Below are 133877 nucleotides of genomic sequence, written 5' to 3'. Positions count from 1 at the left end.
TGTCTCAATTTCAGAACCGTCACTCCACTGCTCCACGCCCATGTGTGATGACGCTCTTCTCTTCACTCTTGTGTGTCTGCAGGGTTGTGAAAGAGGAGATCTCCGACGACAGCGCCAAACTGCCGTGTTTCAATGGGCGGGTGGTGTCGTGGGTGAGTCCAGATGTGGCAGCTGTGGGGGGTGGAGGGTTAGCCATGGCAGCGGTGAGGATGGAGGCTGGGATTGGGGCGGAGGGATGGAGAACTAGAGAAGAAACAGAGGTTGAGGAAGAACATCTAGGCGGTCATCACTGTGAGGATGAAGGATGTTACCATAGGAACCATGTCTCATGGCTGTGGGGCAGGTGCTTTGAATCCCCAAGCGTCTGATTGCACTATGGGAATGGTGTGACTGCATCAGCAGTCCTTCTGCAGACGTCCCACATCCCTCAGTTCTGGGGGTCTCCGTTAAATTGGCAGCAGCTCTCTGACACCCGCAAATGATGCACGATCCCAGACGTCTGTCGTTCAGCTATTCAGCGATGGTAAAATCAGCCGGCAAGATGTTTTACCGCTGTAACCTCGCCCCAAATTAGACCACCACTCTCTTAGCAGCAAATTTTGTCCCCCCCCACTCTCCCCCATCCGAGTCAGCAGTATATATACCAGCCATGTACTGGCCAGCGCCCCCGCCTTCCTGGGTGCCCCTCGTCTGCTTCCCTGAAATCAATATCCCTAAGCTGATCCCACCCTTCACACTTCACCTTCTCCCGTTAGCTGGTCTCCTCCGAAGGCCCTCTCGTGGAGGCAGGGCCCCCCCCTGTAGAGGTGCGACCCGAGCCGTCCCCCCCCGCCGCCGCCTCTGCCCCCCCCACCCGCAGAGAGGACCGGGGGCATTGGGGATTCCCGCCCCCCCTCCTTCCAGTAAGTCTCTCTCTCTTCCTGGGAAACCATCATGTGACCATCTGGATTGTCACCATGACGCCCTCACTCCTGGGGGGTTCCATTCACCTGGCTGAGTCCATTTTGCCAGCTTCTGTGATCCGTTCCCCAGATTCATGTACACAACTAGCCGAAGGTTCTTACACACGCTGAGATTTTCTACATTTGCAGGTTACTCACTGAACGTTTACTAAAAATACACTCAGTATTCTTTGTTAACACACTTGGTGTATATTCACCGTTCAAATACCTTCATTAGCAAGAAAATGTCACATCTTTGATTCATCAAAGTAACCACCTCCAGCAGTTATAACAGCAGAGAAAATCGAGGCATTCTTTGTACAAGGGACATTAAATACTGCTCTGTTTCATGGAATGAAACGGTTAACTAATGCATTTAAAGTTAAAGGACAGCCTAGAATTTGACTCTGCCATCACCACACAGCCAGTTAATAGGGTGTCAGACATGCACTGTTACATACTCCTTATATGTTATAAAGGAAATTTGTTTTATTTGAATAATATTTTCATTTATAGTTGTTCACTCAACTGTCTGATACTTAACGAACCTGCAACAAAACAAAATCTGCAGTTTATTCAATAAACGGGAAAGTGGTAAAAACCTGTGATGTGCAGAAGCTTCTGATTGGTAGTGTAGGTGACAGTAACGGTCACCTTGACTCTTCTGGGGAGAAATAATAAACAGTCGCCACGGCAACCAAATTTCGACGCCAAATTTAGCTACCAAAATCGGCTACGCGGCTTAGCCACGGAATTTAAGAATTGTAGCAGACTCTGCTGCCGGCGATTCCTGAAGACCGTTTTTAATTTTGGGGCTTCGAAAGTCCCCCGTGAAACCGCTTGGCTGTCGCCATGGAACCTGGGGCGAGATCGGCGATGAGCCCCGTGTGCCGCCCTCTGTGCAGCCCCAATGCCACGGACAGCATGGAGAACCTGGATGAGCGAACGGAGACGGAGTCGGTGGTGTCGTTGCGGAGGGAGCGGCCGCGGAGGAGGGAGAGCGAGGAGCAGCACGGTGACCGCCGCCGATCGCTCGGTCCGTTAGCGCGTTAGCGCTCACACGCTTGACACCGCTGACCGGTCTGCCTTCGCCACCAGGGCAGCGCGTGAACGGGCAGAGTCGCCTAGAGCGCCACCTAGCGGGCTATGAGAGTTCCAGCACGCTGATGAGCAGCGAACTGGACACCACTAGCTTCTGTGACTCTGATGAGGACGATGCCATGAGCAGGTCGGTGTGCTAGAGAAGCATCGGCTTCCTTTTTCATTATCGTCATCCAGAACCGATGGCGTGAAAATTTGTGCTCCCTCCCCTCCACACAGGTTTAGCAGTGCCACGGAGCAGAGCACTGCGTCCCGCCTGCTGAAGAGGCATCGCAGGCGGAAGAAACAGCGCCCCTCAAGGCTGGAGCGGGTACTGCACCTAAGGAAGGGGGGAGGGTGAATGCGATCGTGGGAAGGGGGAGTGGTTTATGGGGCTATTATTATAGCTAAATTATTTTCAAATCTGTGTGGAGAGTTGTGTACCTGTATCTCGATCTACGTGCGAGTAATCAAATTTATAAATGTGTGAAAAAATCTCAAAATTTGAAATTAATAAATTTTGAATTTTGGTTAAAAACCAAAATAATATCGTACAACAACCGATATAATGCATTTATAGTTGTTTGCCCTTGAATAGGAAGTATTAGTGTAGATATTTTTGTACTGAAAAACCTTATTTAACAGGTAGCTTTGTACTGTGTTGACATGGTATGAACATGCATGTCTATCTATATTTTTTAAATGCGTTTTTTAATGCCGTGTCTAAAGGGCAAAACTACCATAGAGACATAAAGGGAGGGGGATGCAGTGTGGAGACGTATTCTGTCACAGTTCATACCCTGACGGTGTTCCATACCCAAGTCCTCAAAAGCTTGCAAGTGGGACAGGCCTAAGCTCTCAAAACGTCATCGATTTCAGACAAATCTCCACGCGCATTTGCAGATCTTTCAGGGCAGAAGTGTAGCAAAAGTCACACGTAAAACGGCAGCCGATTGAGAATTCCGCCTGAATTGTAACTGATGACTTTTCTGTATTTACAGCGAATTGGAGCGAAATACTTAGACCTTTTATCCATTTGCAGATTTGTCGACACATTTACAGTGGATTCTGAACACATACATCTCAATACGCATTTAGAGATTTTTCAAATCCGATTACACACACGCGCTCTGAGATACTGGTGCACAGCTCTCCGCACAGCCCCACAGTGGCCACTATACTGTCCAGGTTGCCACATACAAAATGTTTGCATGTATGAGGCAGAGCTGATGTGTGTGGAATCTTCTGAATAAATAATGTGGAGGAGAGAGCGTCTCGATGCCTGCATGTTGGACCTCCCTCCAGTAGGTGTGCTGTGCCTTGGGTGGGAGCTGCTTCGGAAGATGACTGTTTTCTCTGGTGTTGCAGGCATCTTCCTTTAGTAGCGTCACGGACTCCACCATGTCCCTGAACATTATCACGGTGACGCTGAACATGGGTGCGTGTGGCCAGCCCGCTCCATCGTCTTCCTCCTCTGCCTCGCTTCCCCCTCTGGTGTCGTTTTAGCTGTTCGTAACCCCCACTGTGTGATGTTTGCTTGTTATCTGATAAATTGTGGCGTTCATCAGTTCTCGTTTTTTGGTTTATTATGTGAAGTAATAAGGTTAGTTATTGATTGGCTATGGCGCCCCCTTGCTGTCGAACAGAGAAGTACAACTTCCTGGGCATCAGCATCGTGGGCCAGAGCAATGAGAGGGGCGACGGGGGCATCTACATCGGCTCCATTATGAAGGGCGGGGCGGGTGGCGGCAGATGGCCGCATCGACCCTGGGGACATGCTACTGCAGGTGAGGGGCATCGCCGTGGTAACGCTCCGCTGCTCTCTCTGCCGGACCGCTGTCAGTCTCGTACCTCACGCAACATGCTGTGCTCCCCAGGTCAATGACATCAACTTCGAAAACATGAGCAACGACGACGCAGTCAGGGTGCTGCGGGAGATCGTCCACAAGCCGGGGTAAGTCTGCCCCCCCCTGTCGGCCTGAGGGGTCTTTCTCCATGGTGATGAGAGAGTGGTTGTCTGTGGTGTCCCCAGTGATGGATTGTCGTCTCTCCACCAGGCCCATCATCCTCACAGTGGCCAAGTGTTGGGACCCCACACCTCAAGGCTACTTCACACTCCCACGCGGTGAGTATCACCCCACCCCCCCCAACAGCCTGGGGTAGACCACACCACACCTTCTCCAGGTTCAGGGTTGAAGTTGCTTTGCAATGGGCAGCCTTGCATTTTGGGAATTTGGGCCTGAGCTCAAAGGTGAACTGCACGGGTGCTTTTGGTAAAGCAGATGGTGAAATGCATTATGGGAATGGCACTGATGACATTGCGGCTTCTCTTCCAGATGAGCCGATCCGGCCCATCGACCCCGCGGTGTGGGTGAGCCACTCGGTGGCCCTGACTGGGGTGTACCCCCCGTTTCCCGGCAGCTCCTCACTCAGCACCATCACCTCCAGTTCCTCTGTCGCAGAGACCGAGCGTGAGAATCACCCCGGCCAGCATGCTGGTTTCACTGACCATCTGACCCGTCTGTCTGTCTGTCTGTCTGTCTGTCTGTCTGTCTCTGTCTGTCTGTCTGTCTGTCTGTCTTAGCAATTCAGTAATTCTCGTTTTGCATCTCCAGGTTTCGATGAGTTCAGCTTATCTCTGCACTCAGACATGGCGTCTGTGGCCAAGGCTATGGCATCCCCAGAGTCGGGCTTGGAGGTCCGAGACCGCATGTGGCTAAAGATCACCATCCCTAATGCCTTCCTGGGTGAGGGTGGAGCCGGGGGTAGGGAGGAAGGCAGGCTGCCCAGGGTGGATAGCCAGGGGTGAGATTAAAACGGGGGGGGGGTGTGTCCATCTGTCTGCCCGCCTGCAGGCTCGGATGTGGTAGACTGGCTGTACCACCACATCGAGGGCTTCCAGGACCGGCGTGAGGCACGGAAGTACGCCAGCAACCTGCTGAAGGCCGGATTCATCCGCCACACCGTCAACAAGATCACCTTCTCTGAACAGTGCTACTACATCTTTGGGGACTTCAGCGACTGCGAGAACTGTAAGCGGTGCCAACACCCTGCGAGTGTTTAGTGGATGTTCATGCAGGATGATTCAGCAGAGCTTGGGTTACATTTAGATGCTGCTTGTTACGGAATAATTCAGCTGAGAGTCGGGATTGTTTCTGAGGTAAAGAGCAGGAGAACCCGGGAAAAATCCCCCGACCTCAATGGTTTCTGTATAATGTTTGACCTTCACCAGCTGAGTAAACTTTGGGTCTTTGAAAGGGTCTCTGTCTCCATCTTTGTCTCTGTCCCTCCCTCACAGATATGGCGAACCTCTCCCTGAATGACAATGATGGCTCCAGTGGGGCATCCGACCAGGACACGCTGGCCCCCCTGCCCCTCCCGGGGGCCACGCCGTGGCCGCTGCTTCACTCTTTCCCCTATCAGTACCCCCACCCCTACCCCAGCCAGCCGCCGCCCTACCACGAGCTGTCCAGCTACAGCTACGCCCCCGGAAGCACTGGCAGCCAGCACAGCGAAGGTGCGCCAGTCTGCATTTCCCTTTCCTTTATACTTGGATATTCGTTTAGCTGCTTCAGTCTGGCTCTTTCGTTTGGCTCTGTTTTGTTTAGCTGGGTCTTTGGTTCAGTTTCGTTTGGCCGCTTTCATTCGTCTGGTCCGCCGGCTCACATTTGTCCATCTCTCTCTGCCAGGGAGTCGAAGCAGCGGCTCAACGCGCAGCGAGGGCGACAGGCGTCTGGGAGGCAAGAGTGCAGGGGGCAGCACTGCGGGCAGCGTGCGGGAGGATAAGTCCCCGGTGGGGGGCGGGGCCGACTCGTGCTCGGGCAGCGGCAGCGAATCGGAGTACTCCACCCGCAGCAGCCGGAGGCGTGACCACGGCTCGGCCACGCCCAGTGAGCACAGCCACATCAGCCAGCGCTCACACTCCCGCGCCCCGCCCCCACACATGCCCTACCCCCCCGGCATCCCGCTGCCCTACAACCCCATGATGGTCATGATGTTGCCCCAGCACCCACACCCGGCCATGGGCCCCCCGCTGCCTCCGCACCCCACTGGGCTCCCTCACCCCACCCTGCCTCCTACTAGCACCCCAGGGGGGCCGCCCGGGGCCCCTCCGATCCGTGACCTGGGCTCCGTGCCCCCCGAGCTCACTGCCTCACGCCAGTCCTTCCACCTGGCCATGGGCAACCCCAGCGAGTTCTTTGTGGATGTGATGTAGTGATGGATGGGTTGGGGGGGGGTTGTGCATCTGGCTGTGTTACCATAGTGGTGGTGGGGTCTGTCTCCCTTGATCTCATCCTCCCAGTGAAGATGCACACCCCAGCTCTGTGCCCTAACAGCTACTACTTCCTCTCCGTCACTTGACCCAGCTGGGATCTTCCTGCGGTTTCCTGTTGCTGTCCAAGCCTTTTGCTTTACAGGTAGTCATGTGACCACGGGCAGCGAATCACAGCACGCCTCCTCGGTCCCTCGCTGACCTGTGGATGTTACGCAGCCGTACTTATTCCCTGCACCTCCCTCCACTTCAGTAACATGGTTACACACTGAAAACACGAGTAGACTTGTTAGTCACTCTAAGGACCATCCTGAAAGGATCTCCAACCCCCACCCCCAATGAGAAAGTCGGGGAGGGGCATCAGTGCTGATGGAGGTGCCGGCTGGCACCCCCCTACAGTACATCCCGGTCTTCAGAACATTGTCCCATTGGTGGGCGTGACGTCTCCGAATTCCGAAGGAGGTGCTTCAGAGGAGCTGTGGAGTCTGTCTGCAGTGACGAGGGCTGGGATTGTTTTTCTACCTTCGGCTCTCAGTCATCTGAGTGAAGACTGACAGACACGATCTAGCATCAGACTCAGCTGCTGGAACAGAAGACGGAAGTCCGGCTGAAATGCACCTAAGCCGACTTAAAATGACAGCTTTTCTGTTTGTAACGGATCAGACTGGAACGGTACCGAGTCGGCTTGGGTTTTCTTTTTTCTTTTCTAAGGGGGACAGTTTTATACTTCAGGCAGCATTTGGGGTCAGGCTGTATAAACGGCCACAGTGAACGGCCCCTTAATGGCAGAATTGCATCCCAAATCAAGATGAATTTGTATTTGCATCCTCTTGTACAGAAAGGCTGAAGGTGTTGTTCTCTTCCGGAAGGAAGTGGGATATTTGTTTTTTTTGGTTCGGGTTTCAAGACGACACCTGAGATAATGTCATAGCTGTCAAAGCCCAGCAAGGGTTACTGAGCTGAGGTTGGCGTCTTCGTTTAATTTCACTGGGGACTTTTGTATTTTTTTCCCACCTTCCTGGTAGCCCCCCCCCCCCCCCCATCATCGGGGCCGGTGCCTTAAATCATGGCACAGCCTCTGAGGCAGATGAATCCTTCAGTGACGGGTCCCGTAACCGTGGGAAACCGGAACGTTACCGCGCATGGGGCCGTGCGAATGCGTAGTTTGGTGCTGCTGCACACCGTGTGCTCACCCCCCCCCCCACTTACCCACCCACGGTGAGCACATGGTGTGTGTCCACAGGGGGTGGGCCAGCTTCCCCAGAATGTTCTGAGCGCTGTGATACCCACTCCTGTCCTTTTTTGGGCTTTTGTATGTCTGAGTACAGTTTTGTATGTAAATTATATACGTAAAGTGAATCAAATTTGAAGGTCATGAATGAAGAGAATCATGTCAGTTTCTAAGTCCCTCTTATTTGTATGGAATTGTCACTTTTTCTATATATTAAAGTGTGCTGGATTTGCACTGGCCTGCAGTTTTGTGTCTGCCCCCCTATTGCAGCCGATATCCCTGAAGCTTTCACAGTGTGTGTGTGTGTGTGTGTGTGTGTGTGTGTGTGTGTGTGTGTGTGTGTGTGTGTGTGTGTCCTCACTTGTGTCCAATGCTGTTTGGGATACACTCCAGGCCCCCGTCACCTCGACCAGAATATGCGGCCGAATATTGGACTAAAACCTTAAACAGATGTAGTTGCGAATAAGACGACCGAGGTTCACCTCCACCGTCCAAAGGCGTTTCCATCATAGCCTGTAATGGTGTGGCGTCCTGCTCAGGGTGTCTCCTAATTTATAGGCTAAACTCCAAATTCAGTGACTCTTTGTTTAGGATTTTAGAGGCAGGTACAGGTCGTTGTGCACTTACGACTGACCGACTTACGACCGTTTCGAGACCGCAAATACATGGCCACGACTGCGGTGTGTCCGGCAGCACGAATGTTGCCCAGAGTCGATGACCGTTTCCAGTCCAACTTCCGGTGTTACGGGAAACTCAATCCCACCCTTGTTCTCTGCTTTCTACGAAGCTCTTGAGCTAAACAAGCCATATATTTTAAATCATCAAATGCCTTTTCTGTGTTTCTTTGACTTTAAATAATTTCATTTAGTATCTTTAATTCGCTGAATAGAGATATTTCTTGATTAAAAACGGTGGTCTTGTTTGTAAGATTATATTATGCATGACGATCTACTGTATTCAGATATAATAATGTACCTGAGTGATTTTCAGACATCTCACATACATGTTTGCCTAAATATTAGGGGAAACATTATTTCCTGATATCCAGGATATTTGGTTCCTCCATGTTAAAACAGGTATACAGCAACTCTAGGCCTCAGTACTAAAAAAACTAGATTGTGCTCATGTAATTATGTACCTGGGTGATTTTCAGATCTGTTACATACTTCTTTGCCCAGAAAAGTACAGGGGAACCCATGTCTTCACCTGATGTTGCATATATTTGTGCTTATTTAAAAATCGAGCCAAAAATATGCATACACATTCTTTATTTTATGTCTAGTAATAAACCAAAGACATTGGTTTTCCAAAAGTCTTTCTGCAAATTAAAAATATATTCAAACAAGCTCAAGTCATTCCACAAACTTAAAATCATGTGATATTTCTGTTTTAAAAAACATTTGCTAATAACCAAAACATTACTTGATACTTACCTTGCACACCGACACCCCACAGGAACTACTGTCTCTCTGAAGTGAGGTTGTTAGAGTCCCACACGTCCACCGTGACACATCGCAGCCTTTTCTCCTCACCGCAGCCTGTGAATCAACCATCACTCATGGCATAGTTGGCTTAATCATTTACTGAAAACCTGACATACAGGACTGTGCAAAAGCCACATTACTTTTCCAACTATATAAAAAAAGAATTGACACACCCAATGTTGACATTAATCTAGTACTGTTCATTATTGTTTGTTAGTGTTGTGCTTTTAAGCAAAAATGTGTAGTTATATTACATTTTAAACTTATCTTGCTCCACTTCTTTTGCACAGTACTGTACGTTTTTGCTTTGATAGTGACAGAATCTGACATATTATTTCTGAGCTTGTCGTGTCGACAAGCGCATGACGTCCTCGATCGGTTGTCGCTGCAGAAGTCTGTGAGCTGATGGGAGAGTTAGAGGCCCATGAAGAAGCTGCATGCAGTGTGTGGCCTATTTCATCCACAAAACTTGACATGGTAAAAGCTGAAAAGACAAAGTTCAGGAAAAGGTGATGCGCTATGTGAGTGACGGCTGGCCTACGTATGCCTCCACCATTCCACATGCAGTTAAACCATACTACAGAGAAAGACAGCACTTGTCTCATTCCCAGGGTTTTTTTTTTTGTATGCCGACAGCATTGTAATTCCACACAGCATACGTACTGACGTACTTCAGAGGATTCATGGTGGCCACCAGGGCACTGGAGAAGGCTGAGCCAGGGCCCAGATGAACGCTTGGTGGCCAGGATTAGGGAAAGAAATTTGGCAGCTAGTCGATGGCTGCAAAGACTGTCAGGGATCAAGGGCAACACAGAGGAGAGAACCTTTGATTACTACTCCATTACCTACCCACCCATGGGAGAGAGTAGGAGCCGACCTTTGTGAATGCAACAAACAGCACTATCTGGTAGCTGTAGACTATTTCTCAAGATATGTGAACACGGACCTGTCCGCAGAGACAACACGCTTATAACTAAAGAATATGTTTGCGAGGTGGGGCTGTCCGAATGTTACCGTTAAGGATAATGGACCACAATTCTCGGGAAGAGCCTTCCAAGAATTTGCAAAGGACTATGACATTAAACATGTCACGAGCAGTCCCCACCATCCTTAACTTAATGGGGAAGCAGAGAGGGCTGTACAGACTGTAAAGAAAATCCCGAGACAGTCAGACTCATTTGCTGCCCTGTTGAGTTACCGAGCCTCCCCTGTCCAAGCCACAGCTGCTAGTCCAGCCCAGCTGATGCTCGGCAGACAGATAAGTCTGACCTGCAGCCATCGTGGCCTGACTTCCAGCAGGTGAGAAGAGCTGATGAGAAAGCTAAACATGGCTACAGGCGCAGTTACAATAAGAGATTCAGCATTAAACATTTACCTGAGCTTAGTCCCGGAACAACAGTTGCTATGAAGCTTGACAGCGAACAAGGATGGAAGATGTCTGGTTGAGTCTTCAGGATGTGTGACACATCGAGGTCTTACCTCATTCTAACTGAAAAGGAAGGTGCTCCGTCGTAATCGACGTCATCTGAGGCTTATAACGGATACGGCAGAAGAAACACCTACGCTGGAACCACAGACTCCTCAGCCGGCTGCGCAGCCAGTCATAGACGCTCCACCAGAACAGGAATTCAGAGAACGGTCACCTGCAGCAGAGGGTTTGTCAACCCCAGCAAAAACACGCTGTGGCAGAGTTATCAGACCTCCAGAGAGATATAAAGACTTTCTGTAGAATATTTCTTCTGCTAGTTAAAATAGCCAATTAAACTTAGTGAGCTACGTTATGAGGAATCTGTGTAGGAACATAGGAAAGAAAGAAAACAAACTTTATGTTCATATCGAAAGGAACCCTAGGAGTTCTGATAAACCCCTAACAGCTACTTTGTTATTTGTTAGGATGTTTGGCCCTCATGCCTAAATGATTACCGGCCAGTTGCACTTACGTCGGTGGTCATGAAGGTCTTTGAGACTCATTGAAGACCTTAATATTGCCACCATCCCACGCTCCACAGACCCACTCCAGTTCGCCTATCGCCCCAATCGATCCACAGATGATGCCATCTTCTTCTGGAAGATACCTAGGTGCATTTGGACTAGTTCTGCGATGAGTTTTGCTCCTAGGGGAACATGATGGAGAAATACAGTAGATGGATCACCTCTGGGTTTGGGCTGAGGAATCTTTGCAGTTCCCTATACTCTAGTCTTCTATTACTTGGTGAATACGTCACATGATGGATTTTTGTTCTCCCCCTTGTGATGGCGATGGTGTACAGCATGTGTAAGGGCCTGTCCTTCTAATGCAGGTCCGGCTGCCATGTGTCAGACTTCAGCTCAGAGTGTAAATATGGACTCACACGTGTGACTTGCATTTGCACCTGCTTGTTGTGCGACTGTCCTTCTTCAGAGAAAAACATGTTTCAAATCAAGCAGTAATTAAGAGAAAACTTCTTAAAGGAGCATTCAAATTGAGCCAGAGAAACCGGCAGTTACACTCATCAGTCCAGCATTGCTACTGCACTTCCTGTTGTCTGCATGGGTGAGATTGTTCTTCCAGGAGCTTGTGTTACACTTTGGCTATAAGATGAATGAGTCAGTATCTCAGTTATCTGGTATCTGCACAAAAATATACCTGTTTGCTAATCATCAATCAGCGAACCTTTCTGAAAGTGATTTAAGAAAGTGTATTGTAAGGTCAGATAGTGTTAAATGATTGTACATTTGCTGGTTTAGAGAGAAGACTTGGATACAGAAAGAGAGGGAGAGAGAGTTGATTGCAAGAGTGAAAACAGTGAAAGAGAGAAAGACAGAATGTTCCACTTATCATGTTAGATTTAGCAAAGCCGAACACACACACGGCAGAAACTGCCCCTGTGTCAGTAACCAGTAACCCGACCTTATCACTTACACAACTGTGTCAATGACGCTTTTTAAGACTTACATTCCTTTAGAAGTGTAATCCACTTTATGTCTAACCCACCAATCAGAGATATGCACGCATGCACCAATCAGAAAGCTGCACTTGTGCTTGCCTTCAGGTACACATACATCACATATGCAATCTAATGAACCACAGCCACTCCTATGTGTTAAATATGAGGCTTTATCCTTCTTCACTCTGATGTACCAAATTCAATACAGGAGGGACGTCATACTAATCTGTAGAAAATAATCTGAATAATCCATCAAATCAAGAGCTTTAGGATGAATGTGTGCTTCAAGCTCTGTTTGTGGATTACTTCTCTGCTAGTAAGGTAGGACTCTGTTTGCTTTCTGTTTACTGTCTGTTGAAACTGTTGTTGTGTGTAGTTCCTGGCAATCAAGCGTAGTTTCGGTCTCCCTGAACTGTTGTTGTGTGTAGTTTCGGTCTCCCTGAAGGTGTTAATTAGGGGGCAGGGCTTACTGAGTTTAAATTGAAGGTGACTCCAGCTCAATACTCAGTGTGCTTCAAGCTCTGTTTGTGGATTACTTCTCTGCTAGTAAGGTAGGACTCTGTTTGCTTTCTGTTTACTGTCTGTTGAAACTGTTGTTGTGTGTAGTTCCTGGCAATCAAGCGTAGTTTCGGTCTCCCTGAACTGTTGTTGTGTGTAGTTTCGGTCTCCCTGAAGGTGTTAATTAGGGGGCAGGGCTTACTGAGTTTAAATTGAAGGTGACACCGCCACACAGGTGTCTGTGGCGGATAAAGGTAAACGGTCTAGTTGTTACTACTGCTTCTAACCTTTCTCTCCTACTCTATCCTATCCTCTACTTCGCAATCTCTCACACATCACTACAGACATGTGCCTTAGACGTATACCAGTACACTTATCTTTGAGACCTAGAATATCTCATCCAACATCCAGGCGCCGCACTCTCAGTAATCTTGTCTACCCTCCCATAACACCCCAGTCCCAGCGAAGCGTGTTGGGTGGCCTCTGGAATTGCCAGTCTGCTGTAAAGAAGGCTGATTTCATTTCCGCCCTTGCTTCACACCACTCTCTTGACTTTCTGGCTCTGACGGAGACCTGGATATCGCCTGAGAACTCGGCTACCCCGGCAGCTCTCTCCTCTGCTTATGCTTTCTCTCACTCTCCTCGCCAGACTGGCAGGGGCGGTGGCACAGGTCTATTAGTAACTCGGAACTGGAGCTACACGCCCCTTTCTCTGCCCCATCTCAACATTTCATCCTTTGAATTCCATGGAGTTGCTGTTACCTCTCCACTTGATATTCGGATCATTGTTGTCTACCGCCCTCCTGGCCCCCTAGGCTGCTTTCTAGAGGAGCTTGATGCTCTCCTCAGTCTCTTCCCCACTGACAGCTCCTCTCTCATTCTCCTTGGTGACTTCAACCTACCCCATGACAAGCTCCCTTCTTCTGGTCTCCTCCCTTTTCTCGATTCCTTCTCTCTAACATCCAACAGCTCCTCTCCTACACACAAAGGAGGTAACGTCCTCGACCTGGTTTTCAGCCGCCCCTCTCCGGCTACTGACATCTCTTCTACTCCTCTACACATTTCTGATCACCACTTTGTATCCTTTACCATTGCCCTACCCGTCTTGCCCAATCCCAGTTTTCAACGTTTCCTCCCCACTCGACCAAACCTCCACTCTGTCTCCGCTTCTTCTGTTACTTCCTGCACACTGTCTTACCTTCCTGACCCTGACTCCTTTTCCTCCTTGGCACTGGAGTCTGCAACTGATACTCTCATCTCCTCACTTTACACATCCTTGGACAACCTCTGCCCGCTGTCTTCCAAACCCAGGAAAACTCGGCCTACTCCTTGGCTTTCAGCTGCATTACGTACTAACCGAAGAGAATTGCGGGTAGCTGAGAGGACGTGGAAGAAATCTAAGCTTGATGCAGATCTGTCTTCCTACCGTACTCTGCTATCCAAATTCTCTATGGACGTGACTGCAGCTAAAACTGCCTTTTACAAAGACAAACTAGAATTATCCTCACGAGATCCTCGCAAACTCCATAACATCTTTTCGTCTCTTCTCAACCCTCCCCCTCCTCCTGCTCCTTCCTTCCTGACTGCTGAAGATTTTGCCAACTTCTTTGCCGAGAAGATTGACAGAATCTGTCAGACATTCTCTCCCTCATCCACTACACTACACACTAAGGATTTCCCTCCCCCCTCACTGGCCCAGTTTTCTGGTCTTACGGCAGATGAGATCATGAAAGTCATCTCATCTTCCAACGCTACCACCTGCCCACTTGATCCAATCCCTTCTGCGTTATTTCAGACAATCGCTCTAGACCTTCTCCCCTTCATCACGACTATCATTAATGGCTCCATAACCTCCGGTCATGTACCAACAGCATTCAAAATAGCCAGGGTCATTCCCATCCTAAAAAAACCCACTCTAAATCCCTCAGACACTTGCAGCTACCGACCAGTATTGCTTCTTTCCTTCCTTTCAAAAATCCTCGAACGTACAGTCTACAACCAGCTTTCTCTCTATCTCTCTCAGAACAACCTCCAGGATCCTAATCAGTCTGGCTTTAAAGCAGCTCACTCTACAGAGACTGCCCTCTTAGCAGTCACTGAGAAGCTACATGCTGCCAGATCAGCCAAACTGTCATCTGTCCTCATCCTTCTTGACCTATCAGCAGCATTTGACACGGTCAACCACAAAACTCTCCTATCCATCCTTAGGAGTCTTGGCATTGGTGGCTTGGTCTGGCGCTGGCTGGCTTCCTACCTAGAAGGCCGAACATACCAAGTGACATGGAATGGATCCACATCTACTCCACGTTGTCTTTCCACCGGTGTCCCTCAGGGCTCGGTTCTTGGCCCTCTCCTATTCTCCCTCTACACTAAATCTCTTGGCGAAGTTATATCCTCACATGGCTTCTCCTACCACTGCTATGCCGATGACACTCAACTCATCCTCTCCTTCCCTCCCTCAGACACTCATGTCTCCACTAAGATCTCTACATGCTTGGCAGACATCTCATCTTGGATGACCACTCACCAGCTAAAACTCAACACTAGTAAAACTGAGCTGCTTTACATCCCGGCTGACTCATCCCCCCTCCAGGACCTTGCGATCTCTTTCGACAACTCCCTGATCCGTCCTTCGGTTTCTGCTAGAAACCTTGGAGTTACCATAGATGATCGGTTGTCATTTTCCTCACATATCGCCAGTCTTTCTCGCTCTTGTCGGTTTCTCCTCTTTAACATCAGGAGGATACGTCCATTTCTTTCGACTCAGGCTACCCAGATACTCGTCCAGTCCCTCGTCATCTCACGCCTTGACTACTGTAACTCGCTTCTAGCGGGTTTACCACTGAGCGCCATCCGTCCCCTCCAACTGATTCAGAATGCAGCTGCTCGTCTTGTTTTCAACCTTCCCAAGTTCTCCCACACCACTCCTTTGCTGCGCTCCCTCCACTGACTTCCTGTAGCTGCACGCATCAGATTCAAAACACTGATGCTGGCATACAAAGCCAAAAATTCTCTGGCACCATCCTACCTAAAGGACCTCATCACACCCCGCTCTGCACCACGATCTCTCCGATCCTCCAGCACTGCTCGACTGGTCCCTCCTCCCCTCAAGGCACAAGGAAGACACGCATCTCGGCTCTTCTCTGTCCTGGCACCTAATTGGTGGAATGAACTCCCCCTAGATGTCCGAACAGCTGAATCCTTGACTGTCTTCAAGCGACGACTCAAAACTTTTCTTTTTCAGAAATACTTGACGTAGAACTTCTATATTCTTTCTTTCTTTAAAAAAAAAAAATAAAAAAATAAAAAAATTCTGCACTACTCAATGGCGTTCTCAGGGATAGTATTCATAGCTTGGGTCCTTATTGAGCTAGCATCGGAAATTCATTGCAGAGTCTCAAAGCACTTATGTAAGTCGCTCTGGCTAAGGGCGTCTGCCAAATCCTGTAAATGTAAATGTAATTATCTATATAAAATGGTAACAGTGAAAGATTTTGCCTGACTTTCTCCAGCCTTGTCTGAAACATCTTGTTTCTATCTACAGAGATGTTATTATAGGTTAACAAACTCATATCTTCAATCCGACTGTTTTGTAGAGACACCGTTGATGCCTGATACAGATCTTTGATTACTGAGGTCCCACAAAGCATCAGAAGCACAAAATAATGACAAATATGAGACGTCAACCAATGTCACCATCAACCGAATATCAACCAGAAGTCTGGGAGCTTCATCATCCTCAAACTAACTCCAGTTACCCTGCTGTCAGACCACATCCACCCCAAACTAATTCCAGTTACCCTGCTCTCAGACCGCATCCACCCCAAACTAACCCCAGTTACCCTGCTCTCAGACCACATCTACTTCAAATTAACCCCAGTTGCCCTGCTCTCAGACCACATCTACCCCAAACTAACCCCAGTTACCCTGCTCTCAGACCAGATCTACTTCAAACTAACCCCAGTTACCCTGCTCTCAGACCACATCTACTTCAAACTAAACCCAGTTACCCTGCTCTCAGACCACATCTACCCCAAACTAACCCCAGTTACCCTGCTCTCAGACCACATCTACCCCAAACTAACCCCAGTTACCCTGCTGTCAGACCACATCTACCCCAAACTAACCTCAGTTTCCCCGCTCAGCATTATGCATAATGCATCAGGACTGAAATTCCGTATATTTCGATATATTATGTAACTAATCATTTTTAGGAATGTTGATACCTTCCAAAAACAAAAATATACATCCATCCATCCATTTTCCAAGCCGCTTATCCTATTGGGTCGCGGGGGGTCCGGAGCCTATCCCGGAAGCAATGGGCACGAGGCTGGGAACAACCCAGGATGGGGGGGCAGCCCATCGCAGACAAAAATATACAAATATATCATATATAAATTTGGATATGGGTGTGGATGCAACTGGAAAGGCTTGCAGTATATATTCTGCACATTTTTATAATTCTTGTTGCAAATATTATGTACAAACCATGACAGAGACTTGAATGCATACACGGGTTTTGTTGGGAAAATATCAGTTCAGGAAATACATTACTGAGGAAACTGCAGTTGCTTTTACTCCTATTTAATACTTTTAAGCACACACACACATCACAAGGAGAAGAAACTATTATTTATAATTATACAGCACACAATGACTACACATAAATAAAATATAGCATAGAAAAATCCAATAATACTATCGGACAAAATGGCCATGGAAATGTAACAGAGAGCGGTGAGCTGGAGACCAGAGTCTTGACCCTGAGGAGTGAAACATAATATTTAATTTCTCTATCGTGTCGCAAAAATGACAGACTACTTTTCAAAAAGAAAAGAAGTTACTTCCTCACGCATTTCTAAAAGGATGTTTTTGTCAAATCCCTCCAGCTCTCTGAAAAACAACACATCAAGAGCACATATTATTGCTTAAATAAAGATAAAATATAGACATATAATATAGACAGTTCACTGTGCATTTTGTAATACTCAAGACACACCAAGGCTATGCGCAGTGCATACTGATAAAAAGCAGGGGAGGGGGGAAAAAACCACACAAGTGTTACGTCCAACAATTCAAGGTGGTCTACCTTACAATTGTCACGCGCGCTGGTCCGCTCCTCCCGTGTGCCACGCCCCCTCGTTTACCTCGTGTGGAACCGATGTCATTCGCTGGTTCCAGCTGTTTTCATTAGTACTATGTATTTAAGTCTGCGTCAAAATATATTTCCCCAGTCCTGTCCTTGAAGTCGCTACTTCTATTGTCCCGTGTTTCTAGCTGGTTTCCCCAATAAATCCTTTGTTTCCCGATTCTCCGTCTTGCTGCTCCTGCTTCCCCGATCCGTGACGTGACAACAATCAACATGAATACACCACAGTCCACAGAACGAATCTGTCAAGGAACATTCTGCGAAATACAATATAATACTAAAGAAGACATTTGCTACAATTCTAATACAAATGTAACAACAGAAAATGCTGAAATCTATTTTACCATGTTTTTCAAGTATTTTCCAGTGTCCTGGGCTTATTCGGTTTCTCAATTTGTTGCAAAAAGATATTTGGAATTGTCAGGGGCACAATAACTACAGCTTTTCATGTAAACGGGATTAAAACTCTATGTAGGAATTAATAGACACACTGAAGACCTTTTGTCATATTTGTAAATGTTTCACTGTTGCGCTGCGTCTGGCTGTGCGTGTTACCCAGAGCGTATGACAGTTTCTGCCCCAACTGTCGGCAGGAATGAACGAAGACAATTATGATTAAAAGATTTAAAAAGACCCAAAAATACGACTTAAATGTTATAGCATTTATTGAACAATATACTATACATATGATCAGGAGCGCACATAACTGCATGGTGCGCAAGTACGCATTCCCCGTACACGCGCGGCAATTCCTTGTTGTAGCAGCGCAAAAGCGTATTTATTTTATGTGCATTCACGCTGTTATGACAAGAAATTACCGTGCATCTTAACATTTATGTGGCTAGTTTGTAATTCTTTCGCGGTATGAAGGCTAAAATACACAGTGATTTCTTGTCATAACAGCGCGAATGCACACAAATACGCATTTGCGCTGCTACAAAACATTAACGCGCGTATCGCTTAAGACGGCGAATGAGTACTTTCATACCAGTTATGTGCTCCCTGCATATGATCATTTTTGCATAGAATATAAGGGGGGCGACTTACTCAGGGTTGCCAACTTTGGTCAGCTTGTTGGCGTGAGATTTTCAATTCGGGACAAGCCTACACACGTATTCACAAGTTTATAGCAGTTTTATTACCTTATAAATAATCTGTAGGGTGATGAAGCCCCAAAGCTTTTGATGTAGCTAATTTCAAGTTTAAAATGCATTAATAGCGATTCGCCATAAGATTTCTTGCTGTGAGCGTTTGAGTCTGAAATCCCGAGTCTCGCGCCAGATGCGTCAGAGTTGGCAACCTGCTTACGGCCGAATCGGACCTACAACCGGTCAGTCGGAGCCGAACGCGGCCGAAAGTCGCCGACGAGCTGCATAGGATCGCATTGTATGTTATGGTACGAATGGGCGTCTGTGACAACAGCTTGATTACTTTCGAATCACATGTACTTATCTTCTCAAACTTCTTTTGAGCATCTGAACGACTGGTTGCATTTTGAAGAGACTTGACATCTAAAAAAATGGAGAACAAAGAAATCAACATAGTTAAGATCAAAATTAAAATTACAATTAAGGTTAAAATAACGAATGAAGGCGTGATTAAGAAGATGGATGACACGGACAAGCAGCCCCAATCGACACGGAGGGTGTCTGACATGCCGAAGGTAAAGCCCTGGCTTAAGAGACTTTATTAGAAGACTTTAATTATAGCATAAAATGTGTTATATCAATAATCTTTCCTTGTTTTAACAACCGGCTGTCCCAGACTGGAAGAGAAGAAAACGACCGTGGCCAGAGGGTTCGTCCATGCAGCGGGAGGGACAGGCTACCCACGCTGGAGGAAGAAGGAGCGACGAGGAAGAGGCCCCAGCTGAAGTACCTTCATCGTACGGACAGCAACGGCTCCTGCCATCTACGACCAGAGAGAGACCAGGGGCAGCGTCAGCGATCCGCAGAGCAGCAACTCCTGCAACGAATGCACGGACTCATGGGTTATGGCCGGAAACATAGGACTGATAGAGACATTACTGGTGACGGACTTGTGGGTTATGGCCGGGGACGGAGGGATAATAGCGATGTTTTTGATGGACTTGTGGGTTATGGCCGGGGACGGAGGGATAATAGAGACACTGTTTAAGCATTATTATAAATATAAGATAGGATAAGATTAGATAGGATAAGAGGCTTAGATGAAATATGTTAAGATAGTCTATCTTATATTTTAACTTAGCCTAAGTTAACATATGATAAGCTAAGTTAAAATATCATTAGATAGGATAAGTCAAAATATAATAAGATAGGTTGACATATAAGATAGGCTAAGATAGGAGATTTACAATAAAACATATACTTACTTTTTAAACTGTGTCTTTGTCATCTCTTCAGTGTTGTGTCTGTCTTTGATAATTTTGCATCTTTAATTTATATTTGACACTCTCCTCAACGTCAATAAGCAGAGACGGAGGAAGGTACGGTTAAGTAAAGAAAAATAATAAATTCTCAAAATTACAGTGTTGTGTTATTTTGACGCAGAAAAAAATCATTTCAGTGTTACTACCACCTATGAGTTAATGGCGGCTAATGTTGGTGTTAGAAGTGCCTGTAAATAACGCGCCGCCTTCTGCCTGCTGTCATTCGGCGAACGTATAGGAGCCTGTTTTGGCAAGTAACAGGTAAAGTTGTCATTCAACGTAATGCTAACGGGCATTACCAGTTAGTAAGTGTTTTACTATATCACACACCTTACGTCCTTTATAGTTTTAGTCCGGTGCACTCCGTATCCATGCTAACTAGCTAGCTAATGTTAACACGAGGCAGTACAGTCTTCCAGCTTGGGGATTCCCACGCCGGTCCGAGGCCAGTATTCCGCTGGGGGGGGTTTGCGGAGGGGTTGGTTGCAAATGCAAACGATCCCTTCATGTTCGTGCGTTGTGTTCTATATAATGTGAAAATAAAACATAACTATCGAATTCAATGTTTATGCCCTATTATACAAGATAAGACTGGAAAATAGTTTGCCCTGCATATGGATGCCATGCAGTCAGAGCATGATCAAGACAGGGTGTGAGTTTGGAAAAAAGACAAATGTAACAGTATTTGAGGGAAGAGTGGGAAGGAGGGAAATGTAAAGAGAAGGAGGTTCCTCTGAGCTCCGACATGTGTTTGGCTGTAATAAATCTGGAATATAGCTATATGACATAGTTTTTGATAACACCAGCATTTATTTTTTAGGCAAAAATGGCAAACAGATCAGAACTGGCTGGATTTGATGCTGCAGCATTTATTAAAAGACAAAACAAAATTAAAAAGTGCTGAAGTGACTGTGTGTTTATTTCAGTTATTTTATATTGGGCTCATCATACAAATACAGCACATATAATGTTTACTTGAATTTACTGAAAAGTAAGTGATACCAGAATCAGAGGGTCAATAAGCTTTTAAGTAATAATGTGGATTGTGCTTGGGGTAGAAGCTGCACGTTGTGTTGGAGAAAAGTATAGATTTTAATTTGACAAAATATGCAAATTAATTGTAATAAAAATATTAGTGACATTCATCTTTGGATGACATTAATTACATAACTAATCATACATTGAGAAGAAATGTTTTGCCGTTATTATTTTCTATTATCATTGTTTCTTACAGTAAATTATTCTTGATGCCCCCAGTCGGTAGCCCATGTATGTAAAATATGTGGGTAGGATGCTGGTTAAACCCCCCGATTCACGTGCAGCATTTGATCACAGTTGATGGCGTTCATGCTGGGCAGAGTCATCCCGTCTTAGCAGAGTCCTGCTGAAGCTGTGTGTGAGCTTATTCTCCAGGTCTCACTGGCTTTTGTGTGGCTCCCCACACTTCTGTCACAGTAGACAGTCCTGCCTGCCTGCAGCTTAATCAATGAAGCGGCTCTTTCCTTGCATATAATTAATGCAGCAGCTATTTACTTGCATCTATCACTGAAGCGGCTGCTTCCTTGCATTTGACCTACTACAGTGTTTTATAAGGTGTTTCCTTTGCTGTTCTCAGTCTCTGCCCCAATTCCCATGTTTGCAGTCTCTCCTGCACTGTCTGCTCTGGCTGCAGCTCTGGCTCTTTCAACCCCCCCCCCCCCTCCTGTGGCTCCTGCTGCAGCCAAACCCCCCGCAGTTACACCCACTATTCCTACTACTGCTCCTGCCCCTAATGCCCAACTGCCCCAGCTTCTGCAGCTCCTGCTGCCCCTAATGCCCAACTGCCCCAGCTTCTGCAGCTCCTGCTGCCCCTAATGCCCAACTGCCCCAGCTTCTGCAGCTCCTGCTGCCCCTAATGCCCCAGCTCACTATCTCCCTCTTGCTCTTCTCCTGATCTCAGACTCCCCTGCCTCCTCTCCTCTCTCATCCATCTCTTCTTTTGTCTTTTTCACCTCCATTTCTATAGTGTCTGTTATTACCTGCAGTGATTTATTTGTGTAATGACTGCTGCCATTGTTTGTCACCATGTTCTCTATAGTTGTCAGCAGCTGTTTAATCTGAAGGCTGTTACTCCTGTACTCAGATTCATCCAGGTTTCCATCAGAGCTTGAAGGTCTTCCTGACCCTTGGCCTGGTTCCTGATCAGGTGTGATGATCTTTGTTCTAACAGCCAGTTCTTCATTTCCTCCAGTGTCTGAACAGCCTGTGATTCCCCAGCTTCTCTCCTCTCTATCATCACTTGCTGTAGTTGTTCCATGAGATCTGCAGACTGAGCATTTTTATCTTTTCTGTTCCAGTGCTGAGAGTGAATGACATGGACTCGGCCTCCACACTTATTAACAAGTTCCTTCAGGTCCTTGTTCTCCTTCACATATTCCTCAATGGTTTGGTTTTCTTTAAGCTCATCAGCCTGTGTGAAGAGGACACCTGTGTGTTTCAGGGCTTCCTCCCCAAACCACTTCACTATCATCTTCACTGACTCGTTCTCTTCCCCCAGGATAACATTTCCTGTGCTCCTCTTCCCAGATCCTGTTTTTCCCAAAAGCACAATTCTTACTTCAGAAGGTGCTTTGGGAGAGAAACACGATATCAGTTACCATGAATGTTATAGATTTGTGTCAGTTTGACTGAAGACTCATAGCAATGTGCTACAATCAAGCCTGTCAGCAGGAGGCACCGTGAATATGGTTATAATGAACACGAACATCCCATATTGCTGTGGAAATTCTCCAGTATGACTTTAGCATGTCTTGGGTGCAGCTACTTTATTCTGTCAGCAGATGGCAGTGCAGAGCCACACAAAGCATGAGCACATGGGAAAGAGAATGACAGTCAGAGATACTTATTCAACTCATTTTGTTACCGAACACAGATATTTCATCTGTCTGCTTAGCAAAAGGAAAACCTCATTTCTATACATAGTTTATTTACCTGACCGAATTGAGAAGAGCCACTTTTCGGAAAACCATTGAAGCCACAGAATTTTGCTGGAAACAAACATTTATTCTAAACAGATTAGCGTCTTGTTATACATGCCAACGACAGAGTAGAACAATTTTCAATGTTTCATGGACTTTTGAACAAAAAACGGCATGTTTGCCCTAATTTTATGAATCATGTTGTTTTCTTTTTTTTAAATTAACAGGTTAAGGTGTTCCGTTACTTTGATAAAAACACTCAGCAAGGTGAGCGGCTTTCCATTTTTGTAATGAACTATATGCCAAAACAAAATGTTCACGTAAGCATATCAATTTTCAGCTTATTAACGCAAAACAAACAATACGTTTTGACCCTTTCGGCTCTCCGTACGGAATGAGGTTTTGGGGTAGAGCCGCCTGGATGTTGACAGGGGACACCCGCTTTCCGACCCGTCCAGCAGTCAGGTTGTCCTGCCATATCTGCAATCGAGAGACCGTACCAAGTTGCAACGTTATGCGCTAGAGTAATCCTGTGCGCAATGAGGCATGTATTTTAAACATTTTCCGCTAAAATGCACCCATAACAATCCATAAACCATTGAGATTATTCACATTAGACGGAAGATACAGTAAAGCATATATATTCGCTTCCGCAATGATCCACTTACTAGCATTCTATGGAAAATATATGTATTTATTATAAGCCTATAAATTAAGGAATGGAAATTCACTCAAAAATGCAATATGCTGCTTATTAAGAAGACAGTTGCTTGATATTTTCGCATTATGTATTCAAAAAAGTTGTATAGGTATGTCGAGCTCCGTCAAAACAGTTGAAATATAACGCGCCCATTATGTAACTGGAACCCCTCCCACATGTAAACACAGTGACGCACTACAGCATTGGTTTGTTGTCTGAGGCTATGATACTGACCACAAACAAATTCTCAAATTTCACTGCACCAATCACAGCATATGCAGGCAGAAGAATGACAGCAAAACACATTCAGCATTAGATTCTTAAACCGTCTGTAATGTCTGTGTTTATCCCGTGGAGCATAAACTAAAATAAACTTTTTATTTCAGTTTCTTTCAGATGTTATAAAGTAATAAATAAAAAATCATAATAATTAAACCATGCATTACTGACTATCAGATAACTTCAACAAGTTACCAAATGGATGCAAAATCAAAGATATTCATTTGCGCCTGGCACTAACCATGTACTCCTTCACAGTACTAAGCCATAGAAAGGGCCCCAATGAAACCCCTGCATTCTTGCATCACAGAGACTCTAATCTCAGCATTTCTAAGATTATATTTGTACTGCCTGCCAATTATTATATTAGATGAGACAAAAAATTTAGAAATATCTATATAACCAAGTAGTTTTTCCTGATAAGAAAGATGATATGAAGACTGTCAGCATTTACACATCAAATTATGACATATCTGAGTAGCCCAGACAACAAAGCCGTACAGCCTATGTGGCTGACTAATGTACATACAATATCCATCCATCCACATGTGGGTCATTGTTGCAGGGGAGCCTGGGCTCATCCCAGCCAGCACAGGGCAGGGGTTCACCCTGGGTGTGACGTGCATCAGAAATACCAGTTTAAAGTGATCAATATATTAAAGAATCTGGGACATTTAGAATATTATATTTCCAAAGTTTAATGATAAATTAAGCTTTCCTTTGCTTTGAGAAATTTAAAGAGAAAGTTATAACTCTGTTCTGTCATGTTTCAGTTTGAGCCTCTTTTGTCTGTGAATATACTCTGACCCATCGACTGTATAAAACATGGACACTTGTCTGCACTGCTTTCTGTTCTTAGGAAGTGAAGCAAACCCTCAGCATGTTGTCAAATTTGGAGCCCGAGTCCGTGCAGTAGAGAATAGAGTCGATGTCAGGTAGGCCTACTTACAATATAGTTAGAATAATGTTTTAAAGACTAATTTCTGGAGGAAAATTAAAAATCTGCAGATATTAGCATAGGGAAAACTAACTGTTTGAATTAGAGACTGTAGATGGAAAGACATGAAAGTGATGTGGAAAATCGCCTATTTTACTACTGAAACACATGGGGATGGATGGTGCTAATAATGGTACTGCAGCCAGCCAGTAGGGGGCGCTTGACATGTAGTGTTTTCACCTTTTAGAGACGTTATGGTCTCTATGTTTTTTGCCGTCAGTGCTTTGATCACAGAATAGTGAGTGAAGAAGTGAGCACTTCTGCTGTGCTTTAGTAAGATTAGTAACACACTGCTTCAGATTCCAGTGACCTGATCTCTGCTTGCAAAAAGCCTGAGATGGACCTCAAAGGTTTAAATATACATTTACAGATAAATGAAATGCTATGTGGCTGGTGGCACAGTGGGTGGCGCTGTCTGGGGATTTGAGCCCCTCCTACTGCATGTTCATGTTTGTGCTGGTTTGTCCTAATCACTGCTGTTTCTGCCGCATGTGACAAACATACAGGCAGCTGAACTGGTGTCTTTAAACAAGCCATTATGGGTGCATGCAATGTGACAGAGAACCTTTTTTCAGGAACCTGGAACTTCTATTACATTCTCACCCCAGGAACGATGGCCAGAAGATTGGCAACAGGAGCCCGTGAGTAAAAAACCAACATTAGTTTGAAGGTCAGAGGAAATACAGAGGATCTGGCAATACTAGGGCCTGCTACAGTAAGTGAGGGAGCTGGCCAGCTTACAGATGCGTTTCCAAGAGGGGAGCAAAGAAAATAACATGAGAGGTGGAGCAGATATTTTCACTAGAACCTCCAGGACGCTTCAATTTTGACAGGATAAGGAGCTGGACTCAATGCCTATGATGCTTTGAGTGATTTTGAGGAGCTACAGGATTATCTGAAAAGACTGAGGAAGACCATTCAACTCACTGCTGTACATGACTGGGGAGAAAAGCAATGACACGCTGGTTTTGTCTGATGAACAGAAATAGTTTGCAGAGACCAAAGCCCTGGCTGAATATTTTATTATTAAACACATTATAATACATGAGAGAGCAAATGTTAACAGCCGAAATCAACCGGCAAGAGAATCAGCAGGAAGTTGTATTATAAGATAGAGTTTGCTGAGGTGGCATCACCATATGCACTGTCAGCCCCTGGACATGGAGCTCTGTACACATGGAGGTGAGAGTCAGCTTGGCAGCAAAGGGCAGCCACCTGCAGTGGCACCTATGGAGCTGGGAGTTAAGGGCTCTGCTCAAGGGCCCAGAGACATGTGGCTGTTCTGCCAAAGCCAGGCTTGATCGAGCAACCTTCCGATCTTCCGAGGCTTAGCCCACTCTGCCACATATTAGGATCTGTGTGGATCTAACAAGACTCAATGGAAGTGTCTGCTGAAAGAGGCACATACTCCCTGCTGTGGATGACACACTTGCCAAATTGGGCGGGGCAGTAGCGTTCTCCAAACAGGGTGCCTGATCGGGATTCTGGCAGATACCCTCTTATGAAGACTCCGAGCCCTTGATGACCTTCTTTACACTCCTTCAGCAGGTACCGTTTTAACAGACTGCCTTTTGGGATCTCCTCGGTACTCGAGTACTTCCAGCTGAGAATCTGTCTGATTGTTTCAGGATTAAACAACCTAGAACAATGTGCTATACCGATGACATTTTGGTAATAGGCAAAGACCAGAGGGAGCATGACGATACGCTATGCAAAGTTCCCCAGAAGTTTGAGAATGCAGACCTCACTCTAAATGAACACTGTGAGTTCAGAGTGAATGAAGTGAAGTTCCTGGGACATAAAATAAGCGTCACAGGAACTGAGGTGAACCCTGACAACATTAAAGCCGTTATCAACATGCCCAAACCTCAGAGTACTGATGGAGTGACATGCATCGTGGGGACGGTGAACTACACTGGCAGATTTTCTCCCTGCCTGCCCCCAGCCAGATGGAGAATACAGACCAGTGATGTACATGTCTGTGTAGGAGTCTGACTCCCAGTGAAACCCGATACACACTGATCAAAAAAGAGGCCCTTGGTGTGACACGGGCCTGTAAGTGAATGATCATGTGTCTCTTGGGATTGGACGTCACGGTGCATACAGACCACAAGCTCCTCATCTCCTTGATAGGTTCTTGACCACTTGATGACTTTCCTCGAGGAACTCAGACTCAGAGATTCAAATACAGAATCATTCATGTTGCAGGGTAAGAACTGGTGCCAGCTGGTGTGTAATCACCACTGAATATGAAATTATTCTATCTCGAGTTACAGCCTTTGCCGTCTCCCAGAGTCTGTACACAGAGATACCAGGCACCTGTTTCAATAAATGTTGTCCAATCTTTTTAAATAACTTCTGGAAACTCTGAGTCTGTTAGTAATGATGTATTCAGTCTCCACCGTGTAAAAGGTGGTGCACTAACTCTTACACTGACCACATTTTTAGTAAGACGCCTTAAGGCGACGGTTGTTGTGCTGAGCAGCAGAACGTTTCACAAACATCTACATTCAGTGCTTTTGCAGGCTGGTTCTCAGTGCTGAGATCAGCTAGATTCCACAGACGTTCATCTGCCATGGCTGATCGCTGGTGATTTTTTACAAGTTTCAATGCTGAAAAGCTGCGCTCACAGCCTGCAGTCCTCACTGGGAAAACAACAGCAATCTCGCACAGAGGATAAAGTCCAAAGAAGACGTCCTTAAAGGAGCCAGGATCCTCACTGACTCTGTCAGACTGGATGGCTTCACTTTACTATCTGCTCTGTTTCTTTCCAGTCTTTATATCTGCTGTGTCTCACTTTCCAAGCCTTGCAAATCAGAGCCACCTGCCTGAGCCACTAACAAAAGCAGCTCCTCCTTTAAGAGTCGCTGTCTGATGGGCTTAGTGCTTGTATGCCGCTCATTATGTTACAGCTGGAGTTTGAGAAGCACCTGTCCATCTCCCTCATCATGGACTCCATGGTGGGAATAAATGCTCCTTTTCTGAAGGTGTCTTTGATGTTAACATGTCTTTGCTGTCCAGGTGTAGATGTGACAAGACGATCATATGGTCTGCTTGAGGTGTGTTTGGTTCTTTTTGTTTTGACAGTGGCAGAAATGCGGCGATCACTGCATGTTTCAGTCACTGTACCCCACAGCTCAGTAAAGCTGTCCTCTTTGCGATATTCTTCAAAGGTCTATCTGAGGGTGTCAGTGAGGTCGGCTGCTTTGCTAAGATCAGCCTTAGGTGACTGGAGCACGTCTGGCAGAAACTCTGCTTGACCGAGCACCTTTCTGAACACTACAAGGAGTCCTACAAAACTCAAGCCAATCTGAGACTGCAGTCCTTCTGCCTCTGCAGCTCTCTGGGGATCGGCATCATCTAAAATCTCACCTGGCGGCCTTAGTACAGCACTCAGCCTCTCCGTAAGGTTTCTACACGCAGCACGGCAGCAGGCCCATCTAGTCTCACTGAGCCTTTGCAGTTCCCCTGGACCACACTGAACATTTATTTCTGTACATCCAGCCATTTCTTGTGAACATATGAGCCTGACATGATCACATACAGTCTTTCCAGCAAAGAGGAGAAAACATGCAGCTACAGGGACATTTTTCACACAGTCATCAATGACAAGATGCAAATAGTGTGGGCTGCAGTGAACATAAAATGCATATCTGGCAACCTCTCTAACTCCATCTGCCACTCATGACCCATCATTGCTTTGCCCCACCAGCTTCTCTCTGTATTCCAGCCCGTTACTTATCCAGACATAGAATAGAATAGAATAGAATAGAATAGCTACTTCATTGTCATTCAGAACATACACCGGTTAGTGCACATCAGAGCAATGACTCAGTCAATTACGTTGCATTGACTCATCATCGGCCCAGCAGAGTGAATTAAAAAAGAATGTAAGGTGGAATTAACATAGAATATGCATAAAAATATATTAACAGCACTACAGCAGCAAACACCAGTGTACATCGCCGTTTCAGACATATTGCACTAGACAATTTAAAAAAGCAGTTTGTGGTGGGGGTGGGCGGAGCCTCTGATGATGTCACGGGCTCTGCTGAGACAGTGTTTGTGCGCAATGTCCTGGATGGATGGAAGAGAAGTCCCAATGATCCTCTCTGCAGTCCTCACCAGTGTCTGCAGCCATTTCCTGTCTGAGGCTTTCGAGCTGCCAAACCAGATGGAGATACAGCTGGTCAGCATGCTCTCTATGGTGCCTCGGTAGAAGGTGCTGAGGATGGGAGAGGAAAGCTCTCTTCATCCGGCGCAGGAGGTGCAAACGCTGCGGAGCCTGTTTAACCGGTGATGTTGTGTTTGGTGACCAGTCCAGACTGTCAGTTATCTGTACCCCCAGGAATCTGACGCTGCTGACCAGCTCCACAGTACTGTTGTCAGTGACGAGTGCTGAATGACTGGGCTGTTTTCTCCTGAAGTCCATGATCATCTCCTTGGTCTTCTCCACATTGAGGATCAGGCTGTTGTCACTGCACCATCCCACCAGTCTCTTCACCTCCTCTCTATAGGGCAGGTCGTCGCTGTTCCTAATGAAACCCACTAATCTACTTTGGATTAAGCCTGAACACCACCTCTCACCCCCCCATCACAGACACCCCGCCATAACACTGCCTTAATATATTACCTGCACTGAAGCCTGTTTGGAGTGAGATGTTTCAGTGCTGCTCCGGTCTCCTCCCACAGTCCAAAGGCGTGCAGGGTTGGCTGACTGACGTCTCTAAATTGGCCCTGTACTTATGTGAGTGTGGCTGTGTGAGTGTGTGCACCCTGCGGTGTGTTGGTGCCCCCCAGGGTTGGTTCCCACCCAGGGTTGGTTGCTGCCCAGGGTTGGTTCCCACCCAGGGTTGGTTGCTGCCCAGGGTTGGTTCCCTCCCAGAGTTGGTTGCCACTCAGGGTTGGTTCCCGACCAGGGTTGGTTCCTGCTTGGACCCGTTGTTCCTGGGATAGGCAAATCTATATTATTCTATTATAAACTTATAATTAGTTACATCAAAGGGGTTTTGGTAGCTTGCAAACCCTACAGTCTATTTACAAGGTAATAAAACTGTTACATACATGTCAATGCGTGTGCAGATTTGTCTCGAATTGAAAATGTCACAGCAGCCAGGAGACCAAAGCTGGCAGCCCTGTGAACCTCTGGAATGTATGTAAATAAGCGGGAAACCGTTTCCTGCCACTGAATTAGCTTTCATTAGTGTGTCATTCAGGCCACACACTGGTTTGTGTTAAATTTGCTAGACAAAAAATAAAGATCAGGCTAAATAAAGATGCGACTCAGAAATGCCTGAGTGATTCGGTGTCCAAGGCCTGTAAGATAGTGGCACCATATCCAAGGGGCCCCATCGCGGGGACCCAGATAAACAGCTTTTGGAAATGGATTCATGCATTTCATCTAACTCCGTACAGAAAATCACCTCCAGACATCCAGACAGGACATCAAGGGCCGTGCTGCATTTAATCGTAAGCTTAAGGTATAGAGGCCTTCATAAATGTCGAGTTTTGCAAGAACAATGAGGTCAATCCTCTTTGAAAGTTGCCAGCTGGTAAAGTATTTTGGATTATTGAAGAAGACATACAGTAATAACTGCTTAAACAAGCTGATTTATCAGTCTGTTTTATAATAATACACTCGTCCTTTCTGAATAACCCCTCACCCTGTTGAATACAGTGATCCGATGCCCATTGCTAATGTATAGGGTGCAGCACTTGATACTCACAGGATACTAATTCATTGCATGGAGATTTCGGTTCACTTACATTTTCTTCATATTGTGTGCGGTAAGTGCAAAAACCAGAGGAAACCTGGTAATCTACTCAAACACGTCTAGGTCTGATTTACAGTCAAGGCAAGAGAAAATGTTATTTACTGATTTTCAAAGTGTTTTCTCATCGGTAACACTTTACCCGAGGAAGCAGAAATAATGTAGTATTATAATGTTGCTTATGTATTAATTAAAACAAACTGAGTCTTCGTCAGCAGCTTGATTTTGTCCGTAAATACGGCCGCTGCACACGCTGCATCTAACCGCTGCTGTCGTGGATTATTTAAGGTCGCCGGCAGGAAACGGCAACATCACGTTCATCTAAAACGGGAAAGTGCTGAACTTCAGCGGCGCGATGTCTGTTCTTGCAAAATATATGGATGATTTATGGCTAATAATATTATTGTTTTTTATTATGAAAGAACGCAGATGACTGCTAATGACAAACATGAATAAAAAGAAGTGTCCTGTTAAAATGGAGTAATCATGGGATTTATATTTATAAGTTAAATCTGAACCTTTTTTATTTAGTAATCTGTGTTTTGTCTCCACCTAGTGGCGTCGCTGAAAAGTACACATTGTTTCCGGAAGGATCGCGTGATTTGACGTGTACAGTGGATGTAAGAAATATGGGAGTAGCTTGATAGAGACATTATAACTGACTACAGTCTCTGTGTAGAATGTTAATCTGTAATAGATAATGAATCCAATGGTGGATTATCAATGGATGTCTGTGAATATTCTTACACGTCTATTATTATTAATGATGTATGTAGATACATTTTGTGGCTTTTGTGTGTCCTGGGTGGGAGGGGGCAATGGATTCAATATTTATCTATGCATCAATTTCTCTGGGTCAGACACATATGAGGGGCGGCAAGGCTGCCTGGGCACCTGCCTGTTCTGTCCGACGGGGGAGTAACCAGAACTTTTACACCTAGGTGGGGGTGGCAAGGCTACCTGGGCACCTGCCCGTTTTGTCCGACGGGGGTGTAACCAGACCTTTTACAGAGGGGTGTGGGTGGCAAGGCTGCCTGGGCACCAGCTCGTTTTGTCTGGTGGGGGTGTAACCAGACCTTTTACAGTGGGGTGGGGGTGGCAAGGTTGTCTGGGCACCAGCCCGTTTTGTCTGGTGGGGGTGTAACCAGACCTTTTACAGTGGGGTGGGGGTGGCAAGGCTGCCTGGGCACCTGCCCGTTTTGTCCGACGGGGGTGTAACCAGACCTTTTACAATGGGGTGTGGGTGGCAAGGCTGCCTGGGCACCAGCCCGTTTTTTCTGGTGGGGGTGTAACCAGACCTTTTACAGTGGGGTGAGGGTGGCAAGGCTGCCTGGGCACCTGCCCGTTCTGTCTGACAGGGCAGGAACCAGACCTTTTACAATGGGGTGTGGGTGGCAAGGCTGCCTGGGCACCAGCCCGTTTTTTCTGGTGGGGGTGTAACCAGACCTTTTACAGTGGGGTGAGGGTGGCAAGGCTGCCTGGGCACCTGCCCGTTCTGTCTGACAGGGCAGGAACCAGACCTTTTACAGTGGGGTGAGGGTGGCAAGGCTGCCTGGGCACCTGCCCGTTCTGTCTGACAGGGCAGGAACCAGACCTTTTACAGTGGGGTGGGGGTGGCAAGGCTGCCTGGGCACCTGCCCGTTCTGTCCGACGGGGAAGCAAGCGGACCTTTTACAGTGCGGGGGTAAGGGTACCTGGTCACCTGCGCCTTCTGCCCGATGGGGGCAAAGCCAGACTACACCTGGGGGGGGGGCGTTTAATCGTTTAACAAAACAAATTTAATCACTTATTCAATTATTTTAATAATTTTATTTACTTGAATCCACTGAACCAGGACAGTAACAGAACATAATCATATTTTCCAGTGTGTTTTGTGTCTGTTATGTCTCCAGTTAAATGATTATTATACACATTGAGTGTCATTGTGTTGCTTATGTTCAGCTGCAGTAATACAGTGAATTTAACTTAATCCAGCAGACTGTGGTTTCATTGTGTTACTCAGTTATGCTTTGGGTGACGCTGAAGCAGGACATTAATAGGACAGAACAGAAAGCCTTTATTGTCATTGTACAGGGAGGAAATACAGTAAATGGACATAAATATATAAAATGTACATATACAGGGGAGGGGGAAAGCGCCCCACTCATCAGAATTACATTTAGTTATATTTTAGTCAGATAAAAACTATTTTTCATGTTTATTCAGCTCACTGAACACATTTATTTTTTGTCAAACATACAGTACTGTGCAAAAGTCTTAGCCAGTCCAAAGAAATGTTTAAAGCTGTTTATCTGGGTAGCAAGTGTACTTTGGCTTAGAACAAAAAACACAATTTAACATTAGAACGTGTGCAAATTAAGAGTAACACAATAAAAACTAGTAATAATTTCTTCTGTTTTCTAAAAAGTTACTGATATCTAGTTGGATGGCTAGATGAACACCGCTTCAGTTCCCAAACTTCTCCTCAGGGGCACCTCAGTCATTCCATGATTTTGTTAAAATTCACCAAAAGCTCAATTGAATAATTAAATTTATCGGTTTAAAAAGTCAGTGAGAGATTGACCAGCTGTATGAGGTGTGCTAGTGGCCAAGTCAAAAAATACATGGCTGCACTGGACGGTCGCTGCAAATACTAGGATGATTTTAGCAGAGGTTCTGAAATGGCGAAGCTGACACACTTTGACAGGCATCATATCAGAGTTTTACACCAACAGGAGGATAATCTAAACATCATTTTCTTTGCCTGCCTAAGACTTTTGCTCAGTACTGTACATTTCAGAGTAAAAAGGATTATAAAGGTTAAAAAGCAGAGATTTTACCCTTTTGCCAGGAGAACCAGCAACACGTCACAGTGACACTGAGGAGTTTATATAAACATAAAACCCTGGATAGAGGGACTCAGTGAATGAGGAGGTGAATCTGTGCAGGGGGGTCAGTCCATCAGAGGAGACTCTGTAGAAGGACAGAGCACCAGCCCCCCAGTCCAGATACACTCCTACTCTGCGGGAGCCTGAGGGCCGTATGGGTATGAGAGTCTGTTTATTATTGTGCCGGACAGAGTAACTGTCAGTATCACAGCGCAGACACCATGACTTGTCATTGTCTCCAAGCCCACAGCCCCTCCCTCCTTTCCTCCCAATTCCTTTATAAGTCACTCCTATCAGGGCTGCATATCCATCCCACTCAGCCTCCCAGTAACAGCGGCCAGTCAGACTCTCTCTGCACAGAACTTGGGGGCACCAGCTGTCAAATCTCTCTGGATGATCAGGATATGGCTGCTCTTCCCCCCACCCATGTGTCACCTTCCTGTTCCCCCCTGACAGAGACAGGCTTCTGTTTGCTGTGTTGGGGTCCAGCGTCAGCCGGCAGGAGTCTGTAGGCAGGAGGAAGAATTATTAATCCCATCAGGCCGCCTGTACTTTATGTTTCTGTACGATATAAAAACAGCACAGCTTCCCCTAACGAAGCGGGAACTGAAGTTTATAAAACATAAGGAGGGCGCGCGACGGCCAAAATGCCAAAATGCGGCGCGAGCTAAACTAACAGCGTAATTACGGGTAAATAAAATAACAAAGCAGCGACATTCATCAGACATATTCATCACACGCATATTTACCGCAAAACGGCACCAGAGATCAACACTAAAGTCCGTGTCTTTCCTTCTAACCGCTAAACACGGCGTGTGCGGCTTGAAAATGGCCATCAATAACAGAATATTTAAGCAATATTATTACATATTTAAAATGATATTTAATAAAAGTTTGGACCTGGATTCTGATACAAACAATGATTCCGGCGCCGGAGTCGCGCTCCATGAGGATCCAGTATTTGCAGCGATTGTCTGACATGGTCTTTAGTCACAGCAAAGCCGGTCTGAATGCATTTCACATGCATCGGCTTATTTCCGTGAAGCATGTCAGACTGTATCTACTGATCCGGAAGAAACACTGCAGTGTCGAGCGGGGCGGAATAGGTGCCGCGCAAAGTTCTCATTAATTAAACAAATCAGAAAAATATTGTTCATAAAAACGGGATAATTCTCATTAATTCGGAAAAAACAGGATGATTATTACGTTAATTCGGAAAAACAAAACTGATTGTTTTTTCAGATGAATGCAATACGCTTCCATAGAGAACCGCTTATCGCGCGCGTGACTCTAGCTGCGGCGCCGCTACCGCGAGGCGTGAGCCCCACATCTCGCGCAGGCACGTGGCCGATCTAATCTGTTAATCTTGGGCGCCGAAATTAAATTTGTTTAAATTAAATCATATTTTCCGCCGCACATTCAGTGTGTCCCGGGCGCTAATTTCTTTTAGCACCGTGGACCAGGAGAACTTTTTAATATTCATGAGCGAAGCCCAACATGATTGGCTGGATGATTAATATTTATGAGGGGGCACTACCTGATTGGCCAATTAACATCCACCCGTGCTGCCTGTTTCTTCTGCCAAAGGCAGGGTGTCGAAATCCAGTCCTGGGGGGCCAGAGCCCTGTGTAGCTTAGTTCTTTCCCTCTTCCACCACAAATGATTCAGCTGAAGAGCTGTGTGGTAATTAGCACAAGGAGTTGAATCAGGTGTGTTAAATGAGGGGAAACCCAAAAATGTGCAGGACTCTGGCCCTCCAGGACTGGATTTGGGCACCCTGTAAAAATGCAAATTCACATTTTGCAATTGAGGAGAGAGTCCGGTGTCACTGCCTACGGGTGCCGTCTTAGGACAATACTAACGAATCTCATACAGAAAACACATACTGTACACTCACAGCATGCACAAAAAGAACAAATGCAAAGGATTCTTTTTTTGTGAAATTATAGATGTATAACTACATCAGAATATATTTAACCATCCTACACTCCCACACAAACACAAAGACAATACGAGCAGCTATAAAGCATTTGTAAAGAAATATTTAAAAAAACGATTAAATTAATTGATAGTGATGATTCTGATATTTTGTTTCTCGTGTGGATGTTGTCTAAAATGACATGAAACTCACCTAAACACAAACATGGAAATCCATCTACACACAGTGCAAAAAACCACACTCATCACAACAATTGTGTGAATACAACCATAACATAGTATTAATGGTATTATTAATAAAAACAGGCAAACACACTTACATTTCTGTAAGCCTGGTCTGGTCCTGCACTCTCCACCGTGATCCATACTACAGGAGAAGCATAATGACATAGTACTGCTGCATCCATTTATTTATTGGTGTCTCTTCTTCACATACATGCATAAGTATCTGTAGCATGTCAGACACACACTCTGTACTCACTTCAGCTTCTCCAGTTTACAGCTGGGATCCTCCAGTACAGCAGAGAGCAGCTTCACTCCTGAGTCTCCTGGGTGATTGTAGCTCAGATCCAGCTCTCTCAGGTGTGAGGGGTTTGACCTCAGAGCTGAAGCCAGGGAAGAACAGCCTTCTTCTGTGACTCTACAGCCTGACAGCCTGCAGATAGACAGACAAAAATTCCACAATAAATAAGTTCACCTCACCATTACAAGCATTACTTTTAATTAAATGTGAATCCTCTAATAAATATTTCAATAATCACGTAAAATTAACATTTTTTGAACACTTTATAAGAACCTATACTTCTCAGAACAAGAACCACATCCAGTTGATATAGAATCATTTTTGAATAATCTTGACTTACCCATATTAACCAATGAAACAGCAGATGCCCTTGACACCAGAGGTGGAGATTTCAGGTCCAGAGATTACAAATCCAGACCAAGATTTTGTTTCAACCAACCCGTTAAATATAAAGAGTCACAGTCACTAGTATTCAGCTGGATTGTTGAAACAAAATCTTGGTCTGGATTTGTACTCCCTGGACCTGAAGTCTCCACCTCTGCTTGATGCACCATTAACATCAGAAGAACTCCATAAGATCCTCAACCAAATACCTAACAACCAATCGCTAGACCGGATGGTTACCATGCAGAAATCTATACACATTTTTGGAACATATTATCTCCACTCTTCAATAAACTGGTAAGAGAAATTAAAAATACATCACAAATCCTATCACATATGAGCGCAGGGACCATTACAGTGCTACTGAGACCTGATAAAGACCCAACACAACCCTCCAGTTACTGGCCATTACAGTGTTATTGAGACCCGATAAAGACCCAACGCAACCCTCCAGTTACCGGCCATTACAGTGTTATTGAGACCTGATAAAGACCAAACACAACCCTCCAGTTACCCACCACTCTCACTAATCAATATAGACTTGAAAATCATTACAAATGCTCTGGACACTCGTCATTATAATCCATCTTGATCAGACAAACTTCATCAAGACAAGACATGCCTCGGACAACATCCATAGATTATTTAATTTAGTCAATACTGCTCAGCATACCCACACTACAACCATGATTACATCATTAGATGCAGAAACGGCATCTGACAGTCAGTTGGACATTCCTCTTTAATACATTGCATAGATTTGGCTTCGGAGAGTCGTTCACCCACTGGGTTAAAATACTGTACATCTCAGCCAAAGCTACAGTGTCACAGATGGGATCACATCACCTGCATTCACACTCCGACGGGGAAGACGGCCTGCATGCCCACTCTCTCCTTCACTGTTTGTCATCTTCATAGAAACACTTGCGGCAGCAGTATGACAGAACAGTGAAATAAATGGAATTCATGCAAATAACTGAACACAAAATTAGTCTCTATGCAGATGATGTCTTGCTGTTTTTACAAAACCCTCAATATATGAAATTTTAATTTTATTAATACCTTTTCAAATCTATCAAACTACACAATAAGCTGGAAAACACCCATAATATTCTCACTGTCTGAAGATGCCTGGGATTCAGCTGATGAGGATGGTGCATTTCACACCGGAAATATCCGGTACTTGGGTATCTACATCTACCCCAGGCTGTCAGACTTGGTTACCCTCAACTACACCCCCTTACTCAAAACAATAGATGAAAAACAAAAACGCAAAACCAAACATTCCACATTACAGAAAAATAAATCTCAAGGTGGATTAAAAGACCATTTTTCTTCATTATTACTTAGCAAATCAACTGCAAGACTTAACTAAATGGTCACACTACAGCAGTAACAGCAGCTCATGGTTATAGCAGGAGCAGCTATACTGTAAAAATTTCAGACATGCAGACACTCAAAATTTCATTAAAGGAACAAAACTGCTTTAACAATGCAGTGCTGCCATTTCCACAGCACTGACAGCCCAGTGGAAAGCCAGTAAAATCACTAACTGTACTCTCAGACCCTGTAAATACACGCCAATCTGGGATAATCTGGCCTTCCTACTTCACAATATCACTATTCACTATCACTCACAGACACAGAAAGGGATTACACATCTCCACCTCCTACTCAATAACAGTCATTTCATGACATTCGAAGACTTATTCCATAAATATGAGTTAAGAATAGGTAATTTTTCTAATATTTACTAATCCAGCATCAAAACCAAAATGAACCTCAAACATAATACACTGAATCCTCCTAAGATGAGACAACATTCTCCAACGTAAAAATAAAAAGAAACTAACCGCTAGAATATATAATCCTCCATCTGCGACAGACACTTTGATACTTGTACCAAAAATTCATTGGAATAAGGACCATATCTTTCCTACAGCTCTGATTTCTGGATGGACGTCTGCAACAACATATTCACAGTGATAAATACTGGCCTTCACTTCATCCATCCATCCATCCATCCATCCATTTTCCAAACCGCTTATCCTACTGGGTCGCGGGGGGTCCGGAGCCTATCCCGGAAGCAATGGGCACGAGGCAGGGAACAACCCTAGATGGGGGGCCCAGCCCATCGTAGGGCACACTCACACACCATTCACGCACACATTCACACCTACAGGCAATTTAACAACTCCAATTAGCCTCAGCATGTTTTTGGACTGTGGGGGGAAACCGGAGTACCCGGAGGAAACCCCACGATGACATGGGGAGAACATGCAAACTCCACATACATATAACCCAGGCGGAGACTCGAACCCAGAGGTGTGAGGCAACAGTGCTAACCACTGCACCACCATGCCGCCCTGCCTTCACTTCAGTACAAAATAAATCACATAAAACATGTGACTCAATATAAAAAGTAGTCAGCATTGATACTTGTCCACAGTGCACTATGGGTGTCACAGATAATTATGCACTTATGCACCCCCATACCATCAGAGATGCTGGCTTTTGAACTGAACGCTGATAACACGCTGGAAGGTCTCCCTCCTCTTTAGCCCGGAGGACACGGTGCCCTTCATTACCAACAAGAATGTCACATTTGGACTCGTCTGGCCATAGAACACATTCCCACTTTGAAACAGCCCATTTCACATGAGTCTTGGCCCACAGGACACGACGGCGCTTCTGGACCATGTTCAGATATGGCTTCCTTTTTGCATGATAGAGCTTTAGCTGGCATCTGCAGATGGCACGGCGGATTGTGTTTACCGACTGTGCTTTCTGGAAGTATTCCTGGGCCCATTTAGTAATGTCATTGACACAATCATGCCGATGAGTGATGCAGAGTCGTCTGAGGGCCCGAAGACCACGGACATCCAATACAGGTCTTCGGCCTTGTCCCTTACGCACAGAGATATCTCCAGTTTCTCTCAATCTTTTGATGATGTTATGTACTGTAGACTAGATTTGCAAATCTTTTGCAATTTCACGTTGAGGAACATTGTTTTTAAAGTATTCCACAATCTTTTTATTCACTCTTTCACAGATTGGAGAGCCTCTGCCCATCTTTACTTCTGAGAGACTCTGCCTCTGTAAGACATCGCTTTTAATGCTAATCAGGTTACAGACCTGTTATCAATTAACTTAATTAGTTGCTAAATGTTCTCCCAGCTGAATCTTTTTAAACTTTCTTGCTTTTTCAGCCATTTGTTTCCCTCGTACCAACTTTTTGGGACATGTAGCAGGCATCAAATTTGAAATGAGCTCATTTACAGCATTACTTCCCCGTCCGTATGTGAAGGTAGGTGATTATAGCACGTCCGAGTGTAGATGGCTTGTGGCTACTTTTCCATTTTATTAATTAATGGGATTATCAATCAATGCTTATGAAATATATCATAATTTTGTGTATATTTTAATAAATATTTCTGAACGGAAAAAAGCGAACCTGTTTGTTCCTTCGAAAGCCCTATATCCCTCTCACATTAAAGCAATATTCTATCTGGGGTCTTACCAAGGAATTGTATAATCTTAGCATCACCTCATTTAATTTAAACTCCACACACCTAGAGATGTAACCCAACATCCTATTGGCCTTTTTAATTGCTTCCCCACACTGGCGAGAGTGGGACATGGAAGCATCAACATACACACCGAGGTCTTTCTCATAATCAGCTACCTTTATTTCAGTGGAACCCATAAAATATCTGTACTTTACATTTCTGCTCCCTACATGGATTACCTTACATTTATCTATGTTAAATTTCATCTGCCAGGTATCAGCCCAGTTGCTAATTAAATCCAGATCCCACTGTAGCCTCTGTGCTGCTAGTTCAGTATCTGCTACACCACCCACCTTGGTGTCATCTGCAAATTTAACTAGTTTACTGCATATATTGGTGTCATTATCATTAATGTAAATTAGGAACAATAGTGGTCCTAAAATTGAACCCTGCAGTACCCCACTATGAACGCAGGCCCACTGTGACATTGTGCCTCTAATAACTACCCGCTGCTTCCTGTCTGTTAAGCAGTTGTCAATCCAAGCTGCTACATCCATCCATCCATCCATCCATCCATCCATTCATTATCTACCGCTTTTCCGGGTCGGGCCATGGGGGCAGCAGCCTAAGCCGGGAAACCCAGACTTCCCTCTCCCTGGCCACTTCATCCAGCTCCTCTGGGGGAATTCTGAGGCATTCCCAGGCCAGCCGAGAGATATAGTCCCAGTGGGACATGCCCAGAACACCTCATCAGGGAGGCGTCCAGGAGGCATCCTGACCAGATGCCCAAGCCACCTCATCTGGCTCCTCTCGATGCGCTTCACCATTTTCCGGCTGAGGACCATGGTCTTGGATTTTGAGGTGCTGATTTTTGTCCCGCTTCACACTTGGCTGCGAACTGCTCCAGTGAGAGCCAAAGGTCACGGTCTGATGAGGTCAACAGAACCGCATCATCTGCAAAAAGCAGAGACCTAATCCTGAGGTCACCAAACCGGACACCCTCAACTCCCTGGCTGCGCCTAGAAATTCTGTCCATAAAAGATATGAACAGAATTGGTGACAAATGGCAGCCCTGATGGAGTCCAACCCCAACTAGGAACAAGTCCGACTTACTGCGGACCAAGCTCTGACACTGGTTGTACAGGGACCGAACAGCCCTTATAAGGCAGCCCGGGACCCCATACTCCCGAAGCACTCCCCACAGGACTCCCCAAAGGTTGCGGTCGAATGCCGAATAGACCTTACCAGGGAGGCTGAGGAGTGTCATCCCCTATAGTTGGAGCACACCATCCAGTCTCCCTTCTTGAAGAGGGGGACCACCACCCCGGTTTTCCAATCCAGAGGCACTGCCCCCGATGTCCTCGCGGTGATCCCCACTGAACCCTCTTTACAAATCTTTACCACGTCTCCAAAAAGCTGCTACAGTCCTAAAATCCCTGCAGCTTTGAGCTTAAGCAAGAGCCGTTTGAGGAAGAAAACATCAAAGGCCTTCGGCAAATCTACAGTGTAAGTACTGTTTGTGATCAAGTTCTCTTGTAGCTTCCTCAAAGAACTCAAGTAAATTAGTTGAACAGGATCTACCACTCCTAAATCCATGCTGGCTACCCCTCAGAATGTTATTTGTATCCAGGTAATCTACCATTTTCACTTAGATTATAGTTTCCATACTTTTTCCAGTAATGCAAGTTAAAGTAATTGGCCTATAGTTTGCTGGGTTACTTCTATCCCCTTTTTTGAATATGGGTGTTATATTAGCATGCTTCCAATCAGAAGGTAGCACATCCGCAGATAACGATTTCTGGAATATTTAAGTTAAAGGTTGGCTAATAATATCCCTCATCTCTTTTAAAACTATAGGTAAAATGCCATCAGGGCCCTGCGATTTATTTATTTTGAGCTTAGCCAGGCTTTGTACCACATCAGCCTCAGTTATACATACAGCGCCCTCCGCAATTATTGGCACCCCTTTGTAAAAGGGGTAAGAAAAGTTGCTTCATCTCACACGGAAAAAAATCCAACCTTTAATTGAAATCAATTTATTTGAAGAAAAATTATTATTTCTTGATGAAGAATTTAACAAAAACACATGAACCACGATTATTGGCAGCCCTGCAAATTATAGTGAACACAATGTAACTGAAGCATGTTTCCCATGTAAATTATACAACTTTGAGTTCATTGGAGTGAATAGGAACCTTCAAGCTGTAATCCATGACTTCCTGAGTAACTGGGGTACAAACATGAGGAGACATAGAGGCCAAATTCCCTTAGTCATCCATCAACATGGAAAAGATAAGAGACACACAGACCAAATGAGGGAGAAGTGTGCTGACCTGCATAAGTCAGGGAATGGGGATTAAAAAATAGCTACTCGCCTTAAAATGCCCATTTCTACTGTTAGGGCAATAATTAAAAAGTGGACATCAACTGGAACTGTTAGAAACCTGCCTGAAAGAGGCCCCAAGTTTATTTTGCCCCCACATACAGTGAGGAGGATCGTAAGAGAGACAAAAAATCCCCAAGGATGACTGTTGGTCAATTACCAAAGTAAAACCTTGGGGTTACCACGTCTCCAATAAACCATCACATGCCCCCTTCATGCTAACAGATATTTGAAAGGTATAACAGAAAGAAGCTTTTTCTGTCAGTTACTTAAAATGTTAGTGCCAGGAGTTTGCAAAACATTATAGAACTTGGAAACAAATTCAATGGTCTGATGAAACAAAAATGGAGCTTTTTGCAATAAACATTCAAGGTGGGTTTGGCGTAAAAAGAAGGATGGTTATAATGAAATAAACCTTATCTGAACTGTAAAATATGGTGGAGGTTCTGTGATGATGTGGAGCTGTTTTTCCTCCAAAAACCCTGGAAACCTCGTTAGGGTACATGGCACTATGGGGTCCATGAAATACCAGGACATTTTATATCAAAATTTGGCTGCTGCTGCCAGGAAACAAAAACTGGGCCTTCATTGGATCTTCCAGCAGGAAGGTGATCCTAAGCACATGTCCAAATCAACATTAAAATGGTCAGCTGACCGCAGAATCAAGCTGCTGCCATGGCCATCTCAGTCCCCTGACCTGAACCCCACTGAAAACCTGTGGGCTGAGCTGAAGAGCAGAGTGCACAAGAGAGGGCTGAGGGCCCTGGGTGATCTGGAGAGATTCTGTAAAGAGGAATGGTCTCAGATGCCCTGCTCTGTATTCTCCAACCTTATAAAATGTTATAGGAGACTCAGTGCTGTTATACTGGCAAATGGAGGCTGTACAAAGTATTAAAAGCAGGGCTGCCAATAATCGTGGCACATGTGTTTTTGTTGAAAATAATTATTTCTTGATGAAGGATTTGTTTTGCTTTGAATAAATTAATTTCAATGAAAGGTTGGATTTTTCTCATTTTTTCAGTGTGAGATGAAGCTGCTTTGCCAAAAGGTGGATTTTTTTCTAGCCCTTTTCATAAATCTTTATAAGGGGGCCAATAATTGTGGAGGGACTGTATATTGTTTATATACGACACTGTATTTGTAGTAAATGGTGGTAAGTTAATCATGTCCTCTACTGTGAATACCAGTATAAAATAAATCATTAAATTCATTTACTATATCAATTTTCATTTTCAATTATTAGGCCCTTACTATCCTGCAGATGAGTGATTTCAGCTTTTAGAGCTCTTTTGGAGTTAAAATATTGAAAGAAACGTTTAATGTCGTCCTTAGCCTCCAGTGCAATCTTCCTTTTGACATTCCACTTAGAGAGTCTAATGTTATTTTTTAAGTCAACCTGTAGACTTAGATACTCCTGCTTTATTTTGAAATCATTAGTTATGTTCTACTTTAGTATCTCCAACGTACAGTGTATAAGTAAGGAATAATTGACGACGGGCCGTTGAATTATTAGAAAATAATGCACACCCGAGGTGGTAATGCGGCCACGACGCATAGCGGAGTGGCCGCATTACCACCTCGGGTGTGCATTATTTTCTAATAATTCAACGGTCCGGAGTCAATTATTCCGCTTATACTACGGTTGCCACACCTCAAGACATCGATCAGATGATATATTTCAAGGGATTCGTCCGGTTTTTCTACTTAAATCGCTATTGTGAGTAGGACTATTTCTTCCGCATCTCATCCAACGACTCTTTTGCTAGTTTCAAAACGTCATTTTAAAGCTGGCAATGGAGGCTTGAGCCGTTGATAGCAGACTAATGCAGTTAATAATGAAGTTATTAGAAAGAGAGCGAGAGACACAGAGAAAGAGAAACAGAGAGAGAGAGAGCTTGTATGAATTAGGCTACCTCTGTGTGTCCCTCAACAGTGTTCTGAAGCACCGTCTCTAAACTGTAAGTCTGTTTTAAGATGCAGCGCTGTTATTACCTCGCTAGTGAGAAATGTCATGTGTAGCCTTTAAGTTGGTACACTAGGCTAACTAATACTGCTGCAGCCCAGTTGTTGAAAGTTTCATATTCACCGTAAATATTAAAATTTACTTTCGGAAAATCGTCTGTCATGTTGTTGTTTTTGTTAGTCCTGTGTGCTGTATAGGTACTGTATGCTAATTTCCGTTATTACAGTTAACTATGCGAAGTGATATGGAACTGTAATGCGGTCAAGAGAGCTGCCTGGAACTACGTTCGCCGTGCGGTTATCTGAAAATAATTGCACACCTCAGAACGTTCGTCAGCCAATCAGATTCAAGCATTCAACGGTCCCGTAGTATAATACACAGTAATACTCACCTCACTACCGCCAGTTTACAGTGTGGAATACCCAGTAAGACTGACCTCAGTATCTCCAGTTTACAGTGTAAATCCCCCAGTCCAGCAGAGAGCAGCTTCACTCCTGAGTCCTGTAGGTCATTGTCACTCAGGTCCAGCTCTCTCAGGGGTGAGGAGTTTGATCTGAGAGCTGGAGCCAGTGCCTCACAGCATTTCTCTGTGAGTTCACACCGGCCCACCCTTAAAAAAATTAAACAATTTTAAATCCACCTTTTACACTGCAGCACTGTATTCAAATGAGGAGAATAAGAGAATTTTTAGTAATCAAATTACTAAAAATTATTTTAACAATCATCCCGATTCTGTTTGGTGTCCATTATTTTTTTGTCCATAACACATTAAAGTCAGCATGTTTAACTGTAACAGTGCCGTTAACTTTGCTAAACAACACAAATGTTTTCATGGATTATATGGTTAAATAGATGTTTCCTACTTCACTGCTTAATTATTTCTAGCATGGATGGAGGGCTGATAAGATTGTGGACTATAAGGTAGTAGGAGAAGAAAACAGAAGCTGTTTGTGTTTGTTTATCATGTAACTGCTGAAAGGCATTGTGGGTTTTCTTGGTGTCCAGTTACTTTTGTGTAAAATGCATATTCTTTACTCACTGCAGCTTCTCCAGTTTACAGCTGGGATCTTCCAGTACAGCAGAGAGCAGCTTCACCCCTGATTCTCCTGGGTGATTGTAGCTCAGATCCAGCTCTCTCAGGTGTGAGGGGTTTAACCTCAGAGCTGAAGCCAGGGAAGAACAGCCTTCTTCTGTGACTCTACAGCCTGACAGCCTGCAGAGAAAGACAGAAACTCCCCAATAAATAATATCACCTCACCATTACAATTATTAAATAAATGTGATGCTCTAATAAATATTTAAAGAATTACAGTTTAGTGTCTAAGACAAGGCAGGTCCCCTCCTCCCTTTCCCTTAGCTAATTGCTCACTATCTCCTCTTTACAGTGTGGAGTACCCAGTAATACTGACCTCAGTATCTCCAGCGTACAATGTGGAATACCCAGTAATACTGACCTCAGTATCTCCAGTTTGCAGTGTGGAATACCCAGCCATACTGGACTCAGTACCTCCAGCTTACAGTGTGGAATACCCAGTAATACTGTCCTCAGTACCTCCAGTTTGCGGTATGGAATACCCAGTAATACTGACCTCAGTACCCCCAGTTTACACTGTGGAATTCCCAGTAATACTGACCTCAGTATCCCCAGTTTACAGTGTAGAATACCCAGTAAAACTGACCTCAGTACCCCCAGTTTACACTGTGGAATACCCAGTAATACTGACCTCAGTATCTCCAGTTTACAATGTAGAATACCCAGTAATACTGACCTCAATATCTCCAGTTTACAGTGTAAGTTCCCCAGTGCAGCAGAGAGCAGCTTCACTCCTGAATCCTTCAGGTCATTGTCACTCAGGTCCAGCTCTCTCAGGGGGGAAGAGTTTGATCTTAGAGCTGAAGACAGCACTTCACAGTGTTTATCTATGAGGTTACAGCCATTCAGCCTGAAACAGAAAACACTTTAAGACACAGACATATGCACATCCTACACATTAGTAAAATACAAAGCATTACAATAAGCATTTGTTTTCAGTATAATTAGCAGCACAGCTTACACTTCAAAAAGAATTATAGTCTGCAGAGCGTTCTGTGCGTCCTGACAATCTGCTGCAGTCATATGATCACTAATTGTGAGTCAGTGCATCTTTGCTCAGAACTAGAGGTAAAAACATTAAGTAGAAGCTTACAGCCAACAATCACAGAATATACAGGAATATATAGGAACACATCAACAGCAAGATGGACGTGAACCCTCCCATAACCAGTGCTTCCAGTGCAGTCCTTAGCCATCTTTCTGCCAGGTGTCCCTACACTCGACACATATTACTGAAAGGAGGAGATGTGAACATTCCCAGCAGCTGTAGGACACACATGCACATATCACAGAGCTTAAATTCCAGGTGGCCTGAGACAAAGCCTATCCTGGTACGAGAGGCACACATTGGCCTAAGCACCAAAGGGGGTTCGTGTCCCCACACACACAAACATACTTAAACACACAAATAACAAGGGAGGCCAGCACTCCAACTTTTATTGCACAAAGATTTAGGGACCTACAGACAGCAGAGTGGACCTCAAGGACAGGGGTCCCTTGAGTTGGCACGCAACCCCCTCCCCAGACATCCTGCCTTACATACCACTCACCCAACACCCTAAAGAAAGTTTCTTCTAAGTTTGGCTGTTGTATATCTGTATATTTATTTACTCATGACTACTAGTCTCAATATACAGACAGGTTATGTTTGTATGTGTCTTAACTTTCAGAGATTCTTTTTCTTTGTTTGACAAACCCCCCCCCCCCCCCCCCTTTCTCTTCCACATTCCTCGGTGGCCTTATCTGATCTTTGTGGCCGTTACCAAGCTCTTTGTCCTCTACTATTCTGCATTAAAAGACAGAATTAAGGTGTACATTATCCATTCTGGGGAGAAGATTAATTGGGATAATCCACACTAAGCAAAATATGTTGTTCCCAGATGTGCAATTTAAATTGGTATGACCACAGACTAATGGCCACGTCTATCTAAGGGTAAGATGTGCTGTTAGAATGTGAAAATGTAATGTAATGTCTGTATAAACTGTAACATCTGTTGAGGTGCCACCCAAACCACCTACAACATATACTGATGTGTGTCAGTAACATACATGATATAAGTAATTGTTTATTAATTAATACAGATGGTAGGAGGTGTGAATCGCTAGGCTGGTATGGCATGATTGGTGTCAAACTGAAGGAAAATCACTCCTGATTCCAAATCTGCTCAGTGGTTACCATGAAACTGTATGTACCAAAAGTTACACCAGTTTAATGAAAATCATCGGCAAAGTGGTACCAGTCTAGTCATAAATACCAAAAAGACTGCCACAGACACCCCTCCGAAAGCCCACCAAATGGATGGTCAGTCATTGGTCCAGGAGTCGAATTCCTGGTCATTCCTATTCATGAACTTTAGACTATAAAACCTGGCACCTAAGAACAAAGGGGGGAGCAGCAGAGAACATCAGCCCAGGAGAAGAGAAGCCCACAAGAAGCTCTCCTGAAGCCTGCCAGTGAAGGCCCAGCTGGACAGAGAACAGTAACCAAGACAAAGCTTCACCAGGAGAGAGAATCAGAGGGCTCCACTGCAACAACTGCTGCAAACGCCACGCCTCCCTGAGTGCCATCACCCGTCAGCTCATCAGCCTCTGCAACCAACTGCCAAGACCCCCCCCCCCCAACTCTGCAACTAAGTAAACCAGCTTCCTTTCATTCCAACAACCCAAGCAGTTCTGTAAAGTTTTGACTTTAGGGTCGTGTTTCCACAAACTGTGCTTGCTTTGCAGAACAGTATTTCCCTTTTAAGGTTACCCATTTTAAATCTGGTCACTGCATTTTCATGTTACATTCTGTTTGGTTCTATTTCGTTATTTTGTGTTTGTTGTTTATGTGAAGTGTAATGTCTGTCTTATGTTAGTTGTAGTGTTAGTTAGGAATAAATGCATGTTTTTTACACAACTTCAGCCTCCGTTCATTGAGTGCTCACAATAGTCCCTGCCTCTCTGCGATCTGGCTACTAAGCTCTGAAACCTCAAACTCGCCTGAAATATCGCAAGACTCTCTCTCATCAGCCGTGAGGGGAGCTTCGCTACAGATCGTTTACATTACCTGGTGATGTAGCTCGCTGGACGAGCCTTCTAACTCAGGTTACTAAGCGATACTGGTAACTAGTGAATCCCATGTAAGTCTCACATTAACCGACTCACGGGGATTTGCAATTGAGTTTGGAGAAACCAACCTTTTGGCATAATAATTAGCTAATAAACATCATTAAATAATAATTAATTAAAATGCAATTAATTTCAAAACATATTGGTGGAGATATTAAAATTCACCTGAGCTAAATATTCCTACAATGGTGTCTCACTGGGATCAGTGCTGGGCCGCTACTGTACACTGTATATATTGGTCACATTATCAGAAATCATGGTGTTGGGTTTCATTGTTTTGCTGATGATACACAGTTATATATATATCTGTTAAGCCGGATGATCCATCACAGCTCTCGGTTAGAAGACTGTCGACTAGATATCCGATGCTGGATGGCAAATAATTTCTTTATGTTAAAGACAGAAAAACAGAAGTACTGTTAACTGGTCCGAAGGCGGCTCGAAATAAGCTTGACAACCTCAACCTTGGTGGTCTTCCTACCCAACCTGACACAGTGGTCAGAGATCTTTGTGTTCTGGTTGATTCCGATTTATGTTTCGATGTTCACATAAAAAGCATCACTAAAGCTGTGTTCTATCATGTACGGAACCTCGCCAAGCTTCGGAAGATGCTCTCCTTTCAGGAAGCGGAAACACTAAGACCTTTATAACTTCCTGGCTGGATGCTGTAATGCCAGGCTGGATGCTGTAATGCCAGGCTGGATACTGTAATGCCAGGCTGGATACTGTAATGCCGGGCTGGATACTGTAATGCCGGGCTGGATACTGTAATGCCAGGCTGGATACTGTAATGCCAGGCTGGGTACTGTAATGCCGGGCTGGGTACTGTAATGCCAGGCTGGATACTGTAATGCCAGGCTGGATACTGTAATGCCTTCCTTTCTGGGTGCCCATCTGGATCCTTATATAAACTTCAGCTGGTACAAAATGCAGCAGCCAGAGTTCTTATAAACACTAAAGAAAGTGATTATATTAGCCCTGTTCTATGCTCCCTTCACTGGCTTCCAGTTAAGTCTCGGATTAACTATAAAATACTGCTATTGACTTATAAAACACTGAATGGTGGAAAATGGATGGATGAATGGCTTTGCACCAGAATACCTTAGTAACCTGCTGACCTTATACAACCCTCCTCGCTTTCATCGATCTCAAGGAGCAGGATATCTGTTAGTACCCAGGGTAGAAAGAGCTACGGCAGGCTGCAGAGCTTTCTCTTATAGAGCTCTTCAGCTGTGGAATAGTCTTCCACCGGATGTGTGGGATTCAGGCTGACTCTCAATATTCAAGCCTAGACTAAAAACACACCTGTTTAGTTTAGCTTATAGGGACTCTAGTTCTAGCTCTAGCTAACTGCTCACTCCCAGTCAGACCTATAGTGTGAGGTGTAGAGCTGGGTGGGGATCGGTGCCATTAGCTTTGGATAAACTGAACTGTCAGTCTCTCACTTTAGCTTCACACCCCCTTGTGGAATTGGAGTGCTGACATTTCAGGGACTCCCCATGCCTGCGTTCCCACCTGCCTCTCCCTCCTACTTATGCTGCCATAGCCATATCTGCCGGAGCTTACATACTGCACTCACCTAACTGTTAGCACTGCCTCTAGTCTCCCCCTTTGGCTAGTTGCACATTTTATTTCCCCTCCTCCTCCTGGGCTGTGCTGCCTGACGACCCCAAATTTTCAAGATGTCCTGCCTACCCTGCTCCCTGCGACGTCTCCACTACCTGTGACGTCCTTCTGGCCTGCTGCTGCTCCCTGGAGGATGGGCTCCCCCTTTGAGTTTGGTTATGGTTAGGGCTATGGTATGGCATGGCAGAGTGATGTCAGCGATGACATCACTCTGCCAGCCAAGAGATCTCAACCAGCGACCTTCTGCTCATGGACACAGAGTCTGAACCCAAAGAGTCACGCACCACACCCAGTATTTACAGAAATGCTTCCTACAGCATCCAGAACTGAAACGAATATGAGTGGTTTTCCCACTATTAATGAAAACTGGACCATTCTGTATGATGCTGTATCTTTGGTTATTTGTTACACAAAGGATGGTCGTGGAAATCTTGTCTTTTTTATTTTTACTACCTTCAGTTAATATAAACTAGGTTAAAAGGGAACCATGTTGATAAAAGAGGGGAAATAAATTACATATATACATATTCTTTTTATATTTTAAACAATGTTTATCTATTTCTGCCGGACTAGATGTGTCGTCACATCCTCAGCCAGGTGCAGCTGAGGCCAGCAGAGGGCGCCAGTGAGCAGCCAGAGACAGCAGTCATACGGAAGCTCCCAGCTCTGGGCTCCATCACATGAACACGCCTGCTGACAATAACACTCACATACCACTTATACACCCTGTGGCTAAAGAGCCCTCACTGTTTCTATAGCAGGTTAGGATGCTGTGCCTGTGATCAGAAGGCAGACTGGATGGGAATGGAAACGTAGTAACAAACAAAAAGTGACATCACTACCTTCAGTCATTATAAAGTCTGTGGTCAAGATTAGCTACTGCTATACAAACAGCTATAGCTGTGATTATCAAATAAAACCCACTTATTAATCCATGAGGAGAAATATATAACATATATTTCACATCCATCCATCCATTTTCCAAACCACTTATCCTACTGGGTCGCGGGGGGTCCGGAACCTATCCCAAAAGAAATGGGCAGGAGGCAGGGAACAACCCAGGATGGGGGGCCAGCCCATTTCAGGGCACACTAACACACCATTCACTCACGCATGCACTCCTATGGGCAATTTAGCAACTTCAATTAGCCTCAACATGTTTTTGAACTGTGGGGGGAAACCGGAGTACCCGAAGGAAACCCCACAACGACATGGGGAGAACATGCAAACTCCACACACATGTAACTCAAGCGGAGACTTGAACCTGGGTCCCAGAGGTGTGAGGCAACAGTGCTAACCACTGCACCATCAGGCCACTCCCTGAGGAGAAATATATAATATATATTACACATTTCAAACAATATTCAAGTATTACTGCCAGACCAGACATGATTTCCCATCCCCACGTCACTTACAGAACCGTCCTGGAGTTCTTGACCACAGGCAGCAGCCTGCAGTGCTGTTTATCTGATCTGATGTATTTCTTCAGATCAAACACATCCACCTCCTCATCTGACATCAGCATCACAAAGGCCAGAGCTAAGTACTGTGCAGGTGAGAGGTCTTCTGCTGAAATGTTTCCTGAATTCAGGTATCTTTGTACTTCCTCTACTAGAGAATTGTCACCAAGTTCATTCAGACAGTGGAACAGGTTGATGGTCCTTTCTGGAGATAAATTCTCCTTTATTTTGTTCTTGATGTATTTGGTTACTTTCTTAATGTTACGTGAGCTGGTTTTTGTTTGCCCCAGTAGTTTTTGTAACAGAGTCTTACTGGAGTCTGTTGAGAGGCCCAGGAGGAAGCGGAGGTAGAGGTCCAAGTGTCCATTCTTGCTCTCTAATGCCTGATCCACTGCAGTCTTCAGCAGGTCAGCTGATGAGTTTGACAGAAACACATATAAAGCAGCGAGATACTCCTGGATGCTCAGATGCACAAAGCAGTACACCTTCTCCTGGTACAACCCATACTCCTCTTTAAAGACTTCTGTGCACACTCCAGAGTAAACTGAAGTTTCAGTGACATCAATGTCATTCTCTGACAGATCTTGCTCATAAAATATGAGATTGCCTTTCTCAAGGTTGTCAAAAGCCAGTTTACCAAGTTTTAAAAGGAATTCCTTGCTGTATTCCTTAAGCTTAGTTTCATGGTTTTTCATATACTTGTCATTTTTTAAACTTGTCTGACAGATCAGGAAGTGTGTGTACATTTCAGTCAGAGTCCTTGGAATTTCTCCCCTGTCAGTCTCACTAAAAAACCTCTTAAGCACAGTGGCTGAAATCCAGCAGAACACAGGTATGTGGCACATGATGAAGAGGCTCCTTGATGATTTCACATGTGTGATAATCCTGCTGGCCAGACTTTGATCACTGAATCTCCTCCCAAAATACTCTTCCTTCTGGGCATCACTGAACCCTCGTATCTCTGTCACCTGGTGGACACACTCAGGAGGTATCTGATTAGCTGCTGCTGGCCGGGAGGTTATCCAGAGGAGAGCGGATGGGAGCAGATTCCCCTTAAAGAGGTTAGTCAACAGCACATCCAGTGATGTTTTCTTTGTTACATCAAACCAGCTCTCATTGTTCTGAAAATCCAGAGGAAGGCGACACTCATCCAGGCCATCAAAGATGAACAAGACTTGGTACCTAAACAGCTCAGTGGATTGAAATGATTTCAGTTCTGGGATAAAGTGGTGAAGCAGTTCAATCAGACTGTATTCACCCTTAATCAAATTCAGGTCCCGGAAAGGAAGAGCAAATATGAAGTGAACATCCTGGTTTGCTTTTCCTTCTGCCCAGTCGAGAATAAGTTTCTGCACAGAGACTGTTTTCCCGATACCTGCCACCCCTTTAGTGAGTACAGTTCTGATAGGTGTCTCACGCCCACATAAGGGTTTAAATATATTATTACACTTGACTGTAGTATCTTCTGTTCGCCTTTTCTTGGATGCTGTTTCAATCTGTCTCACTTCATGTTCATCATTGACAGCTCCAGTCCCACCTTCAGTTATGTAGAGTTCTGTGTAAATCTCACTGAGAAGTGTTGGCTGTCCTTCCTTAGCTTTCCCTTCAAATACACACTCAAATTGCTTCTTAAGTTTACATTTGATTTCCTGCTGATGTTGCAGCATGAGCTGTCCTGAAAAGAAATGAGAGGAAAATGCACTAATTCTCACCATGATCCTGACCAGTATGAGAGGAAGAATATTTTCCAAAAACACACTTTTTCACACATACATATCCAGATATTTCCCTGTGACTGTGAATGTGAAACTGAAAGTTTTATCATGTGTATTTCACTGGAACACCGCATACAGGACTGTGAATAAGCCTTAGGCAGCCAAAGGAAATGTTTAAAGCCATTAATCTGGGTAGAAAGTGTATATCTGCTCAGAACCAAAAAAAACACAAAACCCCTTTTCATTTCCCAAACCTCTCCCTCAGGGGCACCACAGCCAGTCCATGTATTTGTTAAATTTCACTTAAAGCTCCCTTCATTCATTAATTAAATTAGTTTAAACAACATGAGATGTGTTAGTGGTCAAGTATAAAAATACGTGGATATACTGCACGATTTCTGTAAATATTAGGGTGATGTTGGGAGAGGTTCTGAAATGGCAAACACACTTTGACATACATATTATAGTAGTTCTACACCAACATGAAGACCATTTAAACATCCTTTTCTCTGGCTGCCTAAGACTTTTGCACAATATTGTACATGTACAAAATGTTATAAAGCTCTTACTCTTCTCCAGCATGTCAGCAAGATCATTCTGCTTCAAGGTCCTCAAGATGTACAGTGTGATCTTCAGAGCTACCTCTCTAACACTGGTCTTCTGCGTCTGACCATCACAGTCCAGGTCATTGTCCTCCTCCAGCTGAGGCTCAGAGCATTCTGGGTAATTCTCATCTAGATACATCATCAACGTCTCCAGCTCGTCCTTTAGGAACTTCATGGCTTTTTCCTCTAGTGACTAAAATCAACAGTCACAGTTAATTACTGCTACTTACAGCAAACCTTTTCAGAGTTTCACTTGTGAATCATAGTTTAAAACATATTTCCTTTAACATGATGAATTTCTTATTATACAGCTGTATAAACTATAAGCTAATTCACATAACAGCCAAGAAAATATATATCAGCAATAAATACAAACCTTCAATATGGATGATAAACCTGATTTATCATGTAGATCTGAACTGCATTCTTCCATTTGGTCTCTGTGAATTAGGCAGAAACATAAAGACCTCAGTTCATCTACACAAATGAAAACAGAAAGACTGAAAAGTTCCCCATTAAAATTGCTGTTACTGTAGATAAAGAATAACATTGCGTTATATTACAACAGCAATTCCAAAAAGTTGGGACATTGAGCAAATTGTAAATAAAAACAGAATGCAATGATATGGAAATCTCATAAACCCGTATTTCATTCATAACAAAGCATAGAAAACATATCAAATGTTTAAACTGAGACATTCTGCTATTTCATGGAAAATATTGGCTGATTTTGAATTTCATGACAGCAACACGTCTCAAAAAAGTTGGGATCAGGGCAATAGGAGGCTGGAAAACTTAGTGGTACAAAAACCCAACAGCTGGAGGAACAATTTGCAAGCAATTAGGTCAATTGGCAACAGGTGAATAACATGACTGGGTATAAAAAGAGCATCTTAGAGTTGCAGTGTCTCTCTGAAGTAAAGATGGGCAGAGGGTCACAATCCCCCTAATACTGCACTGACAAATAGTGGAGCAATTTCAGAAAGAAGTTCATCAGTATAAAACTGCAAAGAGGTTGAATATTTCATCATCTACAGCACATAATGTAATCAAAAGATTCCGAGAATCGGGAGAAATCTCTGTGAAAAACCGGACTAGATGCCTGTGATATTTTGGCCCTTAGGCAGCACTGCATCTCAAACAGACATGATTCTGTAATGGAATCACTAAATAGGCTCAGGAATATTTCCCAAACACAGTGCCAGTGAACACAATCCGCGCTGCCATGCACAGATGCCAGTTAAAACTCTATCATTCAAAGAAGAAGCCGAATATGAACATGATTCAGAATCACTGACGTCGTCTCTGGGCCAAAGCTCATTTAAAATGGACTGCGGCTGAGTGGAAAACTGTTCTGTGGTCAGTCAAATCTAAATTTGAAATTCTTTTTGGAAACCAGGGACACCATGTCATCCGGACTAAAGAGGAGAAGGACCACCCAGCGTGTTATCAGCACTCAGTTCAAAAGCCAGCATCTCTGATGGTGTGGGGGTGCATTAGTACATATGGCAGGGGCAGCCTGCATATCTGGAAAGGCACCATCGATGCTGAAAGGTATATCCAGGTTCTAGAGCAACAGATGCTCCCATCCAGACGACGTCTCTTTCAGTGAAGACCTTGCATTTTCCAACATGACAATGCCAAACCACACACCGCATCAATTACAACACGATGGATTCGTAGAAGAAGGGTCCGGGTACTGAACTGGCCTCCCAGCGGTCCAGATCTTTCAGCCATTGAGAACAAACACTGTATCTGCCGGTGCTATAGCGCCCCCCGGTGTCCATTACCACAGGTGCAACCCAAAGCAAACACAGTATCTGCCAGTGCTATAGCGCCCCCCGGTGTCCATTACCACAGGCGCAACCCAAGGCAAACACAGTATCTGCCGGTGCTATAGCGCCCCCCGGTGTCCATTACCACAGGCGCAACCCAAGGCAAACACAGTATCTGCCGGTGCTATAGAGAGATCAGCTCAAGTCATACACACTGTGACGAGCTACAACACAGGCAGTAACTCTGCCAAGGGCTGATCTGGGCAGCTAGAGGCACATCGAGGAGGAACAAAGGAAGGGGGGCAGTTTGACTTCCTCCTGACCTGGCGGGGCAGAGTCTGGCAGAGGAACACACCTGACCTCTTATCTGCAGCTGCGTATCTGGCCCAGCTGCACATGCAGGGCAGACAGTCTGAGAGCTGACAGGGCCTGGGGGGGCTGCATGCTTAAGAGCTGGATGGCTACCTCCAGGTCAGAGTTCCGACTCATGTGACCCCCTCCATCCGCTTAATCGGATCGGATGCTAGTGAACGTCAGCAGCTCTGCGGGTCGCCCTCCGCAGGCGTAACGCTCTGGGTCGCCCTCCACGGCCCTAACGCTCTGGGTCGCCCTCCACGGCCGTAACGCTCTGGGGTCGCCCTCCACGGGCGTAACGCTCTGGGGTCGCCCTCCACGGCTGTAGCGCTCTGGGGTTGCCCTCCACGGCCGTAACGCTCTGGGGTCGCCCTCCACGGCCGTAATGCTGCAGGTCGCCCTCCGTGGCGAAGCAGGATTAAGGGAAAGTCTGACTTATTTCTACAAGTCTGGCTTATTTAAGAGGGAATTCCGTTCCATCGACGTGTCTTAAATTAATCCCTGCTGAGCTACCATGGTAACATAGGTGAGTGAACAAGTTTGGTCCGGACCAGGTTAACTGTCTCACTTCTGACCTGTGGGAACAGATTCCCAATAGATCGTTCCGTTGGACGAAATTCCGCGATCTCACTACTAATGTCCTGTAATAAATATAAGTCTATAAAAGAAATAACGCCTCAGCATTCCAATTAATTCCAAAATAATTCAAGTAAAAGCGTACCCATGTTAGAAAGGTCAAATATGAAATGCAGTGACTGAAACTGAAACTAAAAAAATGTTAAAATAACATGAACAGGAACATATTTTTATATTTTGTTTAGTCACTGTCTGCATTGAAAGTTTATTACTAAAATAGCAAAGACATGATACGGTTATTTGTGCAAAACATTTCACATGGATGTGACTGAAACTATTTTATGGATCAAGTAATACAGAATAACATTGTACAGTAAGAATGACACATGAAGTCAACCCAGAAGGTTCCCAGTTGGCTATGGGGATCAAACCAGGAACTTTCACGGCGTAAGGCGACAGCATAAACCACTGTACCACCATGTACCGTATTGGGCACTTGTAACATCTACGTAACTTACACATTTAGTCTGTCTGCAATTCATTACCAAGCCAACTCCCTGGCTGTATTTATGGCCACAGTATTGCCTTTTTTAGGGATTACATCCTTGTATTTTCCATACAGCTCCATCAGCAGCGTTTGTTCTGCGGCGGAAAAAAATACCGCTCTCATTTTACACATTCCAACTCATTTGGTCAATCTATCATTTATCCATTCATCTGGGCTTCTTAAATATCTTCAGTGTCTGCACTAAGTGAGACTATGCAAGTCTGTCTTGTAAGAGCCTTGGATAGCAGGGATGGTCTGTTACTCGCCTCTAGTGTAAAAGAACTGGCTGATTGTGGAAGAAGACGGCGAAGACAGAAGACGGCGAGGTCTTTTTATGAAGCTACACATATCAAAAGTGCTGCCCACTGAACCAGCCCTAGCTAGGAGCCAAGTTTACTTTTATGTTATGGCCGGACTATAGACCCAGAGAGACATGCATGCTAGTGGGCTGTAACACTGTTACCTCTCAGGGCTCTTTCTGTTACACCCCACAGGGGGGCACATTTCATGGCTTGCAATATAAATGTTGCAACTCACAGCTTCTAATGTCCTGAGGCCCCAGGGCACTGGCCCCACTGGCCCGGTCCATAACCCAGCCGAGGCTCCAGGGGGCGCTATCTTGGAGCACCTTCAGCCACCAGCTCATTCCCCCACCGTGAGCTAAGAAGCGCTACTGGGGATCTTTCCTGCCTGCTGCCGTTAGACACCACAATGCCTGCTGTTGATGTGCAGCCCCCACAGCCAGCCTTAATGTCCCATTTTTAACTATTTCAAATATTTTATCTATATTTATTTATTGAACTATATAGTATTTTCAGGATTTTTTCTTTGTGTACTGTGTACCTTTTAAACTTGTTATCCTACAGAAATTTCATTTACTTCTAGAAATGTTTACTTATTTGCACTGAATCAGCAAAATTTAATTGTCACCTTTGGCAAAGAAGCCAATAGTCTCTCTTTTTTGCCTGATGATAGTTTATTCTTTAAGCCACATAGTTCGATTAAACATGTTAAACTGAAGCCTTCGTCTGAGTCTGATCTAATGAATTCATGGGAGTGAAATTATTTGTTATCAAAACAGAAACATCCGTCTCACGAGACGACAATCTATTGTCGAGTCATTCTTTAATGGACATGTGGGGGGGGGGGGGGGGGGGGGCAGGCAAACCAGTTGTTTTCCAGCTCTGTGCTGAGGACTGAAATTTAAAATCCACTTTGCGATTAAATAACTTCCTATTCCACCTCACAGAAAGTCAGGTTATACCGTAATCCTCATCCATTTACCTAAGATGTTATTTATATAGAATACAGACAAAACACTTGTTTAAATTCTCATGGTGATGGAATCTGTTAAAGGTAAAAATTGGTGCATTCATTATAAATATGTTTTTTCCTCATAGCTTGTATGTGTCTCTGTGCCAATTGACTGAGAGTCTGAATGTCACTAACAGTGTTTGTTTAAATGCACATTTACCTTTGATCTGTAGGAAAAGGTCCCTCTCTGAAGACGAGTGGTCGATCCATTGACCTGTCACTCTTCATGGAAAGAAAGCTGGGTACAGGGGAGTCTGCTCTCTCCATCGGGACACTGTGGGCAGCGAGAGGAAACAAACCCTAATGGTATAAATATAATTCATACAATGGGGACGGCATCACACTGCTGTTTAGCCTTCTGCTCTGCCTTCATGTACTTTGATATGCTGTGAAACTCTTGATGTAAACAGGGGTTTTTACAGTCAGCTATACTGTAAAATAAATTGTTACCTAAAAATTTGATTCCTATATCAAAGGTTTAGCATCACTGTTAAAAACCTCCACAACTGGACTTGACTGATGTTCCTTTTTACCTGTTTATATATGTTTTTGTTTGCTTGTTTAGTTTTGTTATGTGGCCATTTTGTATAGGAGGGATGGTCTGTTGCTCGCCTCTAGTATGAAAGAACTGGCTGATTGTGGAAGAAGACGGCGAAGACAGAAGATGGCGAGGTCTTTTTATGAAGCTACACATATTAAAGTGCTGCCCACTGACCAGCCCCAGCTAGGAGCCCAGTTTACTTTTATGTTCTGGCCTGACTATAGACCCAGAGAGACATGCATGCTAGTGGGCTGTAACACTGTTACCTCTCAGGGCTCTTTCTGTTACACCCCACAGGGGGGCGCATTTCATGGTTCGCACTATAAATGTTGCGACACACAGCTTCTAATGTCCTGAGGCCCCAGGGCACTGGCCCCACTGGCCCGGTCCATAACCCAGCCCAGGCTCCAGGGGGCGCTATCTTGGAGCACCTTCAGCCACCGGCTCATTCCCCCACCGTGAGCTAAGAAGCGCTACTGGGGATCTTTCCTGCCTGCTGCCGTTAGACACCACAATGCCTGCTGTCGATGTGCAGCCCCCACAGCCAGCCTTAACGTCCCATTTTTAACTATTTAAAATTTTTTATCTATATTTATTTATTGAACTATATGGTATTTTCAGGATTTTTTCTTTGTGTACTGTGTACATTTTAAACTTGTTATCCTGCAGAAATTTCATTTACTTCTAGAAATGTTTACTTATTTGCACTGAATCAGCAAAATTTAATTGTCACCTTTGGCAAAGAAGCCAATAGTCTCTCTTTTTTGCCTGATGATAGTTTATTCTTTAAGCCACACAGTTCGATTAAACATGTTAAACTGAAGTCTTCATCTGAGTGTGATCTAATGAATTCATGAGAGTGAAATTATTTGTTATCAAAACAGAAACATCCGTCTCATGAGACGACAATCTATTGTCGAGTCATTCTTTAATGGACATACGGGGGGGGGACAGGCAAACCAGTTTATTTCCAGCTCTGTGCTGTGGACTGAAATTTAAAATCCACTTTGCGATTAAATAATTTCTAATTCCAGCTCGCAGAAAGTCAGGTTTTACAGTCATCCTCATCTTTTTACTCAGATTTTATTTATATAGAACACAAACAAAACATTTGTTTAAATTCTCATGGTGATGGAATCTGTTACAGGTAAAAATTGGTGCATTCATTATAAATATGTTATTTCATCATAGCTTGTATGTGTCTCTGTGCCATTTGACAGAGAGTCTGAATGTCATTAACAGTGTTTGTTTAAATGCACATTTACCTTTGATCTGTAGGAAAAGTTCCCTCTCTGAAGACGAGTGGTCGATCCATTGACCTGTCACTCTTCATGGAGACACAGCTGGGTACAGGGGAGTCTGCTCTCTCCATCGGGACACTGTGGGCAGCGAGAGGAAACAAACCCTCATGGTATAAATATAATTCATACAATGGGGACGGCATCACACTGCTGTTTAGCCTTCTGCTCTGCCTTCATGTACTTTGATATGCTGTGAAACTCTTGATGTAAACAGACTTATTTACAGTCAGCTGTTAAGGAAATTGTCTCATCTAAAATGTAGATATCATATGAAACTTTTAGTATGACCGTTAAAAACCTCCACAACTAGACTTGGCTGATGTTCCTTTTTACCTGTTTATATATGTTTTTGTTTGCTTGTTTAGTTTTGTTATGTGGCCATTTTGTATAGGAGGGATGGTCTGTTGCTCGCCTCTAGTATAAAAGAACTGGCTGATTGTGGAAGAAGACGGCGAAGACAGAAGATGGCGAGGTCTTTTTATCCATCCATCCATCCATTTTCCAAACCGCTTATCCTACTGGGTCGCGGGAGGTCCGGAGCCTATCCCGGAAGCAATGGGCACGAGGCAGGGAACAACCCAGGATGGGGGGCCAGCCCATCGCAGGGCACACTCACACACCATGCACTCTCACATGCATTCCGACGGGCAATTTAGCAAGTCCAATTAGACTCAGCATGTTTTTAGACTGTGGGGGGAAACCGGAGTACCCGGAGGAAACCCCACGACGACATGGGGAGAACATGCAAACTCCACACACATGTGACCCAGGCGGAGATTCGAACCCGGGTCCCAGAGGTGTGAGGCAACAGTGCTAACCACTGCACCACCATGCCGCCCCAGGTCTTTTTATGAAGCTACACATATTAAAGTGCTGCCCACTGACCAGCCCTAGCTAGGAGCCCAGTTTACTTTTAACTTATGGCCTGACTATAGACCCAGAGAGACATGCATGCTAGTGGGCTGTAACACTGTTACCTCTCAGGGCTCTTTCTGTTACACCCCACAGGGGGGCACATTTCAGAAGCAGCTCCTCTATTTCCTCTCTCCTTGTCCATTTTTGTGCCGATCCAGACCAGTTGATTCCTGTTGGGGCCTCTGTGAACATGAAGGGTTCATAGATACATCCTATGTATAATATTTAAATTGTATTTCGTAATACCATTGTAATTCTCATTAGTCATTATTATGAAATAATATTTCACATAATGCAAATGTGACTACTTGAATAATTGCAATTGTCCTGCACAATAAAGTACAACTTTCCACACTGATATTGTATTGCCAAATAAAATTTTTTCCAGTTTTCAGTCGAACCACGCAATCATCGGTGTGCGTTACGGTACCACGTTTCGACAAGGGAGCAGAACCCATCGGAAAATTGGATCCTGCTCTTCCACTCCCACCTTGTCTGCACTCCATGTGCGTATCTATGTAATAATGTTCTTGCGCCAATCACGTGTAACTTATTTTGGAATTTACCCCGAAAAAACAGATGCTATTTTCTGATTGGCTGGTAGGTGGCTGTTAACTCACATCAGTTATTTAATCAAAAACATTGATAAGTAAATTCAGATATTTTAAAAATATATTACAGGCCATATAAAATATATAAAATAATATACGGTCATGTGAAAAAATTAGGACACCCCATTAAATATTTAGTTCTTTATTAAGAAATATCAACATATCAGTATGAAAACTTCTTTCAAGCTATATCTGTAGATAAAGGTGATGTAACTACATCATCTATGCAAAAACAAGAAACAAATTCACTTATTTACGAAAAGAAATTGACTAAGATGATAATTTCCACTGAGGACAAAGTTAGGACCCCCTCACATTCATCACTATTTAAAATGCCTAGAGTTAGATTCAGGTGGCACCATATCAGGTGAAGATGGTTAGAACATCGTTACAGAGCTTTTTGGTGAAGCCTGTCTTATTTAAACCACAGACATTTAGTCTGGTTTGCCCTTGATTGTGGAAATGAGTGATATCACCATGTGAGATCCAAAGAGCTCTCTGAGGCCTTCAGAAAGAAGCCTGTAGATGTATATGAGTCTGGGAAGGATATAAAAAGATCTCAAGAGAGCTTGGAATCAGCCATTCCTCTGTCCGGGAAATAATTTACACAATAATTCACATTTAAAACAACTGCCAGCATGGCCAGGGCAGGCTGTCCTAGCAAGTTCAGCCAAGAGCAGACGGCAAGATGCTGAAAGACATCTCCAAAAATCCTAAAAGGTCATCATGAGTCGTACAGGAAGCTCCTGCCACAGCTGATGTCAAGGTACATGCATCTAGCATCAGAAAGAGACGCACAAGTTTGATTAACATGGGAGCTGTGGAAGGAGGAAACCCTGCTGTCAAAAAAACATCCGAGCAGCACTGAAGTTTACCAGAGACCATCAAGACACAGACTGGGACTTAATGAACAATGTGCTTCGGACAGATGGATCTGAAATTGAACTAGCTGGGCGCAGTAACAGAAGACATGTCTGGCATAAACCGAAGAGCTTTTGAGCAAAAGAACCTCATACCAGCTGTGAAGCTTGGGGTGGAAATGTCATGGTTTGGGGCTGCTTTGCTGCAGCAGAACCTGGCCAGCTCACCAGCATAGAATCCACTATGAAGTCTTCACTATATCAGAGGGTGCATGTGCCAAGGAATGGCTTACAAGAAAGAAATGGAGAGTTCTGGAATGGTCAAGTCAAAGCCCAGATCTGAATCCTATTGAGATGCTGTGGGGTGATTTGAAGCAGAAGTGCATGCAGGACACCCTGCAAACATCACACAGCTTAAGGAATTCTGCATGGGGGGGGGGGGGGGACATTCTGCCAGTCAAATCAGAGATTGATAGATGGTTATAGGAAACATCTCATTGAGATTATTTCAGCCAAAGGGGGAAATACTAGCTAACTTTTTCCTCGGTAGTAATTGGCATCTTAGTTAATTTCCTTTGTTAAATAAGTGAATTTGTTTCTTGTTTTTGCATAGGTGATGCAATTACATCACCTTTATCTACAGATTTGAAAGAAGATTTAATCTGGATATTTTGATATTTCTTAATAAAGAATAAAATATTTCATGAGGTGTCCTAATTTTTTCACACGACTGTACTTATCCACACCTGGAAAACACCAAGATCAAACTCCATACTTCCGTACTGCATAGAAACCCTGTAAATACATTTCTCTATATAACGTCATACCATTTTAAATAATTTATTTATTCTAAACGACGCATCGTCCTACTTAATTCGTCCGGCGCTAGGACGAATTAAGTAGGACGTTTATCTTTACGTAAAAATATCTGTATAAATGTTCGTATAATTGTTTACGAACTAAGAAAAAAAGCTATGGAAAAAATACAGCAATGCCGTGGTTTAGCCTTGTTTCAAAAAATATTAAGCCTTGAGTTTAACCCGGGTTCTTCGGCACGTTAGCACTTATCCCCAACATCTTAAAACAATTTTAATATAACTTCAAAGTATTATAATCTAGCCCCACGTACATATTTAAGCGACGCTGTATATTAGGCGAAATCAGGATTGAGCGAAAATAATAAAATATTATTATTATTAATTCGCTTTACGTTGGAAAGTTCAAAATATTCTGTGACGCAGTTACTGTAATGCGCGGAGGTATATTTTCGACGAATAATTACGTTAAGAACTATTAAATGCCAATATTTAAGTAAGTTTACTATCGGTTTAATCTGTTGAGTATAATCTTACCTGGCAATAAAAATATCTTTTTACTTTCCCAGAATCATATTCGTGTTTCTTGACAAAATGACGACTGCAGGTTTAAATCGCTTTCACTTTCATTTACAGACAGGAAGTTGTTATATCAGCTTCGTATGAAACGCGGAGCTGTCAAGGCGGAAATGGACGTGGATTCAATGGCGCGCCGTAGGATCTTAGCCCCGCCCCGCAGGAGATTCGATCTGGATGTGGAGGGCCGTCACCCCTCCCACTGCATGATTCTTCTTTCATTGGAAATATCTGCACACACCCCCCCCCCAACAGCCAGTGACAAGCTGCTCACACAAGTATTATGTTTTATGTTTCCTCATGACTGTCCACTGTTTCACATGGAATGTAGAACCGCGGAGCAAACGGCAGCCAACAAAAGAAAAGGCCCATTGATTCCCAGGGAAATCATTTTAGCGCAGGGAGAATTTAGCATGGCTCTGCTAGAGAGGGCTGTTAGCTTCTTATCCGGGTCTGTGATCCATGAGTCCAGGGTCCCAGAGGAGAAAGGGGAGTTTGGCTGGTAGCAGATGAGTGCCCCCCCGCAACCCCTCCCCACCAGCTACCCACATTCACAACAAGGAGATCAAAATTGTCTCACTCCTCGGTCTGTCCTGGCAACTCCTCACATCCTGGACAAAATGAAGGGAGGAGGAAAGAGAGAGACTGAAGAAGCAGATTTCTGTCAAGGTGGACGATCAAAGCGAGCCTGGGGGGGAAATAAAGGCCGGTATCTTTTATGGGCTGTGGATGTAGATGCCCAGAAACACTCACTCAGAATCAGATATTTCCTGTTACAAACCAAACATTTATTTCGCATTTAGGGGGACGGATGTCAGCACGCCGCTCGCCAGTCATTTAAAATGGCGGCTGGATCGTTTATCTGATCTAACAGATAAGAAGATTGTATCATGAATCGTTTCTCTTAGCTTGTCTCCTATGTGCACAGGTGTTACAGATTGTGTGCTGAAACTAAAAGGTACAAGAAGTAAAGCAATTCCCACCTGTGCCGGGAAGAAAAAAGTTCACATGTACCTGTAGATCTATTCTAGGGTGGGAGATGTATTGCTTGACATCAGTTTGCTCTGACATTAGGGATTTATGTTAAAATGGCTTTAGAACCAAATCCATCACCTCTACAAATGTGTCTCGCAAATCAATTATCTTAGCAGATTATGGAAAATTGCACGACGTGTATGATTTTCTCTCCCCTTTCCATTGAATTAGTTTTTTTATACATGGGAAATTTTAAAGACCACACTTCCCATATGACTCTGAGAAGAAACATTTATACATGTACTTTGAATCAATCCTTTTTCCATCCTGGTAAGGATTTTACCGGATAGGGCCTAACGTTATATGAATACATGAATATGAATACAGGCCCAATCCAAAGAAGACCAGCTTTTTATGATTGAAGTGACACATTTGAGGGTGGAGGACAGCGGCACAGAATTAATGGAGGAGGGGTTTGCTAACAAATAAAATGAATATGAGCATTAATGAGCAGGAACGAGTGTCCTGGCAGCTCGGCACGGATCCTGCGTCTAGACAGGCTGCACCCGCTGCACCTTTCACACCCCCCTGTCAGTGAAAGGTGGCTGAGGTGGGGTCCCGCTCCCTACCTGTTAGGGCCCTTTGGGACAGGGCTGTTTTTTGGCTGGGGTGTCCCTGCTGACACCAGCCCCCCCCCCCCCCCCCCAAAGGTTCCCCTGCCTTGCCGTCAAGTCAGGTTCAGTGGACTTTAATGGATCTGGTTAAAGGCAAATGTTTAATTATGTTAAGTTTGTTTTTTTGTAATACTGGATTAATACGGGGGCGGCATGGTAGTGCAGTGGTTAGCACTGTTGCCTCACACCTCTGGGACCCGGGTTCGAGTCTCCGCCTGGGTCACATGTGTGTGGAGTTTGCATGTTCTCCCCATGTCGTCGTGGAGTTTCCTCCGGGTACTTTGGTTTCCCCCCACAGTCCAAAAACATGGTGAGGCTAATTGGAGTTACTAAAATTGCCAGTGAATGTGTGAGTGACTGGTGTGTGTGTGCACCCTGCGATGGGCTGGCCCCCCATCCTGGGTTGTTCCCTTCCTCGTGCCCATTGGTTCCGGGATAGGCTCCGGACCCCCTGCGACCCAGTAGGATAAGCAGTTTGGAAAGTGGATGGATGGATTTATACTGATTTAAATATGAAGGAAAACTGGAAAAGAAACTGAGGTTATAAAACTTTTTACTGGTAGTTTGTGTGTATGTGTGTGTGTGTGTTTCCTCACTGGAAAGAGGGGTCGATAGTCACCTCAGTGCCACTGTAGGGTGCATGTGCCATGTTTCACTGTTGCAAGTTATACCTTGTTTTTTGTTATAAGTAAACAATGTTTTGTTTTAAACAATTTAACCACTTGTTTTCACATGTTGTATTTTGGTCATTTAATTTAATACTTACTAATGTGATTTTTTTTTTGTATATTTCCAACTCTACAAATATATTTTTTTACTTTGCCAGTTGTGCCTCCTGGTTATAATATATGTTGATTTAGTCCAATTATGTTATGTTAGTTATATTCCGTTGTAAGTAGTAAAGTGATTTTAATTTAATTTACTATAGAATGCGGTTTAATTGTTACTCAGTTATGCTTTGGGCACCACTGAACTGACATTAATAGGACAGAATAGAAAGCCTTTATTTGCATTATACAGACAGGAAATACAATATATAGACATAAATATATAAAATGTACATTTCGTTACATTTTAATCAGAGAGAAAAACTGTTATTTTGTTGTTTGTTTAGCTCGCCGATCCCTGTCATTTATTTTGTCAGACATACATTTTGGATGCAGATGCGTCCGGGGATGTAGCACAGAAAGCCGTGTAGTCGGGTAAAATGAGAGTTTATTCGGGAAAAATACCAAAACACAAGACACAATGCAAGCATGAATGCCAATGAGAGGAACAAGGGTAAGACAGACTCGGAGGCACTACATACACAAAACTGATTAAGAACAACTAGGCACAGCTGAAAACACTGGGATTCCACATGATGTAACAAGGGGGCGTGGCGCATGGGAGGATTGGACGACACATTTCAGAGTAAAATGAATTATACTGGGTAAAAAGCAGAGATTTACCATGGAGAACCAGTAACATGTAACACTGTGATACAGTAAAAATGATTCCTCAAGCAGACAGTGAGCTATCCCAGCATGCACAGCAACACTGAGGAGTTAAAATGAACCCCAAACCCTGGACAAAGAGGTTCAATGAATGAGGAGGTGACCCTGCGCAGGAGGGTCAGTCCATCAGAGGAGACTCTGTAGAAGGACAGAGCACCAGCCCCCCAGTCCAGATACACTCCTACTCTGCGGGAGCCTGAGGCCCGTATGGGTATGAGAGTCTGTTTATTATTGTGCTGGACAGAATAACTGCGAGGATCACAGCGCAGAATCCATGACTTGTCATTGCGTCCAAGCCGAGAGCCAACACTCAGTCCTTTCCTCCCGATTCCTTTATAAGTCACTCCTATCCAGGCCCCATCTCCACTCCACTCAGCCTCCCAGTAACAGCGACCAGTCAGACTCTCTCTGCACAGAACTTGTTCCCACCAGTCAAATCTCTCTGGATGATCAGGATATGGCTGCCTCTCTGCCCCCCTTGTCACCTTCCTGTTCCCCCCTGACAGAGATAGTTCTGTGTGTGTTGTGTTGGAGTCCAGCGTCAGCTGGCAGGAGTCTGTAGGCAGAAGAAATAGCCATTAATACCATCTGGCAGAGCAGCACTTTAGCGTGTACTTAATTTTTCTGTAAAATTTAGCCAAATGTGGCCAAATATTTTGAAAATGAAACAAATATTGATTTTCACTAAGTCTGCTGCCTCAGTGTTTATGACGGCAATTTGCATAAACTCCAGAATGTTATGAAGAGAGATCAGATAAATTGCAAATAATACAATAGTCCCTATTGTAATTATACTTCAGTATACCATAGAAACAGCTGACAAAAGCGTCTACAAACACTGAAGAAGTGGAACTTTGTGAAAACCAATATGTCATTCTCAAAACGTTTGGCCAGGGCTGTATGTGAAATTCCTCAAGAAACGCTGGCCGCTGGCGGGAAGGGGCCATAAGAGGGTTATTTATAGATAAATAAAATTACAAAGCAATGATATTCATCTGTCGCCTTTGGCTTATTCACTGGGGGCTTTGGGTGAGGATGCTGTAAAGTGCTTTGAGACGATGTAATGTCGTGAAACTGCGCTATACAAAAATAAATTTGCTGTTGTTGATGATATTCATCAGGCATATTCACCACAAACATATTTATTAACATTGAATTAATACTGTTGTTACCACAAAATCCGACACCTAAGATTAGTAGTAAAAGCGAGTGTCTTAAAAAATGAACTTCTTTCAGACCGCTTTGGCCCCGAACCTCCTCACAGCAGCATTAACCACAGACTGAGGAGAGAGTCCGGTATCACCGTCGGTTTGTGGAAAACTACGGCAGCCGTCTTAGGACAATACTAACAAATCTCAAAAAGGAATCAAGTACATTCAGTGCGTCCACAAAAAGATCAAATGTGAAGGATGAACAACTATATCAAAATGTGTTTTAGCCCTGTTACATTGTCACACAGACAATATGAGCGGCTATGAAACGGTGTGGGACGGAGTGGTGGCTCTGAGGCTAAGGATCTATGCCAGCAATCGGATAGGCTGCTGGTTTGAATCCCGGGAATGCCAGCAGTGATCCTACTCCATTAGGCCCCTGGAGCAAGGCCCTTAACCTGCAATTGCTTTGTCCTGGGTATGATGATAAATTATATCCAGCCCTGCAAGCAGGTTCTCCAACTTTCAGGGAAAACTTTGGGGTTAGTGGCAGGATTGTCACTCCAGCCACCAGAAAAAAAAATCACTTCACACTGTTCCATTCCATTCAGACTAATATGGTGCTGAGGTATCACCGGCCAAATGGCTACGCTAAGGTTCTCATCCCTGAGGTGGTTTGTCGCGTGGTGAGTGAGGCAACGTGCTGCATCAGCATGCGCTCCTTACCCCTTCCGCTCTGTTTTATGTAAGAAATCAGCAGGTATAAGCCCAAAACCAACAGTCTGTTTAAAAAAAAAAATGCATTAATTAATAGTGTTCTTGGTGATGTCTGTTTTATTTTTCTAATTTCTACGTTGTCTAAAGTGACACACATACAGAAACTCAGTTAAACATAAACATGAAAAACACAATCATCACAACAACTATGCGAATACATTCACAACGTAGTATTAATTGGATTATTGATAAAAAACATGCAAACACACTTACTGTTGGGGAAAGCGCCCGGCGTTTCCACCCCAACTCCACATTTACGAGACACACACTTTAGTTTTACTTGCAAGGATACCCACACTCTCTGCAATGCAAACTACAGCAGAATGTGTTACAAAGGGTGGTTCCCCTTGGCTTCTTTATTTATAGTCAGTGGGGGGCGCAAGAGAGGGAAGTGAGAATCTTATCTAAGTAGGCAGCTGTTAACCACATACTTAGGATACCATGGCTAAAAGTATGTGGCTAGAAGATAAGAAATAACATATATATGTATTTACATTCATTGCTGATCATACAGAAATGATAACAAGATGATTAACAACTGTTTCTTCAACCTAACACTTACATTTCTGTAAGCCTGGTCTGGTCCTGCACTCTCCACCGTGATCCACACTACAGGAGAAGCAGAATGACATAGTACTGCTGTATCCATTTATTTATTGGTGCCTCTTCTTCACATACATGCATAAGTATCTGTAGCGTGTCAGACACACACTCTGTACTCACTTCAGCTTCTCCAGTTTACAGCTGGGATCCTCCAGTACAGCAGAGAGCAGCTTCACTCCTGAGTCTCCTGGGTGATTGTAGCTCAGATCCAGCTCTCTCAGGTGTGAGGGGTTTGACCTCAGAGCTGAAGCCAGGGAAGAACAGCCTTCTTCTGTAACCCTACAGCCTGACAGCCTGCAGAGAGACAGACAAAAACTCCCCAGTAAATAAGATCACCTCACCAATACAAGTATTACTTTTAAGTAAATATGACTACTATCATACTGTGTGACTCCTTTAAATAATTACAGTTAACAGTGTGGATGATGACCTCAGTATCTCGAGTTTATAGTGTGGAATACTCAGTAATACTGACCTCAAAATCTCCAATTTACAGTGTGGAATCCCGAATAATACTGACCTTTGTATCTCCAGTTTAGAGTGTAGAATGCCAAGTAATACTGACCTCAGTATCTCAATTTTACAGTGCGGAATACCTAGTAATGCTGACTTTGGTATCTCCAGTTTAGAGTGTGGAATACCCAGTAATACTGACCTCAGTATCTCCAGTTTACAGTGTGAATCCCTCAGTCCAGCAGAGAGCAGCTTCACTCCTGAGTCCTGCAGGTCATCGTCACTCAGGTCCAGCTCTCTCAGGTGTGAAGAGTTTGATCTGAGAGCTGAAGCCAGTGCCTCACAGCATTTCTCTGTGAGTTCACACCGGCCCAACCTTAGGGGAATGAAACACTTATAAACCAACTTTTTGCATTTGGTGCACTATATATTACGTTAAACTGAGCCATCACAGCCATCACAGAAGAGATTTTTTTTAAAGCAGTTAAGGCATGTTGCCGTGACACGTTTTGTCATGAATTATACTGAACATTCATCAGGCATTTGGCACATCAATAATGAGGAAAATTATATCGCATTAATTACTGTTATCTTTTTGTCACCCAGCCCTACGGCTCGGTTCAAAATGGAAGCATCCAGTGGCTGCAACCCACTGCGTGAAATTTACAACAACTGGAGTCCCTCATCCACAGTCCTGCCACAAGAACAACACTGATGGCAGAGAGGAGGAGGCCTTGGATTGACGCCAAGAGCAAACGTTGTGGGCAGGAAGGGGGAGAGGATGACTGACAAGCAATCTGCTTGTCCTCTCTCTCTCTCTCTCTGGACACAGACGGCCTGGAGGATGACCGCCCGGAAGGGACTGCCGCCTCCCACCTGCTCAGCCAGAAGCCATGGAGCCAGGCCCAGCCGCATGAGGAAGGAGCCAGCCTCCATACTCTGGCTGCCCTTAAGGTGCCCTTCCTAAATGTACCCCCTTTACCCCCTAAAATAAACACTACACCTTTGGGGGTATCCATTGCCACCCAGTGTCTTCTGCCTGCTTACCCACTGCAGAGGACTAACCAGGGAAAGATTAACCTTCAAATCCAGAGCCACGATCAGAACAGAGCTGGGAATCACCCCCATCTGACTGCCTAGGAGAAACACCGATGATCCCCTCAAGGAGGAGGGGGTCAGAGTCTGCCATGTTCTGGCTGTGAAAACACTGGAAGTAGGTGAATATGTGTACAGTGGATGTCGAAAGCTGACACACCCCTATTGCATCTGTGCACTAATCTAAAATTTTCAAGTAAATTTCTTGAAATAGTTTCCCTTCTTCTCTGCATAAATATAACTGTCATTTTTTATTTTCATTTCATCCTTTACAATAAATGCAGATGCAAAAATATAGATAGATAGATAGATAGATAGATAGATAGATAGATAGATAGATAGATAGATAGATAGATAGATAGATAGATAGATAGATAGATAGATAGATAGATAGATAGATAGATAAAAATCTGAAATCTATATACCAGCTTAGTGGGAATGAAATGGTGTGAGTGCAGCGGTTCACTTATGTGACTTGCCTTTCAGCCATTAAACTTTGTTTTAAAGTGCCAGTTTAGTATTTGCACTGTGAAATAGGACTGACCTCAGTGTCTCCAGTTTGCAGTGTGAATCCCCCAGTGCTGCAGAGAGCAGCTTCACTCCTGAGTCCTGCAGGTCATTGTCACTCAGGTCCAGCTCTCTCAGGGGTGAGGAGTTTGATCTGAGAGCTGAAGCCAGCGCCTCACAGCATTTCTCTGTGAGTTTACAGCTGCCCAATCTGGTAAATAAAACGATTTTAGGCACAATCACACACAACCTACACATTGTTAATGGCACTATGTACTATTAACAATGTATGTGAAAATAACATGTTAAAATTATATTTGAATCCTCCTGTAACATATTCAGGCCAATGAAACTGCAGTCGTCAGCCGTCTTTCTGCCAGGTGGCCCCAAACAGACTAGTTACTCTGAAAGGAGGAGATGTGAACATCCCCAGCAGCCAATGCAGGCCTGGCAGGCTGTGTTAGTTCTCATTCAAGCCTGGCAGATGCATCGCCTGGTTTATATTTAAATTGAACAGATTATTAAGTAAAAAGTAAAATGGAACAAAATATACGGATGCAACACAACTTACAGGAATTCTGTTTGAGGGACCTTAGCATACAGACATGTTAAACATTGTGCTCCACACAGATCTGTACAGTACACTGAGAGCTGATTACAGGAGAGATTCATCTCTCATAGCTGACAGGCGGCTGATGTGACACAGTAGGGTGCCATGCGGCAAGTACCCAAAACAAAGAGTATTATATTTGGTGTAATTCTGTGTTCAAACTGCAGCATAACTGACAACTACCAGTTCACTATTTGATCTGTCAAATGGGACTGTCTGCAGTATCTCCAGCTTACAGTATGGGATATCCTTTAATACTGATCTCAGTATTTCCAGTTTACAGTGTGGAAACCCGAGTAATAATTACCTCGGTATCTCCAGTTTACAGTGTAGAATACCTGGTGATACTGACCTCAGTATTTCCAGTTTACAGTGCGAATCACCCAGTGCAGCAGAGAGCAGCTTCACTCCTGAATCCTGCAGATCATTGTTACTCAGGTCCAGCTCTCTCAGTGGTGAGGAGTTTGATCTGAGAGCTGAAGCCAGTGCCTCACAGCATTTCTTTGTGAGTTTACAGCTGTTCAGCCTGAAAAAGGAGCTGTGTCATGCACATACAGACTGGTACACACTTTATGGACAAAAGTATTAGGATACTTGGTCATTATACCTACAGAAACGTTTTGACATCCCATTCTAAATCCATAGGTATTAGTATAGAGTTGGACCCCCCTTTACAGCTATAATAGCTGCCACTCTTCTGGGAAGGCTTTCCATAAGATTTTGCAGTACAGTATGTCTGTGGGAATTCTTGCCTATTCATCCAGAAGAGCACTTGTGAGGCCAGGCCCTAACGTTGGACGTGAAGGTCTGGCTCACAGTCTCCATTCTAGTTCATCCCAAAGGTGTTCGATGGGATTGAGATCAAGGCTCCGTGGGGCCAGTGACATTCCTCCACACCAGTCACCCAACCGTGTCTTTATGGACCTTGCTTTGTGTGTTGGGGAACAGTCATGCTGTTCCCACAAAGACTGAAGTATGAAATTGTCCAAAATGTGTTGGCAAGATATGTTTTCACATTCTTACTTACAGAGCTGTCTTAGATGTCTTGATCACAGGCAGCAGCCTCCAATGCTCTTCATCAGATCTCATGAATTTCTTCAGGTCAAACACATCCAGCTCCTCATCTGACATCAGCATCACAAAGGCCAGAGCTGAGTACTGTGCAGGTGAGAGGTGATCTGCTGAAATGTTTCCTGAATTCAGGTATCTTTGTACTTCCTCTACTAGAGAATTGTCACCCAGTTCATTCAGACAGTGGAACAGGTTGATGGTCCTTTCTGGAGATAAATTCTTCTTTATTTTCTCCCTGATGTATTTCACTGTAATCCTAATGTTATGTGAGCTGGTTCTTGTCTGTCCCAGTAGCCTTTGTAACAGAGTCTTACTGGAGTCTTTGAGAGGCCCAGGAGGAAGCGGAGGTAGAGGTCCAAGTGTCCATTCTTGCTCATTAATGCCTGATTCACTGCAGTCTTCAGCAGATCAGCTGATGAGTTTGACAGAAACATGTATAAAGCAGCGAGATACTCCTGGATGCTCAGATGCACAAAGCAGTACACCTTCTCCTGGTACAACCCATACTCCTCTTTAAAGACTTCTGTGCACACTCCAGAGTAAATGGAAGCTTCAGTGATATCGATATCATTCTCTGTCAGATCATGCTCATAAAATATGAGATTGCCTTTCTCAAGGTTGTCAAAAGCCAGTTTACCAAGTTTTAAAAGGAATTCCTTGCTGTATTCCTTAAGCTTAGTTTCATGGGTTTTCATATACTTGTCATTTTTTAAACTTGTCTGAAAGATCAGGAAGTGTGTGTACATTTCAGTCAGAGTCCTTGGAATTTCTCTTCTGTCAGTCTCACTAAAAAACCACTTAAGCACAGTGGCTGAAATCCAGCAGAACACAGGTATGTGGCACATGATGAAGAGGCTCCTTGATGATTTCACATGTGCGATAATCCTGCTGGCCAGGCTCTGATCACTGAATCTCTTCCTGAAATACTCCTCCTTCTGGGCATCACTGAACCCTCGTATCTCTGTCACCTGGTGGACACACTCAGGAGGTATCTGATTGGCTGGTGCTGGCCGGGAGGTTATCCAGAGTAGAGCGGATGGGAGCAGATTCCCCATAATGAGGTTAGTCAACAGTACATCCAGAGAAGTTTTCTTTGTTACATCAAACCAGCTCTCATTGTTCTGAAAATCTAGAGGAAGGCGACACTCATCCAGACCGTCAAAGATGAACAAGACTTTGTACCTAAACAGCTCAGTGGATTGAAATGATTTCAGTTCTGGGACAAAGTGGTGAAGCAGTTCAGTCAGACTGTTTTCATCCTTAATCAAATTCAGGTCCCGGAAAGAAAGAGCAAATATAAAGTGAATTTCTTGGTTTACTTTTCCTTCAGCCCAGTCTAGAATAAATTTCTGCACAGAGACTGTTTTCCCGATACCTGCCACCCCTTTAGTGAGTACAGTTCTGATCTGTGTCTCGTGCCCACTAAAGGGAGTAAATATATCAATGCACTTGACTGTAGTATCTTCTGTTCGCCTTTTCTTGGATGCTGTTTCAATCTGTCTCACTTCATGTTCATCATTGACTGCTCCAGTTCCGCCTTCAGTTATGTAGAGTTCTGTGTAAATCTCACTGAGAAGTGTTGGCTGTCCTTCCTTAGCTTTCCCTTCAAATACACACTCACATTTTTGCTTCAGGGTACATTTGATTCTGTGCTGACATTGTGACATTAGATGCCCTGAAAAGAAATGAGGTAAATGCACAGACTTCTCAAAAACACATCTTTTAATGCATAAATGCAAACCTAAATCAAATTACATTCAATGATACACTGAAATTTAAATGTTTTTTTTCATATACTATTTTTCTCTGGCAAAACAGACACAGAATGAGACACGGTTCTTACTCTTCTCCAGTATGTCAGCAAGGTCATGTTGCTCCATGGTCCTCAGGATGTACAGTGTGATCTTCAGAGCTCCTTCTCTACCACAGGCCACCTGAATCTGACCATCACTGTCCAGGTCATGGTCCTCCTCCAGCTGAGGCTCAGAGTATTTTGGGTAATTCTGATCTAGGTACCTTGTGATCTTCTTCAGCTCATCCTTCAGGAACCCTAGAGCATTTTTCTCTAGTGACTGGAATACACCGTCACAGTTAATTATTGCTACTTACACCAAACCTTTTCAGAGTTTCACCTGTGAATCATAATTCTAATTCACATAACAGCTAAGACAATATATATCAGCAATAAATACAAACCTTCAATATGGATGATAAACCCGATTTATCATGTAGATCTGAACTGCATTCTTCCATTTGGTCTCTGTGAATTAGGCAGAAACCTCAAATCATCTATCAATCCTCTCAGAGGAAACTTCGGTGTCTGTGTCAGCAGCCAGATAAACCAGGTAAGAAGAGGTCAGTACTGGCAGTGTGTCACTAGTGCTACGCTCTATGGGCAATGTCAGACAGGAGGAAAGGGTCCCAGCTATACCGTACTGTCGGCATATCACTAGTACTATGCCCTATAACAAAGAATAATAATTGTTATTATATTATTTATTTATTAATATCAGATTTTAGTTTGTAGTCCTTTCAGTATGTCATCCTCTGTTCTGTTTAAGGGGAATCCTAAGGGAATTTTGAATGGAGCCTCAAAGTAAATAAATTATTATTGAAAATAATGATTGACGATTATATCATGAATATTATTGATATAGACTGATCTTTTTTTCATATCGCGATAATATATTCTGCAAAAGGTACCCCCCCCCCCAACCGAGGATCGCTACCTCGGTTTGGTTGATGAGGTCACCTACTGGCTAGCCCAGCCCGAGGTCAGGGTAGATCCCGAAACCTGGGCTTTGGCCAGCCGAAACCGGCACATCCTGGAGGGGATGTCCCTGGTCGAAGACGGATTCACCTCGCCATGGAGGTGGGCAATAATCTGACGGAGCTGAAGACTTGCCAGGTGGCCCGTAGCGTTGAGCCGCTTCCCGCTTCGCCTTCCGAAGAGCCTGAAGAGGAACCGGTGATCTTCTTGGGGTTCGTCCCCGTCTCTGCTTCTTCCCCCGCCAGGTATCGAGAGGAGCCCCTTCCGATTTTAAATCCGGTGGTGTTTGCACCGGAAGATGTCACCGCCACCGCTTCGTCCCTGCAGGCGCCCGACACCCGCATTGCTGACGCTTCGCTGCCTGTATCAGCACCGTTTGGGATGTCATACCGCAGGTCCCAAAGGTCCTTAAAGGGGCCATACCTGCTGCTGAGGAGCAGACCCCTGCAGTGCTCCCTGTGGTTCCCATGCTGGTGGTATCTGCAGTGCCCCCTGTGGTTCCTGTATGGGCGGTTCCTGCAGTGATGCCTGGTGAGGTCCCTGCGCAGCCCATTCCGGCTGCACCCCTGAAAGGTCCTGCACCGGCAGACGGTGCTCTGCCCCCCGCGGTTCCTGCACCGCCGGATGATGTTCCGCCCTCCATGGTTCATGCACTGGCGGACAATGCTCCACCCCCCGCTGTTCTTGTGACTCTAGCCCCAGTTCCTATGACAGCGAACCCCGACCATTACCCCAGCATGGTCGATCCTGACCAGGTTCCCGCCTCTCGGTCTCCTGGAGCAGATGGGGACACCTGCACCGGGGTCATGTCCCGCCCGCCCTGCCCCCTGTTTCGCCCTCGGTCCTTGTGGCTGTGGTTCGGCGGTCGTCTGTGGTTCCCTGGGATTCTGCTCGGCGGTTGCCTATGGGTCCCCCTCCAGCACCTTGTCGACTGTCTTTGGCCCTGCCTCCGGCACGTCATTGGTCACCTGAAGGTCCCCCAGCCTCGACTCGGCTGTGGGTCCCCTAACTCCAGATCGTTGGTCAACTGCACCTTCGCCAGCTGTGGCTGTGCTGTCACTTGCCGTGGCTTCCCCTCCCTCCTCACTTTCGCCGAGGTCCCCTCCGACTTCCTCCTCGCCTCCCCTGGTGCCCCCTCCGACTTCCTCCTCACCTCTTCTGCCTGTACCTCCGCCTACCTCCTCGTCCCCTACGTGATCCCGTCCTGCTCCGGCCTCGCGGTTGCCGAGGGTCCCTCCTGCTCCGGCCTTCCAGTTGCCTGTGGCCCCTACGGCTGCCCCCTTTCGCCCGCTGAAGTTCCCTCAGTCTCCTCGTTGTTCTCTGTCCTTTCCCTTCCGGCCTCCTGTGTCTGTTCCTCGTCCCTCTGTGTCTCCTTCGTTTACTCCTGGCCTCTTTGTTCCGCCCACTGGTGTTTCCCCTGTGTCTCTGATTTTGATGCCCTTGTGCCTGCTTGCGTTCCCGGTCGTTTGTCAGTTCTTGTCTTGGTTACTGCCCTTGTGTCTGTTCTGCATGTCTGTCCTGTTCCCAGTACCCCGTTAATGTTTTGCTTTCGTTTTCCAGGTCCCGTGTCACCGGTCCCATCACATTGCTCTCCTTAGGCGCGCCCGGTGTACGTGCCTTTGGGGGAGGGTTCTGTCACGCCCGGCTCGTACGATCCTCCTGTGTGCCACGCCCCCCTCATTAACCTCATGTGAAACACCAATGTTATCAGCTGTTTCTTGTTGTGTCATTAACTCCTGTGTATTTAAGTCCACGTCAGAGTATGTATGCCTGCTCCATCATTAACGTCATGTAACTGGTTATGCCCTATCTGCTCATATCTGCAAATAAACCTCGTGTTCCTGAAGCTCCGTGTCGTGGATCCTGATTGTCCGTTCCCTGCTCTGCCTGCCGGCGTGACAAAATAACTCTTCCTAGCTATCTTCGATAACGTTCACCCATCGGCCTCATTCAGTGAGTTAAGAAATTCTACTGATGATCTTCTCTGCCTGTGGCAATCAAGCCTAGTTCATACTTCATTTTGCCTCATGCTGTTATGGTAAACACATGGTCTGCATACAAACTGTATTTGTCAGTCAACACAGACACTTGTGGTTGATGCATGGGTACAGCAATGACATTCCACCAGAACAGGAGAAAATTGTTTTGCGCATACGCAGTCGACACGTCCGTCTCATCAAATGTCCAACAGACCCAAAATCTGGGCTACATACTCCATGTGGGCATGACAAAATTACCATCGCTCGTACTGTGCCTTAGTCTGAGCGTGACCTAATGAGTCCATGAGAATGCACTTATTTTTTATTGAAACAACAATATCTATCCTAGAAGACAATTCATTGTTATTGTTACTACAGTTGTTCTTAATGGATGTGTAGTGTACAGGTCAGCCTGCTCTTTCCCACTATATGCTGTGAATTGTAATTTTAAATGCAATTTTCAATTATCTACATTCCAATTCCAGTTCACAGGAAGTCACTCTTCATAGAAATTCTCATCATTTTACTTCAGATGGATTTTAAATCAAGTACAGAGAAAATTCCAGTTTAAACGATTTGTGAAAGTTAAAAAAGATGCATTCTCTAAAAAAAAATCATTTTCCACATAGCTTGAATGTGCCTGTATGCCTTTTGACTGAGAGTCTGGGTGTTTTAAACAGTGTTTGTTTAAATGTAGATTTACTTTTGATCTGCAGGAAAAGGTCCATCACTGAATCTTGGTGGATGCCCCATGGACCAGTCACTCCTCATGGAGACACAGCTGGGTGCAGGTGAGCCTGCTCTCTCCATCGGGACACTGTGGACAGCGAGAAGGAACAAACCCTCATTATGTACTGTAAATATAATTCATATAATGTGGGCAGCCTCACATTAAACCTTCAGTTGTTTAGTCTTCTGCTTAACCGGCCGTGAAGCTCTTCACGCAGACAGGCTTGTTTACAGTTAGCTTTCAAGTGAAATAAACTGTCTGACCTAAAATTAAGATTCCCATATGAATGGTTTAGTTATCACTGTTACAGCCTCTGCCACTAGACTTGTCTGTTGTTGTTTTTTTCCCCAGTTTTATTATTAAACTACAAATATTATTGTGTATCCATGCCTAGTTAGGAACCCAACACTTTTACACTGAACTAGAAGCTGTTGGAATGACAACAATGTATTCCCCGCCTTATTTCTGCCATAGAGTTCTTTGAAACTTCGTGTGTACTTGTGGCAGGTCTAGCGGAACAAGACCAAACTGGAACGGGAGACATATTATGTATTATTATAAACATATTGGCTCAGTGGCATGTACAAGTATTTTAATTAAAATGCACATTATATAGGTTTGAATGACCGTAACCCCTAATTACCATCACGGGATGCAACTTTGTCTGGCTACTTTTCAGATATGGAAAAGCATTCTTAAGTTTCAATATCAGACTTATGCCTTATTACAATGATTTGAGCGAATATATTATTACCGCAAAACCGTCATTTTGCGGCGCCCTGGAAGTGACACGGTCAGGGTTTTTTTTTTCCTGCACACAATGTACTGAATAATACACACAGATTAGTTTAACGTGCCCACGAAACACTAACTGAAGCTGACGAAATCCCTAAAATGTGAACACGGTTTACTTTTCCCGCACTGTGCGTGCCCCCTACAGGTTCCGAAACGTATCTGTACTGCTGTTAAGTAAAGGACTGATTAAATACAGGGGATTTAAAACGGCGACCGGCTACAGACTAGTTACCATTAACAAGGCATCAAAAACTATCCAGTTTATTCCCGTAGTGTCCCACGCTCCATGTTTAGGCAAAACTGTATTTATGCTTACGTTATCAAATTTAATTCTATATAAACGTGTTAATTCACTTAATATTCGACAAAACATTCTATAACATTTATTCCATGTAATCAGTTACAGTGTATCGAACGTCTACTTATGCTGAGAAGTATTAAATCCCAGTATGTGTTTTAAATTGGGCGGAATTAACAGTAAGGGGCGGACAGAGGTGGCTACAGCAACCATAATAAATACGTGGCCACCCCTGTTGCCACCCCACATCAAAATAATAAAAAAGCCAAGTATGGATATTTTATTTTCTCAGAGGATGTACAGGGTGCGCCCACCCAAATAAATATACCTGCCCCCTGATGGCCACCCCAATCAACATTTGCCGACGCCACTGGTGTTAAACATACTTATTTTATCAGGTGCCTCTGTTGCATATAAGTATACCTTACGATACAAAATACCTTTATATTATTCCAGAATCTTATTCGTGTTTCTTGCTGAAATGGCGACTCTGGCTGTAAATCACTTCCTCTTTCTCTTACAGACAGGGGCGGAGGAATGTCTTTTGTAGGATACTGAGACGGACAGATTCGGGAGGGGGGAGAGCACGGAATAGGAAGCGCGGGTGTTTAACACAGCGACCCTTCTTCACTGGCTACCGATTCGAAGCCGATACTAGGGCGGCCGCCGGTGAAGGATGGGTGAGGCAGGAGCGGGGGGTAAACGTGTAGGGAAGAGGGGGCTCCGTGTTGGCGGTAGGACCGGCGGCGGGACGGGTCGGGCTGTGACGCCGGCGCTTGTGGAAGGTGCGGCACAGCGGGGCGGATCCTCTCCCTTCGCTGGAGGAGGACGGGGAGGTTGGTGCTGCCTCCTTCCGGGGAAGTAAGCGTCCTTTATAAAGTCGGACTTAGTGTGAAGGTGCATGTGGCTGGGCGTTGTTGAGGTTTTTAACTGAGAGTTGCGACAACGTGTGTTGAGGGCAGGGAAGGAGAGTCACGGGGGTAACTTTTAACAGTCTGTAGTACTTAATTTCTTGACTAGAGTTCGTAGTGTTAATTGTGCACTTTTCTGGTGTGATGCATAATGTTGTGATTTGAACATGCGTTTGTGGTGTTATCTATTATATGTTTGCTACTGCACTTTAGCAAAGGCTGTAACCCCCCAGCTGCATTTATTAATAAAGAATACTTCATATTTGTGTGGACTTTGTTTACGAAATGCCTGCCTTCCATGTACTTGTCTGTCCAACTCAGAAACCCTCTTTGTTCTCCTATTTATAGTAAACTGTCTCACGTATCTGATTCTGCTCAAAATCGTCTTGTACAACTCATTGAAAAATATATGTTACTTTTATCTGATACTTCCTCCAGGGCAACAGTCCTTAAGCATGATATAGATGTTGATAATCTCCCTGTGAAGCAGAATGGCTATTGAGTTAATCTGACCAGATGTGCCATCATACAGAAGGAAATACAATGTTCTACATGGTCTTCCTGCCCCTAGTTCCAGTCCTTGGATCTCCCTATGTTTACTGCTACCGAAGCCGATGATTCGTTTAGCTTCTGTACTGACAACAGAAAAGTTTATGCTTTGATCAGGGCTGACTCCTTTCTCTTAACTTGGACAGAAGATTGTGTGGATCAGATAGGACAGTCCGAATTCGTTACTAAGTTAGACTTGCTGAAAGGCTACTGGCAAGTCCCACTCACTGAATATGCATCACAAATTTCAGCTTTTGTGTACTCAGATTTCTTCCTACAGTACAGTAATGGCCTTTGGCTTAAGCAAAACGCACCTGCTACATTCTAGCATTTAATGAGTTGAGCTTTAGCCAGTGTTGATAATCGTGAAGCTGACCTGGATGATGTTATCGTTTATTCAGATAATTGGGAAAGTCACCTCAGATACAGTTTTTTTCCACATTTCAAAGAAGCCTCTCTTACCCTTAACATTGCTAAATGTGGGTTTGGTCAACCTACTTCGATGTACGGGTTGGTCAGGACATTATTCGCCCTCTGGAAGCCAAAGTTTCCAGTACCAAAGACAGAAAACAGAGCTGCACCACTTCCTTCGGATAACTGGATATTACAGAAGCATCATCTCCATAACTCCGCCTTTTGTGTGGACTTCTGATTTTCAAACTGCTTTTGATGTAATGAAGATTTTGTTGTATATATAGTTTTCCAGTTCAGTCTGCACCTGACTTCACTAAGTCATTCAAGCTCGAGGAGGATGCTAGGAATGGGTGCAGGTGCTGTATTAATACAAGGTGATGCTTGGGAAAGACACTTTCTGTTCTGGCATGGCTGTGCCCCATTGAACAAAGCAAGGTCCAAAAAAACATGGTTGGGTGAGTTTGGTGTGGAAGATCTTTACTGTCCCTCACAGAGCCTTGACCTCAACTCTATCTAACACCTTTGCGATGAACCAGACCAGAGATTGTGACTTCATATCCATCCATTCATTTTCCAAACCGCTTATCCTAATGGGTTGTGGGGGGTCCGGAGCCTATCCCGGAAGCAATGAGCACGAGGCAGGGAACAACCCAGGATGGGGGGCCAGCCCATCGCAGGGCACACTCACACACCATTCACTCTCACATGCACAGCTACGGGCAATTTAGTAACTCCAATTAGCCTCAGCATGTTTTTGGACTGTGGGGGGAAACCAGAGTACCTGGAGGAAACCCCACGACGACATGGGGAGAACATGCAAACTCCACACACATGTGACCCAGGCGGAGACTCGATCCCGGGTCCCAGAGGTGTGAGGCAACAGTGCTAACCACTGCACCACCATGCCACCCCCGAAAAAAAAAAAAAAGATTCAGAACTAAATACTGTCCTAAAATATTTTATGTCAACCATGTACAGTGAACAGCAGTCAGCAGCAGCATTAAGAACCATCTTCACCATCATTAATTAATAAAGGGAGTAAAAAGTATAATCATTTTAGTATGGATTTTCATAAAATTGATTATTATAATTATTACTGGTATGTATTATTAATATATATTATAATAGTTCTAATATTACTGTTACTATTGTCTCCTTGTGCATTTACCGGTAAGTGGAAGATGTCTTCTACAAAGCACCACGTCCCTGTAATGAAGAAGGGCGGGATGTGGGTGGACGCGATTTCGGCATGCTGCATGCGTCCCTCCCTCCTATCTTCCTGATGGAACTGCCTCTCAGGAAGATAGGAGGGAGAGGGGGCGTGGCTATGTGATGTGAGAGGGCGCTCTGAGAATTAGCACTCCCGGACTGGGAGGAGGAAGGACCCGGAGGAGCACCAGGAGGAGGAAATGGGCTAAGAATTATGACTGAAACGGAGAATATGCATGTACATAAAAGGTGGGTTATCTCTAGCACAGGGACCAGCACTTTACTGCATATCTTCTTCTTTAACGCATGTGAGCAGAGCAATATTCAGACCATAAGACGCAATGACTTTATTTCTTCCCACTCTTGGAGGAGAAAATGTGCGTCTTATGGTCCGAAAAATACGGTGCTTTTGGAGCTTTGGAGTAGGAACCCAAGATATTTCATGTCATCGTACTGTACACATCCATTCCTGCATTTCAGGCCTGCAATAAATTCCAAAAAAATTGAGAACGTACAGAATTTACCACTGTCTTATGTCATCGTTCCATCTCACAACACTTAAAAGAGTTTTTGGCACTGAGGATACCAAGCGATGGAGCGTCTCACGTGTTATTGTGTCCCATTCTTCCTGCGAACTTGTCTTAAGGTGTGTAACAGTACGGGGTCGTCGTTATCGCATTTTCCATTTCAAAATTCTCCACACATTCTCTATAGGGGACAGGTCAGGGCTGCAAGTAGGCCAGTCCGGTTCCTGTACCCTCTTCTTCTGCATTCATGCTTTTGTAATGCATGCGGAAAGTGGTTTTGCATTGTCATGTGGAAAAATGCATGGATGTCCCTGGAAAAGATGTTGTCTTGACCTCAGCTTGCTGCAGTAAAATTTCAGTGTACTTTTCTGCATTAATGGTGCCATCATAGCACGATACATTATCTTTGGCAATTGCACTGATACGACCCCAGACCATGACAGAACCTGGTTTTTGGACTTGCAGTCTGGATGGTCCTTTTTGACTTTGAGCCAGAGCACACAACGTCCATTTCTTCCGAAGTAGATCTTGAATATGATCTGTCTGACCACAGTTTACGTTTTTATCATGTGACGGCCCATCCCAGATGCCTCCGAGCCCGGAGATGTTGACGCCACTTCTGGGGATGATTAAAATAAGGTTTATTGTTTGCACAGTAAAGTTTTACGTGGCATTTGTGAATGTAACACTGTATTGTAGTGCTTGACATAGGTTTGCCAAAGTAACCCCTTGCCCATGTGGTTATACCAGCTATTGATGAATGATGGTTCTTGACTCAGTGCCCTGTGAGGGATCAGAGACCATGAGTGTTCAGCGTAGGTTGCCTCTTAACCCGTTCCGCAATGGAATTCCTGCAGATTCCTTGAATTGTTTAATGATATTATGGGAGCCATTCATTATTTTGTTGTGGTGGTGGTGGTTGACACTAGGGGGCAGTGTGGGCTGAGTAAATTACAAGTTACAGTGGCAAGAGGGCTATGAAAAACCCTTAATATGATGGGGTCAGGGGCATAGGGGTGAAGTGGCAAGGAGATCATTTTTACCGCTAATATGCCATAAACTATAGTAACCCTCACATTGCGGTAATTGTGACCTTCATAATATCGTTATTAAATGGGAACTTGACCCAAAGATTAAATGGATGTGGATCTAAAGTTACTTTGTATAGTATATTGGCATTGCGAATCATCAACAAGATCTAGCCGCCTTCGCGATGGAGTGAACGATGTTGGATAGTCACTACAGATATTATGCACAGAACTGGGAAAAATATCCAAATCCCTTCCGATCTGGCTCTGAGGAACATTGTCGTTAAGCATTTCAATAATTTTCTCGCATATTTGTTGACAAACTGGAGATCCTCTGCCCATCTTTGCTCCTCAAAGCCTCAGCCTTTTGTAGATACTGCTTTTGTACCAAATCATGATTACATGATTTCACATGATTACATGATTACATGAGTTCGAAATCACATCAATACAAATAAATTGCACACACAGACATGCAAGCAGTAAACAAAACATACACACATGTATAGCTGTATGATTTTATTTATGATAAATTTCCCAAATGATTTCTCTGGAATAACCCTGAACACACTTTCTCTTTATGGTAATACACCCCCTTCAGTTAATCAGCAAGCTTCGGGATTATAACATCTGATGAATTTACTCCAAACTTAACTCTGTAACAATATTTATAACTGCATGAATACAATTATTTCTACTTAAGCGTAATTAATATATTCCACTTGGCATTCTGAAAATTAAGTGATCATTGAAAAGCAACTTAATGTAAAATATAAAATCAGCGTACAGTGAGTCACTAGTGTGAACTAGGTTAGATTTGGTCAGTCATAAGGGCATTTGTAAAATCATAGTTACATTAAAAATGCTCCCTGGTACTTGGGTAACAATGCCAGCGATCAGATTCAAAAAAGAAAAGGGTGACAGAAAATGCTTTTGGGGGATATAAGGCTGCACCTACTGCTGCTGGTTCATTAATTAAAAAACAAAGCAAATTCTTAACTATGTGATTGAGCATAATTCAGGCTACTTAAGGCGGTAAGATTGGCGAAAAGGTCAGCAGACGTAATAATAGTAGGAACGCAGTGACGATGCTCAGCTGCATCTCAGAGATGAATGAGTCACCTGCATTACTGCTGTAAACACTGAGGCGCTGTGGCCTTCATTTTTTCTCGCATTTTATCTAAGACCTCATCTAAATCGGATGAATGTCTGGCTATGTTTGCGACATCCACTCCACCTTGTAGTGCCCCAGAAATTACTTTCCAGACGGCCTCCTCGACATTAGCTTTCATCAAGCCTTCTTTGAAGCCCAGCAGTGCTAAAAGCATCACGTAGCCTGGTATGGCTGTTAGGACTAGGACCCACTTTCCAATCAGCTCCTTTCTGGCTTTTTCTTCCAGGTCCGTCTCCCCTGGATCCATCCCCTTTATGATATTCTTTACTTTTTCTTCGATTCCTGTCAGGGTTGGAGTTGTGTAGTAACCCCCGTCGTTACTCTTTACGATTTCTCCGATGCTGTGTAGCAGATTTTTCACGTTTATGCTGTTTTTCCCATCTTCATTCCAGCACTGGCTGTCAATGACATGGACTCCGCCTCCACATTTATCAACGCATTCCTTCAGGTCATCGTTGTCCGCTGCAAATCTTTCAATGGGTACTTTAAGTTGTCGGCCGTGGGTGTACAGGAGAGCTGTGTACTTCAGGGTTTCCTCACCAAAGCACATATTTATCATACTCACAAGCTCTTTCGCCTCTTCAGTATACTTGCCTACTTTCATCACTAAGATGAAGGCATGCACACCAGGAGCACAATCAAGAATACAGGACATTAAGGCTTTCTTCAGATCTTCAGCGTTATTGTCAGGATCAAAGATGCCCGGTGCCTCAATCATTTTCACTTTTCTCCCATTAATCTTTCCTTCGTCAAGATTTTCTTCGAGAAGCTCTTTCACAGATCTGTTGTTAGATTTCGCTTTCCCGAAAATGACAATCTTCAGATTGCTGGAATCTTCAGAAGGACAACGCATGATTAGTGTGGCGAATGTACAAACTTACCGGAATTATTCCAGAAAAAGCATCTCAATGAATGTCAGATGCTCAGAGTGAGTGACCTACCTGCCATGCTTCCACTCTTGGATGTATGAGGTCACAGAAAGAGCTTTCTTGCCGGATGTATTTTTATGTGAAGTGTCTGTATCTGCATGTGAAAACCATGGATTAATGTGTTTTTGCACACCAAGTGAATTTTGTATTGAAAACAGGCAAGTATATGATAGACCGGGTTTAAATATCTTATCAGTTAACTTGATCAATTATAAAAGATCTTAGAGGTTCAGGACGTGTCCAGGTTTACAGGTCCAGTAACTCAAAAGTCATGTGGGCTGTCAGTTAAATTTGATAATACAGGAATAAAGGATCGACCAAACTATTCCTCTAATAACTCAATAAGTCTGCTTCCCTGGACAGTATCAAAGGGCATTTCACTCATTAGGGAAAAGACTGGAACATAACTATGCATCTGCAGTGGATGCCCAAATGCCATGTTTCATAGCAGTTACTATATGCTCTTCAAAGAAGCTTTAAAAGAGTAAAAAAAATCCAGAAATATACAACTCACCAAGACAGCTGAAGGTTTTCTTGATAATAGTGAAGGATTGTAATTCTTTAGAAAAATAACTTGGATATTATGTTTATAGTAGTAGAATGATCCTGAGTATGATGTGCTGTATAATGTCCCCTAGTCACACTTCGTTGTACCTTATATACTCTTCCAGCTCATCCAATAAGGCCAAGAGGAAGACACCTTCCCGGCCCCCAGAAATTAATTCATCATGCAGAAGGTCCATGTGATATTCTGATTTCCGGAAAAACACACCCATTAGGAAAGTTTCTGCCCATGTCTCCATATCATGACCTCAGTGATGTTTGAATATTTCTGCCATTTTTACATCAACAGAAATAGTTCTGTTTTTAAATGAATACTAATGAGTACCTTCAAATGGAAAAAAAGGTAAATATTCAGAGACAGGACTATAAACCAAGGTGCCGTAAAATGATACATCAGTATAAAGACCATCACAGCTTTAAATGTGATAATCCTTTAGTACTAGTTAATCTGATAATGTGAAATTAATACAGTACACGTTGAAATGGGGAAATAGAAAAGTTGAATTCAAGTGTTTTATTTAGAAATTAGGGTTGATTTAATTTCACCATGTTAAAGTCAGACAAAATGTTCCCTTATGCAAAGCCTTGCTTACACATTTGCATTAAGTTAATTTCTATTAAATTGACAGCTTTTGCATAAAGTCAGCTTAGCGTATCAGAACAATATGAGTGAGCAAAGTAGCCTGCAGTTATTTCTGGAGCTAAATGTTCTTTAAAGCTCATCCAAAGGGGGCAGCATGTGGCTCAGTGGGCTAAACCCATATGCCCATAATCAGAAGGTATGATATGCCCATAATCAGTTTAAACCCAACCTCAGCACATCTGCAGGTCCTTGTGCAAGGCCCTTAACCACTGACACCCCAACAAGTGGCTGCCCTTCACAGACAACTTACTCTATAAAGAGCAAACTGAGGGAGGCATTAAAATAATTTCTCCACAGTGTCAAGCATTATTGTTATGATTAACATGTCCCCAGCTCCTTCTCTGACCCAGAGGTGCTCAAACTTGCTTTTTATGGGTCCCAACAAACTGCTGTTGCATCATTCATCTCTTCTGCGTTCAGCTCCTCATCCAAGCTGTCATTTTAGAGCTCTGGACAGATTCTTTAAGGCTCGTTCTGACAAGTCTCCCGGCTTCTTCTCTATCCCAAAGATGGTCAAACAGATTATTGCTGCATCATTCATTTCTCTATTGTGTTCAGCTTGAGGTTCCTGAATGTTATCCATTCTGATTATATCAAACATATGGCAGTAAATTTTTCTTGCTTTAGTTTAAGAGCATTGAAAGTGGTACTATTGTAAAAGTTGTCTAATAAGCATGACTGACTCAGAGCATTCAGGTCAAAAACATTAGCGCTCAGGGACAAGGTCTGTGACAGAACACCTCAACCTGGGTTGTCCATCCTGTACGGTGGGTTCTCTGCCCCCTAAGACCAACAGTCCTAAAACTGCTGTAAATAGGGAACCGGGGGGGGGGGGGGGGGGACTCGGGCCACTGACTGGATGAACAGCCTCCAGGATGAGGTGAAGCAGAAGGCAGACTTATTCACAGAGGACTGGAGAACCCAGACCAGGAATCTAACAGGGGAAAGACCACTAGACCCAAGACACATAAAAAAAAATCCCCATAGACTGGACACCAACAGCACAGCACACAAGCTGTGGAATGTTTCAGATTCCATACAGAGCAACTGGCTAATCAGAACCCAGTCAACAAGGACCACAAACCCCAAGCCACCACCAAGCCAGTATCCAATGGTTTCTGACAGGCACAAAAGAAGGCAGGACACCACCAAGCCCCATAAACCAAACCCCTGACAAAGTAACAACTGAGAACTGTGTCTCAAAAAGAGTGTTGACAACCAAGCATAAGGTTACATAAGATTAGGCTGAACCAAGCCTAGAGCAGGTTCAGCTCCCTGACTAGCAAACTGGGGACAGATGTAACATTAATTCTACCTTAAGCTCTTCCTTTAAGACCAAGAACTTCTACGCAGCTCATATTAGTATAAGGCAAATTTTATCCAGAAAGCAGAACAGTGGGTTTGGGTGAACGAGCCTGTAATCGCTCTGTGATACATTAATCTCCTGTTCCGCCCAGTGTATCAATCCTGCTTCACCTGGACCCATCCCTTCATATTTACATTTGCTCCTTGTTGGCTCCAAGCCGGTCCCTACCCTATCTAAATCTGACCAACATCTGTCTCTCTGCCAAGACCTTCAGTCATTATCACACACACCGATCAAACTCCTGTAAGTAGGAGGTTGGCCAGAATATAAAAACAAGGTCTGCCAAGCTTAATCCTGTTGCATTGCAATGAATCAAGGTTCAATCGTTATATACTGCCTTACCTACAAAAAAAAAATCAATTTACCAAATAGTAAAGTGGGTAATGATCCCTACACATAGTCCTATTCTTATTAATGATTAAAAAACACAAATTCCCCCAATTGCGCCCACTAACACCTTCATAGTCAACGCTCCCATCAGTTTACAGGACAGCTCATGCAGGAATGCTCAGAATTCTCCCTCTTCATTTCAGTGGCTTTCTTCCAAATCTGCCTTTCTTCCTCTTTTTTCGTTTTCTTTGGCAGCTCATTCCAATCGGCCTCACTTTGCCTCGTTTTCAGTAACTGCAGGGCCTCTTTCTTAATCTCCCAAGAAACGTCTTGAAGGTTTTTATTTTTAAAGGGACGCCCTCCATTCTTTTTCACTACCGCCTCTACACTCGCAAAGAGCTGTTCAACCTGAAAGCTGTTACTTCTTTCCTTCTCTTTTCCTTCTTCACTCCAGTCTTCGTCGATGACATGGACTCGGCCTTCACACTGATCAACAAGTTTCTTCAGAAATGCGTTACTTGTGTTTTCTATATACTCTTTAATGGTCTGGTCTTCACTAAGCAAATAGCCGCAGGTGAAGAGGACGATTGTGTACTTCAGGAAATTCTTCCCAAACAAATCCTTAATCTTATTCACAGCGTTTAGATCCTCTATCGATTCATCATCGAGTTTTAGGACAAGAACAAAGGCATGTGGACCAGGGACACACTTACTTAGGCACAACCCTAGCTCACAATCAACATATTCCTGGCATTTCTCAGTGTGATCGACACCTGGAGTGTCGACGACGACGACCCTTTTCCCATGAACGGTGCCGCTTTCTTGGGCGCACATTTCTGTAATCGAACTGGAAGACGATTTACACTCAAACGCTTCCTTTCCCAGTATTATATTTCCCGCTGTGCTGATTCCAGATCCAGTTTTTCCCACCAGGACAATCCTCCATTCACTAGATGCTCCTGGAAAGAAACAGGATTAATGTACAAAAAAACTTCAAGGTCTTCAGAGATTTGGACTGATAGTTAAAAATGCCATAAACAGAAGCATAACAAATATAAAAGTTCAGTATTTGCTTTAAAAGGACACTTCCATACATTTCCACTGGAAATCTCAGCCAGTGCTTCTCCTCTTCAGGATAACATACAAGCAAATACATGCTGCATATAGCACAGTAACACGCACATATTCAAAAAAAACAGAACAGCTAATTTCAGGCAGCCCATAGACACCATACCTCAATGAAAGTCAATGAGACCAACTCAATAATACCAGAGAAAAGAATGCAGTAGAACTTGTGTCCCAGGAAGCAGGACAAACCAGGACAAAAGCAGGACAAAGGTACTGAATGGTACTTTTAATGCTTACCATCCATTCTCCAGTTACGATCCATTGTATACTGGGTTTGCTGGTTTACACCAGGAACATGCACCTGAAAGTGTAAGAAGGAGGTGTATTTTAAGGATAAATGTGGGGATGTAGGTCCCAAGGTCGCTGTCAGATACATGTGACCAACAGCAAGCTATATGTGAACTAATCCATACACACACACACACACACACACACACACACAGGTTTGTAATTATGTTACCATAGGGCACCAGGACCCTCCAATTTGGTTCCAACTGGTTGTGCTGGTATGAGTGGCTCCACAGACACCCAAACACCCAAGGGTTGGTATTTCACCAATTTATTTTACAACCAGAGTAAAAACACACTTTAAAACGCCAAGGCTAGCCGATGGCACACAAAAACGTCATAAAAATTTAGTCCGTTCAGGGCCCACTGTCAGATCAGCGGGGCCAGGCGATGTCCGTGCAACAGATGATCCCCACAAGCCCGGTTCCGTCCGCCCCAGCCTATAAGGGTGACAAACACAAGGCGAGCAAACAGATTCTACCACAGCACGACCCACAATCGCCGTATAGGGATACCGAGGGTATCGCGACAAAGGCACACTACCGCACACTTATCACCCCCACAGGGCACCGCAATAATCACACACACAAATCGAAACACCCGTACACACCCACTACAAACGACACCATATCACGGTATCCACTACAGGGAGGATTGATAACCTGGTTTCGAACACCCGCCACTACATCAGCCTAAACCAGACCCCAGATCCGACGCCGACCCGATATTTGGCTCTGTCTAAGCGAACAGAGTTCTCACTTAACTCGCTGCGGGGGGAATGCCCAGTTACTCTCCCCCGCTCCGGCGTCCCAGCGACTCCTTCCCCGACAGAGCGTCTCGAGACGCGATCGCCACTCGGGGTGCTCCGCTCTCCAGTATCGGCTCCCCTGTCCACTCTCCGGTGCGTCTTCTCCCGATACCTCGTCCGGTGTTTCTTCTATCCTTTCCCTGGTGCGCCTTTTTCCGGTCTCTCCTCCCGGTCTCTGCTGTCCACTTCCTGGTGCGCCTTTTTCCGGTCTCTCCTCCCGGTCTTTCGTCCTAACTTCCAGGGTGCCTTTTCTGTAATGTGATCCTCCCCCTTCACTTTCCCCAACCAATCCCAACCATTGTTCCAACGCCGCAATTGTCAAGGCAATTAATTAGTCCCGCGATCCCGGCTGACGTACCAAAGGCACAAGGATATAAACAAAACCCACATGCCCATAATACCCACGTGACACTCCTCCCTACTTTTTCATAGGCACGTCCTCGAGCCTGCTCCCAGTGGTACATTAAAACTTCCCCAAAAAAACACACCATGCATCCATCATAGCATGCCTTCAGGTATACCGCACTGGTTTCTTTCCAAAATTAGCCCGCTGTGACCTGCGTACTGTTTCCACACCCCCACCAACACTACTTCCGGGTCCTTGGGAGTACTCCCGCCTATGCCCAGGAGCTGGCCCATTGGGCAAATACGGGGCACCCCAACAGGGCCACCCCATCCACCTGGGTCCCTCCTGAGAACGTGGTGGCTCAACCTGAGGCTCCACCACTGGCTTCGGAGTAAACTTACAGGTACGTAATCGGTTCCTATGCACTGTCCTTAAAGGCCCATCTCTGCCTTCCGGCCTCACCTGGTAGACTGGAATCCCAGACGGTAACTGCCCTACCACCACACAAGGGGTTCTTTCCCACCGATTAGCAAGTTTACCCAGCCCCATCCTCCTAAAGGTACGTATCAGCACCCTTTCCCCAGGTAAGAGGGGCTCCCCCTGCACCTTCTTGGAATGAAGCTGTACCTGGTGATCACTGGCCCTGGCAGAATGCTCAATCACTTTCTGATAGGCCCTGGCCAACCGCTGGTGATGCTGCTGTACCCACCCCTCTACAGACACCTGCTCCTGCCCGGTCCACGTTCCTAACACTAAATCCAACGGGAGCCGCGCCTGGGTGCCAAACATAACATAATGAGGGGTGAAACCTGTGGATGCATGGACAGTAGTGTTATAAGCCTTCACCAACTCTGGCAAAGCTTCCACCCACCTGCTCTGTCGCTCTTCATTTAGCGTACCCAACAGGTTTAAAAGAGTCTGGTTAAAACGTTCGCAGGTCCCATTACCCTGAGGGTGATAAGGACTAGTCCTACTCTTCCTACATCCATAATACCTGCACAACTCTGCCACCAATTCAGACTCGAAATTGGCCCCCTGATCAGAATGGAAGCGCTGTGGGCAACTGAATGGCTGTATGACAGTATGCCAAAGGGCTTGTGCAACAGTGCGTGCAGTCTGGTCCTTGGTGGGAATCACCCACGCAAATCTGGAAAACAAGTCAGTCACAACCAGCAGGTTCTGGTAATCATCACAGGGTCGACCCAATGTTAAAAAATCCATACCCACCACCTCCAAGGGAGCAGAGGTCACAATGGGGACCAGGGGGGCCTTGCCTTCAGTCCGGGACTTGCGGACGACACCTCTCACACGCAGCAATCCAATCTCTATTGTCCGTTTCCATGTTCAGCCAAAAGAATCGTCTGCGGAGGACTGAAAGGGTCTTCTCTCCTCCCAAATGGCCTACCTGGACATGGACCTCTTCCCATACTGCCTTCCTCTCAGAGAGGGGAACCAGTATCTGCTCATGAACCTCCAGAGTGGCGGAGTCCTGGATTCTCCTCATCAATACCCCTTCCCTCAATGACAAGCGGGGCCAGTGTCTCAATAGCTTACGCACCACCTCACCTGCCCGCTTCCTCTCAGTCCCATCAGGAAGATGTCCTCTGGACACATACTCTGCCAACTGCCTCAGAGCCACGTCTTGACTTTGGAGCTTTTCCCATCGTGTGGGGTCCCATCCCCAGCTTGGCTCCTCCTCCACCTGTATACTTCTCTGCTGGACTTGGACTCTTAGCAATAGAGGAGTCGCTCCATCATCTTCCACTGCATCCGGCCTCCGGGACAGCACATCTGCGTTAACATTCTCCTTCCCCGGCCGATACTTGAGGTCAAAAGTGTAATTCTCCAACTGGGCCATCCAACGTTGTTCCGTCGCCCCTAATCGAGCCGTTCTCAGGTGTGCCAAAGGATTATTGTCGGTGTACACAGTAAACTGAACCCCCCATAGATAGTCCTTAAACTTCTCCGTCACAGCCCATTTCAGGGCCAGGAGCTCCAGTTTAAACGAACTATAATTTGCGTCCTTCTCGGCCGGGTGCAAGCTACGGCTAGCATACGCTATAACGTGCTCTTGTCCATCCTGGACTTGGGCCAATACCGCCCCTAGGCCTTCAAGGCTCGCATCGGTGTACAGCCGGAAAGGTAATGAAAAATCTGCGAAGGCCAGCACAGGCGCTTGGGTCAACCTCTCCTTCAAACTAACGAAGGCCTGACTGCACTCCTCAGTCCACACAACGGGTGCCTGCCCCTTTTTTGCCGTTCCAACTAACAATGCGTGCAGGGGTCGAGCAATCTTTGCAAATCCCTTGATAAACCTTCGATAGTACCCCGCAAAGCCCAGGAAAGACCTCACCTCCCGCACCGTCTTTGGGGGTTGCCACTCTGTCACGGCCCTGATCTTCTCTGGATCCGGATGGACCCCAGCCTCGTCCACCACATGGCCTAGGAACTGGACCTGGTGCTGAAACAGCTTACACTTCTGCGGCTTCAACTTTAGCCCATAGCCACCAAGCCGGCTCAACACCTTCCCTAAAAGTTCCAGGTGTTCCTTGAACGTGGCAGAAAATATTATCACATCATCAAGGTATACCAACACTTTATCAGTCCCCAGGTCCCCCAAACATCGCTGCATGAGTCGCTGAAAGGTTACCGGGGCATTACACAAGCCAAAGGCCATCTTCTCAAATTCGAACAGACCCATAGGGGTGGCAAACGCAGTCTTCTCCCGGTCCCCTTGGTCCATTGCTACTTGCCAATAGCCGCTGGCCAAATCCAAGGTTGAGAAGTACTTTGCCTGCTTAAGGTTGGTGAGGGCCTCCTCGATTCGGGGCAGGGGATAAGCATCCTTGTGAGTGATTGCATTTAGCTTCCTATAATCGACACAGAAGCGCAGTGCACCATCCTTCTTACGGACCAGGACTACGGGTGCTGCCCACGGGCTGCTGCTCTCTCGAATCACACCTGTGGATAACATGCCTTGCAACAGCTGGTTCATTTCCTGATACAGGGTAGGTGGAACTGGACGATATCTTTCCCGAACAGGGGCGGCATTACCTGTGGGAATCGTGTGCCGTACCGCATCTGTACTACCCAGGTCGTGGTCTCCTGAGGAGAACACACCTGCCCACGTAGTCACCAGCCCTTGTACGTGTTCCCGTTCTTCCTCCATCAATCCCTCACACCGATCAACCAATTCCTGCAACAAAGGCATCATCCCCGCCGGCTCCATACTCACTGCCCTTACACCTACCTCAATCACACCTCCCTCTACCTCTCGCAGGGTGACCACAGGGTCAACAATATCTGCAGGCCTCAGCTGGGTCACTCGCGCCAACTTCTGATGCCTGTGGAGCTGTACTGGAGCCGGGTGCAGGTTCCTTACCTGGAGGAGGACCCTACCACCTTCGATCTTAACTACACTCCGGGCAACATCCACTGATCCCCCTCCCTCCAATGGCTCCACCAGCCCATACACCCCAGTTTGCACCCTAGGTCCAAACACTCGGGCTGCTAGAACCATCTCGCTCTGGCCGGGCACGATCACACCCTGGCGCTGTCCTATCCGTACATGCCCTGGCTGGATGTCCTCCGCCTCCGCTACCACCCTCTTACAATGTGCCAAAGCCTTGGCCCACCCGTGGTGACTTTGGAAGTCCACTTGTCCTGAAAGGAAATCAGACTGAGAGAGGGATTTCGCCAACAGTTCCTTCCAGCATGCCCCAATGATGTTCATCCCCAAAATGGGCCGCTGGCATGATTTTAAATCCTTTACTACTACCACTCCCTTCTTGGGCAGCAATAATCCACCCACCTTCACATCTACAAGGGCATAGCCCACATAAGGGATCTCTAGCCCATTCGCGGCCCGTAAAGTCAACCATGTAGCCTCCCCCACAACCCTCTCATCTCTCCCTGGAAGTTTGTCAAAGACATTCTCAGGCAATAAACTCACCTCTGACCCTGGATCCAATAAACATTCTACCTCCATCCCATTAAAACCAACCATCACCAAAGGGCAAGTCCCAACTAAAACCTCTGAAGACTGACTGAGGCCCTGCAACTCCACTCCAGACACCTGGGCCCTGGTGTCTGGACAATCTAGTTTAAAGCTGGGGAGGTGGCACCACAATTCCGTGCAATATGCCCTGCCTGTTTACAACGGCCACAAATGGGACGTCCCTGCTCATCCCATTGAAATCGATGACGTGGTAGCTGGGTCCTGGGGTTCCGGGCTGCTGTTCGAGGGGCCAGCACCTGTGTGGGTTGAGCATGCCCAATACGATCCTGGGCACCACTTGGCCGTCCTGGTAACATCCCTTGGGGCATTGGCTCAATCCCCTGCATCCTAGAGTCCGCTCCAGCCCTTAGGTCCCGCAGCTCCGACATCACTTTGTTCTGCAGTTCTTCAAACTGCCCACGAACTTCCTGTAGCAGCTCCTCCTGCAACTTTGCCTTCCAATCATCTTCTCTCCCATCCAGAGCCCTGTTAGCTGAAACCTGTGCACAAGCCGGTGGCTGCCAAACCATGGCCTGACGATCCTCCTCTGCCCAGAGAACCTCGGTTCGCACCTGATCAAATGTCTTAAGTTCCCTCCGGCGGATCAAGCGGTTCAAATTCTGCCTTAAATCTGCATCCTGCAACCCTGTCACAAACTGGTCCCTCAGCACTTGATCTGCATTCCCCATCATAACCGGGTCCCGCTGCTGTAAGCGCTGATGTAATTCCCGCAGCCGCAAGGCAAAGGCCCTCCCCGTCTCACCAGCTTTCTGCCTACAATCAAAAAACATACCCCTCAAATGGGCCACAGGCACATGATCACCATAGAGCTCATCCAGGTAGGCAAATATCCCTTCGGGGGTATTCCTTAAAGGCTCCTCCAAAACTACTACCTCTCTCCTGGCACCACCTTCTAAAGCCCCCACTATAAAATCACTTTGCTGCTGCAGATCCCAGGACTCATTCCTCAACATTGCCTTAATTCTATTCTTCCATTCCCCATATGAGACAGCTGACTCACTACCCCCAAATCTAGGCACCCAAGGCGACCCAATAAAAAAAGGCGACATCGCTACTACATTACTCCCCGAGTAAGGGCCCTGAGCAGCTCCTGAACGCGGTTGGCCAGAGGCCTCCATCATAGGTGTGGGGTATGTGAACTCCACTCACCCAGCACGAACCAGTAATATCCTGCCGACTACGCCACCTGATGTTACCATAGGGCACCAGGACCCTCCAATTTGGTTCCAACTGGTTGTGCTGGTATGAGTGGCTCCACAGACACCCAAACACCCAAGGGTTGGTATTTTACCAATTTATTTTACAACCAGAGTAAAAACACACTTTAAAACGCCAAGGCTAGCCGATGGCACACAAAAACGTCATAAAAATTTAGTCCGTTCAGGGCCCACTGTCAGATCAGCGGGGCCAGGCGATGTCCGTGCAACAGATGATCCCCACAAGCCCGGTTCCGTACGCCCCAGCCTATAAGGGTGACAAACACAAGGCGAGCAAACAGATTCTACCACAGCACGACCCACAATCGCCGTATAGGGATACCGAGGGTATCGCGACAAAGGCACACTACCGCACACTTATCACCCCCACAGGGCACCGCAATAATCACACACACAAATCGAAACACCCGTACACACCCACTACAAACGACACCATATCACGGTATCCACTACAGGGAGGATTGATAACCTGGTTTCGAACACCCGCCACTACATCAGCCTAAACCAGACCCCAGATCCGACGCCGACCCGATATTTGGCTCTGTCTAAGCGAACAGAGTTCTCACTTAACTCGCTGCGGGGGGAATGCCCAGTTACTCTCCCCCGCTCCGGCGTCCCAGCGACTCCTTCCCCGACAGAGCGTCTCGAGACGCGATCGCCACTCGGGGTGCTCCGCTCTCCAGTATCGGCTCCCCTGTCCACTCTCCGGTGCGTCTTCTCCCGATACCTCGTCCGGTGTTTCTTCTATCCTTTCCCTGGTGCGCCTTTTTCCGGTCTCTCCTCCCGGTCTCTGCTGTCCACTTCCTGGTGCGCCTTTTTCCGGTCTCTCCTCCCGGTCTTTCGTCCTAACTTCCAGGGTGCCTTTTCTGTAATGTGATCCTCCCCCTTCACTTTCCCCAACCAATCCCAACCATTGTTCCAACGCCGCAATTGTCAAGGCAATTAATTAGTCCCGCGATCCCGGCTGACGTACCAAAGGCACAAGGATATAAACAAAACCCACATGCCCATAATACCCACGTGACAATTATATCTCTGTGGGGACTCTCCATTCATTTCTTATCACATCACGACCTTAACCCCTACCCAGCCCTATCCTTAATCATAAGTAACCAAATAAAATATGACACTTCTGGCATTTTTACTTTTTTAATTGGAGTCTTTGTGGGAACCTGAAAAAACCTGTAAAAAAATTGGTTTTTAATTCACTGTGGGGAACATTTGGTAATAAGATGTGTTAGAGGGATGAATGCTCTCTCGGACTGTACGCCTCCAGGGTGTCACCCGGCCCTGTGCTTTCTGGAAGAAGCCCAGGATGGTGGTGATCCAGTGCTGAATGAGCAGTCTTGCAGACAGACAGACAGACAGACCAGTTAAAAGTTTTTGCATACCAGAAAGTTTTACCACTTTCCCATTTAGTTCATAAACTGCAGATTTTTTATTCTTTTTAAACATTGGGAAGTTGATTGAACAACTATAAATGAAAATATCCATCCGTCCATCCATTTTCCAAACCGCTTATCCTACTGGGTTGTGGGGGGTCCGGAGCCTATCCCAGAAGCAATGGGCACGAGGCAGGGAACAACCCAGGATGGGGGGCCAGCCCATTGCAGGGCACACTCACACGCCATGCACTCTCACGCATACACCTAGGCACATTTTAGCAACACCAATTAGCCTCAGTATGTTTTTGGACTGTGGGGGGAAACCAGAGCACCCGGAGGAAACCCCACGACGACATGGGGAGAACATGCAAACTCCGCACACATGTGACCCAGGCGGAGACTCGAACCCGGGTCCCAGAGGTGTGAGGCAACAGTGCTAACCACTGCACCACCATGCCGCCCCATTAAATGAAAACATGTCAAATAAAATGTTTCTTTTATAACATGGAAAGAGTATGTAACAGTGCATGTCTGACACACAATCCACTGGTTGTGTGGTGATGGCAGAATCAGAATCACTTCATTAATCCCCATGGGGAAATTCTAGGCTGTGCTTTAACTTTAAATGCATAACACGAAACAGCAATATTTAGTGTCCCTTGTAGAAGGAATGCCTTGAATGTTCTTTACTGTTATAACTACTAGAGGAGGTTACTTTGATTAATCACAGATATGGCATTTTCTTTCTAATAAAGGTACTCAGGTGGTGATGATATTGTAAATGTATTTTTTAGCAAAGAATATTGAGTGTATCTTTAGTAAAGTGAGTAACGTGTAAAATGTAGAAAATCGTAGTGTGTGCAGATAGATAGATAGATAGATAGATAGATAGATAGATAGATAGATAGATAGATGACTGTCTCAGCCAAGCAATCACATGACCGTCATTTGTTTGCACGGACCTGTCATCCTTCCAGGAGTGCATGCAAGTACACAAACTGCAAGGGACCTTGTACATCCTCCATAGACTAGTCAAACATACCACAGTACATTTCGCTGTGGAAAATGACCTCCACCTATACAGTACATTTAGGAAACACTGCTTTAACGCCCTTTCCTTTTATCCCTGCAGGGATGAAACATCTAAGCCCCAAGTTCCCAAGACCAGCTTGATCAACAGTCAGTACCAGACTAACCATGAAGCTGCACTTTGCAGAGTACAAATTTGGAGCTGTAATATATAACCAGCATTAAAATACTTGGGTAATGCAATTCCACCTTCTTTTATGTCATGTTTATTGCTTTATTTCGATGCACATCAATAGCAACAGAGCATATTCAGACTTTTTGTGTTATTTAATCTATTTACACTGTAACCCCATGGGTCCCATTTCTGTTTCTTGAGGTCTTCTGTAGCAAAAGAAGCAACAGCATTTTGCAATTTTTATCCCAAATAAAACAAAAATAAAGAGGACTTTTCTGTCCAGTCTAGTGCCTTGCATTGTCTGCACTGCCTAATATGACAAATACTTTTTACTGTACACCTCTGCCAGCTCTCCATAAAATAAGCAGGCATAAAATATTCATCAACCACTGGCTTTAATCTGTTAACCTACTAAGGATACTTCATTCTTTAAATGAGACATTAAACAGCATCAACACTCCAGATTATGAAAGCTGTTCCTCTAATAACCCAAAAGTTGCTTCCCTGGACAGTATCAAAGGGAACCTCTTTCAACATGGAAAAGCCTGGAAAATAGTTCCCCCAATATGCGTCTGTGGTAAATGTCCAAATGCCACATGTTTAATAAGCTATTTCGCTCCTCAAAGAGCTTTTAGCACTCAACAGTAATAACTGCAGAAAAAAAAATCATACATGCAAATATATAACTCACCAAGACAGCTGAATGTTTTCTTGATAATAGTGAAGGATTGTAATTCTTTAGCAAAATAACTTGGATATTATGGCTATAGTAGTAGAATGATCCTGAGTATGATGTGCTGTATAATGTCCCCTAGTCACACTTCGTTGTACCTTATATACTCTTCCAGCTCATCCAATAAGGCCAAGAGGAAGACACCTTCCCGGCCCCCAGAAATTAATTCATCATGCAGAAGGTCCATGTGATATTCTGATTTCCAGAAAAACACACCCATTAGGAAAGTGTCTGCCCATGTCTCCATATCATGACCTCAGTGATGTTTGAATATTTCTGCCATTTTTACATCAACAGACCTAGTTCTGTTTTAAAATTAATACTAATAATTACCTTCAAATGGAAAAAAAGGGTAAATATTCAGAGACAGGACTATAAACCAAGGTGCCGTAAAATGATACATCAGTATAAAGACCATCACAGCTTTACATGTGATAATCCTTTAGTACTAGTTAATCTGATAATGTGAAATGAATCAAGTACACGTCGAAATGTAGAAATTGAAAAGTTGAATTCAAGTGTTTTATTTAGAAATTAGGGTTGATTTAATTTCACCATGTGTGAAGTTAACACTTTCACCATGTCAGACAAAATGTTTCTTTATGCAAAACCTTGTTTACACATTTGCATTAAGTTAAGTTCTATTAAATTGACAGCTTTTGCATAAAGGCACCTTAGCATATCAGAACAATATGAGTGAGCAAAGCAGCCTGCAGTTATTTCTGGAGCTAAATGTTCTTTAAACCTTGCCCGAACATGTCCCCCAGCTCCTTCTCTGACCCAGAGGTGCTCAAACTTGCTTTTGATGGGTCCCAACAAACTGCTGGTGCATCATTCATCTCTCGTCTGTGTTCAGCTCCTCATCCAAGCTGTTATTTTAGCTCGAACGTTTTCCAATCAGATCGTCAAGCATACACTAGCAAATATATATTCTTGCTATAGTTTAAAACAGGGGTGCCGATGCACCTTGTCGATCATGACGTGTTTCCAGATCAGTAGCGGGATGATTAATGGACGATACTTTATTTCATTGGTGGCCAAGAGGTCAATGACGATACCAAGGGGACCCCTGCTGCGATTTGGTATCTCATCATAGCATTTTAGCACTTTCTTTGTAAAAGTAGCCCTCACTGTATGAAAGGTTGGGCACCTGAGAATTGTATTTTAATAAAAAGAAAGCAACCAAATTCCACATGTCCATGATCTTAAGCTGCTAAACAAAGGCAATTTAAACCCACTTTAAACCACCTTCCATGCATGAAAGACTGTAACTCTAACCAGGAAAATACTGAGCTGGGAACCACTAGAATCTGACAGGACAAATCAATTAAGCAATCAAAGACATTAGTAATAATTGAGTAAGAAAGCAAGGTCCTACATGTATGTCCCCAAATGACCTGTGCAGGACACTGTCTGCTTGATGTGTTTTCCTGCTTCATGACTGCACCACCCCCAGGGTGCCAGGAGGATGTGCAGCTCTTGTGACAGTTCCTCAGTGTCATACTGAACTTTCCTGCTCAGATCTGGGATCCCCACCATCAGCTGTTATTAGGTTACCACCACAGCAGCTCAGTCATTGTACATTTAAAATATTTTGGAAAGGAGGCCAATGCCTGTATTCTTTAGGGTTGTGTAAATTATGAGTTCTGCCCGACCTCTACAGCCTGATCTGTGTCTTATTGTCAAATCAGCCCCAAGGCCTTCTGAAAGGAGACCACAGCTCCAGAGGTCAAAGTAGCTCTACAACATTCTGAAAATGCCAGGTTTTTAAACTTGGCCCTCTTCCATCTATACAGACCTCACTGACTAATAAACAGCCTACTAGCACGATAGCTGTATTCTTTCTGTGAGATCTGTGGAAGCGTGCTTAAGGACCAAGAACTTCTAGGGATCTCGTATTAGCATACTGCAAATTGTGTCCAGAAGGCATAGAGGTGGGTTTGGGTTGACTCACCATTATCTCTCTGTGATACATTAATCTCCTTTTCAGTCCAGTGCATCAATCCCGTTTCACCTGGTTCCATCCCTTCATATTTACCTTTGCTCCGTTGGCTCCAAGCCGGTCCCAACCCTATTTAAACCTGACCAACATCTGTCTTTCTGCCAAGACCTTTAATCACATGGTTGTTTACCATCTAACCCAGAGTCATTATCACACACAGATCAAACTCCTTCAATCAGCAGGTTGGTCAGAATTTAAAAACAAGGTCTGCCAGGTTGACTTCTGCTGCAATTGTAATATTGGCTCTAACATCCCCTGCTGTTTCTCCACCTTCTCCTTTGAGTCTATGTCCTTCAAAAAGTTCTCTGGGTGATAACTGTGAAAGGAGGCACTAACCCGGCGACTTGTTAATCACGGTCACAGAGTATTATGCTATCTGAGAATATTTTATAGTTTTTATGACTATTCCAAGTGGCTGCACCATACAGTAAATACAAGATACAGCACTAAATGCAGACATAACTAAAGTTAAACAGCAGCCCAAAAGCAAGCTTACTGAGCAAATTATACACGATATTGCCAAAAGTATTGGGACACCCCTCCAAATCACTGAATTCAGGTGTTCCAATCATTTGGAAGCAATTGGGAACAACGGCAACTCAGCCACAAAGTGGTAGGCCACGTAAAATCACAGAGCGGGGACAATGCATGCCGAGGCACACAGTGTGTAGAAGTCTCCAACAGTTTGCAGAGTCAATAGCTACACACCCCCAAACTTCATGTGGCCTTCAGATTAACTCAAAAACAGTGCACAGAAAACTTCATGGAATGGGTTTCCATGGCCGAGCAGCTGCATGCAAGCCTAACATCACCAAATGCAATGCAAAGCGTTGAATGTAGTGGTGTAAAGCACGCCGCCAGTGGACTCTAGAGCAGTGGAGACGTGTTCTCTGGAGTAACGAATCATGGTTCTCTGTCTGGCAATCCGGTGGACAAGTCTGGGTTTGGCGGTTGCCAGGAGAACGGTACTTGCCTGACTGCATTGTGCCAAGGGAAAAGTTTTGTGGAGGAGGGATTACAGTATGGTGTGGGGTTGTTTTTCAGGGGTTGGGCTCGGGCCCTTAGTTCCCGTGAAAGGAACTCTTAATACTGCACAAAACACAAAACAAGATCCATAAGAACATGGATGAGCAAGTCTGGTGTGAAAGAACTTGACTGGCCTGCACAGAGCCCTGACCTCAACACGACAGAACACCTTTGGGATGAATTAGAGCCTGCAGAGATTGCAAGCCAGGCCTTCTTGTCCAACATCAGTGCCTGACCTCACAAATACTCTCCTGGAAGAATGATCAAAAATTCCCATAAACACACTCCTAAACCGTGTGGACAACCTTCACAGAAGAGTTGAAGCTATTACAGCTGCAATGGGTGGACCAACTCCATATTTTTGAATCATCTGAGTTTCCATTATTTCTAAAGGGAAAATTTGCTTTGATATACTGTACGAGTGCTTTGGCTTACGAGCATGTTTCTGGAACGAATTATGCTTGCAATCCGTGGTTTTACTGTATTTTCTTCATTGTACTTCCCCTTTATTCCCTTGTGCTCCTTCCTACAGTACTTATCCTTGACATATGACATATGACATCAGCACAGAAATGTTGGTATCTGTAACTTCTTGGATCAGGTCTGCAACTTTATCCAGTCGTTTTGCAGATTAAGCCATCATATATTAGTTCCTCATAAAATACTTCTAATTTTGTAAGTGAAAACCCATTACTTAAGAAAGCTTACAATATTGCACTACATGTTTAGCACAATAACTATTCCAAAAGCAGCAATTAATAATTATAATCCATCCATCCATTTTCCAAACCGCTTATCCTACTGGGTCGCGGGGGCAATGGGCACGAGGCAGGGAACAACCCAGGATGGGGGGCCACTTATATACTGCATATGCATTATCACTGATTTTACTACCACAAAGTCAGACACATTCTCAGCTGGTGTTGGACTCTGCAAGGGCTGCCCTTAACCTTTGTGGACCTAGAATTTCAAGGTGTAGCCAAAGGGTGGAGGGGGTCCTGATCAGTGACCTCAGGATTGCATCTTTGATTTTTGCAGATGATGTGGTCCCATTGGCTTTGCCAGGCTGTGACCTGCAGCATGAGCTAAGATGGTTTGCAGCTGAGTGTGAAGCAGATGGGTTGAGGATCAGCACCTCCAAGTCTGAAACCATGGTTCTCAACCAGGTGGATTACCATGTCCAGGTTGGGGATGAAATGCTGCTTCAAGTAGAGGAGTTTAAGCATCTTGGGGTCTTGAGTGAGGAAAGAAGGGAGCGGGAGATTGATAAGCAGATCGGTGCCGTGTCAGCAGTTATGCTCCTCTGCATCGAAAGAAGCCAGCTGAGGTGACTTGGGTATCTAACTAGAATGCCTCCTGGACACCGCCCTGGGGAGGTGTTCCACGCATGTCCAACTGGAAGGGCAGACCCAGGACACGCTGGAGAGATTATATCTCTTGGCTGGTCTGTGAACGCCTTGGTTCCTAGGTGGAGCTGGAGGTGGCGGCAGGGGAGGAGGAGGTCTGGGCATCCCTGCTCAGACTGCGGCCCCCGTGAGCAGGACCTGGATAAATGGCAGAAAATGGATGCATGGATGGATGGATATTAGAGGGAAATATGAGAAGTTGGCTGGCTCTTCTGTAAATGGGTTTGTATGTGATTTTGATGCTAAAGCACGAAATGTGCTAGATGAATTGGCCCCCCGAACAACTTAAAACAAGTAAGCAAAGATACACTGTACCATAGAAAAATGCAGATACTTGTCAGTTAAAGAGAAGCAGCAGGAAAGCGGAACGCAGGGAGAGGGAAACTAGATTAGTAGTGCTTCAAGACATACAAAGCATCTGCGTACATCAGAGAGCCATACGTGAAGCATGACAGGCACAAATCTCCAAAATGATTGCTGATAAAAACTCTGTAGTGCCATCTCTTGATGCATGCAGCTCTGATAGCATTACCTCTGCCTTGATAGATGGGAATGGAAATGAGGGAAATTGTGGGTTTGTACGAAGCCAGGTGGTTGTATCGTGCATCCACTGGGCACATGAGGGCACCTAAAATACTTAAGAGAACAAAGAAAGCAGATCGGGGGGAGGGTAGCATCTAGTTCAGTGGGTTACGCCTCTGTGCCTGTGATCAGAAGGTTGCCGGTTGGAGCCCAGCCTCAGCACATCTGTGGGTCCTTCAGCAGGGCCCTTAACCCCCAGATCCCTGGGTGCTGCTATGGGTGTCCGTCCTTCACAGTCAGCTTGCTCTCACCTATAAAGAGCAAGTTGGGGGAGGCGTAAAAGAGGATTTCCCCAAAGGGATCAATAAAGGAATCATTTCTGTTAACAGAAAAGTGGTGTGACTGCACCAGCCATTGGAGAAACCAAAGAAACAAACGGAGACAAATGACCAAAACAAAGAAATAAAATGTGTTGTGCTGCTGGCTGCCAAATTAGAATTTCAAAAAGTAACAAGCTTCATTTTTATGACATTTGAAGTGCAAACAGATCTAGATAATATTCACAAATTCAGAGGGCACAGTGAATTAACCCCATAAATAATATTTAGCCCTATAAATATGACATTTTTACATTTTAATGTATCCTTATTACATAGCTTATTGTAATGTTTATTCTTTATTAATTATATATTCTTACTACTACTCTAAACCAACAGTATTTCTTTTGGGATCAATCTAGAAATTATAGCAACAGCAGTAGTTGTGATGAATGGAATAAGATGTATATATAAATATACACTCATGCTGCCCTGCAAGTGCAGCTTGAAGTCAGTGTATAATTGTTACGCAATTGCTGATATTGTTAATAATAGCCCACATTTTGTATAGTCGGGTTTTATGTCCTTGTTGCTGGCTAGGCAGTTCATTTGTTTGTAGTACGCACAAGTCATCAGACCAATCTCTGTATTTAAGGTTCTGGACAATAGCACAAGGCCTGCATACCTGCTGGGAATTATGTGACTTCAGTTTTCCTTTTGTGTGCATGCTTGGTTTTCGACCAGACAGACAAAAATGTAACTTGGGCCATTTAGTTACATCCTTGACCCACTGATCAGACAGTGAGTGTGGATAAGGAAACCTAACCCCATTGTTGAGTGTCAATTTATTAATGCAAGATATTTCATCTTTTGCTGGCAAAGCATTGAAATGACGGAAGAAGTCGTCCGGATTATTCATGTATGATTTTGGTGCTCCCACCTATATACCGCTACATCTGATCTCTCTTTTGGCCCCCACTTGCACTCTGCGGGCAAAACAAGTCATCTTTGTTTGCAAACATGAAAGTGGTCGTTAGATTTTTCAATTATTTTACCCACTTACAAGGCACTCAATGGAATAATGACTTGCATTACTGATCTCTTAACCTTCTACACTCCCCCCAGAACGATATGTGCCCATGATCAGCTCCTTGATCTTCCAACTCCAAGATCCCCCACCTTCCAGTCATCATACACCAGAACAATGAAATACGGTGCCAGCAGCAATTAAAGAAAATGAATCACTTCCTTGCTTTAAAAAAGCTATTAAAGACATGTTTTACACTAGTTTTTTTGTATTTTAGTTTTAATTTCTTTTAGCTATCCTGCATTTTTACTTTTTAATTTTACTTAAATGAATTCTATTGCATTCCAATCTTTCATCATTGCACCTTCATTTCACATTTTTATTGCCTCTTATCTTGTATCACTCAGTCTCACCCTTTATGTTATGATTTGACGTTCCCTTTCGGAAATATCTGATAACCACATCTGTAGTTGCTTAATCTGTATAGCTGCTCTACCTTTTATTCCACACATAAAGTTCTTTGAGCTGCCTTTCATTTATGAAAGGTGCTACATATATAGAGCTGATTAAAAGTTTATTAATAGAAAATAACGGTAAAGCTCATGTATAAACTATATATTTAACAAATGCCTGCTTACAAAGCATCATACATCTGAGGGAGCAGGGTGAGCCAGGGTGCCGGGATCAAATGGAGGCAAGGACCTTGCTGAAGGGCCCAACTGTGAAACCGCTCTGCCGACCACAGGATTTGAAATCGCTACCGGTGGGCTTGGAGTCCAAAGCCGCCGAGCCACACGCTGTTCCTGCTCAGCGATTACAGCAACACAGGAGTGAGTTTTATGATCAATGAAAACAGACAGAGGCATTCAGGAACAGGAATACTGTACTGTGAACGGAGGCACTCACCCACCCCTCCCGCAAAATGAAGGACATCGCTTCCACATACCCCCGGGGCCCCAAAAATCTGCCTGCAGTGTGACGTCACTACTGGGCCCTTAACCCCTACTGCCCCTGCTCCTCGATTATAACTCGTATGTGACTGCAGACAAAAGCATCAGCCAGAGAAGTAAATGTACAACAGAAAATCAATACTTTACTGATCTCGCCTAGCCTTTCTTGCACTCCATGAGAGAGAGGGACATGCAAGTTGGGATCAAGGTTGGGGGTCACAGTGCATTACCCCGTCATTCAAACTAGTACCCATACAATCATGAGCAGGGATTCCAAACCCACCAAGCCACTCAACGATCCCTGACATGAAACACACTTTTATTTATTTTGATATTGCAAACTATTACTCAGAAATCCACCTTAGATTCTTAGGTTATACACACTGGGTGGTTTATTTACATAGGCACACCAGAATCACTTTAGTGGGCATTCAGAGGAGGATTTTTAAACACTGCTGTTGCACTGAGCTGATACTTGTGCCCAGGAGCTGGGTCAGGCCCCATAGTGCAAACATATCAATACCGACAGCATGTGCAGGAACAGAGGACCTTTGCCACCAGGAGCATAAATCATGCACCTCATCGAGATGCAAATAAAGTCACAGATAAGATTCATGACTTCCAGAGAACTCCAGCTGGTAATAGCTTCGGTGGAATATGACATTCAGGGGTGGTTCTCTCTCACAAACAGATCATATGGGGGCAGCGTGTGGCTCAGTGGGCTAAGCCTGTGTCCTTGGAATCAGAAGGTTGCAAGTTCGAATCCAGCAAGCAGGTTCGAATCCTTGAGCAAAACCCTTAACCCCCAGCTCCCTTGGCAGCAGCCCTTCACAGTCAACTTACTCCACAAAGAGCAAGTTGAGGGAGGCATAAAGATTATTGATCCCCTATAGGGAAATTAAGCATCAATTATTATATATGTTCTTCCACCTGGAAGCATCAGTCACCTAGAGACAAACTGAAATCCACATGATCTGACAAGTTCATGAAGACCTCCCTACCTGACAGAACCTTCTATTGTGGACTGAGCTCACTCTACAGTTACATTCATTGGTGTCCAGCCCCAGTTTCACACTGTCCTGTGTTTTGCTCTACAAGTACTGTGAAGCCCCTCCCCCAATTGTCTTAAAAGTGTCTGCCAGAGCAATAAAGGTAAAACAGAATAACTTTACTGATCCCACTATTGGAACTATCCTTCCCCTACCCCTTCTTGCTCTCCTTGACAAGCACAGGTTCCTAACCCGCCACGCCTCTCAACGATCCCCGACATGAAACAATCAAATATTGGACTTAACTGTGATAGTATTCCTCAGAAACCCTTCTCAGATTATACACTCAGTGGTCACTTTACGTAGGACCAGCATAAACCATGCACTTCCTGGAAATGCAAACAACATATCATAGATAACATTTGTGATTTCGAGAGAGCTCGAGGTTGTCATGTCATCTGTGGAAAATGACCCTGTTATTTAACACGCGGTTCTCTCCCACCAACATAGAGCAGGCCTGTGGGAGCATCAGGGACACACATGCAAGGCAGAAGCTACATGAACTCAATATGTTCATGTAGACCTCCCTACCCAACAGAACCTTCTATGGTGCCTGCCCACCTCACAGTAACAAACACCAGTGCCCAGCTCCCCTGCTTCACACTGTCCCGCTTGTTGATCTTTTAGTACTGTGAACCCCACCCTTTGTCATTTCCATTTGCCGCACTGCGGTCCTGCAGAACACCACTCTCTGCTGCTGCATAACTGGGTGGTGTGTGGCTCAGCCTATTAGGCTTGTGATCAGAAGGCTGCTGTTTCAGATTCCATGCTCGGCGGAATAGCCAAGAGTAAGGCCCTTATCTCCCTGAAATGATCCACAGGCTTTGTTAGCTTCACAATCTGAAAATAACCAAAAGGAGCACCACATTCTGACCCGTATGGTGGGCTGAGAGGTCAAGGTCAGGTGCGTTAACAATGAGGCTCAGTGAGAGGGACCAGCAGGCTGGGGGGGGCCGTCCACCTTCTTCTGGAAATCCTCCCAGTACTGTGCGTCCTCATCCGCCAGTGGCACGGCTCCGGAGATGAGGTCATCAAAGGTCAGCAGGGTGAACCGCTGGGGCGGGGAGATCTTGGAGCTCCAGTCATCCCCCTGTAAAGGTCATCACACTCATATCTCACTGTCATGTCCGGGTTGCATTAACACCCAGCAGAAGCAGGCCCCCAGGGATCAGAACCACACCAGGTTCTGCTCAGCAGCGCCATGAGCACATGGCCGAGGGCTACGTCAGTGTTAGGATGCTGGCGGCCCCACCCCCGACCTGAGCTCACATGAGCTACAACTCCGGCAGGGTGCTCCATCTTCCCCAGTGCGACAGCCACGTGGTGGTCCTGGTCCAGCAGACTCTCCTGTGGGGGACACCAGGGAAGCCCTGACCGTCGTTATGGGCTAGAGCTGGAACACAGCCATTTACCTCCGTTCGAAAAAACATACTACTACTTACTACTATGTACTGTACTATGCTGTCCTCTCCATCAAGGATCACCCCTCAGCTCCCCCTCACCTCAAACACCCAATCAGGATCTTCCTCCTCGGAATCCAGGCACATCCTTGTATCCCGATACACCTGGCCCTCCTGCATGCGCACAGGCGAGATGTGGAACTCCACCCTCTGCAGGTTGAACCCCACACCAACTCCAACAGCCTTAATAAAGCTCTCTTTCAGGGCCTAGACACAAGGCGTGAGCAGAGACCAGCTCATGTTACTGGTTAATCATCTCCCTGTTTCCAGCCAGTGTGTACAGGTAGGGTTGTACTGCATATGTAATTAGTAAGCAGAGTAAGGGAACACAGGCTGTGTTCCTCCCCTTGTGCTGCTCTACAGAGTGGGTCCGTAGATCTTTTGTCCCTGCAGTGGTCAGATTCCACAAAAGTAACCAGCACTGCACTGTGGACACTCACACATACACCTGGAAGGTAGAGGCACCTCCAGCCTTCCACATCATTGCACTATTAATATTACTATTATTTTTATTATAGATCATTATCGTAACTGATATGTCCCATGTCTCCTCACACTGAACCACCTAACCTCATGGCCTATGTTTACATATTCCAGCATTCAGCACATATACAGTACAATCCCAGGTTGTAGACTCTGGCTGCTATTTGGTTATTTGTATACAGTACATTGTTTACATATTTAGGTCCCTTCAAACTGTGCTCTTATGTTGTGTATGGTGTCATGATATTAATAAAGATTTCTCTCATCTTTCGAATGTATATCATAAGACTTGCACGATTATCAATTATTCTGTGGTCCTTCATTCCATCGGTCATCAGATTTCATAACCAGTCAAGTGAAGTGCACCAATTTCTACTACTGTCTGTCCACTACATACAATTGTACACTGTATATATTCACTGCATTTGTGTGACGTTTATATTGTGTATTTACATCCTACAGGGTGCAATATCCGTATCTGTGTCGTTATACATGCAATTATTCTTTTCACTATGTACTTGCAATACCTGCAATTTGCGTGCACTGATTTTTCACACTTATTACCTATTGAAAAGCATTTTCTGATTTGCCTTCTATTGGCATTCATCTATAATTTTAAGCTGTAGTAACAAGTAAATTTCCCCCTGGTGTGGTATCAATAAAGCCTTATTTTTTTTGTTGTACATTTCCGGAGCAATCAATGATATCCATCATCCATATAAATTTGTTAATACTTGTAAGCGATCCATTTACAGCTTCAGCACCTCTACCTCTCTGTGATTCATACCCAGTACACCATAAGCCCCAACAGTGAGCCTTTCTTTAAGCTTAGGAATCACTCCTCTTGCATGGCAACATCGGCAACTGGACGCCCAAAAGACTAACTCGCCTGCTTCAAAAACAGAAGGCCTACCCCTGCTTCTCTATCAGAGTGCTACAGAGTGCCTTCTGACCTGAGGGGCCATCCAGTATCATTCTTATTCCCAGTGCGAAACACCTGTAAGCTTTTCATGAGGTTTACAATTGACAATAGCATCTCTGCCGCCTCTGCTTAGACCCGTTTGCCATCAGTGACCCGGAGCAGGAGCCTTGACACCCAATTACCTATTACATCCTGTAGAATTTTGTGGCGAGTGTGCGGCAATGTGTGCTGGTCAGAGGTCACCATGGTTACCCAGTGTCTGTAGAACATATCCAGTTGTGTCCACTCTGACCCCGCCCCCTGGATGACCACCCATTCACGGTCAGTAAACTGTCTCCTCATGATTTGGAAGAAGTGTGGCAAAGAACCACTACCTGGAACACAAAAGAACAAAAATATTGCTACTACTACCAAATACTAATTCTTGACTTCCCTTCATGTATCACACACTTGATCTAATTAGCAGGTTACTCCAGTTCTAGAGTGCCAGAATAAACAGCAATCTTTGAATTTAGAGTAACACTGCCACCTAGTGGCTAAGCAGGCCAAAAAAAAGAAATTCGATCTTCCAACCACTTATCTAGCCACAGCGTTGCAGAAAGCACAAGGCAGGCAGTCACCAAGTGCAAGCTGCAAGTCAATGCCAGGGCAGACATACATGCACATACTATGGGCAATGTAGTAGCATCAATTTAAGATAAGATGAACTTCAATAATCCCACAAAGGGAAACTTCTGTATTACAGCAGCAGTTACAGACAATACACACACAACATGAGCAAAGCGCATAAATATATTTGTATTGTTTCTGCTTGTTTTCCACAAGCACGTGGGATTTGAATCCCAGTCCCGGGAGATGTAAGGCACCAGTATCTCTCATGCAGCCACCATCAACCCAAAAACTCATTCCTGTGAACGTTAACATTAGCATCATCAACCTGCCAGAGAAACGGGAATAGTGTTGCTAATGATTAACTGACAATCGATTATTTGCCATTAAGGATTTAGTCGATCAAGAGTTCCAAATTAAATTAATAAAATTTAAAGTCTCACACATTTCCATATCAGCGATTAGACCTATACTGTAATGTCTAAGGCTGATCTAAAGCTGTCCGTAGGCTCTACATTGCCAAATGGTGCCTGTACCGGCGCAAAAGTGATTAGTGCTAATATGCTTAAAAAGGTATTTTTTCCCCCCCAATACAATCCTTGTACAGGCCTATAATTTAATAACTACGAATAATGCAATAAGCCAATAATGTCATATGCCAATAATAATTATCCATTGCCAACGTAATGACATTGATAATGTAATATCAATTTAAAGTAAAAACTAATGTTTTCAATGTAAAAACTGGCCAATAATGTAACAACTTATTACATTACTGGCAGCTACGACATAATTGGCTTCTACAATTCCTTTATTTAAGAATGCATTCAACGGTAATATTGTGTGTGGATGGGGGGTGCCGGGGGGTCAGTAAATAATCAAGTAACTGCTCAGTAATATTAGCGAATGTAGATTAAGAAAAAAACCTTTAAATTTGCAACCCTAAAAAGGACATTACTAAAACGCCCTCTAGGTCACCGTACAGGAGGCCGAACAAACAAACATGCCATCAGTGGCTGACACTGAACTCCATGCATGCTTTAACCGGCCACAGGAGAGACGGACACCTGAGCCATGCGCTGCAGAAGGCGGATTTCAGAGAGCGTCTACCTGGCCGGCCTGTCTTCATTACGTCCACGCCCACCTGCAGCCCACACTCTGCAGCCAGGACGGCGAAGTCCCCCTGGTGTGAGACGTTAAAGCTGTAGCTGCGGGTGGCGCTGGGAGGGGTAGGGCGGGCCAGGAAGGGCTTCCCTTTGGGCGTCCTCTCAAGGCAAATCTCATTCCAGGGCAGAGCCATCTTCTCAGAGATTAGCTTTCTCATCAGCAGCCGGCCTGCCTGTGAGGACACACACGCTATTCACTGCCCAAGAGGAATTTACTTATGGCAATTGTGCACTTCTGAAACTTTAGAAATAGCGAGCTAATAACAGTACACACGCGTATTCATTCTGGTAAGACACGAAGCTCAGGAACTCCCTGAAATGGAATTGGAAAAAAAACGGGTCTCTACTGGGTCTGGGAGAATTTCATTATTTTACATGACGGGATGGAGCGAGAAGTTCAAAGTGTTTCCAGAACCACAGACAAACGTGAGAGCGGCGCCATTCCGCGTATATAAAGGTGTGCGGCAGAAACCCGCTCGTACCATAGCGAACTTGGCGTCTCTGGCGAACACGAACCGCCCGATTCGCTCTTTCTCCTCGCGCTGAATGCAGCGAGCGGCGAACAGCCATTGACTCGAGCTCGGCGTCCACGAGCCGCAGCGGAAAGCCCAGCGCGCGCTCTCCATTTAGCCAACTAGCTAACAGACTCCCCGAGTGTAATAGAACATCCCAGGGCGTATTCCGGTTATTTAGCAAAATTTAAGTCCCACAATATTACATAAATGCATTTCCGTGCTTAAATTAACCAATGATCAGCTCTATACACCTAATGTACTAACGCCAGAAATATACTATATAAATTTACCAATACCCAGACTTTTTTTTAGTGACCGCATTAGGGGCGGTACTTTATAGGAGGCTGGCATTATAATCTGACCAATAGCTAAGCAAGATTTCTGAAGGCGTTGCTCCGTCGTGTACGCAATTTAAAATGCGTTACGCAATTTCCAACCCTGTTCCGGTAAACCACACCCCTTGTCACTACCAACGTGCAAGTCCGGCAGGAGCAGCTGATCGGCCGGAGGGATGAAGGGTCGCATTGTGATTTACTAGTTGAAAGTGGGACTGTGCCTGTTCAGCTAGTTGTCAAGAAACCTTGACGCTCCAGTAGCCGAAGAGCTGACACGGAATTCCACAATGAGCCGCGTTGGTTGCATCAAGCTCCGTTTTAAAACTCGTTAACCTTAGTTCCATAACCTATAAAGATGTGCACTAAAATCACTGAAAATAATTGCGTGGCTCTGTTCTAGCAGAGAAGTTCATTTGGTGAGCCAGGAGAAGGCTAGATGCGGAACCTCCTTAGTCGTACGTTGCTCAAGAACGTCGGTAATACTAAGCTAGCTACAATGTGTAATATAGGCAGTACATGCTAAGAGAAGTATATATGACATAGTACAAACAAGTAAAAGCACAGGACACTGCATCATTGGATGCTGACAGTAAAGTGCAATTCTTTGGAATTTGTGTCGGTTTGTAATATGAATTAGACTGGATGATCGCTGCGATCCAGCAAATGTTTTCATTTGCTGACTGTGACTCTTGGCTATGCTGGAAATAATTTCTCTGAGGTAGGCTAATTTATCCATTTTTGAACATCACGCTTTAATCTTTGTTTCAGGAGCAACAGTAGACTTTATAACCAAGTAGTCTTATAACTGGAACTTTAATTCGTGTTTTTTTTTATTCGCACGTATTCGGGCTAAACAAGTAGTTATGACAGTCCAGAATTACACCATAACCGCTCTGACGTAATTCTCTTTCGTAAAGTCACCGCAAAATTTACAGCGATCATCCGATACCCTGATGTATTTTCGAGTCTACCACTAGGACTTTGCTGGGCTAATACATGCACTCGTTTTAATGAATTCAAATGATTGATTGGCTGATCATATGACTAAATATCAAAATAAGTTTAAAATGAACTATACGGAACCGGGGCGGCATGGTGGTGCAGTGGTTAGCCCATGGTGGTGCAGTGGGTGCCTCTGGGACCCGGGTTCGAATCTCTGCCTGGGTCACATGTGTGTGGAGTTTGCATGTTCTCCCCATGTCGTCGTGGGGTTTCCTCCGGGTACTCCGGTTTCCCCCCACAGTCCAAAAAACATGCTGAGGCTAATTGGAGTTGCTAAATTGGCCTTAGGTGTGCATGTGCGAGTGAATGGTGTGTGAGTGTGCCCTGCGATGGGCTGGCCCCCCATCCTGGGTTGTTCCCAGCCTCGTGCCCATTAAACTCCGGACCACCCGCGACCCAGTAGGATAAGCGGTTTGGAAAATGGATGGATGGATGGATGAACTATACGGATGCCTATTGCTGCCCCCATGACAAAATAGTTTAGGTAAAAAGTTTGCGCAGTTTCTCGTTATAAAAATAATACTTATATCATGATGACGAGAAAAATGTTTCTCAGTGCTCAGTGGTATCTACATGTATTTGCTATTATAGTATATAGGTTTGAATGACCATAAGATTCAACTTTATTGTCAATGTGTTTGTCATCTTTTCATATTGTCATGTGTGTTGTTTTTTGAGTGGTAGGGACGGTGTTGCAGAGATGGTGTGTCTGTGTGTGTTTGTGTGTGTGTGTGTTGTGGGGAGAGGGTTGTAACTCTCGTAAATCAAGAACACAGACACTGGGATATACAGTTGTCACGAGCTTTTCATGCCTTTACATCCCAAATTCTGAGAAGATATAGACTACCCAGATACATAGCTTTAAACAGTTTAAACAGTACTTGAGACTTTTGCATAGTGCTGTAGGATACTATTCCTAAAGACACCCCATTTTTTGATTTCAGAGAGGTGGATCAGGGAGAACAGGGAGGGGGGGCGGTGGTGATCCGTAGCTGTGCGCCTGCGTTGGAATGCTTTTTGGGACAATTGCACGTTATTCGCTGGTGTCTGGGGGCTGCTGTCAATTTGTAGACTGCCAGTCTCAAGCACTAGACCTACCTGTAACGAAGTAGGAGTCTTTGTGGAGTGCAGGCTGGCTGTCCTATCAGTTAATCTTCTGTAGTCTTACTGCCTGTTGTTCAGATCAGGTAATCCATCTGAAGCTAAGCAGGTTTGGGCCTGGCCAGTACTTTCATGGGAGACCAAGTAGGAAAGCTGGGTTGTTGCTGGAAGAGATGTTGGTGTGGCTGACTGGTTAGCCTATCCTGCAGTCTGTGTGGATCCCAATGACGGGGACACTGTGCTGTAAAAATGGTGCCGTGAAACCGAGGTCCTGACTTTCTGAGATCATAAAAGATCCCTGGGCATCTTTTGAAAGAGTATGGTTGGTACCCTTGATGCCCTGGCTAAATTGCCCATTGTGACCCTATGAAATCTGGCTTCAGATTTAATCATCCCCAATATCTAATTGGTCAATTTTCTCTTGCCTATTCACCGCCTTAGCTACTGTGTGGTCAGTGTGCTGGTGCAGAATGGCTGCTGTCATCATTCAGTTGGGTGTTACACAGGGGTGGTGGCTGGAGTGCCTCCCCATTGGTTTTGTAAAGCGGTTTGGGTGTTGTGAAAAGCACTATATAGACGCAAGGTTCATTCGTCCACTTAATGTTATCCCAAATATTAACTATCATTGTGATTCTAGTTCATAGAATTACCGTGTGAAACAACAGTGCTGATCTTCAGTTATTTTGCTGTGTTTGCTTCTGTAGGGGTGACCAGCTCAGATCCTCCGTTGAAGGTAATGATAATACAGATCTTACCAATTACTCACACTTATCAGCTGCTGAAATGTGGTTGTATTATTTCTGTTAATTAACAATAACAGGACAGGTAGCAGTACTGGGTGAAAAACAAGCATCCAGTAGTAGGGCTCTTTCTTTAAACATCAAGTAAGTATTTATCGCCCTAGCAAATTTTTATAAAGTATATATTTGAAAGTATTATTTGTGTGCGTATAGTTATGGAAACACAAAGCGTGGAAAAAAATGCTTACAGCCTGCATCCTTATCCATGGATGGTATATTTACAAGGGTAGAGAGTAATAGTGAGTTAAGACATAAAGACCACAGGTAGTCATTTGTATTGTTTATTTTAAAAACAATCATGAACAGTTAAAGCCAAAACAGGGAGTCAATCATGTTGGATTTGCTGTAGAATGGAGAAAACCTCCCAGACCTCTTACCCAAAAATCTAATTTTTAAGCTTGTTTTTAATCTGTGAGATAAGGAGAGGTTCGCTGACAGCAGGTCAAAGGTAGAGGAAATGGGTCCCAGGAGATTCTGGTGCTGAGATATCTGTCTGACACCTTAGCCTGCAGAGACCCTGGAGAATCCTACCAAAAACTTCATTAGAATAACCCTGTTTGTGAAGGCAGTGTAACCATGGCAACAGACCAGCATTCTGACACAATGAAGAGGCAGGAATGAGGTACACAGTGTTCACAGGTTAAGAGTCAATATCAAAGCACTGTGCTAGCCCCCCCCCCCCCCCCCCAACACCAGTGACACCAACCTCTACCTTTGATTGGCATTAAGCATGTAGCTCTTAATTCTGTCCATTTGATGAAAAAATAGGCTTTTTTTGTCCCTCAGTTTATAATGTTTTAAAAAATATAACCATAGGATCAACTTAAAGGTACATGAAAAAGCAGTGGACCGTTGTTACTCTTAGATCTTGTGGGGGCAGAAGCGAGCGGCAGTGATGGCGCCGTGTAGCAGAGCCAGGGGGAACAGGAGCGTGCGCGGTTTCGGTGATTCGGGCGTGGACGTGTGGCAGGCCGGGGCCACGGCCCCAGGCGCAGCCAGCAGGGGTGCGGCTTGGCTTTGTATCTACATTTATAAAAAGAGTTCAGTCACACGGAGAGTGCGCCTGTCTCTGACCCATTATTGCAACAAATTGTTTTCCGAAGATGGTTACAAAAGAGAAATATACTCTGTTCACTACGTGGTCAGAATTATATATACATCAGTTAAAAAGCAGGCATGGTGTGCAGTCTCTATCTCTTTGCAAAGGACACAGTAAATAATTTCTTTTCCATAAACTGTACATATTTATATATGTTCACAGTATAATTTTATTCCTTATTTCTGTTACTTTTATCATTACACTTCTATTATTATTATTCTGTTATGGATTATTCTATTGACCCCATGACTTGGGGGGAGGGGGGGGGGGGCGGGGGGGGGGGGATTTCCCCTGTTAGTCATGAGCTGTCCTTCTAGCTGTAGGCTACTGTGGTGTAGCTCTCGTCTTCATGGCCAAAGGATGCTAAATAGCACAGTTTTGTGTTTCACGTTTACAGTTTTCTGGTCTTGTGTTTTATTCTGTCCTTCTTCCATCGCCAGTGGGCGGTGCTGTCCTGCTACAGGCCATCTGGCGGGCACCTGCGAGCGTCCACCAATGATGTCGCCCGCAATGTGCCACGCCTCCTGGTGGCGACGCAAAGAAAGTGGAGGTCACTTGTTGGGTTCTACCTTTGCGGTGGTACAGGTGCTCTTCCCAATGTCCAGCCTTCACTTGCCTAGGTTACCTTCATTCCCTCTTAATTGTCCGTGTAATTATTTACTTTTCAGTTGGTCGTTTTATTTGCTCAGCTTGGTCGCTCGTCGTAGCGCTACAGTAAGGCACAAGGGTGTGTTTGGTCTTCACGGCAGGTCCGGGGACACTAGGGCAAAACCGGAACTCTGACCCGAGTGCACGGCCTTGGGGCAGTCAGGGGTCAGGACACGGCCATTCTCTCCCACGCTCCCCGTGATGGACAGTCGGGCCTTGTTCCGCATGGCCTCCGTGAAAGTGAGCTGGCAAGGGGGGGAACATCAGGGTGTTAGACCATGCAGCTTGAGCCGTAAAAAGCTCGTACAGAATTCAGAGGCAGGCGATGAATAAAAGCAAACATGGAAACATGGAATTTATAAGGCAGACAAAGCGAATCTACAAACAGCAGCACTTGTAATGTAACAGATAAAGGCTCTGACCTGGTCAGCTGATTACATGAACTACCTACAGTAACCACCTAACCACGAAAGCACTAGAACCAGATCTCAATATGCTGCCTACTCTAACACAGGACAAAATGTTTTCTAAAATGTTAACTCAAAGGTTAACGTCATCTTTCCATGACTGGGATTTTTCCACGCTCCATAAACGAATGTGCAATAGAGGATGACCCAGGCCCCATTCAGATCAGAGCTGGGCTGGTCTTTCCCCAGTAAATCCTCAACATTCCCGTTGTCTTCTATCCATCCATCCGTGTTGTAAACGCTGGTCAGGGTCACGGAAGTATGTTATATTGTTTCATAAATTATTCACAACCTTCTAAGAAGTGGAATATTATTGATCAAATAAGCAGAACATAGATCCATCCATCCATTTTCCAAACCGCTTATCCTACTGGATCGTGGGGGGGTCCGGAGCCTATCCCGGAAGCAATGGGCACGAGGCAGGGAACAACCCAGGATGGGGGGCCAGCCCATCGCAGGGCACACTCACACATGCACACCTATGGGCAATTTAGTGACTCCAATTAGCCTCAGCATGTTTTTGGACTGTGGGGGGAAACCGGAGTACCCGGAGGAAACCCCACGACGACATGGGGAGAACATGCAAACTCCACACACATGAGACCCAGACAGAGACTCGAACCCGGGTCCCAGAGGTGTAAGGCAACAGTGCTAACCACTGCACCACCATGCCACCCCCAGAACATACATATTTAGAATAAATGTAACAGATAATGTAACTTTTAACCTCACTAAGGCATCAGTTCGGCACAGTGATTGGACTGTGAGGCTGAACTACCGACAGTCTACATCTCCTCTGTGAAGCTGCTGTCCTCTCCATTTCCAGAGTTTGGCTCCTCGTAGGCTGATGATACTGATTTGACAGCGAGGTCACATGATCTGTGCTTTAGTGGGCTAAGTGTGCTGTCATGGCCTGACCATCCGCATGATCTGGCTATCTCCAGGTGAGTGGCACGGACCAATACCCGTCGTGTTCTGCCTCTGCCGGCTGGAGCAGAATCGGCTCAGTTCTCCCACTGATCCCGCTCGGAACCGAAGGGCCTAGCCGATAGACTGCTGAGTGTGCACCCTGCTGGCCTTTAAGAGGCGGCGCGGCCGGCCTGGAAGCGCGTATGAACGAAGACGCAAACAGAACGCAAAGGACAGGAATAACAGGAATAACATAAGAAGCTTTTACCGGCAGTCACAAGGCCACACAAGATGCTGGAGGCACAAAAATGACAGCAGCCCGACAAGCACATGAGACCCTAAGTCCTACCCCTAGATTTTAACGCCCTCGTCAGCCTGCGGGCGGTAGCTTTCTCTATACGGGGCTAGGCCCTGGCTGCTGTGGGTGGGGCTGGGGGGGGCACTGGGAGAGGGGGTGGGTTCTGCCAGGTCCACCTTCATGCGCTTGGCCTCGTTGCGGGACTTGTAGCAGAACTCGATGAGAGCTACCAGCATGGCCAGCCCCAGGCCCCCGACCAGGATGTAGAACACCCCAGCCACGTTGCTCAGGCTCAGGGCCTGGGAGCTCTTGTCCTGGGGGTGGAGAAGGACAGCGGGGTTAGGGTTAGGGAGGCTCCGCCCAGCACACACACGGCATACAAGCAGTATTTCCGAGCAGTACTGTTACGTGCTAAAAAGCCAGCCTGTCTCCCCTAACCCTCCTGTCACTGTCACCTTTGGTGGTGTTTTGCGAAAGATGGTCGCTCTGTCTGCGATTTACAGTTAGGGATGGCGACCAGCTCATCAGCCACACTGCGATCTCTTTGTATAGTCATGACTTCCTTAACGGTAACCAGTGAGCCCTAATATCTGTGCAGAGAAACCCAGTGACCTGGACTACAGGAAGTTATGAGTGCTCAGATTTCAAGCTACAGGGTGCCAGGCGACAGAGCGCCACCATGTGGCAGTCCTGTGTGTCCTGCTCCTGCCCTGGCTGTGCTATCACACGTCACACTCGCTGTCTGTCTGCCTTCCCTGCTCTCTTTATCTCTGTCTCACGCTCTCTCACGCTGCCCTCCGGCCTCTTGTGTTCTGTGACATCAGTGGAAAGAGGTTATGCTTGTAGGGGACTGACCTTACTTCCTGAGTCCTTGGGTCCACACTCCCCCCTTATCGTACCACCATTTGTTTTTCAGCTTGCCTAAGACGCCTGATTCACTCAGTTTCAAAACGGCAAGGTTTACGGGGGTTCTTCGCCAGGTGGAAAATAACATAAATAACATCATAGGTCATGTTATTTTATGTTATTCAGTCTAAAAGCCAACACAGCATCTGTGGTTGAAAGCGATGGAGCGGAGGCTCTGGCCCCAGTCTGGCCAGAGCACCACAGACAGCTGTGTGTTGGGGGCAGGGGGGGGGGCTCCATCGCTTTCGGTGACGGGCGCATGCTGCCGTGACATATCCGGGAACTCAGATGAACGTTGAACCCAAAGTTATCCTGAACATATCCTGGAGTCTAGCTAAAGATCCCACCCCCACTATAATGAAAACACATGGTTGCAATATTCCTGCTTTGAAAGTGACTGCTGTCCCCGGGGGGAGCACGCGCCCTCTGTGCAGGGGGCACGGGCGTCTGCGAGGGCCGAGTCACGGCAGATGCCCCCGTTACCACGTTTACTGTTTACCCGCGCTCGGTGACGTGCAGGCTAACCTTCTCACCGCCTCCGCCGCTGCCACACTCGCCCTTGTCGTACCACCATTTGTTTTTCAATTTGTCCAACAGTCCTTGTTCGTTCAGTTTTAATACTGCGAGGTTAACAGCACTTCTTGAAACGATAAAACATATTTGTCAGAATGTGATCATAGGGGGATGGGGGGGGGGGGTGTGGCTTGCTCTCCCCCACTCCGAATAAACCTCTCTCGCCTGGTCACCTCATTTCAATGACATCTAGTGGTCATAATCCCCACTCTCTCATTTACTATTCACATTGACATTGTGACCATGATGCGGCGGCCTTAGGGATACAAGCCTACATGTGAGGGCAACTGTTCATTTGAAACACATTTCCGGCTCAGAGTCTTTACTTTTGCACTTCCCTTGACTAGCAACAGTGTAGGCCACATAGCAACTGTCGTTCAGAGAGAGGGTTTTTCGGAGTGAATGGCAAGCCTTCTCAAGATCATTTAGCAACAGAAAAAACAGCATTCAGGCAGAAGAAATCAAAGGGTAGAATAACAGTCACCATCTGAGCGTGACACATACTTTTGGGCTCTGGGGAAACCAGGAACAGAACAATGTTATTCCCTGTCTGGCCAGTAGTGGGAGCCATCACACTGTGAAGGATCTCCTCCTCCAGAAAAAGGGAATGAAGTTTTTGGATGAGCAAAAATCTGAGACAATCCCATAGACCGTAAACAGGTATCTTTCTTCTGTGTGCTTCTGTGTGATCATTATCAGAGAGTGTGCTTTAGGGATGGAAGGTTTCGGAAATAACATTATTACAATAGCAATGCTATTTGTGTTAAGAAAAAAAAATGTGTTGTCGCTGAGTGAAACATTAAGATGTTTTAGCAAACTGACAATAATGACATATCTGTCCTTTATCTAGTGGGCTTCTTATATCAATGCTGTGTCTTGGATTTCCTCCGTTGTTGATGCTCGTTGATGGATACTTCAGTGGGCCCTGGGCAGATGATATTAAATATCGTTCAGACCTCTACATCCAGTCCAGGAAATGTGTTTGAAGTTACAATAGTAGGCACCAGAACTTCAGTGATGCTTCGGGAGATTGGCTAACCCTGATTCGCCGATATAGAAGCATTAATACTGCTCAAGGGGATTGGATAAACCATTCGAGGGGATTGGATAAAACTGATTCGCTGACACAGAAGCGTAAATGACGCTCAGTGTGATTGGCTGAACCTGACTCACTGACATAGAAGCTTTAACTATGCTTGAGGGGGGATTGGCCAAATCTGATTTGCTGGTGGATGAAAACGAGTGATGCTACATGCAAGCAGAAAAAGATCAGTTGAGGTCCACAGGGTCAGCCAAGCTTTACCTGGCTGGTTAGAGTATAGAGTCAGACGGTGCTGTTTCTTTGTCACACGGATTGACAGTGTGAAACCATTTGTAGAAGAGAAGCCGTCCTTACAAAATCAATAACACTTTGTATATAAAAAGTAAATTCAAAGTAAATGCGTGATTAGCTTTGTAATGTTCTTTAGAGAGTGGGAATGTGAAGACAGACACCAATGTAGTCACATTCATAGACACACACATAAGCACTCAGACACATTGTGATACTCAGTCAAACAAAAGTACTTAAAGGCACCAAGACACTCACAAACACTACAACAATTACAGACACCACAACAATCACAGACACCGCAACACTCACAGACACGCACAAGCACTCGCACTCACTGAGACACTAACAGACACACGAGCACTCACACACACTGAGACACTCACAGACACACGAGCACTCACACATACTGAGACACTCACAGACACACAGAAGCACTCACACACACCACAACACTCACAGACACACAGAAGCACTCGCACACACCACAACACTCACAGACACACACAAGCACTCGCACACACCGCGACACTCACAGACACGCACAAGCACTCACACTCACTGAGACACTAACAGACACACGAGCACTCACACACACTGAGACACTCACAGACACACGAGCACTCACACACACTGAGACACTCACAGACACACAAGCACTCACACATACTGAGACACTCACAGACACACAGAAGCACTCACACACACCACAACACTCCCAGACACACAGAAGCACTCGCACACACCACAACACTCACAGACACACACAAGCACTCGCACACACCGCGATGCTCACAGGCACTTTCACTCACACTCACTCAAAGACTCGCGCGCACATAGATTTACACACTCGCTCACAGCACAATGTGACAGGAGCTTGGTGAAACACAAGGCACATCAGGGAAGGTGGAATACCATAACAACACGCTGACATATTGTTACACTATTCCACCCACCTTAACTGTGAGCCCTTGGGCGTGGCCACGCCGTAGCCCTTGGAGTCCAGGTTGCCCCCGACCTTCATGGTGTCGCACGGCTTGCGCTGTTCTGTGTACTCGTTCATGGTGGACTCCAGCAGGAAGGCGTACTTTCCTTTGGACTTGCGCACCCGTGCTACGCCCTCCGCCGTCGTCTTGGTGAACACCGTGGGCTCCGCCGACTTCATGTAGCTCCACATTTTCTCATATACAGCAATCTTTGATCTCTGTGTTGGGGGGACAAGCCTTATTTTACAGGTACATAGTATTTTTATTTTTTTTTAAATAGTCATAACTGATGATTGCAGATTGTATTTTACGATTTGATGTATCTAATATCTCCAGTGTGGATGTTTAACTTGTCTCTTAACACATGAACATCCTAGATATGACTCATGAGTAAAGTCTTGGCTAAATATGAGCTTCCCCCTCTATTCTTCCCTCTGCAGGCCCAACGGAGGCATATTTCTGTCTGACGAGGCTCCACACCTGTGGTACAGGTTGTGAAAGCTCCACCGATGAGCAGCCAGCTGTCTGTCCTGGGACCAGTAGAGCCATTATTCTTACAAGATGTCCGAAGCCCCCCTCATCCTTCTCTCTTTTTCTCTTCATCGTCCCATCACTCACTTGCATCTTTTTTTTTTTTTTTACGCATGCTGTGTCACAGAAACACATTTGCATGCTGATGCATCACTGCGGTTGCAGGATCACTGGGACAGTTCAGAGGTGACGACAGCCTCAGCACAGCAAATAGACCAAGGATGCTTGGCTTCAAAGCCAATCCCCGGCCCGTTCCTTATTGGGCCAGACATCATGCTATATTTTATGGAGATTTTCAGCCTGTGCGTGAAAGATGTGTTTCTTCTCAGACTTATCTCTCACACACAAAGGTGTGAACCTCACCCTGTGTAAAACAAGGGCAAAAGCAAGGATGTGCCAATATTTTCGACATGTTCCGCCGTTTCAGCTCACAGCTCCCATGATCTTAAATGGAGCCACTCACCCTGAAGAATTCTTTTGTGGACCCTGAGTCCAGCGTCCCGTAAGCAATGTCTGTCTGCTTGGCCAGGTCCTCCGCACTTTCAATGGGGGACACCATCCTCTCGACTGTGAGGAAGGCAGCTAGGTTTGCGGTGTAGGAAGAGATGATGATGAGGGTGAAGAACCACCAGACCCCACCCACGATGCGGCCAGAGAGGGACCTGTGAGAGTACGGGGGGGGCAGGAGGTGGTTCAGTGGAGCTGTAAACTACCAGTGGAACACAGCGTCTGGCTCAGTGTAATCCAGTCAGCCAGGTCACTGTATTAGCTGAACTGTATAACAGCCACATGGGTGAGCAGTTGTGCTACAACATGCTTCTGTGATCTCTAAAGTGCTGCAAGTTGGAGAGTTAAGCAACACCTTACATGCTCCAAGGAAATGAAAAAGAACAAGAGCTGGATATTGTGTTTCTTTGGTGCGGGCATTTGAGCTCAAGCCAGGCCAGAAGACCTTACAAGAAAGGGACAATTTCGAAACTCACACCTAGGCTGTCAAAACAGAAGTAAACTGCCGTTCAAAGAAACCGAAGGAGGAGAAAGAGGTGCAAGAGGCGGGACTGAAATCTCTGCAGCACATTACACTCCTTCTTTCGGTCAGAGAGAGAATAGCTGTGCTTTGCTTACAGAATATACACAGTAAAATGGTTGTAATTTCTGAAATTCAGAGTCGGTAAAAATCTAGTGAAAATCTACTTAACATTGTTGAGTGTCCAGACAGACCTGGGTCCCCTTTGACAGAATAAGAAGAAGAAGTACAATAAATATCTGGCCCATAATGCACAAACTTTAAAAAGGAACCAGCGGTACATCAACCAAATCAGAAGAACTGCATCAGGACTTCAAAATCCCAACCAGCAAACCGATGGATGAGACCAGAACAACTTTATCAGAAACACGAGAACCTGGACATCTGGACCAGGTCAAACAGTGAAATAATATAATCATCTGAAATATAATTTAAGAAAGCAGTGGGGTGGCAGGCTTTGGAGAAGATCTAGCTGATGTTAGCACTCAGTCGTGGACCCCCTCACTGGGACCAGCCTGCTTACCATCACTGATCCATTCTGTTCAGGTGAGAGACAGGTTGAGGAAGAGCGTAACAGTGCAAGAGGGTGGAAAGAGCCGTCGACTAACAGCCGTACGTCAAATGCTTGGAGTAAATCTGATGCATGGTCCAGGCTACTCTCGCTCTGTTCCACGGGCTGCTACCATATTCCACTGTAATAGCAGGAAATCAGCTGTGTTATGCCTCAAGCCAGACACAATCAAGGTCTGTGTCCCACTGAGGTGTTCCTACATTTTCATTCCAGGGTGATTATGGTCAACCCCTGCCCATAGGCCACGGAGTGCGGAAAAAACAGGAGTGATAAATTTGTCATTGCATGAAATCACCTGAAATGAGTTCCTTTTACTTGGAGGGTTTTTGGGGATTTACAGGCAACTGCTGACTGAATAAACCCGATCAGACTGAATTTCAGAAGCGAAGTCAGCTTCGTACACTTACATCCATATAGACAGACGAACTTAGACCATAAATACTTTGTATGCAAACAAAACTGCAATCGCACGTTGTCCTGTTCAGTTCCTGCAGGACATGAGGTCATTTCCATTGTACAGGAGTGTCCTTCTTATTGAATGTGAAGTGGTTGCCATGGAGAAGAGATTAAGACAAACAAAGGGAATTCCACCTAACTCTTCAGGAGTAGTGGTCTCTATACCTGAGTGAGAATGAGTGTACACCACAAGCATTAGTGAGCCATTCCTCAGACCATCACTGTGAAGACAGCCAGGACAGACCCTAACCCTAAACCTAACCCTAACCTTTAACCCTGCTCTTTGGCAGGTACGCACAAACATGTCCAAGGGCGATTTTCCTCCCTTTCAAGATGCAACATTACGTGTGATTCCTTATCATTCCTATAAAAGTGTGAATCCTTATGGCTCTACAAAGCAAAACGGATAAAAAATAGAGGTCTACTATGACTGCATCAAAATCTTGGGTCCGCTGCAGCATCCGCGCCAATGCCAGGGCTGAGGGGCACCATTATTTTGATAGCATTCTAAGTACCTTTGGAGTCCTGGCGCGGTGCTGAGTCCTGTCACGTGACGAGCCACTTTTCTGGGGGGCTGAAAAATACAGTCTTTCTTTGTTTAAAGGAACCGAGAGAGGCGAGGCCTCCGCTGTTACGAGCGTGACGGGTGAAGCGGGGTGTGCTACACAGAGACGACCCCCCCCCCAGGGCTACGGACCGGCGGGACACAACGATGGATCTGCTGTAGTGTCTGACTCGTGCGACAAATGTGGATGTTGACAATTATTTTGCTCACCATGAGATGGGCAAGGTACTATCCCCTCACCCCATATCTCCAGCTTTAGGTCAACACCCACCCACCCACCCCAAAGCATACTGGAAAAGCAGGACAAATGGAAAGTTGTATAGGACAAAGGGATGTAGTCATGATGTGACTTTGGACATGACTGCAGATCTTGTCACGTGGACCATCCAGCAAGAAGCATGAAGAAGCTAAGGGAAACACTGAGGTTGGCACAGATAGAGCACACTCACGTATACACACACAATCTCTCTCTCTCTCACACACACACACATAGCTAATATTTGTACATTATAACACATAATGACAGCTATACCATTAATGGTTAGCGTAAATATATTCAGCAGATTTCAGAAACACTATATATATATTAGGTGGTACCATTGGGCGGAGCTTAATTCTCCGCTTCTGACGTCATAAGAGGAAGTAGCGTATCCTTGATTCTGATTGGTCGAGAGTTTATGCCCATATATGGTATCAATACATGCTTATGCCACGTTTTGCCGATAGGGGGCGAAATGGTTTTGGGAGACTGCCGTTATGTACATATATGGTGTCAATATATGCTTATGCCACGTGCTGCCGATAGGGGGCGATATGGTTTTGGGTGATTGTCGTTATGCCCATATATGGTATCAATACATGCTTATGCCACGTGTTGCCGATAGGGGGGTTTGGGGGATTAAACTTTAATAGAATAAAAATACATTACATGTATTTTATTAATGTGCTTTTTTAATTACGTTTTTTAAGGTATAATAAAACATAGAGCAGGATGAAGGCAAGCTAGCCCATACACGTTCAGCGGGGTCGTCCGTCCGGCCGCGTGTTGTTAGTAAGCGCCGCGGCGTATTTTAAAAGAAAGCACCCAAATGTTTTAAAGAAGAAAGCACCAAAGAAGAAAACCATTAGTGTTATTTTAAAATAAAAGCAGGTGAATTTAAACAAACATGCCCGAAAGAAGCAGCAGAAGAGCAAATTTAAAACAAGCGAAACCAACAAACATACACCCCGTCGTTTTAAAAGAAGCAAGCACTCATTACATTTAACCAACACGAAAGACTTTAGTTATATTTACCAGGTTGGAGAAAGCATGCAAGCGGCAAACTTTTGAAGAAATAGGACGAAACGATCCCGGAGCTCCGACACATGCAACTACTCTGTTTGAACAACGCGGGGCGGAATGGCCGATCGCTAGTCCGGCGCTTGGCGCATGCGCACCCCACGCCGCATCCCCTTTCAAAATGGCGACGCCGGCGGAGCGCCTGTTTTAGCAAATAAAAACCCCTATAGCCGTAATGTTTTTAAGGAATGAAGCACTTTTCTGCCAATGTGAATAATAAAGTAAAGCGCTCTGTGCATTTTCGACAGCAATAATCAAAGAATAACGCTGTTAATTCTTGTTTAAGCGAGCGCATGCGCGTAGATCCACACAGTATTTCCTTTATTGAGCCAGCTCGTTGCGTCAAGCAACTGTCAAATGGCGATCAATTGTCAAATTGTCTCATACAGAAAATGCCAGCCATATGTTTGGGAGCCAACTCGTTGCGTCAAGCAACTGTCAAATGGCGAACAATTGTCGCTGGACCAAGAATTCATGCATCTACCTTTGCAATGCAACTACTCTTTTTCTCGGGTCGACAGCACAACACCCCCGGATTGCTTAGCTACATTTAGCTAAATTTATCTACGTACGGTTAATCAAAAGGTGTAACCAGAACTTGAAAAGATGTATGACAACACATGCTGAGCTTTTATTTCAAATAAGCCCCTTTAACCTCATCGTTTTAAGCAATGAAACTCTTTTCGGCTAATGTGTTATTTAAAGTAAAACATCTTAAGCATTTCGACAACAAGAATCAAGGAATAACGCTGGCGATCCTTGTTAAAATAACTCTCTCCATGTCGTGCTTGTGCGTACAGCCACGATACCCACACACCACTGTCTTTTATTGAAAACAGCTGAGGCAAGTCGTTTTCGGAACTTTAAAGTGTGTATACAATAAGTAAACGTGTGTAAAAGAAGTATAAAATGTGTTATAAAGCGCATAGCCAACGATAATTACTAAAGAATTTAAGCATAATAGCCCAGACTTAACCATGGCCTATAGCCGGTAGAAATTGAGCTATCCTACGGCCTACAAGATAAAAGCATATGGCACCAAATTGGAATCGGTAGTCTTTAAAGTAATAAAATACATTATATGAATTTATTAATGCGATATTCTAATTACGTTTTAAGGGGTCATCGGACGCGTCGAGCTTTTCTAGCTAGAGAGGAAAGAGAGTCGGGCAGATTTGAATGGTAAAAGCAGTAGTTGTGTATTATTAACGGTTTATTTTTTAACAAAATGTCCTATTTTATAACGGTAAAAACACAGCAATACTGTTTTTAGGGGGGATTTATGCGTATTGCATGTCTAGACATGTCGATCAGCTATGTCCGCGGCAGTGGGAAACGGGTCGTAGGCGCGAGAGCTTTTGGAGCCGTGAGCGATAAGCCTATGAGAAGGAAGCGTCAATTGACAAATTGTTGCAGAGTGCGTGTAACATCTCGTTTAACCGCTGGTCCTGAGTGTGACAAGCAGACAGACAGCATTCACGCCCCGGCAGAAAGCACATTACGTCTATTTGGTAATCTGTTTTATTCGTAAATAGTATAAAATAATATATGTCTAATTGAAATAAAAGTCGATGTCTAACACCACAGCTCTGGGACTCTAGCATAGCCCCGGGCGCCCCGCTGCGGGCCTGTGGGGCTGGATGAAGTATCTAACTTCAATGGCTTAATCAGCAGGGTAAAGTGCCGTAACTTAAACGGAGGTATGACAAATTATTATAAAGTTTAAGCCAATAAGATTTAATTAATAAAATAATTTAGTTGTATTTTGTTCGTTTTATTTTCAATAAAGCACACCCAGCACATTATTAATGTAATAGATGCAGGAACTAGTGAGCGGTATTTAGCTACGAACATCAAAAACATTTTTGAAACTTTGTTAGACTAATACCTTAGTTATTTCAAATAATTTAAGGGATAAAAACATTTGTCGTGTTTGTCAATGTGTTATTTTAAGTAAATGCGTATTTTCCAACGCCAAAAGCCCTGTCATGTTTTAAGTGAGAAATGATATGGACTAGCAACTCTCTCTGGGGGGAGCAACCCCGGTTAGGTACTATTAAGCAGCATTTAGTGACATGCATCAAAACACATTTTTAAAAACTTTGAAAGAATAAAGTCTTAGTTTATTTTAATAAATAGTTTTTCAGTAAATGTTTATTCACGCGCATGCACACAAACACACACACACACCACCGGAGGTCGGGGGGCTTTAGAGTTTAACTTTAGGTTGCTGATCGCAATGTGTGACCAAACCCCAAAGCACCCTAACTTAGTCGTTTACTAACTTATCGCGAAAAAGCAGACAGAAATAGACTTGTAAATTTTAAAGAAAAGACATTAACTGTTTTTGTTAATGTTTAAAGGTATACAAACTACAGTTGTATCGGACACGCACACAAAAACACTAAAAGAGTTTGCTCAGTCAAAAAACACCAAACATATATTGTTCAGGTTTTTTTATTAAAATGTTATAAGGATTGTTTTGTTATAGCGAAATTTTAAATTAATATGAGTGGGATATAAGTCATTTAGGCAACAAGATTTGAGGAAGAACCTAAATAGTGGCTGGAAAATGACCGACCAGGCAGGCAGAAGTGTGCTTTCCTTATCTCACAAGTCATGGAAGGGTAGGGTGGGGTGGGGGGACACATAAGTGGGGGGGTAGGAACTGTGGAATCAGGCAGGGGGGGGGGGGTAAGAATTTAGGATATAGTCTTGTTATTTTAAAGAAGGGGTACATGATTATTTTAATTGCATTTAATAGGAACCAGTAAGATGCATTTAGCACCATGCTGCAAATACACATTAAAACCTTTAAAGAATAAGGTCATAGTTATTTTAATAAAGACATCCTACAAGGTGCCCACGGCCCTAACTTATATAATCTACAAGCTTGATCCGAGATGCTTGCTGGAGTACAATGCTAAGTTGACATCGGTAACGGAGCTGCAGCCTGTTTGATAGTTAATGAAACATAGTTAAAATTCAACAGTGTCAGCAGTCATCCACGATGCAGGGAGAATACAGATTGACTAACAACCCCGTTTATCAGCTGGCATTATTTACATTTTTTTTTGTTGACAGAATAAAGCCTTAGTTATTTTAATAAATATGTTTTTCAGTAAATGTATACTCATGCTTATGTGCACAAACACACACACACACACACACACACACACCGGTGGTCAGGGGCTTTAGAGTTTAACTTTAGGTCTGTGAAAGTATAGGACCGCAATGTGTATACAGACCCCAAAGCACCCTAACTTAGTCGTTTACTAACTTATCGCGAAAAAACAGACAGAAATAGACTTGTAAATTTTAAAGAAAAGACATTAACTGTTTTTGTTAATGTTTAAAGGTATACAAACTACAGTTGTATCGGACACGCACACAAAAACACTAAAAGAGTTTGCTCAGTCAAAAAACACCAAACATATATTGTTCAGGTTTTTTTATTAAAATGTATTAGGATTGTTTTGTTATAGCGAAATTTAAAATTAATATGAGTGTGATATAAGTCATTTAGGCAACAAGATTTGAGGAAGAACCTAAATAGCGGCTAGAAATGACCGACCAGGCAGGCAGAAGTGTGCTTTCCTTATCTCACAAGTCATGGAAGGGTGGGGTGGGGGGACACATAAATGGGGGGTAGGAACTGTGGAATCAGGCAAGAGTGTAAGAATTTAGGATATAGTCTTGTTATTTTAAAGAAGGGGTACATGATTATTTTAATTGCATTTAATAGGAACCAGTAAGATGCATTTAGCAACATGCTGCAAATACACATTAAAAACTTTAAAGAATAAGGTCTTAGTTTTTTAAATAAAGACATCCTACAAGGTGCCACGGTCCCAGCTTATATAATCTACAAGCTTGATCTGAGATGCTTGCTGGAGTACAATGCTAAGTTGACAACGATAACGGAGCTGCAGACTGTTTGATAGTTAATGAAACATAATTCAAATTCAACAGTGTCAGTAGTCATCCACTATGCAGGGAGACTACAGATTAACTATAACGACCCATTTAACTGCTGTCATTATTAAAAAAAATTTTGACAGAATAAAGCCTTAGTTATTTTAATAAATATGTTTTTCAGTAAATGTGTATTCATGCTCATGTGCACAAACACACACACACACCGGTGGTCAGGAGCTTTAGAGTTTAACTTTAGGTCAGTGAAAGTATAGGACCGCGATGTGTATACAGGCCCCAAAACATATTAACTTAGTCGTTCATGAGTCTTATTGTGAAAAACCACGCAAAATAGACTTGTAAATTTTAAAGAAAAGACATTAACGGCTTTTGTTAATGTTTAATTGTATAAAAACTTTAGATGTATTTGTTAAACAGTCAAACAAAAATGCGCTATTTTAAAGTAGTATAAAATATAACCTTAACTTTGGACGCAAGATGAACAACCTACACACACACAGACAGACAGACACACACACACACACACACACACACAGCAAAGCCCCAAGCATGCGCACAAGCACACAACCAAAGGTGGGCTTTTAGAGTTTGCTCAATCAAAAAAACATCAGACACATATAGTTTACGTTTTTTATTAAAATGTGTAAGGATCGCTCTGTTAGAGCGCAATTTTAAATTAGTATGATTGTGATATAAGTCATTTAGGCAACAAGATTTGAGGAAGAACCTA

The 133877-nt window shown here is 44.8% G+C and overlaps 4 protein-coding genes, 1 long non-coding RNA gene and 2 pseudogenes across 10 annotated transcripts; 2 read left to right on the top strand and 5 right to left on the bottom strand.

Annotated features, from left to right (window-relative positions):
* Positions 1-82: 82 nt before the first annotated feature.
* LOC125728850 (segment polarity protein dishevelled homolog DVL-2-like) lies at positions 83-7759 on the top strand (annotated as a pseudogene).
* Positions 7760-19024: 11265 nt separating this feature from the next.
* Positions 19025-19944, top strand: LOC125728847 (uncharacterized). The gene is made up of 2 exons (XR_007389415.1): positions 19025-19246; positions 19348-19944. It is a non-coding gene; the product is annotated as an uncharacterized LOC125728847 (long non-coding RNA).
* Positions 19945-32733: 12789 nt separating this feature from the next.
* LOC125728845 (NACHT, LRR and PYD domains-containing protein 12-like) lies at positions 32734-75958 on the bottom strand. 3 transcript variants are annotated; one of them, XM_049005526.1, is made up of 12 exons: positions 64021-64155; positions 61260-61379; positions 60247-60360; positions 54251-54314; positions 53839-54067; positions 51510-53229; positions 46034-46207; positions 45304-45477; positions 44701-44874; positions 35984-36157; positions 35823-35869; positions 32734-34070 (listed from the first exon to the last, which is right to left on the bottom strand). In XM_049005526.1, exons 2-12 carry the CDS (start codon positions 61337-61339, stop codon positions 33544-33546), a joined length of 3477 nt encoding a protein of 1158 aa, XP_048861483.1. In that variant the 5' UTR covers positions 61340-61379; positions 64021-64155; the 3' UTR covers positions 32734-33543. The 3 variants fall into 3 exon arrangements, with proteins under 3 accessions (XP_048861483.1, XP_048861484.1, XP_048861485.1); XM_049005527.1 differs by lacking the exons at positions 60247-60360; positions 61260-61379; positions 64021-64155 and adding exons at positions 58601-58714; positions 59248-59303; XM_049005528.1 differs by lacking the exons at positions 60247-60360; positions 61260-61379; positions 64021-64155 and adding an exon at positions 75751-75958 and having other exon boundaries at positions 54251-54341.
* LOC125728846 (NACHT, LRR and PYD domains-containing protein 12-like) lies at positions 69852-80618 on the bottom strand (annotated as a pseudogene).
* Positions 80619-80677: 59 nt separating this feature from the next.
* On the bottom strand, positions 80678-103248 carry LOC125728848 (uncharacterized). Its single transcript, XM_049005529.1, has 5 exons — positions 102769-103248; positions 91053-91116; positions 90110-90646; positions 85941-86689; positions 80678-80893 (listed from the first exon to the last, which is right to left on the bottom strand). The coding sequence occupies exons 1-5, from the start codon at positions 102787-102789 to the stop codon at positions 80678-80680; spliced, it is 1587 nt and encodes a 528-aa protein (XP_048861486.1). The 5' UTR covers positions 102790-103248.
* A 42-nt stretch (positions 103249-103290) lies between these two features.
* LOC125728851 (L-aminoadipate-semialdehyde dehydrogenase-phosphopantetheinyl transferase-like) lies at positions 103291-114572 on the bottom strand. 4 transcript variants are annotated; one of them, XM_049005530.1, is made up of 8 exons: positions 114236-114572; positions 113698-113926; positions 112231-112352; positions 110616-110780; positions 110383-110460; positions 110075-110203; positions 105781-105884; positions 103291-105386 (listed from the first exon to the last, which is right to left on the bottom strand). In XM_049005530.1, the coding sequence occupies exons 1-8, from the start codon at positions 114377-114379 to the stop codon at positions 105047-105049; spliced, it is 1311 nt and encodes a 436-aa protein (XP_048861487.1). In that variant the 5' UTR covers positions 114380-114572; the 3' UTR covers positions 103291-105046. The 4 variants fall into 4 exon arrangements, with proteins under 4 accessions (XP_048861487.1, XP_048861488.1, XP_048861490.1 ...); XM_049005531.1 differs by having other exon boundaries at positions 105270-105884; XM_049005533.1 differs by lacking the exons at positions 103291-105386; positions 105781-105884 and adding an exon at positions 105964-106081.
* Positions 114573-118883: 4311 nt separating this feature from the next.
* Positions 118884-127881, bottom strand: LOC125728844 (glutamate receptor 4-like; the record flags this gene model as incomplete). The annotated part of the gene is made up of 6 exons (XM_049005525.1): positions 118884-119498; positions 121104-121241; positions 122359-122473; positions 124693-124940; positions 125717-125915; positions 127823-127881. Coding segments are annotated over 6 exons (912 nt in total), but the record flags the coding sequence as incomplete, so codon positions are not given.
* Positions 127882-133877: the final 5996 nt, after the last annotated feature.

Source organism: Brienomyrus brachyistius, unplaced genomic scaffold, assembly GCF_023856365.1.
Source record: "Brienomyrus brachyistius isolate T26 unplaced genomic scaffold, BBRACH_0.4 scaffold369, whole genome shotgun sequence".
Taxonomy (NCBI): Eukaryota; Metazoa; Chordata; class Actinopteri; order Osteoglossiformes; family Mormyridae; genus Brienomyrus; species Brienomyrus brachyistius.
The sequence above is the reverse complement of the archived record's forward strand: the minus strand, read 5'-3'. Positions and strand labels throughout refer to the sequence as shown.

What these genes read in the sequence shown, in the direction of transcription:
- LOC125728851 (XM_049005530.1), bottom strand. Translation starts at nt 114,379, where the DNA reads ATGGAGAGCGCGCGCTGGGCTTTCCGCTGCGGCTCGTGGACGCCGAGC. An exon ending in ATCCTGATTGGGTGTTTGAG is followed by an intron (nt 110,461 to 110,615) that starts GTGAGGGGGAGC and finishes TGTCCCCCACAG; the next exon opens with GAGAGTCTGCTGGACCAGGA. An exon ending in TCCCATCTATCAAGGCAGAG is followed by an intron (nt 105,387 to 105,780) that starts GTAATGCTATCA and finishes CCATTTATCCAG; the next exon opens with GTCCTGCTCACGGGGGCCGC.
- LOC125728845 (XM_049005526.1), bottom strand. Translation starts at nt 61,339, where the DNA reads ATGGACAAGGAGAGAGGAAATAGAGGAGCTGCTTCTGAAATGTGCCCC. An exon ending in TGCTGACATGCTGGAGAAGA is followed by an intron (nt 53,230 to 53,838) that starts GTAAGAGCTTTA and finishes ATTTCTTTTCAG; the next exon opens with GACAGCTCATGCTGCAACAT. An exon ending in TGTAAACTGGAGAAGCTGAA is followed by an intron (nt 35,870 to 35,983) that starts GTGAGTACAGAG and finishes CTTCTCCTGTAG; the next exon opens with TATGGATCACGGTGGAGAGT.
- LOC125728848 (XM_049005529.1), bottom strand. Translation starts at nt 102,789, where the DNA reads ATGTATCACAGAGAGATAATG. An exon ending in TCGTAACTGGAGAATGGATG is followed by an intron (nt 90,647 to 91,052) that starts GTAAGCATTAAA and finishes GTTTCTTTCCAG; the next exon opens with GAGCATCTAGTGAATGGAGG. An exon ending in TCGAGGAGGCCGTCTGGAAA is followed by an intron (nt 80,894 to 85,940) that starts GTAATTTCTGGG and finishes CTTCCCCGGAAG; the next exon opens with GAGGCAGCACCAACCTCCCC.